Here is a 144,179-nt window from a genome sequence, read left to right on the forward strand (position 1 = left end):
AATTCAATAGCCAAATTTCTCTTTATTCATATGTTCATGGCAGTAATGCAGATTCCATTTTTCATACCTTCATTCTTACATATAGCTATTGGATTTTTCATGGCAGTATTCACACAGCAGTTTCTGCTATTTCATGTATTCCCCTTACATAGTCACTGGTGTGTTACCTTCTCTCCATATAGTGTAGATTTTTTAGGTTTCTTGCACCCAGTTCAGATCAGTATGGTGCTCCAGACGTTATTTTTGATTAATTGACATGATTTTCTGTCCGAAAAGGAGGAAGGAGATTGATTCTCAGAAACGCATTTAAAAAAAATGACCACTTCACCGTCCTTGGATCAGTGGTTCTTCAATGGCAGTGCAGTTTTTCCCTTTCAGATCATCTTCTCCAGGGGTGCTGCAACAACCGTTTACACTGTGTTCCAAATTATTATGCAAAAAGAGTTTAGGAGTAATAAGGTTAGAAATGTTTTGTTTGTCATTTAAACTCATTGATGGTAATGTGTGTCAGGGCTCTTTATATCACTGAAAGCAATTGCAGATACCTGTTCAAATTAGTTTGGCAGGCGTGACCAAATAAAGGAAAGACTACTTAAAAAGGCTGTTCCACATTATTAAGCAGCCTACATTTTTTGCCCAAATTGGGAAAGAAAAAGGATGTGACGGCTGCTGAGAAGCAACAAATTGTGGAGTATTTAGGTCAAGGCATGACTACAATCAACATTGCCAAGACACTTCATCGTGATCATCGCACAATCAAGAAGTATGTAGCTGATTCACAGCACACACGTGTGCGTGCTGATAAGGAGAAGTTGAGGACTCTTTCCAACAGGCAATTGCATCAGGTTAAAAGAGCAGCTGCTAAAATGCCTTGTCATAGCAGCAGACAAGTTGTTGAAGCTGCTGGTGCCTCCAACGTCCCCCGAACAACAAGATGCAGGGTCCTTTAGAGATTTGCAGCTGTGCGTAAGCCATCCTGTCAACCACCTCTATCCACTGTACACAAGCAGAAACGGCTCCAGTGGACCAAACGATACATGAAGACTGACTTCCAAACTGTTTTGTTCACCAATGAGTGCCGTGCAACGCTCGATGGTCCAGATGGATGGAGTGGAGGATGGCTGGTTGATGGACACCCCATGAAAACCAGGCTAAAGCGCCAACAAGGAGGAGGTGGAGTAATGTTTTGGGCTGGAATCATGGGGAGAGAGATTGTCGGCCCTTTAAGGATCCCAGAAGGGGTAAAGATGAACTCCATAATCTATGTGGAGTTTCTAAAACAGCACTTCCTGCCATGGTTCAGGAGGAAGAATCGTGCATTCCGCAGCAAGATCCTTTTCATGCATGATAATGCACTGTCTTATGCTGCAAATAACACATCTGCATCTCTGGCTGCTATGGGCATAAAAGAGGACAAACTTATAGTGGGGCCACCATCTTCCCCTGACCTTAACCCCATTGAGAACCTCTGGAGCATCATCAAAAGGAGTGTCTATGATGGCGGGAGGCAGTTCACATCTAAGCAACAGCTCTGGGAGGGTATTCTGTCCACATGCAAAACAATTGAAGCACAAACCATCCAAAAACTGACAAATTCAATGGACGAGAGAGTTCAGAATCTTCTTTCAAACAAGGGGTCCTATGTGCAAATGTAACATCACCTAGAATTAAGTTTTGACTTGAAAACTGTTTGATTTCATTTTGTAATAAGCTGATGCTTATAATTTCACAATTGACCATTTTGTTTTTCAAAATAAAAATAAAAAGGTTGAAAACTCTACTGTGCATAATAATTTGGAACATGCATTTTGAGTGTATTTTGAGTGTTTATTATTTTTAAAAATATACTGTTTTCATAGGCAGTTTGATCAAAAACATTTCAATTATACTCGAATAGTAGATGACTGGAAAATAACAAAGACTGCAATTCATAAAGTTAATTTAGGAAAATATGAAAAAATATTTTTTGCATAATAATTTGGAACACAGTGTATATACGTTAATAGTAGTTGTGACTCTCACATCTACTCAAGTTAAGCCCTACAACTAGAGATGAGCGAGCCTTACAACTAGAGATGAGCGAACTTCAGGTTTGGTGCTCGGTATTCGTACAAAACATAAACACTGACTTTTCCCAAAAAACTGAGTTTGGGTTCAGAGTTTGGCAGCATTTCATATGCAATCCACTCAGGCAAGCTTCTCTGTTCTCGGATACGCTTGGTGCTTGACCCAGTGCAAGCTGCTTAAAGTGTTTGAATGGCTTGCACTAGGGGTAACAAAAGCGTGATGAAATGTAGTGTGCGCTAAGCAAAAAAAAAAAAGGGAAATACCTCACCCTCCTCTGGAACTATTCTGTTTACGACTTGCTGCATGAGGGTGGACACCTGAACTGCCCTATTAGTGACTTTTGTTGGGGTTCAGGTGAAGTCCAGATCCCAAACCGAACTTTATCTAAAGTCTGGCTGAATCCGCTAAACCGAACTTCTCATGGTTAAATTTGGTTCGTGTTCATCGACTTCACTTCTGTTTGTCGAACAGTTCGATAAACATATCCGAATTCACTGAATTCAATGGGAGGCAAAAACGAAGTTATAGACAACACCTTTATGGGGGCCCAAATGTTGCCAAAACAGCTCAAACCATTTTATATTCCAGCCACACAGTTGTGGCACAGCCATTAATTTCCTAGACTATTAACAAAAAAATTATTGGATGAGTGGCAGGAGTAGGCCTTATGCTCTAAGAACTCTGCCACTACAGAATGATACAACTTGGAAACACATCTTAGAGTTTATACAGTTCCAAAAATTAGAGGCAGGCAGCAGGACAGTGGCATCAATTGCCCCACAGTACCAATAGTGTCTTAGCGCTGCAGTCAAGCATGGGCCATACATGACACAGGCTTTGGCACAGCATGTATAGCTTCAAATCAAGTGTTGGGTGGATGCATGAGTGACAATTGCTCTGAGAACTCTGCCAATACAGACAAGATAAAACTTGGAGAAGCATCTTGGAGTCTCCACATTTCCAAAAATTAGAACCAGACAGCATAACAGTGGCATCAATTGCCCCACAGTACCCATAGTGTGTTTGCACAGCAGTCAGGCATGGGCCATGCACCAGACAGGGCTGGTCGTCACAACTGATGAGGAATCCCGGATCCAAGTGACAAAGATTTTGGGCATCAGTACAGTTGCTTTTCTCCTCTTGAGTCTGGGAATCTTTGTAGCAGACCTCTAATGCACATGGAATAGAATGTGTGAAAAGCTCTGCAGACTCACTCATCTGTGGTTTCCCACAGTCAGTTGGGTGGTTGGAGAGTTGTGATGCAGAGGAAAACAAGAGTCATTGGAGTGGCACGTTTGTGGACAGCACTGTGTGTGAAGTTAAGGTACAGGAAGAGGAGGAAAGGTCATTTGATACAGCGCTTGCCGTCCAGTGTAGTACATGCTTTTTCTTGCCGTCTAAACGTCATACAGCTGTGCAGCTGCCAAAGAAAGGGACTGGAGTAGCCCATCCAGTAATAGAAGTTGTCAGATGTCTTTGGCTAGAAAAAGCCGGTGTTTTGTTCTGAAAAACTTTCAGAAACTTTAGCTTTTACCCCATGTATACCTTGAACACCACGCTTATTCCTCCTTCTACCATGACCTCGGGATTTCCCTTTCATGTTTGATATCTACTTTCCATCTTTTAACACTAGAAGTCCCAGAGAGGGGTCATTTGACATTTCTACCATTGAAACCCTATGGAGCTCGAAATTCCTGGGACTTCTAGTGTTAAAAAGCTGTTTCACAACCGCAGTCCCACAACTGTCAGTCACCTATCAATTAAATTAATAATCATTATGTATATGATTAAATGACAATTTTGACATGGAGCACAGATTTTTTAATATTTAGATAATGAAAAAGCACATTTGTAGCTCCACCACACAATGGACACTATTTAGATAATGGCATGGCACTTTTGAGCTCGACCACAGAAAGGACACTAGATAATGAAATAGCAATTTTTAGCTCCATCACAGAGTGGACACTATTTAGATGATAGAATAGCACTTTTGAGCTCCCCCACAGAATGGCCATTATTTTGATAAAGAAATAACAATTTTCAGCTTCAGCACTAATTTTTTATCATTTAGATAATGAAATAATATTTTAATTCACCACAGATTACACATTATGTAGATAATGAAATACCACTTTTGAGCTCCTCTATAAAATGAACACTATTTAGATAATTAAATAGCAATTTTGAGCTCCATCACAGAATGGCCACTATTTAGATAATGAAATAGCAAATTTTAGCTACACCACAGAATGGAAACTATTTCCATAATGAAAAAGCAATTTTTAGTTCCACTACAGAATGGACGCTAGTTAGATAATGAAATAACATTTTTAGGTCCACCACAGATTGGACACTATTTAGAAAATGAAATAGCAATTTTTAGCTCTAGCACTAATTTTTCGTTATTTACCGTATTTTTCGCTTTATAAGACGCACTTTTGTTCCCCCAAATTTTGGGGGAAAGTAGGGGGTGCGTCTTATAAACCGAATATACGGATTATATATTGCAGGGTCCAGGGGAGGTGGGGGCCGCTCTGCTGGGGGGGCTGGTAGAGGCTTGTGAAGCTGCAAGCGGCAGCGTTTGATCTCCTGCACCTGCTCATATAATATGCACAGCCGCTGTCCACCAGCGTGGTGCTGAAACTGCACCGTGGCGATGGGCTGGGGGAGCTGCACATATTATCTGCCTGTGCTCCCCTTTGATCACACATGCCCCCTCCCCCTGTGTTAGCTATGGCCCCCATGCTGCTGCCCATAGTAAAATAATAAGCTCTTTACTCACCTCCTCCAGCGTGTCTGCCCGGTCTCCCTCCTGCCGCTGTGATCATGCACGCAGAGATATCACTCTGCCGTGCCGATCACATGACCGGCTGAGAACCAGGAAATGCAGGAGGCCGGAGCTCAACCCCGAGGAGGGGTAGACGAGGGAGCATAGCCCTGGAGTGAACCAGGAAATGCAGGGGGCCGGAGCTCAACCCCGAGGAGGGATACACGAGGGAGCACAGCACTGGAGTGAACCAGGAAATGCAGGAGGCCAAAGCTCAACCCCGAGGAGGGGTAAACGAGGGAGCACAGCCCTGGAGTGAACCAGGAAATGCATTAGGCTGGAGCTCAACCCCGAGGAGGGGTACAAGAGGGAGCACAGCCCTGAAGTGAACCAGGAAATGCATTAGGCTGGAGCTCAACCCTGAGGAGGGGTACATGAGGGAGCACAGCCCTGGAGTGAACCAGGAAATGCAGGAGGCCAGAGCTCAACCCCGAGGAGGGGTACACGAGGGAGCACAGCGCTGGAGAAGGTAAGGAAAGAGTTTATTGTACTAAAAGCAGCAGCATGGGGCCATGTGTGCCAGCCACAGGGGGCAGGGTGTGTGCCAGCCACAGGGGGCAGCATGTGTGCCAGCCACAGGGGGCCAGTGTGTGCCAGCCACAGGGGGCCAGTGTGTGCCAGCCACAGGGGGCCAGTGTGTGCCAGCCACAGGGGGCCAGTGTGTGCCAGCCACAGGGGGCAGTGTGTGCCAGCCATAGGGGCCATGTGCCAGCCATAGGGGCCGTGTGCCAGCAATAGGGGACATGTTGCATCACTGGGGGACGTGTGCCAGCACAAGGGGGCTATATTCAATATAAGGTGGCCATATCCAGATTAAGGGGGCTAATTTTAGGATGGGGGGCTATGAGGGACATATACTCTATATGATTTGTTAGACGGACACTGGCATTATAAGACGGACCCCATTTATTAAAACAAAATCTCTATTCCTTCACCAAATTTGGGGGTGCGTCTTATAATCCGGTGCGTCTTATAAAGCAAAAAATACGGTAGATAATGAAATAGCACTTTTGAGCTCCACCACGGAATGGCCACTATTGAGCTAATGATATAGCATTTTTTTGCTTCAATATAGAATGCCCACTATTTAGATAATGAAATATCAATTTTCAGCTCCAGCACTGATTTTTTACAATTTAGATAATTAAATAGCACTTTTGAGCTCCTTCAAATAATGGACACTATTTAGATAATGAAATAGCAATTTTGAGCTTGACCACAGATTGGACACACACTATTTAGATAATGACATAGCAATGTTTAGCTCTAGCACTGATTTTCCACTATTTAGATAATGGAATAGCAGTTTTGAGCTCCTCCACAGAATGGAAACTATTTAGATAATTAAATAACAATTTTGAGCTCCCCCAAAGAATGGCTACTATTGAGCTAATGAAATAGCAATATTTAGTTCCACCATAGAATGGCCACAATTTTGATAATGAAACCGCAAGTTTGAGCTCCACCACAGAACAGCCGCTATTTAGATAATGAAACAGTAATTGTTAGTTCTAACACTGATTTTGCACTACTTAGATAGTGAAGTAGCACTTTTGAATTCCACCACAAAATGGACACTGTTTAGATAATGGAATAGCCGTTTTGAGCTCCACCAAAAAATGGACACTATTTAGATAATGAAATAGCAACTTTCAGCTCCAGCACTGATTTTTTTTTACTATTTAGATAATGGAATAGCACTTTTGAGCTCCACCACAGCATGGACACTGGTTAGATAATGAAATAGCAATTTTGAGTTCCACCACAGAATGGACGCTATTTAGATAATGGAACAGCACTTTCGAGATCCACTACATAATGGACACTATTTAGATAATCAAATAGCAATTTCGATCTTGATGAGAGAATGGTCACTATTTAGATAATGCAAAAGCAAGTTTTAGATCCACCACAGAATGACCACTGTTAAGACCACTGCAATTTTGATCTTGACTAGGGATGGGTGAACCCCCCAATGTTCGGTGTTCGGGAGACTTGCCCGAACATTTTGTAAAGTTCGCGTTCAAGTTCTGATATAATGCGAACTTGCGTCCGAACCCCAAACTTGGAATTTACAGTTATGGGATGGGGCGGGGGGGCTGTAAAATAAAGAATATAGTTAATAATAAACATTGTCATTATACTTACAGGTCCCGTGACGCATCCTGCCCTCTGTCTCTCGCCGCTTCTCCTTCCGAGTACGATCATCGCTGTGCCGCCCAGTAACCAAAGGACCTTCCGTGACGTCATAGCATGTGACCAGTCACGTGTGAATTTTATATTATCTCATTGGCAGTTTGGTCACATGGCTATGACGTTATGCTAGGTCCTGTCAGTGCATCTCGCCGGTGCTCGGGCACATGGCCGGCTCCCTGTCCCTGCATGTCAGCGCTCTTTACAGTGTCAGCCCATATGCAGGGATTGGCTGCCACAGCCGGTGAGTTACAGCGCCTGGAATCAGGTGATCAGAGATCACCGTTGCTATAGTAACCCGCTGGTCAGGTTACTATGGCAATGGTGGCAGCGGTGACATCACCGCTTAACAACCTGCAGCCTCTGCTCACTCATTGAGTGATTACACAGCACAGGGGAGGAGCAGCGTTCTTCCTTCCCTGTGCTGTCTGATATAGCAGAGCTGCATGGGTTGAAGAAGAAAGAAGACAGAAGACCAGGATCGTGGAGGGGTGAGAGGGAGTAATAAAGATGGATTCTCTAAGTGTGTCTGTGTATTTATTTCTAATAAAGTGTCTGTCTATATATTTCTAATAAGGTATGTTTTCTCTATGTGGTGTCTTTTTTTTAACCCTTTATTGGAGATTCTTAATGGCCAAGCCAAACTTGCCTGACTTTTAAGAATCTCTGGCTTAATACTAGCTGGTAAAAAAAGCTGGTATTAACTCCTTATTACCCAGCGTGGGGCCGCTGGAAGAGTTGGATACAGCGCCAGAAGATGGCGGTTCTATGAACGCACCATTTTCTGGGGTGGCTGCGGACTGCAATTAGCAGCGGGGGGAAGCAGAAAGCTTGGGCACACCTGTGCTGCGGATTCCAATCCTTAGCTGCCTAGTTGTACCTGGCTGGGCACAAAAATGGGGCAAGTTGTTGTTTGTTTGTTTTTTATTATTTCATGAAATATTTGAAATAATTAAAAAAGGGCTTCCCTATCTTTTTGGTGGGCAGCCCGTTCCTGCCTGCTGTACATGACTAGCATACAAAAATATACCGAAGCCCACATCAGTTTTTTTAGTTTTTTGGCAAAATACAAAAAAAAAAAAGGCTTCCCTGGATTTTCCATTGCCAGTGAAGGTAACACCAAGCAGTGGGGGTTAGCAGTCAGTCAGGTAAAGCCAGGCAGCTGGGGGCTGGGATTCTTGGCAGCCCGCAGCCGCCCCTGGAAATGGCGCATTGTTTCTTAGCACCATTTCCAGGTGCTTTACCCGGCTCGTCCAGCGGCCGTGATGGCGGTGGCTCGCTGGGTAATAAAGGGGTTAATACCAGCTTCGTATTCTCAGATGGTACTAAGCCCGAAAATTCATGGTGTCATGCCAAATTAGACATGGCCACCATGAATTTCTACGAAACCGCAAAAAAAAAAACATAACACAAAGAAATTTTTTTATTAGTAATAAAACAAAAAAATTTAGAGATTCCATCTTTATTATAAAGAAATCCTTAGTCCAACATAATCCCCTGGGACAGCCATGTCAGCTTCATCACTCTGCACAGACACAGTCTATACACAGGGAGAAGCAAAGAGCAAAGTCAACTCTGCTTCATCACTGTGTATAGACACTGTCTATACATAGTGAGAAGCACAGAGAGCCATGTCAGGTCTGCTACGTCGCTCTGGACAGAGCGATGAAGCAGAGGCTGACAGTGAGGGGATGATTGCACTTGCATCTCGCATTGCATCACCCCACTCTCCCGACAGGAGCGCTTCAGCTGTGCAAATACATGCAGTTGACCCGTTGCCGTCGGGAGATTGTGCGCCATGATGCAATGACACTTGCATCATGGTGTACCAAGATCTTTGATGACATCATACTCACGTGACCAGTCTAGCCAATGAGGTAATACAACATTCACACGTGACTGGTCACATGGGTATGACGTCACGGTCATGGCAGGTCCTTTTAGCCAGAGGTGCTTACCAGGAGGAACAGCAATGATCGGACGGACACAGAAGCGCTGGGAGGCAGAGTCAGCAGGACGCGTCGCGGGACCTGCAAGTATGATCATAATGTTTTTTAAAAACGTGCTTTTTTTTTAACAGCCCCTGGACCCGAATGTAACACGAATGTCCCAGAAAGTTTGTGTTTGGAGTAGTGTGCACGAACACCATGTGTTCGGTACGAACCCTGAACTTTACAGTTCGGGTTCTCCCATCCCTCATCTTGACTACAGAATGGACACTATTTAGATAATGGAATAGTAATTTTCAGTTCGACCACAGAATAGCCCTATTAAGATGAAGATATAGCAAGTTTAAGTTGGAGCACACAATTAGCAATCACTAGATGATGAAATGCCGATTTTGTAGCACACAACGTTTCCTACACTGCACATCCCTGCACTTCCCTATTCTATACTATCGCCCTCCTAATTAATTTAGCTACCTATGATTAAACCCCTAGCTAAGCTAACTGTCCAGCAGCAGTGGCGGTGTCACTGTTCCTAAGCTTTAGCAATCGCAAAATGGCACTGACGCCGCATGTCTGCTTTTTATAAGCAGAGGGATATTTGACTTATGGAGACAATGGCACAAGCCATTGTGTGTGTATGTCATGGATGGTTTCTGCGCCCTGATTGGCTGCCATTACATACATACAAAGTCAAGGGAAAAAAAACAAAATCAGCCGCCGCTCCTCTGACCTCTACTCACCCCCTCCTTTCATCAAACCCGTTCTTCAGCTCCACATACTATCATAGCCAAAGTAATACTAAAATATTAGAAAAGCTCCAAACAGTTATCGGACAAAAACAAACATTACTGATTTTTGATGAAAGTGCTCATAAATCCGGGCCCAAGCTTAGTTAACAAAACCTTGTACCACATTTGATATTGGCAAACCTTTTACGAACAGGATGGCTCATCTCTATCAGAGACACATCCACATCCAGGCATCTTCCCCATGCTATTCCCATTCAATTTGAGTGTTCTTTCTTTCCATTTCAGAAATTTTGCCATGGTTCTGATTCTGCTACATCAGTTGGCATTGTTCCAACATTGCTACACAAATTACCCTGATTGCAACTCTGCTACAAGTTTCAAGGTTCCAGCCCATACCAGTTGCCATTGTTCCAGATCTGCTACATCTGCCACTATTGTTCCAAATTGTCCACCATACTGTGCAAGCGCCAACTATTCATGTTGCATAAATACAGCAACTTGAGAGATCAACCTTACCAGGTGAGACATAACACTATGGAAAGAATTAATATAATTTTGACAGTACTAGCTATTATTTCAATATGCCTCCTCTTTGGATTGTCTGCTGTATGCTATTCTATTTCTTTTCAATGCATTTTATTAGTCTTTATAAGACTTGACGTGCAAAGTGTATTTGCAAACTATTAAAATTAATAGCATCATAGTGTGGCAAATAATAGTATAATACATGGCACTGAACACAAAACAGTTCAATAGAGTGATAAAATAAAAGTGCTATATAGTGCTGCCAAATACTACTGCAATACAAAGACTAAATAAAATCACAGTTGTCATTGATGTGAAAAACTACCAAGGAGCATCATCTGTGTTGGGGATGGAGTGACCAACATCCATAAATTATATAAATGCTATTTTAGATATATCCAGGTCGGCTTCTCTATCTCCCAGAAGGGTTCATTTCATGGTGCCTGGAGTCATTGTCATTCCCTGCTTGTTTCAAACCAGTAAAAAGCAGCGAATGTTTAGGAAGGGCTTCAATTCAGCATTTTCTCTAATTGCATCCTGATTGATTGTTCGGTCTCTTAATAACAGTCATGTATACATATACAGTACTTATTCGTGCATGTTTATTAAGGTGATGCTTAGCAAATACTAGTTTTGCTTACAGGATATAGGCCCCTGTATAATTAAAGAAAACAAGTATTCTTTTTGTTTGATGTTAAACCGATATTTTATCTCATGTGGTTTTCCTAACAAAGCGATCAGTACATTTTGTACTTTATGACTCACTTGCTGTGAGCATTTCCCTTGACAATATTACAGTACATTACAAAGGCTGGAGGATTCAACATTTAGTGACACAAACTGAATAGCATCTCTGATTGGGAAATGTTAACAGAAATATCATCTGAGAAAGGTCTTAATCCATTTGATAAAGGCGCTGTATCTGAAAAACAAGGTCACTTCTACCTAGTATGGAAACTTGTTATGAAGATATATGAAAATGTAATAGGCACACACACACACACACACACATATTTTTATATATATATATATATATATATATATATATATATATATATATATATATATATATATATATATATATATATATATATATATATATATATATATATATATATATTTTTACTCCGCATTCAAAAGAAAAGTGGTTGCAGTATTGAAATCAATAGACATGTTATTTATATGCATGTTATTAACTTTGTACAGCACAAATTTATTTGGTTAGTGTTAGCATTGCTTTTTGTTTTACGGTTCTTTACTGTTACCACATATGTGTCATATATTGTGTTAATACCTAACAAACAAGTTGGGTACTTCTTGATATTTCGATGTTGTAACCTTATAAAGATCTGTATACCCTACTGTATTGTTCTGTATATACTTAAGGATTATTTCATAATGTCCTGCTTATTTTCCTTAGTATACTTCAGAACATATGCAATTTATTAAGCAACAGTTGGCAAACAAATTATAAAAAAATTGTATTTATTCTGTATCTTGTATGAGTGCCAGGCACAGCAATAAAGGCACATACATGCCTTGGCCATTATAATTAAGTTATTAATTATCTGAGATATGATCGGTTACGCAGCGTAACATTGTGGGTGAATGCTTATTATTGGCAGAGCTGGCAGCACTGTGAGAGGAGAAGTACTAGAAGTGTTTCTAATGAGACTCAACTCTGCAGCATCGTCCCTCCTACATTGTGATTAACTGACAGCTTTCAGCTTTTATCTCCAGCAGTCCTTCAGGTCTGCTGTGCTCCAGCTCACATCATCACTCTGCAGTTAAGAGAGCAGACTGTTTGTCAATACATGTCTCACACTGAGCCCGTTGTAAGCTATATTGGGGTGGGGGGGTGTTCTTTTTCCCCTTGTAAGTGGATCAATGCTTCTAATTAACATAGCTGGCAGCACTGTCAGAGGAGAGATATTAGAAGTGTTTCTAATGAGACATAATTCTGCAACATTGTCCCTCCAACACTGTGATTAAGTGACACTTTCATCTTTCATCTCCAGTAGTCCCTCAGATCTGCTGTGCTCCAGCTCACATCATCACTCTGCAGTTAAGAGAGCAGACTGTTTGTCAATACATGTCTCACACTGAGCCCGTTGTAAGCTATATTGGGGTGGGGGGGTGTTCTTTTTCCCCTTGTAAGTGGATCAATGCTTATAATTAACATAGCTGGCAGCACTGTCAGAGGAGAGATATTAGAAGTGTTTCTAATGAGACATAATTCTGCAACATTGTCCCTCCAACACTGTGATTAAGTGACACTTTCATCTTTCATCTTCAGTAGTCCCTCAGGTCTGCTGTGCTCCAGCTCACATCATCACTCTGCAGCTAGGAGAGCAGACTGTTTGTCAATACATGTCTCAAATTAAGCCTGGTCTAAGCTAATGTAGAACGTGTTCTTCTTTGCACAATGTGTTGATTATGATTGATCAGTGCCATATAAAGGAAAGAAATACACACTGCCAATTTGATTGCTGTTATCTCCGCAATGAACATGTAAAAAAAATGACATTCAATTCAATATTACATCCAGATCAATAATATATATTTGGTAAAATATCCTTTTTAATTCAAGTATTTGAGCTGTTTTAATTTTTTTTTCCTTTAAATGTGCAGTATTTTTTTCTATTTATTTTTTAAGTTGGAAAGCCTCTTAAAAAGCATGTGCTTAAACATGGTTCACTTATAAAATGAGTATGAAGCTTACAGGATATAAAGTTGCTGCGTATAATTAGATTCTTATTTCTTAATATAAATTGAGTGTTTCTATTAAATTTGCAGAATGTTTTCTGACAAGTTTTAATAAAGAACTGAGGGGAAAGATATTAACAAGATGTATTATAGTAATTGCAAATTATAGAAACTTTAGAAACTTGAAAGAAGAGAACAGATCAAAGATTTAATTTACACGTGATGTAAAGTGTAATTTACAACTACTTTGAGATTTAAATGTAATTTCCAGTTAGGTAAAGGATGAAAACTTCATTAAGAAGTAATAAGCTTCACACTATTGTCAAAATTTATCAACACACCAACGCAAACATCACACCTTACCCAAACTTCTAAAGGAAACTCCCACAGCAATAGGGAAGCAGGTGTTAACACAATGGGACCTATGGTTGAGTGACGCAGCATGGTGTATACAGAGAAAGTTCTGCAGCTGTGTAGTAGAAAAACTCAGCAATTCAGTTTTCTGGGAAACTATGTTTAAATATAAAAAAGTGACTTTTGTTTAAGGGTAATTCAAAAGCCTGAGAATGGCAACCAGAGGGTTTTTGTTGGTTAAAGCAATTAAGTACAAAAGGAGTTTGTTAAACTTGTATTGGACTTATTTAATAAACTGCTTCAATGTGGTTTTATGATATTACGCATGGTGACCTATCATGTTCTACCTTTTACAAAGGCTGGTCCTCTTAAAGGGAAGGTGTTGTCAAAAAATGTTTTTCAATAACTGAAAAAATATAAAGTATTAATGTTATGTTTAAATAAAATTATTTGTTTTTAATTGAGAAAAATATAAAAAAATGTTTTTTAAAGTTTGATATTTTCCACTCTTAAACACTAGATGGAGCAGCTGCTGAAATTTGAGTATAGAAGTACCGTAGAACTAGCTCACATTACAGCTGCAGTAAAAGTGGGCAGAATCTGCTCTCCTGTGTGTGATGTCACCTCCCCCTCCCAATCTGGGTGTTTCCATAAGGATAAGGGAAGATGAAGTTTAGGATCACAGCGCGGAGCCATTTTGTTGGTGGCCAAAGAGTGATCCTAATATGTCTAAAGTATCAAAGGCCAGCTGCATAGTGCTCCGCTGTATCTCGCGCCGCACTGTATCCCAATGCCCCGCTAGCTGAATCCCAATGCCTTGCTGACTGTTTCCTTATGCCCTGCTGGCTGTTTCCCTATGCCTGTCTGACTGTTTCCCTATGCCCCGCTGGCTCACCACTCCCAGCCGCATGCACTCACCTCAGACCTGCACCCCCGGCAGCCTGTCCTGTCAGCGACCACAGTACGAACAATGGAGGCCCGATGTGAGTGGGGGGGTGAGTCAAATGGGTGGGGTGGTGCGCGGCAGAGTTCCGGGGGGCGCAGCAGAGTACAAGTTGGAATGGCAGAGCGCAGTGGCGGGGTGACTTGCACAGTGTAGGGGGGCGCAGCAGGATCAGTTACAGTGCAATCACCGTTGCCCAGCGGTACTCACGTCATCCATCCCGGCAGGTGACAGGGGTAAAGTGGAGCACACAGCATACGCTGTGTGCTCCACAAAGATGGCGGTGATCTCCTCCCTTTGCTGTGATCTGTGATCCATTTCACATCAGACGCTGTCCTATATTAAGTATAGGGTCGGAGCCCAACAATCAGAGTGAATGCCCTGGGCGCTGCCATAAAGGAGGTGAGTAACTGTCGTTACACACAGCAAATACAAGATGGCAGCACCCAGTGCTTAGTAAAACTAGAATTAAATAAAAACTAAATAAACAGTGAATTTAATTTTGTATTAAAAATACTTGATTTCATAATCACTATTCTTAATACAAAAATAAAAACGCGAGACCTTACCTTTAAGCTATGAGGTCTCCTGGCAGTTAACTATTACCTGGGACGCTCGAAAGTCATTTTGCTATTAACAGGAAACCTTGCCAAATAGTAATATAATAATAATGGTTATTTTTATAGCACCAACATATTCCGCAGCACTTTACAATCAGGTGGGGGCTTGTATAGAAAAAAAACAAAACAAAATATCACATAGTTAAGCAGCTACAGTAGGAATGAGGGCCCTGCTAGAAAGTTTACAATCTATTGGGAAAAAGGGGGGAACAAAAGGTAAAGCGTACTTGTAGTATCTGGTTCTGCCATCGTTATGATAATTTATTGATTTCATATAAAGATGAATGAGCCGGTCACTAGACAGTAACCTTTTAGGTGCACTTACAAGCTATTGGTTGTATGGAGGATGTGAGGACAGAAATAGGAGGAAGTTAGGAATAGCATTTAGAAGGTGGGACAGGGGAGAGTTAGGTTAGAAAGTTATGATTATAAGCTTGTCTGAAGAGGTGTGTTTTTAATGCGCGCTTAAAAACTTGGGGGCTGGATATTAGTCGCATTCTTTGGGGTAGTGCATTCCAGAAAATTGGTGCGGCAAGAGAAAAGTCTTGGAGACTGAGGTGTGAGGATGGTATTATCGAGGATGTTAGTCTAAGATCATTTGTGGAACGGAGGGGGAGGGTATGATGATAGACAGAGATGAGGGATGAAATATAAGGTGGTGCAGAACTGTGGAGAGCTTTGTGGGTGAGAGATATTAGTTTGTATTGTATTCTGTAGCTGATAGGTAGCCAGTGTAGTGACTGGCACAAGGTGGAGGCATTAGTGAAACAGCTGGACAGAAATATGACCCTGGCTGCTGCATTCAAGATGGATTGGAGAAGAGAAAGTTTGGTCAGAGGGCGACCGTTCAGTAAAGAGTTCCAATAGTCCAGACGAGAATGAATAAGTGCGACAATAAAGGGCGCTTTACACACTGCGACATCACCGGTGAACAACCTCTTTTTTAAGGGGGAGGTTCGTGCGGCATCACAGCGACGTCAATCAGTGGGCCACCAATAGAAGCGGAGTGGCGGAGAGCAGCCGCATTCACGTCACTCCCACCTTGTTGCCGGGGGACGCAGGAATGCTGTTGTTCGTCGTTCCTGAGGTGTCACACATAACGATGTGAGCTGCCTCAGGAACGACGAACAACCTGCATTCAGCACGAGGAACGATATTTTGAAAATCAACGACGTGTCAACGATCAGCGATTTGGTAAGTATTTCTGATCATTAGCGGTCGCTCGTATGTGTCACACACAATGACGTCGTTAACGAGGCCGGATGTACGTCACGAATTCCGTGACCCCAGCGATATCTCATTAGCGATGTCGTTGCGCGTAAAGCGGCCTTTAGGGTTAATATTACAATAATAATCAACAAATAATCATTAATGAAACTTCCAATATAATCAATAGCATTGATATGCCCAGTCTTTTGGACAAGATAAAGGTGAAGCTGAAGTGGCTTTCTAGAAAACCTGGGCATCATGTTGTGCCCAAGATTTGGAACAAAAATGAAATCAAGATTTATCAGAAAATAGTCCTATTTGGAGCTGACTTTGTAGTCAATTATTTCCATTAGGGTCAATTTCTTGTTGAATGACTAGCAAATAATATTAGACATTATGAATAACAAGTCATGTATGTGTAATGATAATGTTATGGACTTCCCTGGTGAGATGGATTCTCTAAATCAGAGGTCCCCAACCTTTCAGACCATGAGAGCCACATTCAGCTCTGAAAGAGGGTTGCGAGCCACAATCAGCTCTGAGAAAGGGTCACAAGCCACATCCAACTGCCACCCCCACACAGTAACAACACCCAGAGACCCCATTATCAGTATAATGACAGCCAAAGCTTTTCCACAAAAATCACACAGAGGCAGTATACCAAGATCCAGGGGTTCAAACCTTACCCCAATTCACATCTGTTCTTCTGTGTGGGCCTACTCACAAAAGTCACCATCTGGAGACCTGCTCTTCAAAGCTGTTTACTTGACCTGGTGCTTATGCACCAAGCTTAAAGACAGCCGTGAGCCACACATCACAGGCCCATGAGCCACATATGGCTCTTGAGCTACAGGTTGGGGATCCCTGCTCTAAGTCATGTCAGTAGGTAAGTGTTGCAGGTCTAGCACCAATATTTATTACTAGAAGGTGGCCCGATTCTACGCATCGGGTATTCTAGAACTTACGTATTGTGTAGTTAATGTATGATTTTTGTTATATATATATATATATATATATAGATGTTGTTGTGTGTAGTTACCAAGTGTTTGTGTAGGGGCTGTACATGTTCTGGGTGTTGTCTGGGTGTGGCTGGGGGTGAGAGCGGTGTTGTTTGTGTGTTGCGTGTGTTGCGTTATTTGTGGAGCGCTGTGTGTCTGTAGCATTGTGTGTGTGTGTTGCGCGGTTTGTGTGGGTGTGGGGTGTGTGTGTGTGTTTTGGGGGAAGGTATGTTTTGTGCAATGTGTGTGTTGTGCGGTACGTGCGTATATTTGTGTGTGCCGCGGTGTTTGTGTGTTGGGTGTTGTGTGTGTGTGGCGTTGTCTGTGTGTGTGGGTGTCTGTGTAGGGCAGTTTTTGTGGTTCCCAGTGTGCGTGTGTGGTGTGTTGTGCAGTGCGTGTGTGGCAGTGTGTGTGTGTGTTTTGGGGGGAGGTGTGCACCCCCCATCGTGCTCCATCCCCCATGCTGCGCACCCCCCATCGTGCTCCATCCCCCATGCTGCACACCCCCCATCGTGCTCCATCCCCAATGCTGCGCACCCCCCCATCGTGCTCCATCCCCCCATGCTGCGCATTCCCCATCGTGCTCCATCCCCCATGCTGCGCATTCCCCATCGTGCTCCATCTCCCATGCTGCGCATTCCCCATCGTGCTCCATCCCCCATGCTGCGCACTCCCAAACGTGCTCCATCCCCCATGCTGCGCACTCCCAAACGTGCTCCATCCCTCATGCTGCGCACTCCCCATCGTGCTCTATCCCCCATGCTGCGCACTCCCAACCGTGCTCCATCCCCCATGCTGCGCACCGCCCATCGTGCTCCATCCCTCATGCTGCGCACCCCCCATCGTGCTCCATCCCTCATGCTGCGCACCCCCCATCGTGCTCCATCCCCCATGCTGCGCACTCCCCATTGTGCTCCATTGCACATGCTGCGCATTCCCCCTCGTGCTCCATCCCCCATGCTGCGCATTCCCCATCGTGCTCCATCCCGCATGCTGCGCACTCCCAAACGTGCCCCATCCCCCATGCTGCGCACTCCCAAAGGTGCTCCATTCCCCATGCTGCGCACTCCCCATCGTGCTCTATCCCCCATGCTGCGCACCGCCCATCGTGCTCCATCCCTCATGCTGCGCACCCCCCATCGTGCTCCATCCCCCATGCTGTGCACCCCCCATCGTGCTCCATCCCCCATGCTGCGCACTCCCCATTGTGCTCCATCCCCCATGCTGCGTACTCCCCATCGTGCTCCATCCCCCATGCTGCGCATTCCCCATCGTGCTCCATCCCCCATGCTGCGCACTCCCAAACGTGCTCCATCGCCCATGCTGCGCACTCCCCATCGTGCACCATCCCCAATGCTGCGCACTCCCCATCGTGCTCCATCCCCCATGCTGCGCACTCATAAACGTGCTCCATCCCCCATGCTGCGCACCCCCCATCGTGCTCCATCCCCCATGCTGCGCACTCTCATCGTGCTCCATCCCCCATGCTGCGCACTCCCCATTGTGCTCCATCCCCCATTCTGTGCACCCCCCATCGTGCACCATCCCCCATGCTGCGCACTTTCCATTGTGCTCCATCCCCATGCTGCGCACTCCCAAACGTGCTCCATCCCCCATTCTGCACACCCCCCATCGTGCTCCATCCCCCATGCTGCGCACTCCCCATCGTGCTCCATCCCCCATGCTGCGCACTCCCCATTGTGCTCCATCCCCCATGCTGTGCACCCCCCATCGTGCACCATCCCCCATGCTGCGCACCCCCCATCGTGCTCCATCCCCATGCTGCGCACTCCCCATCGTGCTCCATCCCCCATGCTGCACACTCCCCATCGTGCTCCATCTCCCATGCTGCGCACTCCCCATCGTGCTCCATCCCCCATGCTGTGCACCCCCCATCGTGCTCCACAGTCACACATCAGACAGTATACACGCACACATCTGATCGCATACACTCACACACACACCCCACTTCTCCCTGTGCCCACCGGTGGGCGGTCCCAGCAGCTGTGCGGCACGCCGTGCTCCTCTGCCGACACTCACAGATCCAATCGCATACACACACACACACACACACTCACACATCAGAACACACTCACACACATCCGATCGCATACACTCACACACACACACTGAAGATATCGCACATACGCGCTAACACAATCACAACATCCTGAGATACCACATGCTTCCGGCCATGTGATCCTCCGTCAGGTCCTGGAAGGTCACTGCACAGTATCGCCGCCGAGAAGCAAGCGATATCACGGGATGTTGTGAGTATGTGGATGCGATCTGATGTGTGTGTGAGGTGCGTGTGTGAGGTGTGTGTGTGTGTGAAGTGTGTGTGTGTGAGAGTGAGTGTGATCTGATGTTTGTGTGTGTGTGTCTGTTCTCACCTGGGAGTCGGGTCTCTGTATCGGTTCGGGGAATGCGTGCGGGGGGCGGGGCCAGAGCGAGCGTGCAATGCATGAGGGGGGCGGGGCGTGGCCGAGTTGCTAATGCGTGCAGGGGGCCGGGGCGAGAGGCCAATTCGTGTGGGGGGCGGAGCCTGGGCGAGCGACCAATCCGTGAGGGGGGGCGGAGCCGAGGCGAGGCGAACGGCCAATCCGTGCGGGGGGCGGAGCCGAGCCGAGCGGCCAATCCGCTGTTTGTCACCGTAAGGACACAATTTTGGAGCAAGACAGACAGACAAGGCAATTATATATATAGATTATCGCCAATAAGCTAGTTTGTCAATATTGTAATATGTGCTAACTTCTGATATTATTATCAGATTTGACTAATAATAATAATTAATATATGATATATCACATGCATAATGCTATATATTCCTTTTGTTAATTGAATATATATTAGCGACGACTAACTGAGATTAAACCTTATAGTAATAAACAATATTTATTAAACACACCAAAAAGTCTACAGTATATATTTTTCTACTCAATACCACACAAAAATCACAGTATATTTTGAGGTCATTCAATTTTGGATTATGGTAAATGTAGGTATGAAAATAAAACAAACACTCACCTTACCATTCAGGTTTCCCATCCCTGCAGACCCTCTCATAGTTCTCATTTTGTCTCCCTTTAGTATCATGTGGTGTCAAAAGAGAAAATATGTTTAACTGGGTTAAGAACTGGCTCAATGATAGGAAACAAATGGTGGTTATTAATGGAACATTCTCTGACTGGGTCATAGTTAACGGTGGGGGTACCAAAGGGTTCAGCATAGGGCCCTTTTCTTTTTAACATATTTTTTAATGACCTTGTAGGGGGCCTATAAAGTAGAATTTCAATATTTGCAGTTGATACTCTACTCTGCATGGCAATCAATACAAAGGAGGATAATTTAATGTTACAGAAGAATTTATGTAAGCAACCTGGAGGCTTGGGCTGGGAAAAGGTAATTGACGTTTATTGTTGATAAATGTAAAGTCATGCAATTGAGCAGAAGAAATTGTAAAACACTGGATAAATCTGTCACTGTAAAAGACTAAAGGGTGCTTTATACGCTGCGACATCGCTAGCGATCTTGTTAGCGATGTGACACACTAGATCGCAGATGCGATCTAGCGTGTCATATCGCTAACGAGATCGCTAGTGATGTCGCAGTGTGTAAAGCACCCTTTAGGTATATGGGTGGACAGCAAACTCAACTTTACTGTCCAGTGTCAGGCAACTGATGCCAAGGGTAATAATATAATGGGATGCATTAAAACATGGGTGCTCATGAGAAGAACAGAACATAGTTTCACCACTATACAAGTCACTCGTGCGACCACACTTACAATACTGTGTAAAGATTTTGGTCTCCGTTGTATAAGAAGGACATGGCTGAACTAGAGTGGATACAGAGAAGAACAACCAAGGTTATTAAAAGAATGGGTGGACTGTAATACCAAGATAGGTTATTAAACTTCGAGTTACTCAGTTTGGAAAATTAAATGGTTAGGGGTACTTTGCATGTTGCGACATCGCTACTGCGATCTCATCGGGGTCAAAACGAAAGTGACGCACATCCGGCGCCGGTAACGACGTCGCAACGTGTAATGCCTAGAAGCACCGATAAACGATCGCAAAAGCGTTGAAAATCGGTGATCTGTGTAGTGTCGGTCATTTCCATATTTTCGCTGCAGCGACAGGTACGATGTTGTTCCTCGTTCATGCGGCAACACACATCGCTGTGTATGAACGAGGAACATCTCCTTACCTGCGTCCCACCTGCAATGAGGAAGGAAGGAGCTGGGCGGGATGTTTACGTCCCGCTTATCTCCGCCCCTCCGCTTCTATTGGCCACCTGCCGTGTGACATCGCTGTAACGCCGCATGACCCTCCCTCTTAGGAAGGAGGCGGGTTGCCGGCCAGAGCGACGTCACAGGGCAGGGAAGTGCGTGTGAAGCTGCTGTAGCGATAATGTTCGCTACGGCAGCTATCACAAGATATCGCATCTGCGACGGGGGCGGGGACTATCGCGCTCGGCATCGCCACAATTGGCTAGCGATGTCGCAGCGTGCAAAGTACCCCTTAGAGGCGATCTTATTACAATGTACAAATATATGAGGGGACAGTACAGAGATCTTTGTAATGATCTTTTTACACCTTGGCCTGCTACGAGGACAGGGGGGCATACTCTAGAGGAAAGAAGATTTAATCCTAATCACAGATGCAGATTCTTTATTGTAAGAGCAGTGAGACTATGGAACTCTCTGCAACATAATATTGTGATGGTTGATTGTGAGGAAATAGGGATATATTCTGATCTATCAAGCCATATTCCTATAGCAGCCAACTTGTCCAGATACCACTATATCTCCCTCCTAGAAGAAGCCCCCACCTTAAGGCCTAAGGGGCACTTTGCACACTGCGACATCGCAGGTGCGATGTCGGTGGGGTCAAATTGAAAGTGACACACATCCGGCATCGCATGCGACATCGCAGTGTGTAAAGCCTAAATGATACGATTAACGAGCGCAAAAGCGTCGTAATCGTATCATCGGTGCAGCGTCGGCGTAATTCATAATTATGCTGACGCGACGGTCCGATGTTGTTCCTCGTTCCTGCGGCAGCACACATCGCTGAGTGTGAAGCCGCAGGAGCGAGGAACATCTCCTACCGGCGTCACCGCGGCTTCCGTAGGATATGCGGAAGGAAGGAGGTGGGCAGGATGTTTACATCCTGCTCATCTCCGCCCCTCCGCTCCGATTTGCCGCCTGCCGTGTGACGTCGCAGTGACGCCGCACGACCCGCCCCCTTAACAAGGAGGCGGGTCGCCGGCCACAGGGACGTCGCACGGCAGGTGAGTGTGTGTGTGAAGCTGGCGTAGCGATAATTTTCGCTACGCCAGCTATCACCATATATCGCTGCTGCGACGGGGACGGGGACTATCGCACTCGGCATCGCAGCATCGGCCTGCGATGTCGCAGTGTGCAAAGTGCCCCTAAGGCCTATGCTGATTAAATTGAGGAAATTGAGGAAATTGTCTTTTAGCCAGTTGTTGTAATACAATGTAAGCTCCTATGAAATGGAGATTAGGTGAGGTGGTAGGCCTGAGAACAGTCAGGCAAAGGAAGACCCCCCCCTCTGTGACACTGCAGAGAAGGGACAAACTAATTAGAGAAGTAATTTACAACCTAGACTGAGAGGGGACGGGAATAAATCTTTAATATCTCATGAGCCATGATTTCTATAAACATGTCAAGCAGAAATATCACATCCAGACATTCAGACGATTCTAGCACATCTAATATATAAAGCTGAATGTGTGTATGAGTGTATGTGTGTGTGTGTATGTATGTACGGGATTGGCATTTGCACCGTTGCAGCTACAGCCACAAAATTTTGCACACTCACACGTCTGGACCCCGACAGCGTCATAGGCTGTGTTGTGAGGCGAAATTTTAACCCCGCGCGTTCCAATTTACCAATCAATTTTGCCCCTATCTACATATTGGGGAAAAAGTGAAACGAAAAGTGTATCCGCACCGTCGCATTTACAATCACAAAATTTTGCACAGACACCTCATGTGACCCAGGGAACGTCATAGACTATGTTTTGACAGGAAAATTTAACCCCGCGCTTTAGAGTTACCCTTCAAAAAACATGCCTTCATTAAAGTAAATGGAGCCTTTAACTACAGGTTATTAGTAGGAGCTATGAGTGGTTGCTATAGGAATAAAAGACATTCATAGTATAAGAAGCTTATATGTGAGGTAATAAGATGTCGGTGGTGAGACAAATAGAGAGAGACAGACAGAGACAGACAGGGAAAGAGACGGACCGAGGCAGACGGGGAAAGAGACAGACCTGGAAAAAGACAGACCTGGAAAGAGACAGATGGGGAAAGAGACAGACAGACATGCAGATAGGGACAGAGACAGGCAGACAGGAAAGGAGGAGACAGCCAGAGAGACAGACAACGATAGATGCGGAAAGACACAGACCTTGATAGAGACAGATGGGGAAAGAGACAGAGAAATAGAGACAGACAAAGACAGGCAGACAGGGAAAGAGACAGACAGGAAAGACACAGACAAAGAGACGGGGAGACAGACGGGGAAAGAAACAGACCTGGGAAAGAGACAGACCTGGAAAGAGAAAGACCTGGAAAGAGAAAGACCTGGAAAGAGACAGATGAGGAAAGAGACAGACAGAGACAGACGGGGAAAGAGACAGATCTGGAAAGAGACAGACGGAGCACATTACTTGGCCAATTTAGTTAAATCTGTGTGGAGTATCTGTGGTGTTGAAATATATGTTGTGAAATGCTTCTATTAGCTTAGTTTTTGCCTTTTAATAATTACATTTATATCTATTTGTTTTGTAGTTTTTGTGTGCAGAATACATTTTTGTTAATACATTCTATTTTGTTAACAGCAGTTATTAACCCGGGCGAAGCTGGGTAGTACAGCTAGTATTTTATATAGGTGTGGGACCTCTGTAGGTATCCCAAACTTGACATTGGCCAGTGGGATACCAGCAGACTAATCATGGGTCATATCATTGTGAAAATAAAATCATAACTGATAATATGAAAGCATTGTCGTCCACCAACGACATTTACAGGCAAAGTTATGGCCAATATTAACTTCAGACATCTCATATGTCAACTCAGGGAGGGAACTATAGGAAATCCCAGGGACAGGTGACGGGTGTGAGATGGGCAGAACAGATGCCAACCTCGTACTGTATAAAAGTGACCTATCTCTTCTGCCTATTGGTATTCATCTGAATGACATAATTTAATCACAGCCAGCGTATACCCTGAAACTGGGTGGCTCCATGCGGTCCCTTGTGGCGCCATCAGCACTACGGTAGCTGATCACGTGTCTGTAACTCTGTGTGTATTCCATGTATCTTGTACTTGCATTCTGACATATACAGTTAGGTCCAGAAATATTTGGACAGTGACACAATTTTCGCGAGTTGGGCTCTGCATGCCACCACATTGGATTTGAAATGAAACCTCTACAACAGAATTCAAGTGCAGATTGTAACATTTAATTTGAAGGTTTGAACAAAAATATCTGATAGAAATTGTAGGAATTGTACACATTTCTTTACAAACACTCCACATTTTAGGAGGTCAAAAGTAATTGGACAAATAAACCAAACCCAAACAAAATATTTTATTTTCAATATTTTGTTGCGAATCCTTTGGAGGCAATCACTGCCTTAAGTCTGGAACCCATGGACATCACCAAACGCTGGGTTTCCTCCTTCTTAATGTTTTGCCAGGCCTTTACAGCCGCAGCCTTCAGGTCTTGCTTGTTTGTGGGTCTTTCCGTCTTAAGTCTGGATTTGAGGAAGTGAAATGCATGCTCAATTGGGTTAAGATCTGGTGATTGACTTGGCCATTGCAGAATGTTCCACTTTTTTGCACTCATGAACTCCTGGGTAGCTTTGGCTGTATGCTTGGGGTCATTGTCCATCTGTACTATGAAGCGCCGTCCGATCAACTTTGCGGCATTTGGCTGAATCTGGGCTGAAAGTATATCCCTGTACACTTCAGAATTCATCCGGCTACTCTTGTCTGCTGTTATGTCATCAATAAACACAAGTGACCCAGTGCCATTGAAAGCCATGCATGCCCATGCCATCACGTTGCCTCCACCATGTTTTACAGAGGATGTGGTGTGCCTTGGATCATGTGCCGTTCCCTTTCTTCTCCAAACTTTTTTCTTCCCATCATTCTGGTACAGGTTGATCTTTGTCTCATCTGTCCATAGAATACTTTTCCAGAACTGAGCTGGCTTCATGAGGTGTTTTTCAGCAAATTTAACTCTGGCCTGTCTATTTTTGGAATTGATGAATGATTTGCATCTAGATGTGAACCCTTTGTATTTACTTTCATGGAGTCTTCTCTTTACTGTTGACTTAGAGACAGATACACCTACTTCACTGAGAGTGTTCTAGACTTCAGTTGATGCTGTGAACGGTTCTTCTTCACCAAAGAAAGTATGCGGCGATCATCCACCACTGTTGTCATCCATGGACGCCCAGGCCTTTTTGAGTTCCCAAGCTCACCAGTCAATTCCTTTTTTCTCAGAATGTACCCGACTGTTGATTTTGCTACTCCAAGCATGTCTGCTATCTCTCTGATGGATTTTTTCTTTTTTTTCAGCCTCAGGATGTTCTGCTTCACCTCAATTGAGAGTTCCTTAGACCGCATGTTGTCTGGTCACAGCAACAGCTTCCAAATGCAAAACCACACACCTGTAATCAACCCCAGACCTTTTAACTACTTCATTGATTACAGGTTAACGAGGGAGACGCCTTCAGAGTTAATTGCAGCCCTTAGAGTCCCTTGTCCAATTACTTTTGGTCCCTTGAAAAAGAGGAGGCTATGCATTACAGAGCTATGATTCCTAAACCCTTTCTCCGATTTGGATGTGAAAACTCTCATATTGCAGCTGGGAGTGTGCACTTTCAGCCCATATTATATATATAATTGTATTTCTGAACATGTTTTTGTAAACAGCTAAAATAACAAAACTTGTGTCACTGTCCAAATATTTCTGGACCTAACTGTATATTCTATAAATTCCATCTTGTATATATTGTAGTATCTAGTGTGCCATTAAGGTGATTAAATATATATAATTTAATCTTGGGCTGTTCTGTTATCTCGATCCTGAATTCCATGTCTGTGAGCTCGGCTTAATAGTTATAATCAATTGGTGGCAGCAAATTTATGCCAAGGATCATTGTGGGGCGACCAGTGAGACGAGGGGATTATTAGTTATATTTCGCTCACAGGAGTCGGGGGAATATAACCCTACTCTCACTGGGAACCCTTCAATCATCGGCATAGTAGAATAGCGGCCTCCTTGCTTATCATCTGGCAATTCCACAATTATCCTGACTATAAAAGGCATGCTAGAGAGAGCGTCTCGTGCTATGTCGGTGGGAAGGGGGGGTGTTCCTTCCTCTTCTTCCCCCTTCCCCTGACATATTGGTGGCAGCGGTGGGATCGAGATAATAGTGTGTGTGAGTGTGAGACCCATACTCCCAGACACTAAAGACTGCCAGTAGTAGCTGTGGCTGCTGGGGTCTTAAGTCCAGCTCAACACTAGAGTGTCAGAGTGAAGATACTGTAAGGTGTGTGGGTGCATCAGGTGGCAGCTCTGTGTCAGTGACCAAAGTCAGCAAGAATGGCTGAGGGCACCAGGGGCCGCAAAGCTATGGAACTGGTCAGTGCTATGGTTAGAGTCGAAGAAGTGGCGGACGGTGTTGTGTGCAACGATGAGGAGGTTGTCCACGAGTCCTCCAGGAGCCTGACACCCGAGAACAGCTCTGCAGAGGACAGCGCACAACCTTGAAATTATGGACACGGCAAGGAGGTGCCCACCCAAGGGTCCTCAAGGAGCCAGATGCCAGTCCTCCTCTCTGCAGTGGATAGTGAATCACCTGGCTCTGCAGCAGGTCGCCCATTACCTGGCTATGCAGCATGCCGCAGCTCACCACTTGCCAATCCACACAGCCAGGCAGGTTTGGATGCCCTTCTACAAATGGCTCTGGCCCTACTCCAGGCTGTAGACCAAAAGACCTACAAGAGCCTCATGGCAGAGTGCAGGGCAGAGCGTGAGGCCGCAGAGCAACAAGCAGAGTGCAAGGCAGAGTGCGAGGCTGCAGAGTGAGATCGACAGGTGGAGTGGGATCACCAGTTGCGGCTAGCTCAGCTCCAGCCCTTGTCATCCACCTGGGACAATTGAGAGACCAAGCCTCCAAAGGTCTATATTGAGGAATTCCCAGTGCTGGAGAAGGATGGAGACGTGGTCTCTTTCTTGATGGCCTTTGAACGGACTTGCCTGCAGCACCAACTGGACAAGGATCAGTGGGCCAAGTACTTGACCCCCTGTAAGGCCCTGGATATCCTTGGGGACTTGCCTACTGAGGCAGTTAAGGGCTATGACACCATCAAGCGGGTCCTGATCCAACCAACCATACAACCTTACTCCAGAGTCCTACCACAAGAAATTCCAGAGCCTACAGAAAGGACCCAAGGACTCCTGGGCTGACCATCGGTGGGCCCTTGCCAGATCTGCTGACCATTGGACCAAAGACCTGCAGCTTACCACCGGACCGGAGATCCTGGATTCTTTCATCATGGAACAACTCTTGTGGAACTGTCCCGAGGACCTCCGCCAGTTTATTTGGGACCAGAAGCCAAAGGGGTCCACTGCTTCCACTCTGACAGAGCTGCCCTCTGCATGGGGCTGCGATCGTCGAGGGGTCTACGTACTTGTGGGCTAAAAGTTGCAGAAAAGAGGACACCAAGGGAACAGAGGACAGGTCAGTAAAATCTTTGTTTTAATGTGTATGTGTATGTGATAGAGGACATTATGACAGGATGGGACATTGCTACAAGAAGAGTAGTAGAAAAGGTGGCATTACTACAGGATAGGGACATTATTACAGGATGGGGACCAGGATGGGGACATTACTGCAGGATGGGGACATTACTACAGTATGTGGATCAGGATGGGAACATTGTTACAGGATGTGGACCAGGATGGTGTGATTAAAACAATAAGGGGAAAAGGATGGACACATTACTACAGGATGGGGACAAGGATGAGCATATTACTACAAGAAGGGGACCAGGAAAGGAGACATTACTACAAAAAGGGAACAGGATGGAGACATAACTACAAGGGACAAGTATGGGCACGCTACTACAAGGGGACAAGGATGGACAAATTACTACAAGATGAGGACAAGGATGGGCACATTACTACAGGATGGGCACATTACTACAAGGGGACAAGGATGGGCACATTACTATAGTACAGGGATATAGATGGGCACATTACTGCAAGATGAGGACAAGGATGGGCATATTACTCCAGGACGGGCACATTACTACAATGGAACAAGGATGGGCACATTACTACAAGGGGATCAAAATTTGTCATTAATACAGGATTGATACTATAATACTACAGGATGAGGACAAGGATGAGGACATTACTACAACATGGGAATATTACTACAGGAAGAACACATTACTTCAAAGAGACCAGAATGGATTATTACTACAGGATGGGCACATTACTACAAGGGGATCAGAATTCAGCATTACTACAGGATGGCCACATTACTACAGGATAAGGACAAGGATGAGGACATTACTAAAAGATGGTCACATTACTACAAGATGGTCACATTACTACAAGGAGATCAGAATGGGGCATTACTATAGGATAGGTACATACATTACTTACGTTACTACAAGATGAGGACAAAGATGGGCATATTACTACAGGATGGGCACATTACTACAAAGGGACCAGAATGGGGCATTATTACAGGATGAGCACATTAGTACAAGGGGATCAAAATTTGGTATTACTGCAGGATGGCCACATTACTACAGGATGATAACAAGGATGGGTATATTACCACAGGATGGGGACAAAGATGGATACATTACTACAGAATGGCCACATTACTACAGAATGGGGACAAGGATGGGGCACATATCTACAGCATGTTGGGCAGGAAGGGCACATTACTACAGGATGAGGACCAGGATGCGGACATTACTACAAGATGAGAACAAGGATGGACACATTACTACAGGATGGGGAGAAGGATGTACACATTACTATAGGATGGGCACATAACTACAGCATGGGGACAAGGATAGGGCACATATCTACAAGATGGGCCACATTGCTACAGGATGGACACATTAATACAAGGGGGCAAGAGTGGATCATTACTACAGGATGGGCACATTAATAAAAGGGGACCAGAAAGGGGCATTATTACAGGATCAGCACATTACTACAGGATGGGGCACATTACTACAAGATGAGGACCAGGATGGGAGCATTATTACAATATGCTGGCACAAAAATGCTATATGGTACTAATTGTGAGACAATATTACTTACAAGAAGGGGATAAAATGTAAAAAAAAAAATGTAACGTAAAAAAAATGCAAATTAGAGCATGACATTTTTTTTACCATTAAAAATACTTTTTTATATACAAAAAAACTAAATTAAACACAAAAAGTGCATGTTTGTTATCGCCACATCCATAACAACCCAGCTATAAAACTGTACCCTATCCCATGAATGACATTTAAAAAATAAAATGAAAAAAAGAAAATGTTAAAAAAAAGTGATCCAATGGTATATAGAAAAATATATGACATCGCTAAAAATATCCCTTTGTCCTGCAAAGAATGTGCCCCCCAAATTTATTGTTTTTCTATGTGAGGCCCATGTACCCAGCCGAGTTTGGGACAAGAAAACACCACTGTGTGACTTCAAGCTTATGAGCTATAAGGTTAAAATCTGTAAACAGACCTCCATTTGTTATGTGCCATCTACATTTTGTTGTGTTCTGCCGAAGGTTACTTTGGTCCATTTAAGTGCCAGCATCCAGTTGTAGCAGCTATCCTTGCAGCTAAGGTCAACATGCTGCTAAAGTCCTGCTCTGTACAGCAAAAACAATTGAATGCCCCCCAAGGGTACTAGTAAATACAGTAAAAAGGAAGAAAAAAGTTTTAAAAAATATGAAATAAAAAACACACACAAAAGTTTGCCTTTTGCCGCATTAAAAATAAAAGTTATTTATTTTTTACAAATTTCTGTTTTGTTTTCACCACTTAAATAAAAAGACTAGACATATTTGGTGTCTAAATACTCATGCTAATCTGGAGAGTAATATTTCCAGGGAATTTTTATCATATAGTGAACATGGTAAAAAAATAAATAAATTGTGGAATTGCATTTTATTTTGCAATTTTAATGCACTTTGAATTTATTTTCTGTTTTCAAGTACACTGTGTGGTGGAACAAATAGAATCATTCAAAATTACTACTCATCGCACATAAAATAAGCCCTCGTAGACTATATTGACAGAAAAATAAAAAGTTATGGCTCTTGGAAGATGAGGAGGAAAAAACTCAAAAACAGCCCTGTCATGAATGGGTTAAGAAAACCCATTGACAAAAATTAGTTTTAGCCCAAGGTACATGCATTTAAATAAAAAAAATGTTCCTAAAGATCTCTATATCCATTTTTTAACAACTTTAATACTCTGTGATTTTTCTCCATTGCAGACCAGGTACAATTTTGCTTTTATTTCACTCATGTGATTTTAAGAGCTTTAATATTGCTTGATTCTTGGTTATTCAAACATTTTTTGCACCTTTTTTTTACCTAATATGTTTTGCCTATTTTTAGGTCACTTTTATGTTCAGATTTTTTTGGGAAAATGTAAAGAAAAGAAATGAATGTTTTTCACATTTTTCAAAAAAATGTAAGATCACAAACAGTCACTCAAATAAATTTTTAATTGTGTTCCACTTACTTTTACAGCCATTTTATTTATAATATTATTATTATATTATAATATACAGTGTTTTGGGTTTTGTGGGGGGACAAGGTTAGAAAGAACTGTTCAAAATAACAATGACTTTCTTCTTTTTAATTTTGATATATTTATGCATTTTTTCTTGTTTTTATTTATTTTTTATTTCACACATTTCGTCAATCATAAGGTATAAAAAGCGTTGAAACGTAAAACACATTTTTGTTATTGTTAATTTCCCCCATAACAGGGGCTGAAAATTAGCCCCAGTTACAGGACAAGTTCAGACTCATCTCTGCATTGGAAAACTGATGAAGGTATAGCGCATTCTACAGATTAGACTAATGTCGCCATGTACCACCAATGTAAACAGGTTTGGCCAATAGTCTACAGACAGATGATTGTCGGGGAAGTTAATGATCTGGCAAGTCCAATTCCATATTGCTAGATATAAGCTGCTTCCTGATGTCTGGCAGATGAAAGAGAATACAGGAGGGCTCTGTAGAGATTGCTTTAGGGGTGCTTCACACACAGCGAGCTCGCTGCCGAGATCGCTGCCGAGATCGCTGCTGAGTCACGCTTTTTGTGACGCAGCAGTGACCTCATTAGCGATCTCGCTGTGTGTGACACTGAGCAGCGATCTGGCCCCTGCTGCGAGATCGCTGCTCGTTACACACAGCCCTGGTTCGTTTTCTTCAAAGGCGCTCTCCCACTGTGACACACAGATTGCTGTGTGTGACAGCGAGAGAGCGACAAATGAAGCGAGCAGGGAGCAGGAGCCGGCGTCTGGCAGCTGCGGAGGCTGGTAACTAAGATAAACATCGGGTAACCACCTTGGTTACCCGATATTTACCTTAGTTACCAGCCTCCGCAGCTCTCACGCTGCCTGTGCTGCCGGCTCCGGCTCTCTGCACATGTAGCTGCTGTACACATCGGGTTAATTAACCCGATGTGTACTGTAGCTAGGAGAGCAAGGAGCCAGCGCTAAGCAGTGTGCGCGGCTCCCTGCTCTCTGCACATGTAGCTGCATTACACATCGGGTTAATTAACCCGATGTGTACTGTAGCTAGGAGAGCAAGGAGCCAGCGCTCAGTGTGCGCGGCTCCCTGCTCCCAGCACACACAGCTAAGCGGTGTGCGCTGGTAACTAATGTAAACATCGGGTAACCATACCCGATGTTTACCTTAGTTACCAGTCTCCGCAGCTTCCAGACGGCGGCTCCGTGCAAGCGCAGCGTCGCTTGCACGTCGCTGCTGGCTGGGGGCTGTTCACTGGTCGCTGGTGAGATCTGCCTGTTTGACAGCTCACCAGCGACCATGTAGCGATGCAGCAGCGATCCTGACCAGGTCAGATCGCTGGTCGGATCGCTGCTGCATCGCTAAGTGTGAAGGTACCCTTAGACTCAGCAGCTAATCCTTCTTTGCACTTAGCAATCACATTGTCTTTGGGTTGGTAGGAGGAAGAGCATCGTAAACTGTATATAGTGCTCATTTGAATTGCTGTGTATAGAGCAATTAGAGATGGTAAAAACATTTCTGTCTACTCAATGGAGATTATGACTATTTGTGCAACTTCATGATTTTCATAAATATAAACAGGAGAAACAAGGAATTAAGGGTCAAGTAAAAGTACAATTTTTATTAGAACAACCATAAAAGCCCACAATGGACCATAATATTACAAAAATAGGACATAAAAAATATGATACATAGAAGTATAATGTGGGTACAGGCACCCAGGTAACAAACCATAAAGAGACACATTCAAATATACAAAATCTGATTCCCTTATACACAGTGGTACCTTTACAAGAGAAGTAAGTACATACACAGAGAAGGGAGTTAAGAAATACATACCAAAGTGCTAAGTGCTTAACACTAGAAGTCCCAGAGAGGGGTCATTTAACATTTCTACCTTTGGAACCCAGAGACGGGTCGAATGACCTGAAGGATTTTAGCTAACATCCTATAATCACCGTCTTTTGTTCTGTAATTAAGGCCATTACTGTCTCACCACAGGAGGTTGTTGTTTTCCATTGAGTTTAGCCATTTAGTTTCTAGTTAGTTCTATTCAGTTTATTGCATGTCATTTGACCCTCTTTCGAGACTTTGGGGGGGAGCTCAAAATTTCTGGGACTTCTAGTGTTAAAAGTATACATGGTTGCTCTCAAGGTAGAACCAAAGGTGCACTAAAAATGCTCTAATTGTGGACCTCAGAGCTCGATGTACGTTTCATATTCAGTCATTTGCTTATTCACGAGGAAGGTAGACTTTTTATGGTTGTTCTAATAAAAATTGTACTTTTACTTGACCCTTAACTCCTTGTTTCTCCTGCTTATAAATATTCTATGGAGTGGTCTTTTGTGCAGCTGACAGTGTTGGAGGCTGTTCACACCCAGCTTTATGTGTTACTATGCGCCTTTTGGAAATTTTGTGTTTAATGATTTTCATAAAGCTGTTGTTGTTTGCACCTTTGTCCTTTGCACACATAAAATCTTTTGGTATGTTGGAATTTTATTTTACCATATTCAGCAATATGTCCATTAAACGGGTTGTTTCACTAACAATACTCTTATTTGCAGTATTTTGCTATATGAAGATACTACACCTCTCCTGTGCTACCAAGCCATCATTGATATCATGTATGACATTGTCCATTCTTGACTTCAATGGGCACTGTGTAACTTATAAAAATTCAAAATTTAAATTTTAGCACAACTGAATGGATTTCATAGGATCCAACAACTTCTGGCCTCTCCCTACACCCAGAGATCACATAAATTTAGGGTCCAGAGGAGAAAGGACAGTAAGTGCTTCCTAATCTCTTCCTGTTCTGTATACACAGCACTTATTTTGCGCTTTGCATACTGGAAAATCAAAAAGGTATACATGATAATAAGTCATGGCTGCCTTCTCTGCAGGAAATCAATCTGCGTCGACCCACAACTGCACAATAATAGCCAGCAGATTTAATATGCAGAAACACTTAAGAAACGTCACTGCAGAATAGAACAATGAGCGGCTGGTTAATTAAAGTCTATGTGGGCTCTTGAAATAGTTAAAAATCCAGTTACAATTGACTAAATCAATTTTTAATAGGATTTTCCCCTAATATCAGCAGCAAAAAAACAAATATAAAAATATATAAATTTAAAGGAAACCTGTCATCAGACTTTTACCTATTAAACTAAAAGAATCACTTCTGCAGCTCCTGGGCTGCATTCTAGGAAGGTGCACCTTGGTCCTGACTCCCCTTCCAGACCCCAAAAATAATTTTATAAAACTTGTCCCTAAGGTATGCTAATTACCTTGGTTGGCCAAATGGGCAGGCTCATTTTCTCCTCCTGTCTCTCCCTCCTGCCGCTGATCGCCGTCCTCCTTCCTTGATTGATGGGATGACGCCTCCGTCATCCTCATCGTTGCATTTTTAAATCTCGCGCCTGTGCAGTTAGGTCTGCTCGCTCTACCATATCGCGGTCAGAGCAGAAAATATAGCTGCCCTAGCTCACGTCGGTCAGCTAAATGCACAGGCACGAGATTATGGGCGAGTACGAGCATGGCGCTGGTGATGCCGGCGCTGTGCATGACCTCACCAGCGCCATGCTCGTACCCGCCCATAATCTCCTGCACATTTAGCTCACTGGCGCGAGCAAGGGCAGCTGTTTTCTGCTCTGCCCAAAATATGGCGTAGCGAACGGCGCCTGTGCAAGCAGATCTAACTGCACAGGTGCAAGATTTAAAAATGTGATGAGGAGGATGATGCAGGCGTCATCCCGTCAATCAAGGAAGGAGGACGGCGATCAGCGGCAGGAGTGAGAGACAGGAGGAGAAAATGAGCCCGCCCATCTGGCCAACCAAGGTAATTAGCATACCTTAGGGCCAAGTTTTATAAAGCTATTTTTAGGGTCTGGAAGGGGAGTCAGGGCCAAGGTTCACCTTCATAGAATGCAGCCCAGGAGCTGCAGAAGGTGATTCTTTCAGTTTAATAGGAAAAAATCTGATGACAGGTTCCCTTTAAGTCCCTGGTATTGTGAAAAAAAAGAGACAAAAATTATTTTGATATCTGAACGAGAACATTTTTTACATCCATTAAAAGGGCATGTACATTAAAACCTGAAAATGTGGAACAGGAAAAAATGGCCTAGTCATGAACTGGATAAATGACAGGATGTTTGTGTATATTACAGTTTACTCTTGTTTCTAAGAAGTCATTACATTTTGTTAATAATGTACAATTTATAACACTTTTTCCCTACAGAACAGCAACTTAATCCACACATTACTTTGATAAACTAAATGCTTCTATCACTCCAAACATTTTCTTCTGCCTTGTGTATTAATATTTAATTATCAAGCAGTTTCTCAGCAAATTAAAGAAGACCTGTGTCAATGTTAGATCTGTCTTTTGCAGTCTCTCTCTATTAAAGAAAAGCCCAGAGCATTCTCTAGGTTATAGAATTTCTTCCCTGGATTATATTCAAGGCCTATATTTTTGGTATGTTCTTGCTGATGCCAAGCCAGGTGAGTGGGCGTTTAAGATAAATCTTACTAATTTGAAAAGGAAAGCACGAGAACAGGAGGTGATAAATGTAGCCTGCCTACTCAGGTTCTGTCACATAAGATGTCAGCTTTTTATTTTAATTACATTTTGTGCCAGCTCTTTCAAAAAGTAAGGCAATTTCACTGCCTGTACCCTTACTAGTATGTGTCATTTTTCTAGAAAATTAAGTATACTATAATTTATAATGAGAAGTTAAGGCTTTAAAAACAATAGGCAAAATAGGAAAATCATGGGAAGCTTTCATATACCCTCCACGGAAATAATTCTACAGAATATCACTTAATGCTAAGGCTGGCAGCTCGCACTGTTGACCCCTTGAAGCAGTGTTATGGAAAATATTTGATAAAAATGACACTGTTCTGTATCTTATTTTCAGGTGCAGTCACACATGACAAATAGGAATACAATATTGTGTTTGTTTACATCACAGACAAACTTTATATGAATTGAAAAACATATTACCACGAAAAAATAGAATAGCCTTGGTATGGCAACTTATAGCACTGCTCTGAACAAGAACAAGTACAGTAAGAACTGATATATTGTATGTATACATCTCTTAACTAGTAATGGGAGGACCCAGATTGTAAAAGTCCAGATCCGCATGGTTTCAAAAGTATTCGCGTATCGGACACGAGCCCGGAGTTCTCAGGGAACTTCGACTAATGATTCACGTCCGGCACTCAAGCAATACAAAACAATAAAGGAAAAATAAAGAAAAAAATAATAAAGCAAGCGGCGCTATACTTACCGAGCCTTCGGCGGGGCTGTAACTGTTTCTGTAGCAGCCCATTCACTTCCAGCGCCCCACATTAGGCTCAGATTAGTAATGGGAGTGTCTCATAGACACATCCCATTACTAATCTAGAGCTTAGTGGCAGCTGTGATTTGATATTACCCCCTATACTACCTGGATTGCCACTGCACCAGTGCAATCAAGAAATTGCTGGGATTGTTGCATCTAACGGACAATTCTGGGCAGCTGCAGGCTGCTATTTTTAGCCTTGGGGGGCCAATAAGCATGGGTCTTCCCAGCCTGAGAATACCAGCCCCAGCTGTTGGGCTTTATCATGACTGGGTATCTGTAATGCCTGCCTGGATCAACAGACTCAAGGGGGATGTAATGGACAGACTAGAGCGACGCCACTCACCAAGCAGGACCCCCAGAACCCTGATACCATTTAACCCCTATACAGGGATTTGGAATTACACAGGGCCCTGGAGATCACTACCTGTGGAAGGCTGCAGTCCAATGAGAGTAGTCGTCAGGCAGGGTCAAACCAGGAATAGCAGAACAGGGACAGAATCGGCAGACAAGGACGTAATCAGAAAACGGAGCAGAGGTCAAATCCGGATCGGGCAGCGAGGTACAAAAACAGCAGGCAGAATGGTAGTCAGAAAACACGCAGAAGTCAGCACACAGGAATCACAAAACAGAATAGGGCAGACCAGGAGCCGGGAAATCAGAACTATCTCTGGCAGTAGTCATGTGACAGAAGAGGGAATAAGAAGGGTGTGGTGTCTTCCCATTGGCTGTAGCTGAACGCTGGCAACTTCAGCTGGAAGGCACACGCCACCCACAGTCAGCCAGCGGTACTGCAGATCCCAAGATAACCCAGCCCAGTGGATGATCGGAGCCTGCGCCCACTGGTGCCGCTGGCATCGACTCCTCTCCCATCACCAGCACCATCCACGGCAAGAACACGGCGTCGCCTGGCGATCGGAGCAGAAGTCGCTGGAGCAGACTCCGGTGGTGACGTAACAGTATCAAAATTGGGGGGGACCGCATGCTGTTTTTTTAAAATTATTTATTTAAATGATAAAAAAAAGCTGCATGGGGTTTTTCTTTTTTTATACACAGCCAAGATAAGCGCATGGTTGGCAGCCTGTAGCCATGGGCTTTATCTTTGCTGGGTATCATAATATGGGGGACCCTATGCCAATTTTAAAATGTATTTATTTATTTTTAGTGTATAATAGACACGCATAGAGCCTGTGATTGGACGCAGTCAGACATGCTGTCACTCAAGGTGGGGGAACGTCTGACTGCAACCAATCACAGATGCCGGTGGGCGGGGATAGTAAAGCGTATGCATGAGCCTAATGAGTGGCCCCAGAAGTGAATAGGCAGCTGTGGGAGCAGTCACAGCTGCGCCAGAAGCTCAGTAAGTATAGTATGCCTGCTCCTATCCCCCTATCTCTTCAACCACGATTTTTAAATGCCGGATTCTGGTCCACATAGACTTATATGGGCTCTGCCGTCCGCGCAGATATCTGGGATCAATCCCGGGCCAGAAACATTTTTTTTTTAAAGTCCGGTTAGTTCTGCCGATCTCGGATATCTGTGAGATCGCCCATCACTATTTTTATTATAAGTATATAAGAGAAAACATCCTTTTCAAAAATCCAAAGAAGAAGCCAAACCGAGAAACTTTGTTATTAGAGATGAGCAGATCTTTTGAAAGTAGAGTTCGACAACTTCATAAACTCTTCGAAAATCTCAATACTATAAAGCTTGTACTTGCTTGGAAAATACATGTAGGGGAGATGAGAGAGAGAGAGAGAGAGAGAAAGAAAACAATACAGACCATAAGACCTTACACTTTATAGATGAAAGACAGAGAGGACCCCACTGATCATAAGAGCTTACACTTTATAGGTGAAAGAGAGAGTACCCTGCTGACCATAAGAGCTTACACTTTATAGGTGAAAAAGAGAGGACCCTGCTGACCATAAGAGCTTACACTTTATAGGTGAAAGAGAGAGAGAGGACACCACTAACCATAAGAGCTTACACTTTATACGTGAAAGAAAGAGAGAGGATCTTGCTGACAATAAGAGCTTATACATTATAGAAGAAAGAGAGAGATAGGACCCTGCTGAGTATAAGAGCTTACACTTTATAGGAGAAAGAGAGAGAGAGGACCCTGCTGACCATAAGAGCTTACACTTAATAGGTGAAATAGAGAGAACCCTGCTGACCATAAGAGCTTACACATTAAGGCTATGTGCACACGGTGCGTTTTTCTCGGCGTTTTTGCGCGTTTTTCGGGTGCGTTTTTGGCCTCAAAACTGCATGACTTTGCTTCCCCAGCAAAGTCTATGAGTTTTCATTTTTGCTGTCCCCACACAGCGTTTTTTTTTCAGCTGCGTTTTTGTGGTGACCACAAAAACGCAGCATGTCAATTATTCCCGCGTTTTTCACTGCGCTTTTCATCCATTGAGTTCAATGGGATGTTGAAAGACGCAATGAGAAACGCAAATAGCTGCGTTTTGGTGCGTTTCTAAGACCAAAAACGCAGCTATAAACGCAGGAGGTGGGTAGTAAAGTGACGTGTACAGGAAGAGGATTCCTTCTGTCAGTATACACAGAAGCGTGAATCCTCCCGGTACCGTCACCGTCGCTTCCACCTCCCGTCCTGTGCATGTCAGCTGCCGTGCGGCGCCATGTACAGGCAGGAGGTGGAAGCGGCTGCGAAAACAAAAGTTAACAGTAGAAAAAAAAAAAAAAGTTATACTCACCTGTCTGCAGACTCCCGGTGCCATGCCCGCTCCCAGCTCCTCTCACGGTATCGCCACCCCCGCTCCGACTGTGTGCAGACAGCCGGGAAAGCTCCGATGGATGCAGGACCTGGCGATGGATCACCTGATGCAGTCACCTGACGCATCAGCTGATCGAGTCTCGAGCTGACGCGGGCGCCCGGCCGGTATCAGCGGATGCGTCAGGAGACTTCATCCCTGATTACCGACAGCTGCTGCAGCGATCGGACAGGATCAGACTCCCGCCCCATCGCTGCAGGAGCTGCCGGTAATCGGTAATCAGCACATAAGTGAGTATTATTATTATTTTATTTTTTTTTTCTACTGATGCATCAGCTGATTGTATAATCGGCTTTTATACAATCAGCTGATGTGTGATGGGATTCAGGCACTTGATCCTGACACATCATCTGATCGCTTTGCCTTCCAGCAAACCGATCAGATGATATTGGATCTGGATTGGACGGCGCGGGACCCTGACCCAGGATTACTGCGGAGGGGGGCTTCTTTATTTCAATAAAGATGGAGTCACTAATTGTGTTGTGTTTTATTTCTAATAAAAATATTTTTCTGTGTTGTGTTTTTTTTTTATCTTTACTAGAAATTCATGGTGGCCATGTCTAATATTGGCGTGACACCATGAATTTCGGGCTTAGGGCCAGCTGATAATATACAGCTAGCCCTAACCCCATTATTACCCGGCGAGCCACCCATCACCAGGGCAGCCGGAAGAGTTGGATACAGCGCCAGAAGATGGCGCTTCTATGAAAGCGCCATTTTCTGGGGTGGCTGCGGGACTGCAATTCACAGCGGGGGTGCACAGAAAGCATGGGCACCCTGCACTGTGGATTACAATCCCCAGCTGCCTAGTTGTACCCGGCTGGACTCAAAAATGGGGCGAAGCCCACGTAATTTTTTTTTTAAATTATTTCATGAAATTCATGAAATAATTAAAAAAAAAAGGGCTTCCCTATATTTTTGGTTCCAAGCCGGGTACAAATAGGCAGCTGGGGGTTGGGGGCAGCCCGTACCTGCCTGCTGTACCCGGCTAGCATACAAAAATATGGCGAAGCCCACGTCATTTTTTTTTTTGGGGGGGGCAAAGAAATCCTGCATACAGTCCTGGAAGGAGGATGCTGAGCCTTGTAGTTCGACAGCTGCTGTCTGCTCTCCTGCATACACTATTGGATGTAGGATGCTGAGCCTTGTAGTTCGACAGCTGCTGTCTGCTCTCCTGCATACACTATTGGATCGAGGATGCTGAGCCTTGTAGTTCTGCAGCTGTCTGCTCTTCTGCATACACTAGTGGAGAATGAAGAACACATTGAAGAAGGAAATGACATCAGACCTTTTTTTTTTTGTTCACTGATAAAAAACGCATAAGGACGCAGTGAGCAAAAACGCAGCAAAACGCAGCAAAAAAACGCACCAAATCGCGGCAAAACGCGTGCGTTTTTTGCCGCGTTTTTTCGACGCAGGTGCGTTTTTGTGCGTTTTTAGCGGCCAAAAACGCACAAAAACGCAGCGTCAAAAAAACGCAGCGTGTGCACAAAGCCTAAAGGTGAACGAGAGAATACCCTGCTGACCATAAAGGCTTACACTTTATAGGTGAAAGTGACAGAGAGGACCCTGCTGACCTTAAGAGCTTATACTCTACAGAAGAGTGATAAAGAGGACATTGCTGACCATAGAGGAGTGATAGACTTATATAGTGACTCTGAAAATGGAAAACAACTCTGTTGTAAAATCTGTGCTCCACTAGGAACTGCTGATCTGTGATCGCCTAGGTACCATCATTCTTCAAGTTGTTGAAAACCCGCTAAATGTTAAACCTGAAGTATATTCTGGGGAATCCCACGCAGCAATGCAATATGACATTGGCATGCTCTCTGAAGCTTCAGCAGCGTGGGAAATTGTGCTAGGCTGGTTTTATTTTTTTGCAAACTGCAAATCAAATCTCAAAATACTTGAATTCAGGTTAAACCTCGAATTTCAAGAATTTCAAATCAAACTCGATCATCCAGGAATTAATCCACTCATCTCTATTTATAATATATTTTGCTTCATATTTCAGACTCCTCTTTCATCCTTCCAGATACCAAAGGCTCTCTTAACTGTCCAAACACTCTCACTTAACTACTAATAAAAATGTACACATGAGGCAAATAAGACAGATTTTCAGTCTATAGATGTGAAGAGGAGGTGTTGGCTTTAGTGTCATGCTATCTCACTCCAGTGCTGGATTCACAGCAACATTGCTCATCATCAGCACTGTATTTTGTTGTGCATGATGCTGCAGCTAATGTGTCTCCCGAAGATGTAGATCCAGAAAACCCTCAGTAAGTGTTGTTTTACTAAGTTAAACAGATTGAAAAAAGACCTAGATCCATCATGTTCAACCTTTCTTCACCAATTATACATTTAATTTATCTATAACCCACAAGGCTACAGTATTTATACTAAGGAAATCATCCAGCCTTATTTTAAAACTGATATAGTATCTGACATTACTACCTCTTGTGGTAGGGCAATCCACAGTCTGACTGCTCTAACTGTAAAGAACCCTTTCCTATTTAGCTGTCATATTCACATTTCTTCCACCTGAAATGAGTGCTTCCTAGTCCTTAGTATTGTCTTTTAAAGGAATAAGTCATGTGCCAGTTCTTTGTATTGCCCACACATGTATTTATACATATAAATGAGATCTCCTCTGGGATATCTTTTTTAAGCTAAACAAACCCAACTTTTTCAACCACTCATCATATGGGAGGCCTTACATCCCTTGTTATAATCTAGCTACCCTCCTTTGAACTGACTCTAACTTCTGAATATTATTTTTAAAATGTGGAGCCAAAAACTGGATCCTATATTCTAGATGTGGCCTTACAAGTGATTTATAGAGGGGTAACAATACGTTGGGATCACGGTATCTAATCTCTCTTTTTATACACCCTAAAGTCTTGTTTGCTTTTGCAGCTGCTGCCTGACATTGAGTGCTGCTGCTCAGCTTATTTGTAATCAGAATACCCAAGTCCTTCTCCTGTTCTGTGGTCCTGAGTTTATTTCCATTAAATATATATGCAGCTAAAGGATTACTGCATCCTAGGTGCATTACTTTACATTTATCAAAATTAAATCTCATTTGCCAAGTGTCTGCCCATTTAGACATTTTATCCAAATCGTTTTGTAATATTGGACTTCCAAGATCAGTTTTAATATCCTACATAGTTTGGTGTTGTCAATCCCATTCACAAGGTCATTAATAAAGAATTTAAAAAGAATCGGTCTGACTTCCTGTTCCTGCGCTGAGATGTGAGGAGGGAGAAGGAGCAGCTCCATACAGACCCTGCAATATACAGCGACCTACAGAAAAAAATAGCACCCTAGACCAACATATAAAGGCTGCACTGAATTAACAGTTGTCAGTGCATGGATCGTTATCTCCTCAGAAGTGGAGGAACACCATTCAAGCCCAGAGCAGAGCAGAGGGAGGAGGGGGTGAGTGCAGATAACATGGCACCCACAGTGAGGGGGAAGGAGGGGGAGGAAAGAGAGGAACCACAAGGGCTGCTGCAGCAATGTGCAGGAGGCCAAGATAACAGAAGAATTCAGAGTATGCAGAGTGGTACAGAGACATTGGGCTTAGGGGAAAGATATGAGATGGATTACAAAAGGCTGGCAAAAGAAGTGGCAGATCATCTGACAGCAGAAATCAGAGAGGCAATAGCAACCTCAGTGAAGGAGGCTTTGGCTGCGCTGCAGGAGGATGTGGAGCACCATGATATGAGACTGACAGAGGTAGAGCAAAGAGTTTCTCATGCTGAAGAGAATCTGACAAGATTGGAGGGCAGATTTAAGGAGCTAAACACTAATGCTCAGCTTATGAAGGATAAAATAGAAGATCTCGAAAACAGATCTAGGAGGAATAATTTAAGGCTGGTGGGTCTGCCTGAGACAGTGACAACAAAATATTTGGACTCAATCTGTGAAAAAGAATTACCCCAGGCTTTAGGCTTACCACATAGCTGCTGTGTAGAAAGAGTGCACAGAGTGGGACCCATAAGGGAGCAAAGAGATGGTCACAGTAACAATGATAATACCCCCAAGCAAGGTGAAATGTCCAGAGCAAGACAGGTTATTATAAAATACCTGGAATACAAAAATAAAGAAGAAATTCTACGGACCTTCAGGAATAGGAAACAGGCACTATGCATTCAGGGACACAAGATTCTATTATTTGGCGACTATTCGGCAGAAGTCACACGAAAAAGAAAAGCATTTAGCCAGATCTGCACTGCCCTCTATCACAAAAACATTACATTTCAGGTTTTATACCCAGCAATACTAAGAGTAAGAGGAGCAGATGGGGTCACAAAGACTTTTCGGGATCCTTCAGAGGCGGAGCGAGAGATACTACAGGACGGGAGAACACGGCGACAGGAGAGGAATGGAAAAGAAGGGACTTTCACTGATCCGAAACATGCAGATCCTGCAAACATAACATCTGCAGTTAGACCCGACAACGAGCCAGAGTGGAGTCAATCGAGATCCAGACCAGCCAGTCCGAATGAAAAGCGACAGATGGCGACTTCAGCTGGGAAAAGAGGAGGAAGCGGCAGCAGCTCATGAACAAGCAGGCAAGACAAGGACTTAATTTGAGACTGCTGAATGGAGCCGTATGGTGACAAATGTGCCTTAACTCTCTAAAGTCTCACCTACCTCCTTCTCTCTTTCTTCTCTATCTCTTTTTCTTTCGCTCCCTTTTTCTCTCTCTTTTTCATGCTTATCACTTTTTCCCTTTTATCATTTACTAATGCTTTTTTTTTTTTTTCCTTCTTCTCTCTCTCTTTTTCTTCTCTTAATGACGGTTTTAGGAGCTTGATAAATTTATAAAGGCTGTTTAGGGGCAAGGAGTTAATAGCCAATAGAAGGGGAGAGGTGACTTAGTGGGGTGGCTTCATGGAGAGCTTGACTTGAAGCAGGGGTTTGAAAGGAGTCTCAATCATCTCAGAAAAAATGGAAGACGTTAATTGTATTTGTAAAGTTGGGGATGGGAGGGGTTATATACAGTTGGGGGAGGGGAGGGGAAGAGAGTTGGGGAATCCATGCGACACGGCCTGAAAAAGGAACTGTTGATTTTGGGGATTATGGTTAAGCTCATTACGTGGAATGTTAAGGGACTCAGATCGCCGCACAAACGAAATATGATACTACGTCATCTCAAGAAGCTTAAGGTTGATATTGCTTTATTACAGGAGACGCACTTGCAAAAGGATGAGTTCTTCCGTATGAATAAGATGTGGGTGGGAAAGGTATATGGGTCGGCCTCAAACGGTAGGAAAGCAGGGGTTCTTATTTTGATCAATAAAAACTTTGCACACGAGGTGGAAACACAAGATTCAGATGAAGAAGGAAGATACATACATATAAAGATTTCAGGTACTCAAGGCACTTTTAGTATCCATAATATATATGCACCCAATACGGAACAAAGGTTTTTTTTTTTAAATATAGCTAATAAGATTTTGCTGGATGGGGATATATGTAAATTGGTGGGGGGAGACTTCAATACAGTGGTTTCTCAGGAAGAAGACAGGAGGAGTCAAGGGAAGCAGGGGAGGAACATGGAGGGGTCGCTGAGAGCATTGTTAAATACAACTACACTACAGGATTGCTGGAGATTATATCACCCGCAAGAGAGAGAATTTACACACTATTCCCACCCACACGACTCTTGGTCAAGGATTGACCTTTGGCTGACAAGTGAGAATTTATTGCAGAGGGTAGAAGAGATAGTTATAGAGACTATGGTAATATCGGATCATAGCCCAGTGGTAGTCAGTATAGCTGACAAAGTTCAGAGAGGACAGGATTATATATGGCGCTTCCCCTCATTCTTGACTTTGGACGAGAACTTCCATAGAATACTGAGAGAATGGTGGGTGGATTATACATTGACGAATCAGGAGCACAGTGGGGAAACACTATTGTATTGGGAGACGGCTAAGGAAGTTTTGAGAGGGAAAGTGATAGGATATATGACAAAGGTGAAACGACAGGCACAAGTAAAGTTTCAGGAGGCTAGCCGGGCAGTCAGGGAAGCATATACTGACTTCTTAAAAAAACGATCAAGGGTGACAAAAGCAAAGTGGGTGGAGGCGAAGGGCAATTTTGAGAACTGGGTAAAAAGGAAACAAGGTATGTACAGGACACAACAAGAGGCAGAGTTGAATCGTTTCGGGAACAAGGCAGGGAAGTTATTGGCAAATCTGGCAAGGGGACGACGACCGATGACACATATTATGACACTGAGAAACGCTGTGGGGAGTAAAACGACAGATCCCAAAGAGATAAACGACATTCTTGGAGACTTCTATGCAGGTTTATATAAAGAGGAGGGGTTAGATGATAGGAGAGAAGGAAATGAGTGGTTAAAAGGAACAAAAATGCCTACGCTCACAGAGGAAAATTTACAGGCTCTGAATAAAGAGGTGACGGAGGAGGAGGTGCTACAGGTTATAGGAGAGTTAAAAACAACAAAGGCCCCGGGACCAGATGGCTTTAGCGGCAGTTTTTTCAAAATTATGAAGGATCAAATCTCACCTATACTGACAGAGTTATTCAATAAGATTATGGACGGGGAAAGAATATCGGGTACACTTAATACAGCCTATATAAAGCTCATTCCTAAAGGAGGAAAGAATTTAGAAGACCCATCTAGTTATAGGCCCATCTCGCTGATTAATCAAGACCTAAAAATTTTAGCGAAGTTGATGGCAAATAGGTTAGCGGCAGTATTGCCAGAGATTATAGATCTCCCCCAGGCTGGCTTTGTTAAAGGACGTTCAGTGGTGACAAACATTAGGAAAGTAATGCTAGCAATTGATGTAGTAAAGCAGACAAGAGAAGGGGGGGAGGGGAATCAAGCCTTGATCACCTTGGACGCGGAGAAAGCCTTTGACAATGTGAGGTGGTCATGGCTGGAACAGGTGTTAGATCACCTGGGCTTACACGGAGCTTTTAGGAATTTTGTGAGGGTCCTTTATGCAAATCCTCAGACAAGAGTGAGTACCCCGGGATTTCTGTCAAAAACATTTCCTTTGATGAAGGGAACCAGGCAAGGATGCCCGATGTCACCACTATTGTTTAACTTGGCTATTGAACCACTGGCTAGACGTTTGAATGAGGGGGGGTGGTTTGAAGGGATCAAGGTAGGGAGGAAGTTATTGCACTCAGCCTTATTTGCTGATGATATAATCCTGTTCATGAGCAAACCTAAAACACAATTGAGTAGAGTCATAGAACAAATTGAGGAGTTTGGGAGGTTAGCAGGGTTTAGACTTAACAAAAACAAATGTGAAATTCTCTTCTTGGACGGAAAGAGAGCGGAGGGGGAGAGGGGTGCATTATGTGACATTCCAATAGCTAGAAATACAATTAAATACTTGGGAGTACAGGTTGGGAGGGATACAAAAACCATATATTCATTAAATTATTCCCCTTTGATCGAGAAAATTGAACGTGAACTGCAAGGTTGGGCAAATTTGCTGTTGACTCTTCTGGGAAGAAATCATCTGATAAAAATGATGAGCTTTTCCAAGCTTCTCTATCCAATGCAGACAATCCCATTGCTTCTTAAACACTCGGATGTTAACAGATTGACAAAAGCGTTCTCACGTTTTTTGTGGAAGGGATATAGGCCGAGGATTAGTGCCAAAAAGCTAATGTTATCAACAGAAAATGGAGGGATCAGACTACCTAACATCAGGGGGTACAATTTGGCCTGTATCTTAAGACATGTAGTCGATTGGATTAGACGAACAAGTAGGTATTCTGACTGGGATATAGAGGCAGAATTTTGTAAACCTTGGGACCTGAGCTCAATCCTACATACCTCCATTCCAAATTTGCCGCCCAACATTAAACACTCATTGATTTGTAGAGACACAGTGATGACTTGGAAGGCGGTTAGGAAAAAGTTCGGGTTAGCCTGGAACATCTCCAAATTCCTTAATATATGGGCTTGTCCTGACTTTCCACAGGGAAGGGAAAATTATCTCTTTAAAGAATGGAGGGAAAAAGGGATTGGAACTCTAAAAAACCTGATGCATGATACAGAACGAAGATGGATGACGTGTGAGGAGTTGAGAGCAAACTATGACTTGCGCCCATTCCAGACTCTCCAGTTTGAACAGGTGAAACAAGGGATAATGAAGAAACTATACAACATAAATAACGAATATGAGGCAAATCAGATGGATGCGATCATATTAAGGGACATCCATGCCACAAATATATCAAGTCTTTATGGAAATATGAGAGAAGTGTTAGTCCCTAACATATCAGGAAGAATGTTGGAAGGGTGGGCAAAGCAGTTGGGAGATCAAGAAGTGGAGGAGAAGATTTTGAATGGTTGGATGGTGATGAGAAAGAAGATTGTGAATGAGAACTTAAGAGATACCCAATTCAGGATCATACATAGAGCTATCTATTGATTTAATATACTGAATGCAAGACATCCAGATAAGATGATGAGTTGTCCAAATTGTGGTACGGAAAAAACAGATTTATATCATGGGATATGGCAGTGCGAAAGGATTGAAAGATTTTGGAAACAAGTCCAGGGGGTAGTGAGGAAAATCTGGAATAGAAATGTAGAGTTAGATCCAATGGTCTGGTTATTTCACTATCAGCATCGAGAGGAGGGAGAGAAAGGGGGAGACAAGTTACTGAATCTTTTCCATGATATAGCAATGATAAGTAAAAGGGCTATTCTTCAGAAGTGGCTGGTGAAGGAAATACCAACAAAAGAAGAACTTGTTAATCAATTGGAAAAAACGCTCATGTTGGAGAAGGTGATGGTGGAGAGGTGTAAAGAAAGGATGACAGCAAAATTTTTCAGTAAATGGAGAAAGTTCATAAGCGTTATATGTTCTAGAGAAGAAACAATACAAATAATGTCCACATTTGTGTCTACGGAATGGTACATGAAGGAAGACCTGTCAGGGTCCCTGTGCGAGCTGAAAGTATAGTTGGCCAAATTCTGGGTTGTGTCGCATGGAGAGCGGAGGGGGGGGAGGGATAGTGTTTATAAGTAATGTTTGTAACAAGTTATCAAGGAATGCTGAAGGGGGGTAGCGGAGACTGAATAATGGAAATATACATTGACGAAGAAGGGGAAAAAGCAAATTTGATGAACGGGAAAAATATTTGATCGATAAATTGTAGAGACTATGTTATTTGATATTTTGATTTGTTGACCCTTATTTTCTTCATTCTGTACCCTATTTTACCATTGCAAGAAAAGAAATAAAAATTTGGTTTAAAAAAAAAAAAAAAGAATCGGTCTTAGCAAAAATCTATGCTGTAAACCACTGCTAACTATATCTCATTTAGAGAATGTACTATTTATGAGCTCTTTATTTCCTGTCTTTTAGCGAATTCCTTATCCATGAGCATACAGTTTTCACTAGTCCCTGCTTCTAGAGCTTTAGTATAAGGCTGTTATGTGGTACAGTATCAAATGCCTTTGCAAAGTCCAGATAAATCACATCAGCTGCATTAGCAACATCAAGATTCGTACTTACCTCCTCATAGAACCCCAACATGTTGGTTAGACACGACTTTTCTGAGATGTGATACAGTGGTCTGTTAATTACTGAACAATTGTGATGAGCAGACCGACAGATACCAGAGATCGGGTACAATCGGGTTTAAAAAAAAAACCCGGTTTGGGCCCAGAATTGATCCTTGATATCTGGCTGGACACCAGTCCTCTTATGTGTAGTGTATGAGGACCCTAATCAGTAGCTTTAAAATGGTGGTAAAAAGGATAGGGGGATTGGACCAGGCACGTTATATTTACTGAGTCTCCTGCGCGACTCTAATGCTACTTCCAGGACCACTCATTAACCTCATGCATAGGCACTACTTCCCCCTGCCCACCGGAAGTCTCCACATCTTTGTTTGGTTGCAGTGTGTCTGACTGCTTTCAATCAAAGACACTGAGTGTGTGTCTCTATTGCTGTAAAAATAAGTAAATGAATTAAAAAATTGGCGTAGGGTCCTTTCATAATATGACACCCAGCACAGATAAAACATATGGTTACAGGCTGCAGCCCCAAGCCATGCGCTTATCTTGGCTATGTAGCAAAATAAGAGGGATTACATGCAGCTTTTTTTTAAAAAAAAAATATTTAAATAAAAAATTTTAAAAATTGTTGTGCGGTCCCTCCCAATTTTGATACCAAGCCATGATAAAGCCGACAGCTGGGAGGTGGTATTCTCAGGCTGGGGAGACCCATGCATATTGGGCCCCCCAGCCTAAAAATAGAAGTCTGCAGCTGCCCTGGATTGTCCCATCCATTAGATGTGACAAACCGGGAACTTTACCCGGCTCATATGATTACCCTGGTGCGATGGCAATCGGGGTAATTGGTGTTAATAACAGAATTTAGTATGTGTAAATGAATAAAATCTGTGGCTCAAAAAATGATGCTAAAACTAATGTAGAAAAAATAAGATGTAAAAAATAGGATGTCAGCATCAAAAAGAGGGTAAAACACTTTTTTAATAGTGTAGAAAAACAATAATCACAATGTAAGAAAAAAAATCTCTGAGCTTAACACCCTGAGAACCATCAATTAAGGGAGGGGGATAAAAAAAATGTAAGATAAGAATAATATCTGAATGTAGAGAGAGATACCTAGTCATATATAACTAATTCAAATGACCCCCTAAAAATGCCCCTATGACAGTGTTCAAAATGCCAATATTTAGTAAATATTGGGAGCACTTGGATGGACCTCTCTCCTCTCCCCCTCATAGTAGTTCTGGGAGAGAGGAGAAATTCACTACAAATGCTTCAGTTAAGAACAAAAAAAAACAAATTTAGAGATCAATTATGAGAAATCCTTCCCCAATGTCCCTAATATGTGAATCCTCCCTGGATCGTACCCCGTGTCATCCCCCTAGTCAGATATTTTTTTTTATTTTGTAATCCTTTTTTCTTTCTTGGTTAGGGTTAGAGTTAGGGATAGGGTTACAAACTAGGGTTAGGGTTACAAACTAGGTTAAGGGATAAAATATATATATATATATATATATATATATATATATATATATATATATAAAAATAGTTCTAGATTAGGTTTAGTTTTGTTTTGGTTAGGCAAGGATATAAAATAAAAGGGGTTGCACAATGTTTAGTGTGGAGCAGGAGTACATGCTGCTTGCCTCATGCAGTTCTCTGGTAGATAGCAAATCTGCATCTGAAGCAGAGCTGTTTTCAGACAGTAACTTGGCTTCCTCCACGGGATCCTACAGTCTGATGGTAGGAAGTCAGTTGTCACAGCTGAACTTATATAGATATATAGAAATTATATATAGATACTGTATATAGAAATTATAGGGCCAAGTTTTGCAGTCCCCTCTCCACTGTGGTATCCCAATCAATAATTTTTTCCCTCAAATTCCCGCTTTTGTAGCAGTCACTGGCATCAATTTTCTTTGAAAGACATTATATACTAGCACTTAGTTATTGCCCACCAAACAAATGTATATGCCCATCAATACATTTCCCAAAATCCCACATTCATCTATTCCCCTTCCTGGATCCCCACAATTGTCCTAAAAATAAAACAAATGTGGTGGGGAGGGTGCATTACTCAGAATATGGGTATAGTAAAAAAAAAACATCTGCATTCCTACTGGGCAACTAAATCTGTCCACAACACCCCGGTATTTGTGTGCCGCCCCCGTGTCAGCAGCCGGGCTGCTCGGATCCGGATCCACGGTGACTCGAGAGGTCTCCTGACCTGGGGGTCGGGGTCGTGCGGCCACTCGAATAAAAGGGGGAGTATTTACATGGGGCTGTTTGGTTAAAGTTTGTGACGCCACCCGTGGTGCGTGGTAAGATGGAGTACCACCGCTGCGATTGGGAGTACCCGGTGGCTATGGTGTAGGTAGCTAGGTGTTTAACCCCTCCATGGGTAGGGGGGATGCCCCGGGACTCGGTGATGGTAACGGGGAGGTGCCGTTGGGATGGTAAGAGTCACTTGTGTACTCACTCAGTCTAATAACGCTGACACTGACAACTGTGGTAAACCAAAGTTCCGAACACCGTTGCCGCTGAGAGGATCCCATGCCCGTTGGTGTTGACTGTCAGTCTGCCTTGGCACCTAGTCTTCTGGTTGGTCCCTTTAGTGTAAAACTAATCGGGTCCCTCTCCCCAGTATTGCTAACTGTGTGAGCTTGCTCTCAGGGTTCACGCTTGGGATTTTCTGGACCGTATGTGTGGAAATTCCTATCCCCCTCATTGCGCTAGTACCCCGATTTTGGAGTGGGTGGAGAACGGACCTTGAAGGCTCCATCCTCGTCTGGTAAATTGCCAGGACACCTGAAGCTACTTCCTGAACTAGGGTCCACGTACCCCGTCGTGCCCTGGCTCTTCCCGGTGATGGCACAAGGCCACCGGCTGTCCTCCTCGACAGTCCGTGCCGCTTGTCATGATCCCCTGTGACTGGGGTCCAGCTCCTACCAGGCCCAGACCAACGTCTGCCACCTAGTAGTCTCAAGGAGCCTAGCTCTTGGCCTCTCCTCTCGAGAGTCACCACTCCACTGACTGTCTCCTGACACTCCTGAACCCCCCTTAACCAACCCCCCAAGTGGACGACCCTATTCCACTCAGGTCGGCCACTGGTGTGTCTGGTGAGTGTGGTGCAAAGTGTTCATAGGATTTTGATTAGCTTGTTCTTGTCAACACCAATGGTTAGGGACCCGTAACCAAGGAGGAGGTGGATATTGTACAGAAGGGCAGGTTGCACAATACCCTGTGACGACCTGATAGGCCAGGGCGTCACATTTGCAGCTGTAGTTTCCTCTATTTTACCAAGCCTCCCAAGAAATGACCCCAATTATAACAGCCTAAATAAATTGAAACCACTAATTTCTCTCCTAAAAGATTCAGTTCTAAATTCCTATACCTGAAAGCAAAATGTTTCCGTTGACAAATCATTGATGAGTTACAAGGGCCATCTGTCATTTTACGAATTTATCCCCTTTTAGTGCACCTAATACTACAACAAATTATACAAAAATGTGCATAAACACAAGCGGGGACATGTGCCCTCCTGTTTGTCCAAACAGAGCTTTTGTACTCCATTTGGGGTATCGTTACACTTATAAGAAAGTGGGTAGTAAATTGTGTGGATCACGTTTTGGTGTTGCCTCTTGTAAAAGTTAAACATTTGGTGCTAAGTCAACATTTTTGTGGATAAAAGAAAAAGAAAATTTACAATATAACAACCTAATGTTATCAAATTCCGTGAAGTATCTATGAGTTCAAAATGCTCACTATACCCCTGGATAAAATTCTTGAGGGGTCTTGTTTACAAAATGGTATTCCTTATGGGTGGTTTCTGGTGTTTAGGTTATTTAGGTGCCCTGCAAATGTGACATGATGCTCGCAATCTATTTTAGCCAAATTTTCTTTCCAAAATTGAAATATTGCTCTTTTTGTTCCAAACTTTCCCTTTTGTCAAAACAGAACTTTTTACTACTTGTGGGGTATCACCTTGCTTATATAAAAGTGGACAACAAACTGAAGGGTCCACTTTGTAAAAGTTAAAATTTGGTGCTAAAGCAACATTTTTGTGAAAGAAAAATGAAAATGTGAAGTACCCGTGAGTTCAAAATGCTCATTATACCCTTGGAGAAAATCCTTGACGGGTCAAATTTCCAAAATGGGGTACTTGTGGGGAGTTTCAGGTGTTTAAGTACCTTAGGGACCCTGCAAATGAGACATGGTGCTCACAACCTATTTCAGCCAATTTTATGTTCCAAATTCAGATAGTGTTACTTCCTTTCCAAGCCTTGGCATTAGTCAAGAGGTTTCTGACAACATTTAGGGTATCAGCGCGCTCAGAAGAAACTAGTAACAAATATTGTGCTCCATTTTGTTGTGCTTTCCCTTGTAAAAGTGAATAAATTGTGGCCAAAGCAACATTTTTGGGTAAAATTTAATTTTTTTTATTCCACTTTGCATGAATTCCTGTGAAGCCCCGGAAAGGTTAATAAACTTGATGGATGTGGATTTGAGGAGTATGAGGGGTGCAGTTGTTAGAATGATGTCACTTTTTAGGCTACAAGAGATGGAATTAAAGTTTAGAGCTAGTGGCTATCCAGAGGAGGTACTGAGGAAGGTCTCAGATAACACCGAACCATCCAATAGAACAGATAAAGGGATCACCTTGACTTTGTCCATACATTCCATCGTTATATGTCCAAGATTCACAAATTCATTAGAAGCCATTGGAATATTATATGCCAGGATTATCCAGAGGTCCAAGAATTTAGGACTTCATTGTTGCCTTGTTTTCAGGGTCCACTTAATCTGGGCAATAAACTGGTGAGGGCGGACTTTGGCACAGCCTCAACTGGATTGATTCAAACCCACCTACTCAATCCCAAAAGAGGCACTTTTCTGTGCTTGAATTGCCCACAATGTAGTAATGTACAAAAAGGTGCTAGAGTGCTACACTCCCACAGCGGCCGGAGCTATCCCATAAATGGCTTTTTTACATGCGATTAATAGTATATTATTTACATAATCATGAGGTCTACTATATGTGGGCGAGACAACCCAATCAGTCAAGGACAAGGTGTCACAACACAAGTCCACAATCAGATGTGAAAAATTAGCACTTCCTTTACCTTTTCACTTCCATAGATATGGACGCAATTTGAGTCAGTTACAGTTCCAAGTTGTGGAACAAATTCCATCACACAGATGAGGAGGTGATAAGATCAAACTCCTTAACAAAGGGAAGCAATTTGGATTTTTACTCTCCTAACACTAGAGCCCAGGGGTCTTAACAGGGACTTTGATACCTATAGCTTTCTATGAATTGACATATTTATATTATGCTATAGACTGATTGTTGTTTTTTATATTTTAGCAAAGATCATGATTGTTGCAGTGGACAATGGTCAAGATAAATAGGTATCCTTCTTAACCTCTACCACTTCCCTTTCTCCCCATACCGCTCACCCTACCAATTTTATTTAAATTTTAGGTTCATCTCTTTCATCAAACTCCTGAATTTATACTTTTCTTTTCCACTCCCTTTTTTTCCTTTTATCGATTTTTCCCCATTTCACCCATTTCTCCCTCTTCCTTCCCCTTTTTTCCCCTCTTTCTTTACATCCCATCTTTTATCCCCCTTGTTTTCCCCCTTCTATTCGCCTCCTCTCTCCACTCAAACAATCACTCGAGGGTCCTAACTTCCTTTTCATCTATTTAATAATGGTCTTTATGCCTTTTACTTTGACAACACAAATATTTTCATACAGTATGTTTCATAGTCTTACATTTTGGTATCCACAATCATCACCCACATCCTCTCCATCCCATTTTAATCCTTTCCCATTTTATTCCAATTTCCTATTCCTATCCAAAGAAGTTTGAGTGCCGTATTTGCAACAATTTACATAATGCTTTGATTTAAGGGCATAAAATTCAAAGTTTGAAAATTGCAAACTTTTTTGCCAAATTTCAGTTTTTTTCATAAATAAACACAAAAATATCATCCTAAATTTACCAGTAACATGAAGTACAATACTTCTCAAAAAAAGTTTCAGAATCATCAGGACCCGTTGAAGCGTTCCAGTTATTACCTCATAAAGTGACACTGGTCAGATTCCTAAAATTAAGGTCAAATTAGGCTCCATCGCTATGGGATTAACACCTCCCAGAGAGACTTCACATTCATATTCGAACCTGGTCCAGCCTTATCTCAATCAGAGGCACACACCCAAATCCAGAGGCCACCTTCCCTTAGAAGGTCACCTACATCAGTTCTTCACTTCTCCACTGCCATTAAGGTGGTGTCACACATAGCGACGACAATGATGTCGCTGCTAAGTCACCATTTTCTGTGACGTAGCAGCGACGTCCCGTCGCTGTCGCTGTGTGTGACATCCAGCAACGACCTGGCCCCTGCTGTGAGGTCGCCGGTTGTTGCTGAATGTCCTGCTTCATTTTCTGGACGTTGCTCTCCCGCTGTGAAGCACACATTGCTGTGTGTGACAGCGAGAGAGTGATGAACTGAAGCGAGCAGGGAGCAGGGAGCCGGCGTTTGGCAGCCTGCGGTAAGCTGTAACCACGGTAAACATTGGGTAACCAAGAAGCCCTTTTCTTGGTTACTCGATATTTACCTTAGTTACTAGCGTCCGCCACTCTCACGCTGCCAGTGCTGGCTCCCTGCTCCCTGCATACGTAGCTGGAGTACACATCGGGTAATTAACCCGATGTGTACTCTGGCTAGGAGTGCAGGGAGCCAGCGCTAAGCAGTGTGCTCTCACGCTGCCAGTGACGGCTCCCTGCTCCCTGCACACGTAGCTAGAGTACACATCGGCTAATTAACCCGATGTGTACTCTGGCTAGGAGTGCAGGGAACAGGGAGCCGGCACTGGCAGCGTGTGAGCGGCGGACGCTAGTAACTAAGGTAAATATCGGGTAACCAAGAGAAGTGCTTTCCTTGGTTACCCGATATTTACCTTAGTTACGCTTCCACGCTGGCTGGATGGATGCTGGTCACTGGTCGATGGTGAGATCTGCCTATTTGACAGCTCACCAGCGACCATGTAACGATGCAGCAGCGATCCTGATAAGATCAGATCGCTGGTCGTGATCGCTGCTGCGTCGCTATGTGTGACATCACCTTTACTCCCAGCACTTCCATCCTCTAAAGTCCACTAATATACATTGGGAATGCCCTCCCAACAATCTTCCAGAAGGGTGTACACTTGATCGGTAGCTCAAACAAACTTTGGCCAAATAACAAGATCTACAAAGTCAGTATCTCTTTGTTCTATCAGTTTTCACACATCACTTAATCAATTTGAGGACTCTTACTACTCTTTCATTTTTTGATAACACTAGTCCTGCTCAAGCCTGTGAACAAACAGACACACAGTCCAAGACTAACAATTATCCTGACCCTTGTTTTTTTCCCATTACCCTAGGAGTTCACTACGGTAGCCACCCACTCCATATTAATAATAACAGCAATAATAATCATTTTTATTTTACAATTCAAGGGGTACTTGCACAAACAAAATAAGATATTACAGACTTACACATAGTTTTACATATGCCAAAAGTGAGGGCCCTCCTCACAAGCTTACAATCTATGAGTAGATAGGGGAGACTCAAAAGGTAAAAATAAAGTGCTTGTCATGTAAGGTCAAGCCATCAGTATAATAAATAGGGTCAATCAAATAACACTGCATGAAGTTGTCACCAGCCAGTATCTGTATAAGTACAGATGTAAAGTGCTATTGAGTGAATGGAAGAGAGAACAGAGGATAATTAGTTTGATTAGTGAGGTGAGGTAATTAGCTAGTCTAAAGAAATGTGTTTTAAGGACACACTTGAGCTTGTGAATATTGGGAATTGCATGTGGTAGTGCATTCCAGAAAATTGGTGCAGCACGAGAAAAGTCCTGGAGACGGGAGTGGTAGGTTCAGATTTTAAAGGATATTAATCTTAGGTCACTATCAGAATGGAGGAGATGGGTAGGAGATTGGCAAAGATGAGTGGGATCTGTGGAGAGCTTTGCGTTTAAGAGTGATAAGTTTATATTGGACAACCAATGCAAACAAAGGCACATGGTGGTGGCAATAGGATAGCGGTTGGACAGAAATATGATTGTGGCTGCTGCATTCAAAATGGAGTAGAAGGGGGAGTTTAGAAAGAATGAGATTAATTAGTAGAGAGTTGCAGTAGTCCAGACGAGAATGAATCAGAGCAACAGACATTTTTGCAGATTCAAAGGAAAATAAAGCCAAATTCTAGAGATGTTCTTGAGGTGCGGGAGAAAAGAGTGAGTGATCATATATAGGGAATGAAGTAAAGATCTGATCCAAATGTAACCCCAAGACAGTGCGCATGCTGCTTAGAATATATGGTTGATATGTCGCGGGCGGGGAGGAGGGTGTCAGCACACCGCGCTCACCCCTTCTGCTCGGGTCCGGCAGTTGCTCCTGGTGGCTCGAGCTGCGGGCCGGATCCCGGGGTGTCTCGAGCGACACTCCTCGCCCGTGAGTGAAAGGGGAGGTGATTGTTGGGGTTATAGTTCGTGACGCCACCCACGGCTGTGGTGATGGCACCACCGCTGCTCAGTGTGGGGGTCCCGGGGATGGTGATGGGAGCAGCCAGGTGTTGTGTTGCCCCTCCGTGGGTAGGGGTTGGTGATCCCGGGGCCCAGTGGGGTGCAGGGGCGCAGGGGCAGCGCTGTGCCTTGCGGCACTGAGGTACTCACTCAGCCAGTAAACACGACACAGTTCTCGGTAAACAAACGGCTGGTTGGACGGGTCCCTCGGACGGTTCACGGTGCTGCGGTTCCCTGCAGTTAGCGGTGACGGTCTCTTCCCTGCACCTTTGAAATGTCTGTTTGGTAGCGGTGGATCCCCACCGGTTACCCGCTCCCCGACTGCAATCTGTGCCGGAGGAGCTCCACACTTTGCCCGCAGGCGCCGGCCCTGGGAAACTGGTGCCTTGGCGGTGACGGTGTTTCCCCGTTGTGGTTGGACCTTTGCCGTCAATCAGGACTTGCTTGTTGGGGTATCTACGTCCCCTTCACTAACGGATTTAGCAATTTACAGCAACTCCAAGCCTTGCTGGGATCCGAAAGCCCCTGCTCTGGTGCTGACTGCCCTTTGTATACTGCTCCAGGCCCCGGATACACACAGCCTCCGTGGCCCTTCCAGCAACCTCCAGACAGTCCCACTGCAGATCTTCACCACTGTCTGCTGACCTTGCTGACTCCGTCTGGGCACACAGCCACAGACCAACTTCAGGCTTTCTGTCACTCTCACTGCTGTTTCACTCTAGCTCCCTCCTGAGCTACACTCTGTTGTTCCTTCTCTCTCCTTCACTTAGGTGTTTACACTTGCCCTCCCTGGGCTTAACTTCACTCATGCCCTGCCTGGGCTAATCTGCCTGGTTACTTCCTGCCTCCAGAGTTGTGAGCTCCTTGGTGGGCGGAGCCAACCGCCTGGCCCACCCCCTGGTGTGCATCAACAGACTACTGGAGGAAGGCAACAAGGATTTGTGGGTTAGCTGGTGTACCTACAGGGAATGTGGGGTGTGTGTGTGTTGTTATCTGTGTCCCCTGGCTTGCCCAGGGCGACACAGATACACACAGAGAGATGGAAATTTCACGTTTAGGTAAGTTAGTAGAGGGGGAAAAATAAGTTCAGTTTTTGACATATTCAATTTAGATAGATGGAGTGCATTATGTTAGAGACAGAGAACAGACAATTACTACTATTTTGTAGTACTTGGCAAGGGAGTTAAGAGAAGCGATGGTACGGGAAACCAACTTTGCTGGTGGTTTGTCCAATAGGGTCAGTATATAGGGAGAAGAGGAATGGGCCTAAGACTGAATCCTGAAGAACACAACAGTAAAGGGAAAGAGGAGGGGAATAAGAGCTGGCAAATAATACACTAAAGGAGCAGTCAGAGAGCTAGGAGGGGAACCAAGCGGCTTCATCCTTAAGGCCAATAAAGCAGAGCATAGTGAGAAGGGGCTAGTGATCCACAGTGTCAAATGCTGCAGAGAGGTCCAGGAGAATTACAAATAAGTAGTGGCCATTACATTTAGTTGTTAGTAGTTCATTAGGGAATTTAGTAAGGACAGTTGGAGTACAATATAAAGAACAGAAACCGATTGAAAAGGGTCAAGATGAGAGTTAAGAGATAACAGATTAAACAAGAGTGGACCAAGTATTAAAAATGAAGGGGAGATTAGAGACTGGTCTCTAGTTACCAGTGCAGGTCTGGGTGAGGGGTGTTTTTTCAGTAATGGGTTTATGATGGCTTGTTTGATGGAGGAGGTAAAGCAAGATACCAGAAGAAAGATAGAGGTTAAATATTTTATTTAGGTAGGTAGTGACAGCCAGGGAGAGGGACTGAAGAAGGTCAGAAGGAATAAGGTCACTTTTCCAGGTAGTAGGTTGAAAAGTTTATTTTCTGTGACCGGTTCAAAGACAGAAAGTGAATTTGGTGAAGTGTGGGAATGACGAAGAGGCATGATATTGATGGAATGGGAGACAATTTAAGACAAAATCCAAAAATCATTACCATCATTCCAAATTTTTTTCAATTACTGAACCATAGAAGCCAAAAAAAGAAAAAAAATATCAAAGAGGGTGGTGCACACTTCTAGTGGTGGTGCACACTGGATATCAGATGCTCCTGATTATTAAGTGGTGAACACCGCTTAATGAATCGGGTCAGTGTACTCCAACAAGCGCTTCATTGACTGGCGTGCAATACATCAATCTTAATGAATCTTTCCCAGTGAGTATACAGCATGATACTTTCTCTGAGGAGAGCCAACCATGGCAGGTCTGAATTGAAAGGGCGTATACTCAGCTGAGCACTTCTGCCCAAATTCTAAGAAATTACCCTTTGAATAGATTATATCTGTCAATCTGTATTCTGTTATGGAAGCTGGATGCTAGAACAGCCCATTTCCTATTATCAACTTGACTAAAGGCTACTTTACACACTGCGATATCGGTCCCGATATCGCTAGTGTGGGTACCCGCCCCCATCTGTTGCGCGACACGGGCATATCGCTGCCCGTGCCGCACAACATCACCCACAGCCGTCACACATACTTACCTGTCCGGCGACGTCGCTGTGACCGGCGAACCGCCTCCTTTCTAAGGGGGCGGTCCATGCGGCATCACAGTGACGTCACTGAAATGTCACTGAACCGCCGCCCAATAGCAGCGGAGGGGCGGAGATGAACGGGACATAACATCCCGCCCACCTCCTTCCTTCCGCATAGCAGCCGGGAGACAGGTAAGGGGAGCTTCCTCGTTCCTGCGGCGTCACACGCAGCGATGTGTGCTGCCGCAGGAACGAGGAACAAACTCGTTACTGCTGCAGTAACGAGATTTGAGAATGGACCCCCGTGTCGCCGATTAGCGATTTTGCACGTTTTTGCAACGATGCAAAATCGCTTATCGGTGTCACACGCAACGGCATCGCTAATGCGGCCGGATGTGCGTCACGAATTCCGTGACCCCAACGACTCCGCATTAGCGATGTCGTAGCGTGTAAAGCCCGCTTTAGACAAAATTTGGATTTGCTAAGGTTAAAATTGTGCAGAATGGTTCCTATTTCAAGAGATAAAGAAACCAGAATACACATTTTGAGAACTATTATTTATGTATACATTTGAGAGGTACTTCCCAAAATAGGTGAAATTAAAGATTTGCAGACATGGCAGAAGCAAAAATAGAATAAAATCCTGGGGAAGGTTAGGAATGCTGAGGTAGCTATGAGTAATGCACGTGCACTACGGTAACTTTATAGCTTGGAGTACTGAGATTTAAACTTTCATTATGCTATGTGTATATGTAATACAACGGAGGCTGCTTCCTCAAGTCACAAGCAAATAAAAGCATGGTGTATTTAGTTGGGATTGTTTTCAATTTTTTTTTTTTGCTTACTCTACTTGCTATATTAAACTATACGGATATCTCCATTTGTCACAAGTGTCTGACTTAATTACTAAACATTTTAATGAATAAGAAATGTATTTATTTATTTTCTGCATTCAGAAATATCCAGACACTTAGATGTTCTGCTTTACATTAGAAAAGGCAGAGTTTTTCTATAAATGTATGGAGAGAGAAAATGTTTAAAAAGCTGTATTGACTGCAAAATTACCAAAGTCTGTAGCTAAGAGTCTACATTCACTAAATAGATCATATACAATTTAATGTACAGTACTGTGCAAAAGTTTAGAGCACCTATTGAAGAAATGTTGCAAAGAATGCCATCAATGAATATGTAAAAGATTCATTTATTTATAATTATAAAAGGAGTATTGGTTAATTTTTATTATTTAACCTAGCACAGGATTACCCTTTGCCTTTAAAACATACAGTAGTATTAAGTATTAAGTTTTATAGCTACACTTTTTTGTAGGATTATATTCAGATGTATGAGTAACCCATTTATACCAAACAGGTGATGATGATAATCATGAAAAACTAAAGCAAAAAACTCCTAAAAATACAATATTTTATTACTCAGTAGTAAAAGGGAAGAAAATCCCAACATTTGCATTAATTGAAGATAAAATAGATATCCAAGAGTATAAGGGAGGGGCCTGACCCTTATATCGCCCTGGACTCACCCCTTCCTTGCCGCGGAGGTTGGCACCCTACAAGCCTGCGCATTTGGCGCCCCCGCTCAACGAAGACTATCCCTTCAGGCCCTGGAGTGACCCTAACAAATATGAGGTGATAGTACTACAAGGAATTAATTTCCAACAATGAACCAACAATCAGATCTCATATATATAATACAAATACACTATAGCCAATATGATTAAATTGGAAACCACGGGTGGTTTCTGTTAGGAACCGCTAGTTCATCATTGAGTGGCTTTTCTGGGTCACTGTACCCCACTATATTTCCAATTTAATCATATTGGCTATAGTGTATTTGTATTATATATATGAGATCTGATTGTTGGTTCATTGTTGGAAATTAATTCCTTGTCGTACTATCACCTCATATTTGTTAGGGTCACTCCAGGGCCTGAAGGGAAAGTCTTCATTAAGCGGGGGCACCAAATGCGCAGGTTTGTAGGGTGCCAACCTCCGCGGCAAGGAAGGGGTGAGTCCAGGGCGATATAAGGGTCAGGCCCCTCCCTTGTACTCTTGGATATCTATTTTTATCTTCAATTGATGCAAATGTTGGGATTTTCTTCCCTTTTAATACTGAGTAATAAAATATTGTATTTTTAGGAGTTTTTTGCTTTAGTTTTTCACGATTGTACTTCTAAGCTATTTGTCCGGGAAAAATGATGATGATAATCATCATTCTCATATGTAGGTTGACACATAGTCATTAACTGAAACAGAAGGAGTTGTGTAGCGGTCTTAAAACTGGGTTAAGGGGGGCGTGGCCGGAGCTTCATGGAGCAGGACACCTGAGGGTTGAGCTCCTCCACCCGGGATCAAAATAGCCCATTTAAACCAGCTTGAAAATTCCGCCATGGGGAAGAAAAAAACCCCAAAGACCACCAAAGACCCAGGAGCCCCACCATCGATTACCCTGAACTCCTACCTGATGAGGGAAATGCCAGGGGAGCAGGAGGACGCACGTACGGCTGGAGCGCCGCATGATCCCCGTCCTCAGACAGCTGCATCAGCGTTATGTGCGGGGGAGGCTGAATGGGATTCACCGCCCGCAAATGAAGAGAGAGGAAAGGGACAGGGGGAGCCCGGTGTCACAACTGAAAGGAGAGGTGAGGAACCCTTGGATGTCGGCGGGCGACGGGCCTCCCTCGTGGACAAGATGGCGGCGGCAGCGGAGGGGACGCGAGGTGACTCACCCGAGCACCGACAGGAGCGGGACCGCAGTGTGCCAGGTGAGGGTGTGTGCCCCCGGACCACCAGGCCAAGCAGGAGGTTCACGTTCTCCCTGGATGCGGGATTCTGCAGCCTGATGGAGACGGTAGTGACTGTGCCGCCCCTCCCCCCCATAGAGATCCTGAAGCATGGTGGGGGCTGGAGCCCGGCTGCCTCCTCTGATAGCAAGCAGAGAGGAGCAGGAGATGAGGAGTGGGGCGAAGTGAACGTGGAGTGGGGGGGCAGCGGCTATGAGAAGGAATATAGCCAGAGAGAAGAGGAGCCCTGGGGGAGGCACAGGAGAGCAGAAATGGTGCCATACCGCCTGCTGGAGTCTCCCAGCCCCCATGGGACAATCCACTTAGTAATGGAGATAATCTTATGCCCTCCCCACTGGGACCACCAATTCTACAAAATTAAAATCTTACTCCCAGGCCTCAGAGAGCCCACATGCCAACTAAGGATCTGGGGTCGCAGGGTTCAGATGCTACAGCCCAGCAGAAGGGGGCCCCTAAGCTCCCACCTGGCCCGCCTGACAGGGAAACTGTCAGGAGAAAGGCTCCGGAAAATACAACCACCGGACTCCCACATTCACAGCTTGCAGGCCCTCCAGCAGACTGGTGGAAATTTGTTCTCCAACTCCCCACCAAGAGAGATTTTCAGGCACTCATTTCTGAGGTTAAATATACCTGCAGATCTGAAATAGCGGCAGTTCGTCAGGATGTTGCTTCCATCTCTAACAGAGTAAATGAGCTGGAGAATGAACATAATGAAGCTAGAACCACTATCCGTCACCTTCAGTCCCAAGCCTCCTCTGAATCTGAAGTCATAAGACAGCTACAACGCCATACAGAAGATCTAGACAACAGAGCTAGGCGCCATAATATAAGGGTCAGAGGCGTCCCTGAGGCTTAAACGAAGGAAGATGTTACAGCAATTCTGCAGACCATCTTCAACTCACTCCTTCAGCGCCCTCTTGACAACCCAATCCCCATGGATAGAGCGCACAGGGCCCTGCGCCCCAAAAATTTAAAGGGGAACCCTAGAGACATTATCTGTCATATCATCAACTTCCAACTTAAAGAGAAATAATGTTTAAGGCACGACCGCCAAAACAAGTGATGTACCGAAACACCAGGATCCAGCTATTCCAGGATCTCTCATGGATTACGTTACAGAAGCGAAAGGCCCTTCGCCCGCTGCTGTCGTCCCTGAGGGCCAATAACATCCTTTATAGATGTGGGGTATCCGTTTAGCCTTTCTGCACGGCGAGGAGAAACATCAGCCAGCCTTCGGACCCCTGCAGACCTGGATTCCTTCTGTCAGGCATTTGACCTCACCGCTCCGGACTTGCTGGACTGGACTTTACCTCAGCAGATACCGCAGCTTTCCCAGGCCTGGCAGCCAGCCACCACATCGCGTAAGCGGCGATCCAGGATTGCGAGGGAAGAAGGACCCACCTGATCGTATCCTCTCGTGAATTCACGGCTACCCTGTGAACTTACAGTGGTTACTGGGCTCATTTATATTGTCATTTATATTGTCTTTTATTCCCATGGGATTTTCTCTTCCTTAAAGAATCCCGGGGGAGGGAGTGTCTTAATCCCCATGAGTCTGGTTTGTGGAGTTTTGTCACCCAGCCCATCGACAGAGTCGTACCAATTTATTCGCACTTTGGTCTTATAGTGCAGGTTATAACTAGTGTGACAACTTCTAATTTGAGTGAACATAAGTCGACTCTGGCACTGGGATAGTGGACGATTAGTGTTGACTGTCATACACTTATCCTAGTACATAATTGAAAAGTTTCTATTCCTCAGTAAAAAATAGTTATGTTTTGGTTTTTTTTTATGTCCTGGTTATATTCACAGGTATGCAATCCACCAAAGTCTCAATGCTTTGTCTCAGAAGGGCTTGGGGAATACTTCTCTCATACATACAAAATGGCGTTGCCGGGCACTAGCCCTCATACTAGCATATGTTGACGTCTTGAGATGGCTAAGTTAATGAGACTTAATGTTAAGGGGCTGAATTCAGATGTAAAGAGGAGGCTGGTCCTACAGGAGATGCGAAAATCAATGGCGGAAGTGGTGTTTCTGCAAGAGACACACTTCACAGAAAAAAACTCCTTCAACTTTGCCCGCCACTGGTTTCCCCAATCCTTTTCGGCCACAAATACAAAAAAGAAAGCTGGGGTAACTATACTGATTTCTCGCACTTGTCCACTTCAAGTGACTGGGTGTGAAGCGGATCCCTCAGGTAGCTTCCTCATAGTACAGGGCACCCTGAATGGGATACAACTAGTCTTGTGTAACCTCTATGCCCCAAATTCTAATCAAACTAGATTTGTTTCCTCAGTCTTATCACGCCTCCCGTCGGACCGTGGGGCCTTACACATCATAGGGGGAGACTTTAATATGGTGTTTTCAGAAAGGACGGATAGAATGCTTGCACCTTCTCACCCTGCAGGCTCATATAGAACATCCCATCTGTCTACTGGTTTCCGCAAACTGATTCACACGCACCAACTATTCGACTTGTGGAGAATTGACAATCCGATGGCAAGGCAATTCACTTTCTTTTCACACCCCCATAATTCGCATAGTCAAATTGATTATTTCTTTGGCAATGTCTTCACACTCAGAACACTCCAACAAGCACAAATAGGCAGCATCACGTGGTCGGACCATGCCCCTTTGACAATACACCTTAATCTAACAAATGCCCCCTCAAAAAGAACCCATTGGAGACTAAATGAATCCCTGCTGACCAATATCACTTCCCGGGAATCACTCCGTAAGGCTATACAGAACTACTTTATGGAGAACTTCCAATCTCCTCCATCGTTCCCGACGATATGGGAGGCCCACAAGGCAGTTATTAGGGGGGAGTGCATAGCCCTTTCTTCCAAGCTTAAAAAAGACTCACGGCAAATTTACCGCCAATGTGAGACAGACCTCCGCTCAGCAGAGGCACTACTCCACGCCCATCCCACCAAGTCCTGCCTGAATAGGGTGATAGACCTGAGAACTAAATTAAAAGAAATCTCCCATGGGAAGACAGAGAAGCTCTTACGCTGCTCTCGCCAGAAATATTATGAATACGGTAATAAGTCGCACACGATCTTGGCTAGAAGGCTTAGGGATCAAACCGTGAATTCCGCCCCTTGTGCCATAAAGGAGACTTCAGGCACTCCTCACTACGACCCCACAAAAATTGCCCAACTTTTTCATGCATACTACACATCCTTGTACTCCCTCCCCCTGACACTATCAATGTCCCACCCAGACAGAACAAAAATAGTAAGCGACTATCTAACTGACTGTCACCTCCCAAAACTGTCCCAGGAGGCTCTGGATGACCTTAATCGAGAAATATTGCCAGACGAGATCCACTAGATCATTAGGGACCTTCTAAACCATAAAGCCCCGGGCCCAGATGGGTTTACGTACCTATATTATAAAACTTTTGTAGGGGAACTGTCTCCCCATCTGACTCATTTATTCAAACGCTTTATGACAGGGGATGACATTCCAAACACATTCCTACATTCTTACATAACTATTATTCCCAAAACAGGTAGGGACCCTATGGAATGCGCGAGCTCCCGCCCTATTAGCCTCCTAGATTCCGATCTTAAAATATTCACCAAATTGCTGGCAGAACGTTTAAATCATTGGCTCCCACAGCTGGTCCATAAGGACCAGGTAGGGTTTGTCCGATACTGACAGGCGGGGGACAACACCCGAAGGATCTTGGATCTGGTGGAGGTGGAGAACAGAGAGGGGGTGGAAGCACTTCTTCTGGAATTAGATGCGGAGAAGGCTTTCGACAGGCTGGACTGGTCCTTCATGTTCTCCGTGTTGGGTCACTTTGGCCTGTCGGGGCCATTCGTCTCCGCATTGAGGGGTATGTACTCTTTCCCGGCGGCGACCATTCGCCTCCCACACGCTCATTCAGAATCCCTGCCTATCCGAAATGGAACCAGGCAGGGTTGCCCATTGTCCCCTCTCCTATATGCTCTTAGTATCGAGCCACTGGCGGCATGAATCCGACTTAATCCGGATATTATGGGGGTCAAGGTTCGGGAGAGGTCTTTTAAGGTGGCTCTGTTTGCGGACGACGTCCTACTGTCCCTGACTAACCCCGCCATCTCTCTACCAAATTTACATGCAGTGCTATCCCAATACACCAAACTTTCGGGATACAAACTCAATTCTGATAAAACAGAAGCCTTACCTCTCAACATCCCAGAGGCCAAATTACAGTCCCTCAAGAAAAATTTTAAGTATTCTTGGAGATCGGACTCCCTGCGATATTTAGTAGTTAGAATAACCCCCAACTATAAGGCATTACACCAGGCAAATTTCCCACCCCTGATACGTGAAGTAGAAAATAGCCTTAAAAAATGGTCATCCCTACAGATCTCGTTCTTGGGCAAAATCGCCACAATTAAAATGTCGGTCATCCCTAATTTCCTATACTTATTTGAAACACTCCCAGTGCGGGTTCCCATGGGGGTCCTGAAAAAAGTCCGGTCAATGCTACTGCAATTTATCTGGCACTCGGGAAGGCACCGTATTCCAGACTCGGTTATGTGTACACCCTATACAAAGGGGTGTCTGTCATGCCCGAATCTTAAACTTTACTATTATGCCTCTACATCTACGTAGCCTGGCCTCATGGACGACCCTACCGGCCTATAACAAGTGGACGGAGATAGAGAAGCTATGGATGGCACCCTATCATCCAAGCTCTCTAATCTGGGGCCGCCCTAGTGACATCCCCTCTAGAGACCTCCTGGGCCCAATGGCATTCACAAAAGAGATATGGAGGCAGTGTAGAATGAAATAACAGCTGTCGTCACAGTCATCTCTGTTGACCCCTTTCCTGTTTACGCCACATCTGACGGAGGGTATGAATCCGGGGGTGACGGGGCTGTGGGCAAGGGCGGGCCTTTATTGTTTCCGAGATATAGTTAACCCAGTGACTCTAAAAGTAAAGCCATTTTCAGACCTACGATACCAATACAACCTGCCCTTTCATCTGTATTTTTCGTACCAACAAATAACACATTTTTTTACAGACAGTATGGGATTGGCGGAGGTGCGTCGCCCAACTACATTCGAGACCATATGCTCTGGCCAAACTTCGACCAGGGAATTAATCTCAGCCATTTATGACATACTGATAACTGGGGATCCTTTGGATACAGTGAAATACACGTACAGGAGGAGGTGGGAGGGTTGGATAGGACGCCCTCTATCGGACGCACTCTGATCAGTGATATGGGCTAGGACATTCCGGTCCTCGATTAGCACTCTCTACAAGGAGAATGAAGTTAAAATCCTCATGACATGGTACCACACGCCAGAGCTCCTGCATAAGTTCAATCGTAACTACCCAGATGTATGTTGGAGGTGCAGCCTTGGAAGTGCATCTCTATACCAGATTTTCTGGACATGCCCGGCCATCGGGGGTTTCTGGGAGGAGGTAGAGTCACTGATGGGCACATTGGTTGGTAGAAGTGTGTCCAGAGACCCGGTGGTGTTTTTGCTAAATGCCCTCCCGTCGTCCCTAAGCAAATCGATTTAAAGCTCCTACTCCATATCCTCACAGCGGCCAAATGCCTAGTCTCATTATTTTGGAAGAGGGCGGCCCCTACGTCTGTCTCCGATGTGTATGCCCGAATAAAAGATGTCAGAAATATGGAAAAATTGACAGCCCAGCTCCATAATACCATGGATGGGTTTGTAACGACATGGTCTAATTGGGATGCGCTTGGGGACACCTACCAAATTTGAGGCCGAAAAAGGGCTTATGACAACACGTATTCCTCCTATACATAAACCTGAGGAGCTGTGCGAAGGCTCCACCGGGTCCCTTTAGGTCCGGCACTAGTCTCACCCATTCCCGGGTTTACCTGATGATCGAATCCTGCTCGCCCTTCAATAGACTTTTAGTATGTTTATGACATAGCATAATTGTGTACATACCTGTGAAATGTTTCTTTTACTTATGTAAACGCATATTTTCTTTTGTTAAAAAACCTCTTTTTGAAAAATAAAAAGTTGAACAAAAAAAAAACTGGGTTAAGAACAGCCTATCTCTGCCACATCATGGCAAGACTGAGCATAACAACTAGACACAAGGAAGTTCTACTGCATCAATAAGGTGTCTTCCAGGCAAAGATTTCAAAGCAGCCCAGGGTTTCTAATGTGAAAGCTAGGATGTGCCATCAGTCTTTTTCTTAGATTACAGGGTTATGCCTTCTGACTGAGCACTCCTGCTCTTCAGTGTTAGGCAATTTTAATTCTCCATTTAATATAAACACGATCAAAGACCAAAGGGAAAAATTCAGTGGATACATTATATAACCCAAAATTATTTTAAAGAGATTCTCTAGATATAGGATTAGTCATCCGGAAAAACTCCATCTATACAATTTGAAAAAAAAAATGTGTATAAACCACACACACGGGAGTACTATTTCCATACAATATAACAATCTTTATTGAAATTTAGAAAAACATACATATATAAATTAAAATATAATTGTTCATCAATAAACAAAGTATGTAGAGGTATAAGGAGGACTTCTACCAGCAATCACCCCCCACATTAGTGTGTGTATGGGTCCTAATCAGTAAATGCAGTTAAAAATGTGCATAATCTATAATGGCAGCAATACCAAAATATCTGCCTCAGTAAGAAGGTGTCTTCCTTGATAGACCAGAGTAACAAATCTGCTGCACGTATATAGAAAAATAAAGCTCAAAGACTGTCCAAGGGTAATTACCAAACTGTATGTGGATAGCAAAAGAATTTATAAGAATATCAAGGCTTACCCATATTATGGACAGAAAGAGGCAAAAGACCCAAACTGTGGGGAGAAGAAGAGCAGCTCCCAGTCCTGAACGCGTATCGCTCTCGCTTCCTCAGCAGCCTTGCCTCCAGCCTGCTGAGGAAGCGAGAGCAATACACTTTTCCCCTGTTTGTTATCCCTGTGTCTTCTTTAGAGCTTATTGGAGTTGACTAAGAATTCATTCCATCCGCTAACTACTAAGGGCCTACTTTAGGGTCAGGTATCTGGATTGGTGCATAGGTGCATAACCTATCTAGGATGGTGAAGGATCCCAGGGACAAGCAGTAAGTTTGGTCAGCGGTCACCATCTAATTTTTCCCTAGATACAGGATTTCCCTTCCCTTCCCATTTGCTGTTCGCTTGGTACTTCACCGTACCTAACATGACAATAAGATGGGCTGAGGGGACATCATAAGAGCTCGTTGGGTCATAAGGGGCTGACTAGGGAACATAAGAGGTGCTATTTGGATATTACAATAGGGACTGGCTATGAGGACATAAGAGACTGTCTATGGGGACATTGCAAGAAGGGGTGTCTATGTGGACATCAGGCCAAAATGTCATATTTTTTCTCCATAGCTCAAAGCGTTTCCTCCCCCTGCGTCATATCAATTAGGGTTCATCAGGAGATCGGAGTTGGCAGTATTGCCTGTAAAGATAATGCATGGCTGATCCAATGCCCAACAGATTTAGCAGGTTTACACATTCCGAATTAACTTGGCATTGTGACATTTGGACTGTAGATCAGCCTAGAAGTGTGAAATGCACTGCAGCAAAAAAGAATGTCATTTCTTTCTTTTTTTTAAATTGTGAAAAGTTTATTCAGAGGGTCATTTATTATTCAACCCCTCAAACCACCAGAATTCTGTTTGGTTCCCCTAAAGTATTGAGAAGTATTTCAGGCACAAAGAACAATGAGCTTCACATGTTTGGATTAATTATCTCTTTTTCCAGCCTTTTCTGACTAATTAAGACCCTCCCCAAACTTGTGAACAGCACTCATACTTGGTCAAAATGGGAAAGACAAAGGAGCATTCCAAGGCCATCAGAGACAAGATCGTGGAGGGTCACAAGGCTGGCAAGCGGTATAAAACCCTTTCCAAGGAGTTGGGCCTACCTGTCTCCACTGTTGGGAGCATCATCCGGAAGTGGAAGGCTTATGGAACTACTGCTAGCCTTCCACGGCCTGGACAGCCTTTGAAAGTTTCCACCCGTGCCGAGGCCAGGCTTGTCCGAAGAGTCAAGGCTAACCCAAGGACAACAAGGAAGGAGCTCCGGAAAGATCTCATGGCAGTGGGGACATTGGTTTCAGTCAATACCATAAGTAACGTACTCCACCGCAATGGTCTCCGTTCCAGACGAGCCCGTAAGGTACCTTTACTTTCAAAGCGTCATGTCAAGGCTCGTCTACAGTTTGCTCATGATCACTTGGAGGACTCTGAGACAGACTGGTTCAAGGTTCTATGGTCTGATGAGACCAAGATCGAGATCTTTGGTGCCAACCACACACGTGACGTTTGGAAACTGGATGGCACTGCATACGACCCCAAGAATACCATCCCTACAGTCAAGCATGGTGGTGGCAGCATCATGCTTTGGGGCTGTTTCTCAGCCAAGGGGCCTGGCCATCTGGTCCGCATCCATGGGAAGATGGATAGCACGGCCTACCTGGAGATTTTGGCCAAGAACCTCTGCTCCTCCATCAAGGATCTTAAGATGGGTCGTCATTTCATCTTCCAACAAGACAACGACCCAAAGCACACAGCCAAGAAAACCAAGGCCTGGTTCAAGAGGGAAAAAATCAAGGTGTTGCAGTGGCCTAGTCAGTCTTCTGACCTTAACCCAATTGAAAACTTGTGGAAGGAGCTCAAGATTAAAGTCCACATGAGACACCCAAAGAACCTAGATAACTTGGAGAAGATCTGCATGGAGGAGTGGGCCAAGATAACTGCAGAGACCTGTGTCGGCCTGATCAGGTCTTATAAAAGACGATTATTAGCTGTAATTGCAAACAAGGGTTATTCCACAAAATATTAAACCTAGGGGTTGAATAAAAATTGACCCACACTTTTATGTTGAAAATTTATTAAAATTTAACTGAGCAACATAACTTGTTGGTTTGTAAGATTTATGCATCTGTTAATAAATCCTGCTCTTGTTTGAAGTTTGCAGGCTCTAACTTATTTGCATCTTATCAAACCTGCTAAATCTGCAGGGGGTTGAAGACTACTTGTAGGCACTGTATATATATATATATATATATATATATATATATATATATATATATATATGTTGCCCAGGGTTATGGGGTACTGTTAGGGCCAGATGGACGGGCAGACCCGGGAGGTGGATCCACTGGGCCGAACTCCCCGATGAGGGAAAGGAGACCGATAGCCGGAGCACTTTAGGTAGCAGAACAGTCCGTGCACTGGAAGACAATGGAGAAGTCCCTGGGACCACGAGGTCACTGATGGTGGTCCGGGTGACGGAGCTCAGGTTCGGAAGCCGTGATGATGTCAGGCGGGGTCCGGAACCGTTGGAGCGAGATGACGGGTCACCGCAGGGAACCGAGATGGTGCGGACTGTCAGGATGGCAGATGGGCAGCGTTCGGGGTTCGAGACACAGCAGGACCAGATGGCGATGCAGGATCGGCTCTAGAAGACAGAGAGGTAAGTATCTCACAGAACACAAGGAGACCTGACTCCTAGCTTGGGAAAACACGAAGAACAGGCCCCGCTCCCTTGGACATTAACCCCCTATATACCCTGTACCTGTGTGCATCATTTCCTGTTCGTGGACACTGGCCCTTTAAGAAAGGGTCAGTGACCGCGCGTGCGCCCTAATGCGCATGCGCGCGGCCCGGGTGCCAGAAGCCAACACAGGAAGCTGAGAGGAGGACGCAGCAGAGCCGGCCATGGACTGGGAAGCCGACGGGCGCCGGGAGCGGGGACCAGGGGGCCTGGGAAGCGCTGGGACTGGAGGCTGGAGAGCGGGGAGCGTGGCAGGTGAGCCGGGGAGCGGAGCAGAGGACCCGGGGAGCGTGACAGTACCCCCCCCACGCCCCCCTCCCCGCAACCGGGACAGGAAGGCACGGATCAGAGGAGTGCCCACGTTCTCCCTGGGCTCCCAGGACCTATCCTCAGGACCATACCCTTCCCAGTCCACCAGGAAGAACTGTCGACCTCGTACGGTCTTCATGGCCACGATATCCCTTACCGCATAGATGTCGTCCTCAGCAATAGGGGGAGGAGCCGGACTGGCGGCAGCGGAGAAGGGACCAAGGACAACCGGCTTGAGCAGAGAGACGTGGAAGGAGTTGGGTATCCTCATCGTGGCCGGGAGCTGCAGTTTGTAGGAGACCTCATTGATCTTGCCGAGGACTTTAAATGGTCCGATGTAGCGAGGTCCCAGCTTGTAGGATGGTATCTTCAGTCGGATGTACTTGGAAGCAAGCCAGACGAGATCTCCCGGAGAGAAACACGGAGGATCCAGACGTCTCTTGTCTGCGTGTCTCTTCATCCGCAGGGATGCACGTGCAAGGGACGCCTTAACTGAGTCCCAAATGGTAGCAAAGTCACGGAGCACTGCATCAGCAGCAGGGATGTCCGAGGAAGAGGATACCGGCAATGGGACAGACGGCTGAAGTCCGTAGACGACATGGAAGGGAGAACTGGAGGAGGACTCACTGACGTGGTGATTATGGGAGAATTCAGCCCAAGGAAGAAGCGTGGACCAATCGTCATGATGGGCGTTGACGTAGTGACGTAAGAAAGAGGTCAATATCTGATTGACCCGTTCCACTTGGCCGTTCGACTGAGGATGGTAGGCCGAAGAAAAGTCCAAAGTCACTCCCAGATGTTTACAGAGAGCCCTCCAGAAGCGGGAGGTGAACTGAGTTCCTCTATCGGGCACGATGTGTGATGGAAAGCCATGCAAGCGGAAGATGTGATGTATATAAGCGTCCGCGAGTTCCTGGGCAGAGGGCAGTCCAGCCATAGGAACGAAATGGGCCATTTTAGAGAACCGATCCACCATGACCCATATGACTGTGTGTCCGGAGGACAATGGCAAGTCCGTAATAAAGTCCATCGCTATGTGTTGCCAGGGAACTGAGGGTATGGGCAGAGGCAGAAGACGGCCATATGGCAGGTGTTTGGGAGTCTTGTTCCTGGCACAGGAGGAGCAGGCAGAGACAAAAGAGGCGATGTCCGTGCGAAGGGATGGCCACCAGTAATGACGCACAATCACAGTCCATGTTTTCTTCTGACCTGCATGACCGGCTGTTTTCGAGGCATGGCCCCAGTGTAACACTTTTTGCCTGTCAGTCTCAGAGACATAGGTCTTCCCAGGCGGTATCTGGGCCAGGGTGACAGGAGCCACTGGAATAATCTTACTTGGACAGATGATGGGTTGAGATGTCTCTTCCTCCTGCTCCATGGGCATGAAAGACCTAGACAAGGCATCAGCGCGTACATTCTTGTTCGCGGGTCGGAAATGAAGCTGGAAGTCGAACCGGGCAAAGAACAAGGACCACCTGGCTTGCCGTGGGTTCAGTCGCTGAGCAGTCCGCAGGTATTCCAGGTTTTTGTGGTCCGTGTAAATAATGACGGGGTACACTGCTCCTTCCAGAAGATAGCGCCATTCTTCCAGAGCCAGTTTGACCGCCAATAGCTCTCGGTCACCGATGGTGTAATTGCGTTCAGGCGCGGAGAAGCTCTTGGAGAAGAAACCGCAAGTCACCATCTTCCCGGAGGAGGACTTCTGCATGAGTACTGCTACGGCTCCCGAGGAGGAGGCATCCACCTCCAAGGTGAACTGGCGGTTTAACTCTGGACGGTGGAGTACAGGAGAGGAGGCAAAGGCTCGCTTTAGAGAGCCAAACGCGGCGTCGGCCGCAGGTGACCAGTCCTTTGGATTAGCCCCCTTCTTGGTCAAGGCGGAGAGAGGAGCAGTCAGAGCCGAGAAGTGAGGAATGAACTGGCGGTAATAGTTGGCGAATCCCAGAAAGCGCTGGATTGCCTTCAGTCCAGAAAGGGGAGGCCAGTTGAGAACGGAAGAGACCTTCTTTGGATCCATCTGCAGTCCGGTGTCGGTGATGAGGTACCCCAGGAAGGGGAGAGAAGACTGTTCGAAGACACACTTCTCGTACTTGGCGTACAGACGATTCTCTCTCAGTCTTTGTAGGACCAGTTGCACGTTCTCTCGGTGGGTCTGGAGGTCCAGAGAGAAGACAAGGATGTCATCCAGATATACCACCACACAAACGTAGAGAAGGTCCCGGAACACATCGTTCACTAATTCTTGGAAGACTGCTGGTGCGTTACACAGGCCGAAGGGCATCACGCAGTATTCATAATGCCCATCGCGAGTGTTGAACGCGGTCTTCCATTCATCCCCTGAGCGGATACGGACCAGGTTGTAGGCACCCCGAAGATCCAACTTGGTGAACACACGAGCTCCTCTGAGTCGATCAAACAATTCGGGGATGAGCGGCAGGGGGTACTTGTTCTTTACGGTGATTAGGTTCAATCCCCGGTAGTCTATACATGGGCGTAGGTCGCCCTCTTTCTTCTTTACAAAGAAGAAGCCTGCTCCAGCAGGAGAGGAGGATCTCCGAATGAATCCCTTAGCCAGGCTCTCTGTGATGTACGTAGACATGGCTCTTGTTTCGGCTGGAGACAGCGGATATATCCGTCCTCGAGGTGGTGTAGTTCCCGGGAGCAGGTCAATGGCACAATCGTAAGGACGATGTGGCGGAAGTACTTCGGACTCCTTCTTATCAAAGACGTCCACGAAGGACCAATAGGCTGAAGGCAGTCCCGGTAGGGACTCGGGAACCGGAGGTCGCCGGATAGGTTGTATGGTCTTCAGACACTTCTCATGGCAAGAAGACCCCCATCGAGTGATATCGCCAGTGCCCCAGCTGACTGAAGGCTCGTGTGTCCGCAACCAGGGAAGGCCCAGCAGGATTTGATGTGACATATGTGGGAGGACGTAGAGAGCGATGTTCTCGGTGTGCAGAGCACCGATACGCAGTTCAAGCGGCTTGGTGATCCAGGAGATGGTGTCAGAGAGGGGTCTCCCATCCACAGAGGCAATCACAAGAGGTTTGGCGAGTGGAGTAACAGGCACCTGGTACTTGTCCACCGTGGCCTGCTGGATGAAATTGCCTGCTGCGCCAGAATCGAGGTACGCCTCAGCCGTAAACCGCGTCTCTCCCGTTGTCACTTGCACAGTCCATGTAACCGGGTCTGAGAGAGTCCCAGCACCTAGGGTGGCCTCTCCTACCAACCCTAGGCTTTGGAGTTTCCCGGCCTCTCAGGACAGGCGCGTAGCAGGTGTGTGCTTTCTCCGCAGTAGAAGCAGAGACCCTTGGCGAGCCGCTCTGCTCGACGTTGTTCCGACTGTCGCACACGGTCGATCTGCATGGGCTCATGGACGGAGACGCCTGAGGCCGTTGACTGGAGTACGGCGGGCTTCTGTGGAGGAGAGGAATGCCGTACCGGACGTCTCTCACGGGACACCTCTTTGGACCGCTCCTGGAAGCGTATGTCCACTCGAGTCGCTAGGGTAATCAGGGCGTCCAGGGTGGACGGTACGTCACGTCCAGCCAGCTCATCCTTGATTCGACCCGAGAGTCCTTCCCAGAAGGCGGCGGTTAGGGCCTCGTTATTCCACCCGAGTTCTGAAGCCAAGGTGCGGAAACGGATGACGTATTGACCCACCGTCAGAGTTCCCTGACGTAACCGGAGAAGAGATGAAGCAGACGCGGAGGCGCGTCCGGGTTCGTCAAAGGTGCTGCGAAAGGCCTGTAGGAAGTCCTGGAGGTTCTTGGTCATAGGGTCCTCCTTCTCCCACAAGGGGTTCATCCACGCCAGTGCCTCGCCCTCTAGGTGAGACATGATGAAGGCGATCTTGGCTTGGTCGGAGGCAAACAAATGTGGCAGCTGCGTGAAATGGAGGGAGCATTGGTTTATAAACCCCCTGCAGGTCTTGGGATCTCCGGCGTACCGGGGTGGTGAGGCCAAACGCAGTCTGGAAGCATCCGAGGAGGCTGCCACGGGAGCGGGGGCCGTGGATTGACTAGTGGAGGCCCGGGACGCTGAAGATGTGACCGAGGCTTGTAGCGTATTCAAGCGGGCGTCCACGGAAGTCATAAAGTTCAGCATGCGGGTCTGGACTTCACGCTGGCGTTGGAGTTCCTCATGCAAGGCCGCTAGTGCTTCGGCGGGATCCATGGCCTGTTCTTACTGTTAGGGCCAGATGGACGGGCAGACCCGGGAGGTGGATCCACTGGGCCGAACTCCCCGATGAGGGAAAGGAGTCCGGTAGCCGGAGCACTTTAGGTAGCAGAACAGTCCGTGCACTGGAAGACAATGGAGAAGTCCCTGGGACCACGAGGTCACTGATGGTGATCCGGGTGACGGAGCTCAGGTTCGGAAGCCGTGATGATGTCAGGCGGGGTCCGGAACCGTTGGAGCGAGATGACGGGTCACCGCAGGGAACCGAGATGGTGCGGACTGTCAGGATGGCAGATGGGCAGCGTTCGGGGTTCGAGACACAGCAGGACCAGATGGCGATGCAGGATCGGCTCTAGAAGACAGAGAGGTAAGTATCTCACAGAACACAAGGAGACCTGACTCCTAGCTTGGGAAAACACGAAGAACAGGCCCCGCTCCCTTGGACATTAACCCCCTATATACCCTGTACCTGTGTGCATCATTTCCTGTTCGTGGACACTGGCCCTTTAAGAAAGGGTCAGTGACCGCGCGCGCGCCCTAATGCGCATGCGCGCGGCCCGGGTGCCAGAAGCCAACACAGGAAGCTGAGAGGAGGACGCAGCAGAGCCGGCCATGGACTGGGAAGCCGACGGGCGCCGGGAGCGGGGACCAGGGGGCCTGGGAAGCGCTGGGACTGGAGGCTGGAGAGCGGGGAGCGTGGCAGGTGAGCCGGGGAGCGGAGCAGAGGACCCGGGGAGCGTGACAGGTACTCGGTTCTGGGCGGTGTATAACTGGGAAATATCACTTTGGTGGCCGTTGCCCGATCCCGTGCCCCAGGTGCTTTTTAAAAGGTGAATATTTACAGAGGATTAGAATAAAGTTCACACGTGACGCCACTTGCAGTTTTGAAGCTATGAGAATGGAGCCACCGCTACACAGTTTTCACTACTGGGGCTGGTGTTAGTGGCAGCCTGGATGTTAGACCCACCGCAAGCAGGGCCAGGCCCCAGAGGATAGGTGATGTAGATGGGTGTTGAAAGAAGGTAGGCCACACAAAGGGTTGCAGTGTAACTGATTCCTTTACTCACAGTAAGTTGAAAACTGGTCACCCGAGGCCGGCTGGTCTCAACCGCAGGTCTCCTTAGTGCCAGTGCCGGTTTAGTGACCTGGTGGCTTCTTTCCCCTGCACCTGTCTTTGGTTGGGGGGTCCCCGTAGCTTGGAGCAGCTGGGGGTCCCCTCCTGGTTGTCTTTTACAGCAGTCCGTATGACAGTAGCATGAACCCTGTGGAGTTGGAGTCTCTGGTCCTGTCCCTGGTTCTCCTGTTGCTATTGTGTCCCAAACTTCAAGGTCAGGGAGGTCCTTGATGGTCCCCTCACTGTGCAGATTTTATCAGGTCTGCCTGGAGTGTTTACCTGACCTAGAATTCTGTACCCCGTTGCTGCGTAGTTCCGGGAGTACTCCACTGTACTGCACCGGCAACTAACCACCTGGCCCCTCAGGTCACTGTTACACTCTTGACAGTCTTTCCTCTCTCTCTCTCACTGTTACTACTGACTGACTACTGTCTCTCTGTTCACTGTCTGTCCCTCCCACCTGGTTGTCTAGTGGACTGGATTGGCTCCACCTCTAGGCGGCCATCCATTGATCCAACCCCAGCCTGGTACCAGTCTATGGGGGATTTGGGGAAAACAGGGATTAACTGGAGTGTTTGGTTGTTACCGGCACTGGTCTTCTGGGTCCCTGGTTGTCGGCCATGCATCCTGGTGGGGATGCTGTGCCTTGTAGCTCCCTGATGGCTTCACGGGCACTACATATACACCATGACCTACATTGGACATATCCCATATAGTATATTGATTTCCCTCTTTCACCATTATGTGATAATTTAGGGAGTATAGGGTCAGGTATAAGGGACAGCTGTGGAGGAGTGGGGGCACCATTTATTAGGGTGTTTAACAACCTTTAATAGGTGAGGTTATTCTCTCCTCAGAGATAGGTTGATGAACCTATTATACCCATTTTTTTGCCTCGACCTACAGAGGGATTTCATATTACCAATTTTTAGATTTGTGTAGTCCTTTTTTGTGTTTTGTCCAGATGGTTTTTAATAGAATTTAATAAAGTTTTGCTTTGTATTAAATTCATTTTTTTAGCATGGTCTATCCTGGCAGTTATGTAAGAAAAAACAAATCTGACCACCACCTGCTGGTAAAATAAATCAAATGTCTGCAGGTGGAACAAACAAATGTAGCAGCACAAGGTATTTGTGAACAGTGATGAGTGTGGAATGAATTGCACTATGTAAGCGATTAAAGTAAATAAATATATGAACTTTGAACTGTACTACTACAATATAGACTATACTTTTAAAATGAAGGGACTTAGCACTCAAGTTGGCCAACTTGTGTCTGTCCATTTACCAGCAACTATCAGTGCTCCTGTGTAACCAGGGCAGCACGGTGGCTCTGTGGTTAGCACTGCAGTCTTGCAGTGCTGGAGTCCTGGGTTCAAATCCCTCAAGGACAACATCTGCAAGGAGTTTGTATGTTCTCCCCGTGTTTACGTGAATTTCCTCCGGGTACTCCGGTTTCCTTCCACAATCCAAAGATGTAATGATAGTGACCTTAGATTGTGAGGTACAGTGTTGCTGATGTATGTAAAGTGCTGTGTAATTAATGGTGCTATATAAGTGAATAGAAGTTACATTACTATTTCTCATACAGAACATTGTTTACTGGATGCAAGAAAAGGCTGATCAGATATGACCAACTTGAGTGTCGCTCAAATAGGTCATATCCATTGGAAAATAAAATTAAACAGCCCGCAGGATGTAGCTATAAGGCCTCTTTCACATGTCAGTGATTCTGGTACGTATGTTGTAGTTTTTATAAGTACAGAATCACGGACATACGCAGACCCATTAAAAACAATGGGTCTGCCCACACATCAGTGATTTCTCACTGACATGTTTCCATGCAGCGTACATGCATGTCCGTGTGTTCCACACAGAGACATGTCTGTTTTTCTCAGGTATCACTGATGTCCCACGGACGACACAATAGTGTGATCCATGCAACTCGTACCAGAAAAACACGTACATTTAAAATAAAAAACTTTTTAAACTCTCCTGTCTCCAGCGATGCTGTCTTCAGCCGCTGCTGTCTCTGCTTCCAGGCTGGCTAATTATGCTCATACATCTGCACTGCACAGCCGACCAGGAAGTAGCTGCAGAGCGGAGACAGCGGCGGCCAGACACAGCATCGCTGGTGACCTCAGCACCACAGACAGCAGCGGTGTGGACAGGTGACTATAGGAGTGCCTGTATTATCACGGATAAGAAATGACCAAAAGGCACTCACTCCAGAATTAGATTATAATACAATTTTTATTTGTGTATCAAAAAGTTTAAAAACACACATACAAAATACAACACAGTGCAGACATATTAAAAAACACCAAGGACAATAATAATGAGACCCAATCCAGAATAAGTCCTCTCAAAGATAAATATTGTACCAGAATCACCATAGATAGTTCAAAATGTATAACAATACAGATAATGAATCAGAGATATAACCATCTTATAAATAGGTATACATTGAGACAGACATTCTATCTTTCAAGCAGCATTGTGACCAAATAGTCAGAGCAGCAACTGCAATGCCTCATAGGCAGAAAATTCCTATCATGGTGATTCCCTATCTGAAAATAGAGGTGGAGAACCTGGGCCAAAGCGTGTCGCTATGTTAGCTTCATCAGCGGCAGTGGCACTGCCCCTGATGAAGCTAACATAGCGACACGCGTTGGGCCAGGTTCTCCACCTCTATTTTCAGATAGGGAATCACCATGATAGGAATTTTCTGCCTATGAGGCATTGCAGTTGCTGCTCTGACTATTTGGTCACAATGCTGCTTGAAAGATAGAATGTCTGTCTCAATGTATACCTATTTATAAGATGGTTATATCTCTGATTCATTATCTGTATTGTTATACATTTTGAACTATCTATGGTGATTCTGGTACAATATTTATCTTTGAGAGGACTTAGGCTATGTGCGCACTTACCGGATTTTTCGCGGATTTTGCCGCGGATTTGCTGCATGTTTCGCTGCAGAAAATGTTGATAACATCTCTGCAGTGAATCACCAGCAAAGCCTATGGAGAAAAAAAATCCTGTGCGCACTGGGCGGAATTTGACAGCTGCGTGTTTTGCTGCGGAAATCCCGCAGCAAAAACAAGTGCATGTCACTTCTTTTCCGCACATCGCTGCGGGATTTCCCTCCATTGACTCAATGTTAATCATGAAATCCCGCAGGGAATAACGCAGGCAGCAAATTCTGTGCGGTTCACTGCGTTTTCCTGCGTTATTCCCTGCGGTATTTCGCGGTTTACCTCCGGTAATGTGCATCACTTGCTTGCGGTTTTGCAGGGAAGTGATGTCATTACAGGAAGAGGAAGCAAAGCAGAGAGTAAACACACACACATCACAGACACACAGACATCACAGACATAGAACACATAGACACAGACACATAGAACATACATAGAAAGAAAACGGAAATATAGGAAAAAAAGAACGTGGGCTCCGCTGCATATTTACCTTCCAGCCGAGGTAAGCACACAGCGGCGGGCCGGTATTCTCAGGCTGGGGAGGGAGAGGGGCAGGGTTAATGTCCCCCGCCTCACTCCCCCTCCCGCAGCCGAGAATATCAGCCGCAGCTGCCCCGGCACTGTCGCATGCAATATGCGGCACTGCCGGCGTGTCCTCGGCTCTTCTTGCCACCGTGTAGCAGTGGTGACAAGGTAATACAAGGGGTTAATGATGGTGGGGGACCACCGCCATTAACCCCAGGCTTGATCATGGCAGCGTCTATGTGACAGCTGACATGATCAACCCGTAAGTAAAGTGAATAAAACACACACCGAAAAATCCTTTATTTTAAATAAAACAAACAAGCCTCGTTCACCATTTTATTAACCCCTCCCGCACCAAAGCTCCGGCGTAATCCAGGTCCGACGTCCAGCGCTGCTTCCATCCAGCCGCGACTGTCAGACACAGGCTGAATGAAAGCAGCAGAGGTAATTACCGGTCATTTCCCACGGTCGGTAATGTGAACTCACTGCCGACCGTGGGAAATGCAGCGATCTGTCATCTATCTCTCTATCTATCTATCCCTCTGTCTGTCTATCTATCCCTCTATCTATTCTTCTGTCTATCTACTCTCAGAATTAAATGACTTTTTTTTTTTTTTTTTTTTTTTTTTTTTTTCTTCAATGTGCTTTATTGCATTGAATGCAATAAAGCACATCCCAACCCGCACGCGGCAAAACCGCGGCAATACCGCGAATAATACCGCGGTAAAACCGCAGCAAACCGCGGCAAACCGCATGCGGTTTTCGGGTGCGGTTTCCGGCGGTTTTTTACCGCGGGTGCGGTAATCTTTGAGGGCATGCGGAATTTTCTCAAGAAAATTCCACTTCCCAGTGCGCACAGAGCCTAATTCTGGATTGGGTCTCATTATTATTGTCCTTGGTGTTTTTTAATATGTCTGCACTGTGTTGTATTTTGTATGTGTGTTTTTAAACTTTTTGATACACAGATAAAAATTGTATTATAATCTAATTCTGGAGTGAGTGCCTTTTGGTCAAGCGCTTTTCTTGTGATTGTATTATCACGGATAGTACCTGAAGATCACACGTGTGCCAAAATCACGGCACATGGAGGGATATACTGTACGTACCTTTAACACAGCAGTGAAAACGTGTGTTTTTCACTGACATGTGAAAGAGGCCTAAGGCAAACTTTTAAAAGAGAACCATTGCAAAGATTTAAATAGTTGGATTAAATTATTGTAAAGATTATTAACTTTTAGAAAGTGATAAGTTGAAATCAACTTGATCTAACTGGGATACCTCTATACTGCATGTCTTACTTAACAATGATTGGCACTGTTGAGGAATATATCAATTTTCTCAAGTTTAGTTACAGATTGTATTTCTCAACTATGAAAAACATCCCCGTATGGAATTGCCAACATGAGCCCACAGGTTCTTGTGACGGAATTAGCATTTTTCCAATTAGCAACTTATATTTCTCCAACACATATTGAAATTGTTTCAAGTTTTTCAGTTTTGCAGAAACACATAGTTTCTCTTCATGAGTATCACTGTAGATGTAATTTAAATTAAAACTGAAGCCTTTGTGAAATAAATGGGACATTTATATTCAACAGGACTTGAGAATACTATTAGTGTGTAAGAAAATAATATCTGAAAAGTCAAATTAAGGGAAGAGCTTGTTGGATCTTAATTGCATTCCAAGAACATGTTGAGAATATTCAGGTTTAAAGGATTATTTTTAGCATGCGTGATTTCTCATTTTGGATACCTTTCTTATTGCTTCCTCACCTTTTTATTAAACTGGACTGAGCAAGATGATTCATAAACATTATCCATAAATGTCTTGTGTTTCAGTCTTCTAAAGTATATTGTACCGGATAGAAGCACAATGTAGCACTTACATGGAATGATAATGAATAAATGCTAATTCCTTCAATGGGTGGTCCATTATCCGTTAATTAATATATATCTGCTGCACACTTCTTACATTGGTCAGTAATTTTCCTGTTTATTTTTCATGGTTAAACACAATACAAAGTGATTAGCTGCCTAAATAGCAGCAATAATGTTGATTCAACACTCAATCCCTTTCATTAATTAATGTAGATAAGTTTCACATTACAGTAACTGATATAATTAATGTAGTAGTAATAATAATAATAATAATAATAATAATAATAATAGTATAGTGTCTACACTTTGCTTTAGCTGAAAATGCTTTGCTATGAGAAAGCTTTAAAGAGAACCTGTCAGGTCCAATATGCACCCAGAACCACAGACAGTTCTGGGTACATATTGCAAATCCCTACTTAACCATCCCAGCATCTAGTAGCATCGATAAAGAGATCTTTAGAAAACTAAACTAAACTTGGGAACTAGTCCCCTGGGCGTTGCTTCCCTTGCTAGTCGGCCCCATTAACATGTTAGTACGTCCCTGTGGGAGTGCGATCATGTTAATGAATGTGCAGCGTCAGATGATGATCTCACTCACCTCTCCACCGCCATCGATACCCGACATTGGATTTCGGCTCAGTGCGCATGACCCCGGAGTTTCGTTCATGCGCACTATGAAGCCGGGTGTACGTGTCCTGGCTTCAAACTGAAGTAGTGCACATGACCGAAAGTCCAGTGCACTGAGCCGAAATCCAGTGTCAGGTGGTGATGGCAGCGGAAAGGTGAGTGAGATCATCCTCTGACGCTGTGCATTCATTAGCATGATAGCACACCCACAGGGGCGTACTAACATGCTAATGGAGCCGACTAGCAAGGAAAGCAACACCCAGGGGACTAGTCCCCTCGCTCATTAGCATACGATAAAAGATCTTTAGAAATACTTTTTCTTTATCTATGCTACCAGTTGCAGGGACGGTTAGGCAGGGATTAGCAATATGCACCCAGAACTGTTCGTTGTTCTGGGTGCATATTGGACTTGACAGGTTCTCTTTCAAAAAGGATATTATAATCTCTCATACTATTAAGTATACATTAGATTAGAAAGTTTTATGTACCCTGCATATTTAGTTTTTTCTTTCCTGCCCCCACATTGTTTTCATAAATGCTTATTTTTTCATGTGTTATTAGGATCAGCCTAGTGTGATGTCTGTTCTGTAATGTCTGACACCATCAGATATCATCTACCTGCTTATCCCCCTCCTCTCTCTCAATCACTCAGTGTCACACACAGTTTAGAACAGAAAGTCTACATGCTCATGCCTCCACTTTCCACTTATAGGAATGGGGGACTTTATTGCTACTGCTATTGGGGCAAAAATATGGTTGTTATTGTTATTATTATTATTATTATTATTATTATTATTATTTTGTGGGCAGATAGGGGGAATTTATTACTACATTAGAGCCAAACTTGTTCAATTTTTTTTACTAGGTTAGATCCCATATGGGAGACATTATTACTTTAATGAGGCAAAAATCAAATATTATATTATATTGGGGCCAGAATGGGATATATTATTATTATTATTATTATTACTAGAAGGTGGCCCGATGCTAACGCATCGGGTATTTTAGAATTTATTGTGTAGTTAATGTATGATCTTTGCTTTTTATATATATATATATATATATATATATATATATATATATATAAATAGAGGTTGTTGTGTGTAGTTACCAAGTGTTTGTGTAGGGCGCTGTAAATGTTCTGGGTGTTGTCTGGGTGTGGGGGTGTGTGAGAGCGGTGTTGTTTGTGTGTTGCGTTGTGTGTGTTGCGTTGTTTGTAGAGCGCTGTGTATCTAAAGCGTTGTGTGTGTGTGTGTGGTGCTATGTGTGTTGCGTGGTTTGCGTGGGTGTGTGTGTGTTTTTGGGGAAGGTATATTTTGTGCAGTGTGTTTGTATTGGAGGAGTATTCCTGGGCAGAGAGGAGTATATTAGGAGGAGTAGTCCTGGGGAGAGAGGAGTATAATAGGAGGAGTAGTCCTTGGGGGAGAGGAGTATAATAGAAGGAGTAGTCCTGGGGAGAGAGGAGTATAATAGGAGGAGGAGTCCTGGGGAGAGAGGAGTATAATAGCAGGAGTAGTCCTGGGGAGAGAGGAGTATAATAGGAGGAGCAGTCCTGGGGAGAGAGAAGTATAATAGGAGGAGTAGTCCTGGGGAGATAGGAGTATAATAGGAGGAGGAGTCCTGGGGAGAGAGGAGTATAATAGGAGGCGTAGTCCTGGGGGGAGAGGAGTATAATAGGAGGAGTAGTCCTGGGGGGGAGAGGAGTATAATAGGAGGAGTAGTCCTGGGGGAGAGGAGTATAATAGGAGGAGTAGTCCTGGGGGAGAGGAGTATAATAGGAGGAGTAGTCCTGGGGGGAGAGGAGTATAATAGGAGGAGTAGTCCTGGGGAGAGAGGAGTATAATAGGAGGAATAGTCCTGGGGAGAGAGGAGTATAATAGGAGGAGTAGTCCTGAGGAGAGAGGAGTATAATAGGAGGAGGAGTCCTGGGGAGAGAGGAGTATAATAGGAGGAGGAGTCCTGGGGGAGAGGAGGATAATAGGAAGATTAGTCCTGGGGGGAGAGGAGTATAATATGAGGAGTAGTCCTGGGGGGGTGTCTAATAGGTGGAGTAGTCCTGGGGGGAGGTGTGTAATAGGTGGAATAATCCTGGGGGGAGAGGAGGATAAAAGGAGGAGTAGTCCTAGAGGGAGAGGAGGATAATAGGAGGAGTAGTCCTGGGGGCAGGTGTATAGGTGCCCAATGTGTGCAGGGGGAGTGGCTGAGCAGACAAAATGTGTGAGGGGCGTTGCCGAGCGGGCACAGTGTGCGCTGGGCGTGGTTGAGCAGGCACAGTGTGCGAGTGGCGTGGCCAAGCGGACACAGTGTGCGGGGGGTGTGGCCAAGCGGACACAGTGTGCGGGGGGCATGGCCCAGCGGGCACAGAGTGTGGGGGCGTGGCCAAGCGGGCACAGCGTGTGGGTGGCGTGGCCGAGCGGCCAATGCGTGCGGGGGGCGTGGCCGAGCCGAGCGGCCAATGCATGCGAGGGGCATGGCCGGGCAGAACCGAGCGGCCAATGGTGCGGGGGGCATGGCTGGGCCAAGCCGAGCGGCCAATGCGACGGTTGTCATGGTAATGACGTCATTTTGGAGCAAGACAGACAGACAGACAGATAGAATAAGGCAATTATATATAAATATATAGATACTGGTGCCAGAATGAGTATATTATTACTATTTTTGGGCCAGAATGGGTGACATTATTACTCTTTTGGGACAGTTGGGGACATTAATTGGGGCAAGAGTATGGGACAATTTCACTATTTTATGGTGAGAATAGAGGGACATTATTACTACTGTATATTGGGGCAACAATGTGAAATTATTATTATTAATAATAATAATAATAATAATATTATTTTGTGGTCAGATTGGGAGAATTTACTCCTATATTAGGGCCAGAATAGTTTACAAGTTTTGACAAGTTAGTGTCAAAATGGGAGACATTATTACTCATTATGCACCAAAATAAAAAATAATACTATATTGCGGCCAGAATGAGGATATTATTACTATAATGGGGCTAGAATGGATGACATTATAACTATATTGTGGACAGTTGGAGTATATTAATTTGGGCAAGAATATGGGACAACTTTATTACTTTAGGGTGAAAATGGAGGGATATTATTACTGTGTTGGGCCAATTAGGGGACCTTATTACTATATTGAGGCCAGAATTGGGGATAATATAACTATACTAGGGTCAGTTATTATATTGAGGCCAAAATGAAAGAAATGATTACTGTATGGGACCAGAATTAAGGACATTATTACTGTATTTATTACTGTACTAGAAGGTGGCCCGATTCTACGCATCGGGTATTCTAGAATTTACGTATTGTGTAGTTAATGTATGATTTTTGTTATATATATATATATATATATATAGATGTTGTGTGTAGTTGCCAAGTGTTTGTGTAGGGTGCTGTACATGTTCTGGGTGATGTCTGGGTGTGCGGGGAAGGGGGGGTGAGAGCGGTGTTGTTTGTGTGTTGCGTTGTGTGTGTTGCGTTGTTTGTGGAGCGCTGTGTGTCTGTAGCGTTGTCTGTGTGTGGTGCTGTGTGTGTTGCGCGGTTTGTGTGGCTGTGGGGTGCGTGTGTGTGTTTTGGTGGAGGTATGTTTTGTGCAATGTGTGTGTTGTGCGGTATGTGCGTATATTTGTGTGTGCCGCGGTGTTTGTGTGTTGGGTGTTGTGTGTGTGCGGCGTTGTCTGTGTGTGTGTGTGTGTGGGTGTCTGTGTAGGGCAGTGTTTGTGGTACCCAGTGTGTGTGTGGTGTGTTGTGCGGTGCGTGTGTGGCGGTGTGTGTGTGTTTTGGGGGAGGTGTGCACCCCCCATCGTGGTCCACCCCCCATGCTGCACCCCCCATCGTGCTCCATCCCCCATGCTGCGCACCTCCCATCGTGCTCCATCCCCCATGCTGCGCACCCCCCATCGTGCTCCATCCCCCATGCTGCGCACCCCCCATCGTGCTCCATCCCCCATGCTGCGCACCCCCCATCATGCTCCATCCCTCATGCTGCGCACCCCCCATCGTTGTTTCATCCCCCCATTCTGGGTACCCCCCATCGTGCTCCATCCCCCACGCTGCACCCCCATCGTGCTCCATCCCCCATGCTGCGCACCCCCTATCGTGCTCCATCAACCATTCTGCACCCCCCATCGTGCTCCATCCCCCATGCTGCACACCCCCCATCATGTTTCATCCCCCCATTCTGGGCACCCCCCATTGTGGTCCAACCCCCATGCTGCACCCCCCATCGTGCTCCATCCCCCATGCTGCACACCCCCCATCGTGTTTCATCCCCCCCATTCTGAATGGGCATCGTGTGAGGGGGCGTGGCCGAATAGGCATCGCGTGCGGGGGGCGTGGCCTAGCGGGCATCGCGTGCGGGGGTCGTGGCCTAGCGGGCATCGCGTGCGGGGGGCATGGCCTAGCGGGCATCGCGTGCGGCGGGCGGGCCTGGCCAAACGGTTAATCCATGCGGGGGGCGGGGCCAGGCCGAGCAGCCAATCCGTGTGGGGGGGCGGCGCCAGGCCGAGCCCAGCGGCCAATCCGACGGTTGTCACTGTAAGGACACAATTTTGGAGCAAGAGAGACAGACAGACAGACAGAATAAGGCAATTATATATATAGATGGGGGCCAAAATGAAGGACATTATTACTATAGTGAGGCCAGAATGTAGAACATTTTTACTGTAAGGGGCCAAGAGTGGGGGACTTTATTAATAATGTCCCCCATTGTGGATCCATACATTAACAATAACTCTATTGTGATCCCAAACATTATTATTAATTTATGAGGCCACAATTTGAGATGCTACAACTGTATGGGATATTATTACTACTTTAGGGTGAAAATAGAGGGATATTATTACTGTGTGGGCCAATTAGGGGACCTTATTACTATATATTAAGGCCATAATTGGTGATAATATAAGAATAGGTGAACAAAGGAATGATCCAGCTTCACATTTCCATAAAAACACAGCTTTAATGAAAACCTTTTTTTAAAATACAAAGAATATTTATTTTGTAATAAAGATAAGCCACAAAAGTATACCATCTCTGAGTCAGGAAAAATCCAAAGGTTCTTTAAACTGCATACCAGACGCGTTTCGAACACATGGCTCTTAGATCTTGACCTTGATAATATAAGAATATTATGGTCAATTATTATATTGAGGCGAAAATGGGAGATATTATTACTTTAAGGGGGTGAGAAGGAAGGACATTATTACTGTAGTGGGGCCAAAATGTAGAACATTTTTACTGTATGGGGACTGTTAAGAACTGGTAACTGTAGACGATAACAAAAAATCCCATTAATCTGGAACAAACAAAACCAGAAGAGTAGTTGGAAACTAAGGGTACCTTCACACTTAGCGATGCAGCAGCGATCCGACCAGCGATCTGACCTGGTCAGGATCGCTGCTGCATCGCTACATGGTCGCTGGTGAGCTGTCAAACAGGCAGATCTCACCAGCGACCAGTGAACAGCCCCCAGCCAGCAGCGACGTGCAAGCGACGCTGCGCTTGCACGGAGCTGCCGTCTGGAAGCTGCGGAGACTGGTAACTAAGGTAAACATCGGGTATGATTACCCGATGTTTACATTAGTTACCAGCGCACAGCTGTGTGTGCAGGGAGCAGGGAGCCGCGCACACTGAGCGCTGGCTCCTTGCTCTCCTACCATAGCTACAGTACACATCGGGTTAATTAACCCGATGTGTAATGCAGCTACATGTGCAGAGAGCAGGGAGCCGCGCACACTGCTTAGCGCTGGCTCCTTGCTCTCCTAGCTGCTGTACACATCGGGTTAATTAACCCGATGTGTACAGCAGCTACATGTGCAGAGAGCCGGAGCCGGCAGCACAGGCAGCGTGAGAGCTGCAGATGCTGGTAACTAAGGTAAATATCGGGTAACCACCTTGGTTACCCGATGTTTATCTTGGATACAGCTTACCTCAGCTGTCAGACGCCGGCTCCTGCTCCCTGCTCGCTTCATTTGTCGCTCTCTTGCTGTCACACACAGCGATCTGTGTGTCACAGCAGGAGAGCGGCTTTGAAGAAAACGAACCAGGGCTGTGTGTAACGAGCAGCGATCTCGCAGCAGGGGCCAGATCGCTGCTCAGTGTCACACACAGCGAGATCGCTAATGAGGTCACTGCTGCGTCACAAAAACCGTGACTCAGCAGCGATCTCGGCAGCGAGCTCGCTGTGTGTGAAGCACCCCTAAGCTGACCGCAATCCCCTATCTATCAAACAACACTAGAAGAAGCAGTGGGATGTTCCTAACACACCTAGACACCTCGTCATTGCCGGAGAAACTTGCTACAACTCAAAGATAGAAATGAGGAATCCTAACTTGCCTCGGAGCAGTCCCCAAAGGAATAGCAAGCCCCCAACATGTAATGACAGTGATGTAAGAAAACACAATACGCAGATAGAAAATATAGATTAGCAAAGGTGAGGCCCGACTTACTAGATACAACAGGACAGGAAAGATAACTGATTGCGACCAGCAAAAAACCCTGCAAAAAATACCAAACTCCTGATAGAAAAAGATCTGAGACCACACGGTCTCTCCCCCACGATATCAGGTACTCTTGTGCCAGACACTTTAAATAGAACTGCAGATATAATGGGAAGAAACAAAAACACAGAACAAATAATATTCTAAAGTGCAAATAATCCAAACATGAATAGGGAGCAAGCTCTCTTTCTTGCTGGAGGAACTGCCTTGCTCACAAAAGCAAAGAGACAGATCCTCACAAACAAGAAACCAAAAACACAGACGAAAATGGAATAAGCAGAAACAACCTTAAGTGAAATTCCAGCAATTAAGCACAGAAACTAGTAAACTTATCTGGAGTAGATTCAGGCACAGAATAAATGGGAGAAACTGAAGGGAAAACTTCCAGTCATCTTCAGAAGCAGCAGGAAATAACTATCACCGGCGGCTGCCAGGCAAAAAATGCTGTCCTAAATACACTATGCTGATCTGCAATAGGACTTCCTGGATTCCTAATTAATTCCATCACCTGTTTGAGTCACAGATTCAGACTCAGCTTCATTACCATTCCTGGCCACCAGAGGGAGCTCCACAAAAGTAAGGGTCTTTATTAATAATTTGCCCCCATACATTAACAATGACCCCCTTGTGGCTCAATACATTATTATTAATTTATGAGGCCACAATTTGTGATTCTCCAACTGTATTTAGGCATAAATTGTGGACGCAGTGTATGTTACTACTGCATTGGTGCCACTGAGGAGGAGGCATTACTGCTGGAGTTAAGCACAAAGATGGACATTAGTACTGTATGAGGACAGGAAAGGGATTTTTACCATTGTATGAGTGCCACAAGAGAGGACAAATGCATTAATACTGTACAGTAGCAACAGCGAAGGACATTTCTAATATGAGGGGGACATCACTACTTTAAAATAGTTTACTTTTGGAGATACTGTTATAGAGATGAATACCAAAAGATAAATATTGTTACTGTTTAGGGCACCAGGGCAGGACTATGCAGTTTTCTTTTTATCCTGTGCAATGTACACATGGGGGGAAAAAGTGGGGGGTTCACTAGAAGCGAACACCTATAGATGTCCATGTATTACATTCTACAGAGGTGAACCATGGCTGGAAGAAGTTACATAACAGTTTGCGCAGGATGAAAAAGAAAAGCAAAAATGAATGACTTCAATTTGAGATGTCACTGGTGAGTCACTTCATTTACCTGTATACTTACACAATACATTATATATTTTCTACACACCTCCTGCATATAACTGTCACTGGGGATTATATTAGAGTTAATACTGTGCTTTTATTAATGATCAGTCTGGTAGTGTTATTCTGCCACTATGTAGGGGTAATATGTGATCTTGTCATTGTATGGTAGTATTTGCCCATTGTATGTGGTATTATTGGTATATTGCTTTATAGTAAATTTAGTTTATTAGCAGGGTGGGGGTTATATTCAGACACTATGTGGTGATAACATATAGTCATGGTGTGGCAATATTCATCACTGTTTTGTGTTAATATGCAGTATTTTTTTGTATAGTGGACTTTGTTCTGTAAATATATTTGTTATTTTGTAACTATCATTGTATTATTAGGGGTGGGAGGAGGTGAAAGACACAAGTATAATTGACAGCTGATAGGGCGTGTTACACATCTTCTATGAGCCAGCTGTAAGATTGACAGCCAGCCCGGAGAACAGCCGAATAACACTTAGGAGAGAGAGGGCAAAATAAGACCGCCTGGGACACACCTCGGGCTGCTGCATCAGGCGGCCCGACGGCACCCCCAGATGGCGGCAACCTGGAGTGCCTTAAGTTTTTGCGGAATGTTCTTTTAAACTTTTTTCTAAACACCCTATAATCTTTTTTTATCCTAAAATCATCAATTAAAATATACAAATTAAAATGCTTATTTAAATGTATAATGGAGAGTATAAACATATCCATATCACACACATGCAAACTACAAAGTAAATAATCTGCTTTAATCAGAATTACAAAAGAGGGAAACATTTTTTGTAGGCGATGAAAATGTAAAATGGATTCATGCCAGTATCACAATTCACAGATTTCCAAGTAGAAGATGTATGTTTCTGCTTTTCTTAGAAAAGTGTGTAACATTTTTATTTTCCTCGCTTTGATTTGAAAAGGAAGTATTCAGACATTGCCAAGTGACACTGGAAATCTTCTATACCAGAAAGACAGAAAACAAAAGCTGCCTTTGAAAAGTTCAGTATATAAGAGAGTGACCAGTTTTATAGGGATGGGGGGGGGGGGAGTTTAAGACTAGGTACACAAGTGGGTCAGAAAATGAAAAAATATGACTCAGAAATACATTTTATTGAATAAAACTTATATTACTGCTGGGGCAACACAACAGACTGTGTGTTGCCCTCAAGATACAATAAAATCTTCATCTTGATCACAAAAATATGACCGGGTAAGACTTTTGGAATAGCCATAAGATTTTCTGTAACTTTGTTTTCTATTGTGAAATATTAAATTTGCATCATGCGAAAATTGGCATCTAAAGGTCACTATGTAGACCTGGCTGATTCATAATTTGATGCATGCATTTAAGAATTAATACTAAGTTGCAAAATAGAAGGTCTAAAGTGTAACGTTTCTCCTTGTGGACAGCACCAAATTTGTATAACAAGACTGATTGGCAATGCAATGTCCCTTGGAATTTAAATATGCAAATAGTTTATTTAGAGAAAAAGAGGACTTGGACTCTAATGCCACTTGCTAAGGTCAATATTGACTCTTAAAGGAGTCAAGCAAGGCAATTTATAGGGTCAATATTCACTTTTAGGATTCTAAACTCCAACAGGTGGCACTGGAGTCCCAGTCCTCTCTGAAGAAGCAATTTGCATATTATAAAATAAAAAACACACTGGAAAAAAGTAATTCCTCTTTGGTCATCTTACATATTTATGGTTTCACATATGTTTTTTTCTGTCGTGAATATTCTTTTGGTCTCAGCCATTGTTTACAAAAAGGCTTCTTAAAGTGAATCTGTCAAGTGATTTTTTTAGTACAATACTAATGTTACCTTAAAATAGGGCTTAAGGAGACCTTTCAGGATAAATATTTTTTTTATTGCTCTATGTTATCCTGTTATCTTGTTGTAAGCCCCATAGAATTCTGTGTAACATAGTGACAATTCAAGCATATGTAAATACAAAAATACAAATTACTTATGCCATTGTCCCCCCCTCCCATAATCTCTCAGTGCTGGCATCAGTGAAAGTTAATCTGAACAGTGAATATGCAAATTGTATTTACAGATACTGTGTGCAAGAGATACTGAATTCTATGCAGTTTACAGCAAGATAACAGTATATGGTAGAACATTAAAAGTTACAGATCCTGAAAAGTCTTCTTGATCCCTATTTAAAGATAACATTATTGTACTACAAAATCACATGACAGATTCCCTTTAAGCAATCAAACGCTACCAGCTTAACAACTAATGACTTACATAACATATCATGAGCAGGTCTCAGTTCTCGCATCATGATGTGCTATGTACATCATAGATTTAAACTGTCACTGTAAAGCAATGGTCTAGGGACTTCCGACTTGCACAGTTCAATTACAGTACACTAGGCAAGGTTGCAGATTAAAGGGAACAGCTTTATTAACAGGCAGGAAATATATGTACATGCTAGTCAATGGGGAATATAATGTGGCAATAGAAAAGTTTAACAAAAGTCTGCAGTTTCTAGCTGGGCTGTCCCAACACTATTTGTGGAACCAAGGGGACTGAATAGGGAGTATGACGTTTGTGGTTTTCTCTGAATACTCAATTTTTAATTTGTACTCTGCGTTCCTCTGCAGAAAGCTATACCACCCATGTCACGAACTGGTATATATATTTTTTTCACACATCCCTACTATCTTACATTTTACTGTAGGATTTCATAAGGTTACAAACATAAGTTTTCTTTTTTTTCCATATATGCCTTCTATACTATTATTCCTCACATATGGACCTTTACGGCTTTATTCTTTATCATTGTACTCTGCAGTAAAGACTAACCCCTTTTATTACCTGGTATTTTTTCATTTGTCTTTTTACTTATTTCTATACATCTCATTGCAGTTGATATGTTTATATATTCCCCATATAATGGATTAGTTTATATGTTGCCTTGCATACACTGTCCCTAGGGACAATGTGATGCTTTTAGTTGCCTTAGAACATCCTGTGATATCATGTACACAATATGTATCTCCACCTATTATCTTCATTCAGGTCCTAAAACAATGTTAAGTTATGGCAATACATCATATCTTGTGATGTCTTCACCCCACTCATTCATTGCACTTACTCTCTCGCTTCATCATTCCCTTTGCAGAGTGCACCTCTACCACTATACTTCCTGGCCCATGCCGATATGTGACCTCCTGTGACATCACTTCTGTAGACACAGGTCCTTTCAATAAATGGCTCTGCTTTCTCCCATAGCACAATGTCACTCCCAGTTTGACACCGCCGCCCCGAGCATACCAGCTGTTAGCCATCATACTGCACACAACATACCACATGGTTGTGTATTTAAGCAGCCATCCCCTTCCATTACACAGTGTTTCTCTCCAGCACAGATACTTTGCATTTCACAGTGCCGCTCCTGTGTAGTATATTTCTCTTTTGCTGCACATCTCTTTTCTGCATCCCAGTGAGTATTTGGCCTATTAGGGCTAACAATGTCATGATTTTTCAGTTTTACATAGTAATTTTTCTAAGTCTTGTATAGCGCTTGTTTTTCTTCTAGCAGAATTGTCCCGCTTATAAAACCGCATGCTGTTTGCCACACCTTTCTCCTCACAGCGACTGTGTCAGTATGACACAATTCTCCTGGGCTACATCTAAGTTATTTTTGTCCTATATTTTTCTCTACATTTTCAGATTTTGCCACCCGTGGGACAGAATGGTGTGTGCAGCTAGCATCTGCAACAATCTATACAATTGGCCGATTATGACATTCTACTATGAGTATTTTTTCTGTATTTGTTAAATATCCATTCAGTATTTGCTCAATATTTGTTCACAAATCCTGTTACAATTCTTAACATACTTAACCACTCTCTGCCTACTGAGAGCTATGCTATGCTCTATTGAGTGCGCACACTGATAAAAGACTCACAGTACTGTTGAGGGGGAACAAGTCCACAACCGGTAGCTTCATGCTGTGATGCTCATCGGAGTGCATTTCTCTCTGCAGTGCAGGGGCAAACTCTTCATCTTCTTCCACAGACCCACGGTGTTTTGGGTCCTCCAGCTCACGTGTCTTGTTCCATTCAGAATTGCCAACCTAAGTACCTTCTCCGTCCGGTACTCAGTCGGCAGCTGCCAAGGCTCTCACACAGTCCAGCTCGCAGTCTCTCTCACAGCCGGCACCATGCTTCTTCCTAAACCATTGTTCTCAGACACTTTTCTGGCAGCAGCTCTTCTCTTTTACTTTCTCTTGCGACCCTACTTTGCCTGTTCCCGCCCTAAGGTCTTCTCCTGCTCTTTCTCTGCTTCTTGCACATTTTGGGCAGGGTTAGTAAAACTGCACAGTTCAAAGGGGAATGCTGACTCTGCTCGATGGTCCACAAAACATAGCACACATTGGACCACTTTGTCTTAAAGTCATAGCGTGCTTATACCGCTTGTAGGGGTGACACCCCTACAACTCTGTGGAAACACACAGTGACAGCTCCGTGTTGTCAGCAGTCACTGACAACTGACAACTCCCCTCATCCTCAATGCCCATACTGTGTCCACATATTCAATTCTCCCTCACCCTCTCCCCCCATACTGTGTCCATTTACTCTCCCCCTTACCCTCTCTCTCCATACTGTACCCAAATACATTTCCCCCTCACCCTCTCTCTCTCCATACTGTGTCCATATATATATTCCTCCCTCACCTTCTCTTCTCATACTGTGTCCATATACATCCATTTCACTCTATCTGCCCATACTGTGTCCATATACATTCCCCCCTTACCACCTCTCCGCACACTGTGTCCATATTCAATCTTCGGTGTCTTGAGCTCCACTGGAGCTGAACTAACAATACTTCTGTCATCGTCCTGACAGGGAAGTGCTGGCAATCAGGACTTCAACTGTCTGAAAGAAGCAAATATAATTGTTCACTGGGAGCTGGCATGCTGCACCTTTTTGGAGCCAGCTGTCAGCTTAACAGCTGGCTTTCACAATTAAGGGGTGGCAAAATGCAGCCACCTGGGTGACATCTTGGACCGCAGCATCAGGCACCCTGACGGTGCTCCTTCTCTTCACATGCCCTGTCAGCTACCCTCTAGATATGCTCCTGTAATCATCATGCAGGGTAGTGCTAATATTTCAGCACTTCTCGCCGATCACATGGTGAGTAGAGATGAGCCACCCCCCTAGTGTTCGAGTTTGGTTTGGTTCGTCGAACGGCGGCTCAGTTCGGCGAACGTTCGGCGAACACCTTCGAACCCCTTTGAAAACAATGGGAGGCAAACACATACAAACATATGGAAAACACCTTCTAAGGTGTCCAAAAGGTGACAAACAACTCACAAAACACCACAAACACATGGAAAAGTAAAAAGTACATATACTCATGCGAAAACAAAAGAGCTGGACGAGTAAAAGGAGGAGGAGACACAGATATAGGCATGTCATGCCCTTCTAAAATCATGTAAAACACAGCAAGGGGACTCCAACCAGAGTCTCCTTTTTTTTCCAAAAATTGGGCCACAGACACCACTTAAGTGGCATCAGTTGTCTCCCAGTTGCAAACTTGACAGGTTTATTTGCATGAAGCACAATCCAAATCCACAAGCCTTTACTCTCTTCAAGATGACTCAGGGGTAGAAAAGTCCTTTGCTGATCTATGACTTGTTCATCTTGGAACATCTTTAAACAAACAAAAAGGGGACTGCAGCCAGAGTCTCCCTTTTTTCCAAAAATTGTGCCACAAACACCACTTAGTGGCATCAGTTGTCCCCCAGTTGCAAACTTGACAGGTTGATTTGCATGAAGCACAATCAAAAATTCATAAGCATTTACTCTCCCCAGGATGACACAGGGGTAGAAAAGTCCTTGCGGATCCATGACTTGTTCATTTTGATGAACGTTAGTCTGTCCACATTGTCACTGGACAGATGCGTACGCTTATCTGAAAGCACACACCCAGCAGCATTGAAGACACGTTCCGAGAGAACGCTGGCTGCGGGACACGACAAGATCTCCAAGGCGTAAGTGGCATGATCATGCTATTTTTCAAGATTGGAAGCCCAAAATGAGCAAGGCTCCAGTTGCAGAGTCATGGCATCTATATTCACTTGGAGATACTCCTGTATCATCCTCTCCAGCCGTTGACTATGTGTCAGACTTCTTGTCTCTTGTGACCTTGTAAAGGATGGTCTAAAAAAATCATGAAACAATTCTGTAAAATTGGTGTTACCACCAGATACGGTGTTGCTGGTACGGTTTGACAGATGATGACTCAACAGTCCCATAGTTGGCAAGTTACAACTGTGAGATTCACTCTGTGCACCACTGGTGTTTAGTGGAAAAGCTGAACTAAGATTGCATTACAGCTTCTGCTGATACTCCTGCATACGTGCATCCCTTTCTATGGCTGGAATTATTTCAGCAAATTTTAACTTGTACCGGGGATCTAAGAGTGTGGCAACCCAATAGTTAGCATTACTTCTAATTCGGACAATCCGAGGGTCATGTTGTAGGTAGTGCAGCAAGAAGGCGCTCATGTGTCTTGCGCATCCATATGGACCAAGTCCTTGCTGTGTTTGTGTCGGCGAGGTGATAACTGTGCTTCCTTCCTCTGACATCTCCCCCCAACTTCGAACAACCGAAATTTGATCAAGGTCTCCCTCATCTGCTGAGTCTTCCATGCCCATCGCCAGTTCGTCCTCCATTTCTTCCTGGGCTCCTGCACCTTCCTCAACAGTTTGGCTGCTACCATGCACCCTTGTTAATCCCTCTCCCCCACCATCCCATGCCTGTCACCTTGGTGATGCTGAACTTCTGGACCTTGTAGATCTTGGTATCCCTTCTGCATATGAATCCTCCTGTACTTCCTCCCCTTCCTCTTGTCCCACCACCTGACTCCGAATACTGTTTAGAGTGTGCTCCAGCATGTAAATGACTGGAATTGTCATGCTGATAATGTCATTGTCAGCGCTAAACATATTCGTCGCCATGTCAAAACTGTGCAGAAGGGTGCATAGGTACTTGATCTGAGACCACTCCATCAGCGTGATCTGCCCCACCTCTGCATCTCATTGGCCCAGGCTTTATGTCATAACGTATTGCACCAGGGCTCTGCGGTGCTGCCACAGTTGCTGCAACATGTGGAGAGTCGAATTCCAGCGTGTCGACACATCGCATTTCAGGCGGTGAACCGGCAAGCCGAAAGACTTCTGTAGTGATGCAAGTCGGTCAGCTGCGCCGTTTGAACGGCAGAAGTGAGCAGATAGTGACCATGCTCTGTGCAGAGAGCCCATCTAGGTCGGGATAGTGTGTTAAAAATTGCTGGACAATAAGGTTCAACATGTGAGCCATACAAGGCACCTGTGTCACCTTGCCCGGCGAAGGGCCGCATCCAGGTTTGCAGCATTGTCACACACGGCCTTCCCTGGTTGCAGGTTGAGTGGAGACAACCATTTACGAAACTCGGTCTCCAGAGCTGACCACAACTCCTCAGCTGTGTGACTCTTATTTCCCAGACATTTCAATGTAAAGACCGCCTGATGCCGTTGAGCTCTGCTGCCAGCATAGTAAGGAGGTGTGCGGGATTCTTTGTGCGCAGTTACAACATGGGTGGCCCGACCAGAAAGGCTTTAGGCAGAGGCGGAGGACTCAGACGAGGTTGAGGAGGCAGAAGCAGTGGAGGAACTTCTACATACAGAGGATTGATGCACAACTCGTGGGGACGGCAAGACTTGTACAGCAGACCCTTCTCCATCTCTCACCATAGTTACCCAGTGCCCAGTCAGCGACATGTAACGCCCCTGTCCATGCTTACTGGTCCAAGTATCGGTGGTGAAATGCACCCTTTCACACACAGAGTTTCTCAAGGAAGCGGTGATGTTGTGTGCGACATGCTGGTGTAGCGCAGGTACACCTTTCTTGGAGAAGTAGTGGCGAAACCAAAAAACCGAATATAGATACAAAGGTAGAGTATAATCATCAAAAACCGAAAATTCCTTTTACCTTAAAATCATAATATTTATTGGACATATATGCCACAAACAGAGTACATACATACATAGAAAAATAAAATTATATTAAATTCTTATTTTGAAAGAAAGGCGAGAAAAAATTCTTTTCCTCTCTCACCCTTCCTTACATACGGAGGTCGGCGTTCTAATTGGTCATAACGCCCCCGTTCCTTGTCGACTGACGTCCTATACTGACCCTCCACTCACTCTCAAAAGACATACAGTGTGTCTAAATAACAGTGAGTAAGGTGCAACACCAAAGATAAAGCCCACAAGATTATATATACACATAAGATGTGCAGAGGAGGAAATTACGTCCGTCACTAATCATCTGTCGTAGACTAGTAGGGATGGGCCAGACTACGTCCTCAAGTCGACACACAGTAAATATCAAATATTGACTTAAGCTGGTTTTTGTCCAGGATTCACCCTACGCGTTTCGCCCCTTTAGTTAGCAAATAGGGGCTCATCAGGGGTATAACAGCATGGATCCTTGAAACACACAGCTTCAAACCTAGAATAGAACACAGGGTTTATTCTATCATAGACCACAAAGACCACTGTTGTAATCACCACACTATGGCATAAAAAATAGTGAAACACTGACCATTACAGAATCATACCAGGACCAGTAGATAGTATGATACGTCCTCCAATAGAACAATAAAACACCACTTCATGCACCTAACAGTCAAAAAGGAGGGGCATTTTTCACTTCTAGATATTTTATTAGGTACAGGCTCTATATATAGTGTATAATTATTTGAGGAAAAAAATACAACAATCCAATACCTGGTAACTTGTTGCTAAGCGTAGAGTCTGAATCAAGTTCAGGCTAAAATGACGCAACAGACAAAATCCATGCATCCAATAAATAGTCATATGGAGTATGCAACCTTAAAGAAATTTAAAAAAAAAAAAAAAAAAATTTCCATTAATTATATACCAGTTATAATCATCCTCAAACGTACACCATAAATTGTGCACCCCACCAGCCTGCTAATAGAGGGTACTACCCAATACAAGTGATATCTCACCACCCAGAGTGTGTACACCACACCAATCCATACATACCCAGGTTTTCAAGAAACAGTATAAGCAGAGTCCTTAGATAGCGTTCAAGCCCTCTGCAATGCCAATCATATAAAAAATAGTATTGGCAAAGAGCCTGCTGTATTCACATGAACATATATGTATAAGTATGCACCAACATCAGAACTATAGGACATAAAAAATTCAAATACCTGAATCGCATCAAGGAAACAGTCCCCAGGTAAGGGTATGTACTCCATCTGGGCGTTCATTCACTGGCTGATACTCCATAACCAGTTTATATAGTTGAAAATCGCGCCAAAAACCGAGAATCAGGACATTTCCTGTCAGGCAGTGCAACCACCAAATAGTACCATCTTTTGCCACCGCCGATAGTTCCGGCGCAGAAAAGTTCCTATACACTGCGCATGCGTGCCACCCATCTCGCGCACTGTAGACACCCACAGTCATAATAGCCGTGTCTGAAAAATACATCAATATGCACACCACACAATGGCTGATGCTCATCTCCAGTTAATATAGTTAGAAATCGCGCCAGAGAGGAGAGTCCAGACATTTCCTGTCAGGCAGTGCAACCACCAGAAAGTACCCGCGGTTCTTTTGCCCCCGCCGATAGTTCCGACACAGGAGAGTTCCTATGCACTGCGCACGCATGCCACTTATCTCGCGCATGCGCACTGTAAACACCCACAGTCATACTGACCGCGTCTGAATAATACATCGGTGCGCACACCGCAGCAGCGCACGCACGCAAGTTAAGATGGGCGAGGAGTGTTGTAAGATCACAGACACTACCACCAAATACATCTGAGTAGGTAAGCGTAGAGGGGGTACATATATTCAATTATATTTATTTAAGAAAGTGCGTTCACACACTCTCTGCCTAATGTATATATATGTATTGGTCACCTGCCAGTATAGATGGGCTATTTCTTAAATAAATATAATTGAATATATGTACCCCCTCTACGCTTACCTACTCAGATGTATTTATGTTTATAGCTTCTTTGGCCTTAGTGTATATTGTTTATTATATATGCCCATGGGTGTATATGTGGGTTTCATCCTTAACACAGATATTTATATTTGTACCCTTTACACCTTTATTGTTTTGTTTTGGTAGGGGCGACTATCTGTGTTTTAATTTTATGGTTGTCTGGTACACAATTACATCAGGACTATATGGGTAACGTGCGTGGTAGTGTCTGTGATCTTACAACACTCCTCGCCCATCTTAACTTACGTGCGTGCGCTGCTGCGGTGTGCGCACCGATGTATTATTCAGACGCGGTCAGTATGACTGTGGGTGTTTACAGTGCGCATGCGCGAGATAAGTGGCGCGCGTGCGCAGTGCATAGGAACTCTCCTGTGTCGGAACTATCGGCGGGGGCAAAAGAACCGTGGGTACTTTCTGGTGGTTGCACTGCCTGACAGGAAATGTCTGGACTCTCCTCTCTGGCGCGATTTCTAACTATATTAACTGGAGATGAGCATCAGCCATTGCGTGGTGTGCATATTGATGTATTTTTCAGAAACGGCTAATATGACTGTGGGTGTCTATAGTGCGCGAGATGGGTGGCACGCATGCGCAGTGTATAGGAACTTTTCTGCGTCGGAACTATCGGCGGTGGCAAAAGATGGTACTATTTGGTGGTTGCACTGCCTGACAGGAAATGTCCTGATTCTCGGTTTTTGGCGCGATTTTCAACTATATAAACTGGTTATGGAGTATCAGCCAGTGAATGAACGCCCAGATGGAGTACATACCGTTACCTGGGGACTGTTTCCTTGATGCGATTCAGGTATTTGAATTTTTTATGTCCTATAGTTCTGATGTTGGTGCATACTTATACATATATGTTCATGTGAATACAGCAGGCTCTTTGCCAATACTATTTTTTATATGATTGGCATTGCAGAGGGCTTGAACGCTATCTAAGGACTCTGCTTATACTGTTTCTTGAAAACCTGGGTATGTATGGATTGGTGTGGTGTACACACTCTGGGTGGTGAGATATCACTTGTATTGGGTAGTACCCTCTATTAGCAGGCTGGTGGGGTGCACAATTTATGGTGTACGCTTGAGGATGATTATAACTGGTATATAATTAATGGAAACATTTATTTATTTATTTTTTTTTTAAATTTCTTTAAGGTTGCATACTCTATATAACTATTTATTGGATGCATGGATTTTGTCTGTTGCGGCATTTTAGCCTGAACTTGATTCAGACTCTACGCTTAGCAACAAGTTACCAGGTATTGGATTGTTGTATTTTTTTCTTCAAATAATTATACACTATATATAGAGCCTGTACTTAATAAAATATCTAGAAGTGAAAAATGCCCCTCCTTTTTGACTGTTAGGTGCATGAAGTGGTGTTTTATTGTTCTATTGGAGGACGTATCATACTATCTACTGGTCCTGGTATGATTCTGTAATGGTCAGTGTTTCACTATTTTTTATGCCATAGTGTGGTGATTACAACAGTGGTCTTTGTGGTCTATGATAGAATAAACCCTGTGTTCTATTCTAGGTTTGAAGCTGTGTGTTTCAAGGATCCATGCTGTTATACCCCTGATGAGCCCCTATTTGCTAACTAAAGGGGCAAAACGCGTAGGGTGAATCCTGGACAAAAACCAGCTTAAGTCAATATTTGATATTTACTGTGTGTCGACTTGAGGACATAGTCTGGCCCATCCCTACTAGTCCACGACAGATGATTAGTGACGGACGTAATTTCCTCCTCTTCACATCTTATGTGTATATATAATCTTGTGGGCTTTATCTTTGGTGTTGCACCTTACCCACTGTTATTTAGACACACTGTATGTCTTTTGAGAGTGATTGGAGGGTCAGTATAGGACGTCAGTCGACAAGGAACGGGGGCGTTATGACCAATTAGAACGCCGACCTCCATATGTAAGGAAGGGTGAGAGAGGAAAAGAATTTTTTCTCGCCTTTCTTTCAAAATAAGAATTTAATATAATTTTATTTTTCTATGTATGTATGTACTCTGTTTGTGGCATATATGTCCAATAAATATTATGATTTTAAGGTAAAAGGAATTTTCGGTTTTTGAGAAGTAGTGGCGACTAAGCATCTGGTACTGGGGTACTGCGACGGACATAAGGTCTCGAAACTCCTCTGCGTCCACGAGGCAGAAAGGCAGCATTTCTGTAGCCAACAGCTTGCAGTCAACCTCTTAGCTTTGTCATGGCTAGGAGGAAATGGTCTTTTATTTGTCCACATCTGAGGGACCTAGGGCTGGCTGCTGTGCTGAGACGTTGTTGAGTAGGGTGTCCCTGGAAAACTGCAGGTCTGTGAGGAAAGTGCAGGCGGAGATATAATGTTGGCTTCATCCAAAGTTGGTGCTCTCGTTGTCTGAGAGAGCTCAACACCAGCAGCTGTTTCTACTTCCAAAACAACTGATGACCTGCCAATCACACTGCCTGTTGCGGTTAAAGAGGTGGAAGGTCTGCGTCGCAAAGCATGTGTGACTGCTCTCCCCACAGTCATAGAGGATGATGAGCGCGCGGATGCACTTGAAGGGGCAGATGGTGGTTGGCGTGCTCCGCTAGGCCGCATTGTAGCACAGTGAGCTTCCCACTGGGACTTATGCTTGATATCCATGTGACGGTTCATGGTCGAAGTAGTCAAACTAGTGAGGTTTTGGCCTCTACTTAGACTCCTTAGATTGGCGACAAATTTTACAGATGACATGAGTTGGGAGATCCTTTGCGATGTCAAAAAAGGACCAGGCTAGGAAAGGCTTAGAGCCCATGCGACCTGCAGAGCCACCCCGACCTGTGCTCAGAGGCAGAGTTGTGGCTGAGGATGCAGTTGTTGACATGCTTCCAGTACTCCGTCTCTGTCCAGGAAGGCACAAGCTAACCTCGTCGTCAGTCGCATCCTCCGCCACCGCCTCTGCTGACCTCATCGAGTGCCTGACTGTGGGTTGACAGTAAGTGGGATCTACAACCTCATCATCACACTGTGTGTTTGCACTCCCCTTGTCCTCAGAGCTAACCTCTTCCTGCCGTGACCGAATAGTTAAGTTGTAATTCCAATCAGGTATCTGAGTCTCATCGTCATCAGAATGTTCCTCATTGTCTCCACCAAGAGGAGTTACAGTTTGGGAATGAGGGTCTACATTAAGCTCAGAAACGTCTTCATCAGGGCCTGAATCTGACTCACAAAGCTTCTGGCCATCACTGCAGATCATTTCCTGGTCTGGACTCACTGTAGCTTTGGAGCAGACCTCTAATTCCCAGGCTACAGTGTGACTGAACAGCTCTGTGGACTCAACCATCTCTGTTACCCCATACTCTGCAGGGCGGGTGGAGACTTGAGAGCTGTTAGAAAGCAAGTGCGATTGGGGTGACAACTCAGAGGACTGGAGTCTTTGGGATGTTGAAGTTGAGGTGGAGGAGAGGCCACTTGATGGAGCACTTGAGATCCATTCAAGCATGTGCTTTTTTTGTGCATCATCTACTTTTGGTAGAGTTTTTCGGTTCTGTAAAAAAAGGGATCACATCAGATTGTAAAAAGTAGTAGACATCTTACTTTTACTTTTGCTGGAAGATGGACTTTCTTCAGCAGATGTTACTGTTGCTTTACCACCTATCCCACGGACACAAACTTTTTTTCCCCTTTCCAACATACCTGTTCCCCTTGCCATGTTTCACCAGCATCTGTCCTTTTGCTACTTATTTTGTTTGTGAACAAATTGGACACTTAAAATGTCGTAGCAAAAATAGAGAGGTGGTGTAGATTGCAGAGGTGGTCTAGCTTTATTGACAGCTGAAGAACCAACACTGACTATCACAGACAATGAAACTAAGGCCCGAAAACTGGCTGCACTTTTTTCAATTCAAATTGCGTAGCAAAAATGGACAAGTGCTGTACCAATGCAGAGGTGGTATAGCAAAATTGTCAGCAGAGGAACCCTCACGTAGTATCCCAGACAATGAAAGTATGGCCCTAAATATGGCAGCACTTTTTGCAATAAAAATTGAATAGCAAAAATGGAGATGTGGTGTACTGTTACGAGGGGAACCCGGGGAAGCGTGCCAAGATGGGAAATGGACTGCTTCCGCCGGTCAAGGTCCACTGTGCGGTGTAAGGGACCGCCGCTATGGTGGGTGAAGAGTGAGCGGGTTGCTGCTAGCGATCGTCTGGAATGTCACAGACGATCTATGTACACCGATCTGCCCTAACCCGTGAGGGTTGTATGGCACAGACCTCACGGCTCGGTGTACCTGTTGCACGGGGAAGCACAGAGGTGCCCACGCACGTGTGCCAGTGGAAGTCACGAGAATATGGCACGAGGGTAGCACAGAGGTGCCCACGCACGTGTGCTTTCAATAACCAGGTGAGTCCAATGGAGACTTGAGGAGCTCACCTGGGACAGGAACACGGCCTGTTGACGGGGGTACTACCGGAGCAGCAAGGCAGGAACACGGCCTGCAAACGAGGTACTGCCGGAGCAGCAAGGGCCAAGCCCACAAGAGACAGTAATGCCTGAGCAGTGGCGTGGCAGCACGCTGCCAGACATCCAAACATAGAAGGACGGTCGCGCGCCGCCATGATGGCAGGGGGAGCTTTTAAGGAGGTGCAGCTCCACCCGAGGGCGGGCGCGAGGCGGAGATGACGGACTTGACCCAATCAGGGTCCACGATGTCCCAGCCTGGCCAGTCAGGATTCACCACGTCACCAGCCTTGTCATCAAGCCGTGTGACGTCAGTGAGCGAATCAGGACCCACCACGCATTGCACATGCTCACCCTCCTGCCTCTGGGAAATAGAGGCGGGATCCTCGGTCTCACAATGTGGAGAGATAACGGGAATCTCACTGCTTCCCTGAGCAGTAAACCTCTGCACATTGCGCAGCCTCGCAGACCTTCGGGGCTGCTGAGCAGGAGAGTCTGCGGCAGGCCAGGAATGGGAGACCGCTTCACTCCTTGTAACAGGAGAACCACTAGGTGTCATCCTTCTGCTGCCTCTCTGAGAAGGTATCTCCTGCACACTGCGCAGTCTGGCAGACCTTCGGCGCTGCTGAGCAGGAGTGCTCGTGGCAGGCAAAGAATGGGAGACTGCCTCAGTCCTTGCCTCAGGAGAGCCACGAGATGTAACATTACCCCCCCGTCTAGGCCCCCCCCTGTCCGTGCTCGAAGGCCGCTATCAAACCCGGGGCGCGGATATGATCCTCCAACTCCCAGGATCTATGCTCCGGACCACGGCCGGCCCACTCCACGAGGTAGTACCTCTTGCCCTGTATGACTTTTGTCTCCACAAGTTTTGCCACCTCAGGGTCGTCGGACGGGGAGTCGGTTTGAGCCGGCAGGGACCCCGAGAATTTATTAAGTCGTACGGGTTTCAGGAGGGACATGTGAAAGGTGTTGGCTATAGCCCAGCGTGGAGGGAGCTGGAGTCGATATGCCACTGGGTTTACCTGCTGTAGTACTTTAAACGGACCCAGATACCTAGGGGCGAATTTGGCTGCCTGTACCCGTAGGTTAACATTCTTAGAGGACAGCCATACTAGGTCACCAGGGGCGAAGGATGGTGCAGGGCGGCGGCGAACATCAGCCGTTGTCACCATCCGGTCTTTAGCCCTTTTAAGAGCCTCTTGGGTGTCATCCCAGATCTCCCGGGCCTTGGTCGCCCAATCCTCCACTCTAGTATCGGGTGACGTAATGGGCATCGGAACCGGGATTCTGGGATTTATTGAGTAGGAACGGAGTCTGGCCAGAGGATTCATGGACCGAATTGTTAATGGCAAATTCGGCCCAAGCAAGGAGGTTAGCCCAGTTGTCGTGGTGCGCGGATATAAAATGGCGGAGGTAAGTTACCAAGGTCTGATTAGTCCTCTCCACTAGTCCATTGGTCTCAGGATGGTATGCGGAGGAGATGTTCAGCTCTATCTGCAGGAGCTTACAGAGCTCTCTCCAGAAGCGAGACGCGAACTGGGGACCCCGGTCGCTCACCACCTTGTCAGGCATGCCATGCAACCTAAATACATGCCGAATGAACAAGGTGGCGAGAGCACGTGACGTCGGGAGTCGTGGGAGAGGCACCAAGTGGACCATTTTAGAGAAGTGGTCCGTGATGACCCATACGACCCTGTGCCCTGCTGACTTGGGCAGATCTCCCAGGAAGTCCATCCCCACCACTTCCCAGGGACGATCCGGCACTGGCAGTGGGTGAAGAAGACCTGCCGGTATCTGCCGGGACGGCTTATTCCGAGCACACGACATACAGGCTCCCACATATTCCTGTATGTCCTGGGGTAGTCTCGGCCACCAATAATGCCTGGTCACCAGGTCTCTGGTCCTTTTGACCCCGAAGTGACCCCCGAACTTGGAGGCATGGGCCCATGATAGCACCTCGTTCCGTAGTTCAGGGGGAACGAGGGTTTTGCCAGGTGGCACCTGGTCCAAAGAAGTGGGAGTGACCATCCTCAAGCTGTCCGGGGGTAGTATAAGACGAGGCTCCTCCTCGTCCTCCTCCAACACAACCATACAACGTGACAAGGCATCGGCCCGTACGTTCTTCTCACCGGCCAGGTGGCGGATAATAAAGCGGAACCGGGAGAAGAATAAAGACCAACGGGCCTGCCTTGGGTTCAGGCGTTGTGCTGTCTGGAGGTATGTGAGGTTTTTGTGGTCAGAAAAAACCTCAAATGGATGCTTCGCACCCTCCAGGAGATGCCGCCATTCCTGGAATGCTAGTTTCATCGCCAGTAACTCCCTATCCCCTATGGAGTAGTTCCTCTCGGCCGGAGAAAAGGTCTTGGAGAAAAAGAAACACGGATGTTTCCTTCCTCGTTCGTTTTTCTGGTACAGGACTGCACCTGCACTGACCGAAGAGGCGTCTACCTCCAGTAGGAAGGGTTTGGAGATGTCTGGACGATGAAGGATGGGAGCTCTGGAGAAGTGAGTTTTGAGAGTGTGAAATGCCTCTACCGTTTCCCGTGTCCATGCTTTGGGATTAGCGCCCTTGCGGGTAAGGGCAATGATGGGTGCTGCCACCGTCGAGAAGTTGGGAATGAACTGGCGATAATAATTGATAAACCCCAAGAATCGCTGGATCGCCTTCAGCGAGCGGGGCTCAGGCCAGTTCATCACTGTCTCCAACTTCCCCGGATCCATTGCTAACCCCTGACTGGACACTATGTACCCCAGGAACGGCAAGGATTCCTGTTCAAAAACGCACTTTTCCAGCTTAGCATATAACGAATGGGTGCGGAGCCTCTTAAGTACTCGGATGACATCCCTCCGATGGGTGGTAAGATCGGGGGAGAAGATAAGAATGTCATCCAGGTATGCAACCACGGAAAGATACAAATCCCGGAAAATGTCATTCACAAAGTCTTGAAATACGGCGGGGGCATTGCAGAGTCCGAAGGGCATTACTAGATACTCGTAGTGACCATCCCTGGTGTTAAAGGCGGTCTTCCACTCATCGCCCTTTCAGACTCGCACTAGATTATACGCCCCGCGTAGATCCAGATTTGTGAAGACCTTTGCCCCGCGGAATCGATCAAATAGCTCAGTAATGAGGGGCAAAGGGTATTTGTTCTTGATTGTGATTGCATTTAATCCCCTGTAATCGATACAGGGGCGCAGATCCCCTTCCTTCTTCTGCACAAAAAAGAACCCTGCACCAGCCGGTGAAATAGACTTGCGAATGAACCCCTTCGCCAGGCTGTCCTGAATATATTTGGACATAGCCTCCGTCTCTGGAGCAGAGAGTGGATACACTCTGCCCCTAGGGGGCTCGGAGCCTGGCTTCAGGTCTATTCGGCAATCATATGGCCGGTGGGGAGGAAGAGTATCTGCGGCCCTTTTGGAAAAGACATCCCTGTAGGCCTCATAAGGTGTCGGTAAACCCGGCCCCTCAGTATTCCCTGAGGACCCAACCGACCTAATGGTAGCGGGTGGTTCGGTAGTCACGAGGTGCTCTCTACAGGATCCTGCCCAGGATGAGATCTCCCCTGTTGCCCAGTTGAGTATAGGAGCATGCTGTCTCAACCAGGGAAGGCCCAGTAGGATCTCATCCGTCCCCCCTGGAAGCACCAGGAAGGACACCTGCTCATGGTGTACCGGTGGTACATCCATCCTGAGAGGGATGGTGATCTGGGTGATAGGATCGAGTAGTATGGACCCGTCGACTACCCGGACCCTGAGTGGCTTGGGCAACAGAACCAGGGGAACTGAGTATCGGGTTGCCAGGGAGGTCGAGATGAAATTGCCTTCAGCGCCTGAGTCCAAGCAAGCCAGGGCAGAGAAGAGAGTAGTGCCGAACTGCAACTGGGCGCTGATAGTCAACCTAGAGGGAGAAGTAGCGTCTAGAGTCCCCCCTCTGATAGAAACTAGACGCTGTCTTTTCCCGACGGTTTGGGACATAGGGTAGCTATGTGTCCCCTCTGCCCACAGGAAAAACAGATGACACAAGACCGAGAACCTGGGGCAGAGGAGACCACCTTGGACACCTCCATTGACTCCACGGAGTCGCCTACAGGACTGGCTGGGGGACCTGTCTGATGGAAGACGGGAGTCAGACGCTTTTTAGGCCGAGAAGACGTGGGTGCTGAAGAGACCTCGAGCCTTCGCTCCGCCTGGCGGATGTCTATACGAGAGGCAACCTGAATCAAGGACTCTAAAGTGGCAGGCACCTCACGTGTGGCCAGTGCGTCTTTGACAAACCCTGCCAGGCCCTCCCAAAACACAGGGACAAGGACCTTATCCGGCCAGTCCAGCTCTGCGGCCAGTGTCCTAAAGTGTACAGCAAAGTCCCCGACTGAAGCAGACCCTTGCCGAAGTCGTAGGAGGCGCAGCGCGGAATCGTGGGTGACTTGAGGCCCGAGGAACACCATTCTCATGGCCCCAAGATAAGCTGCTAAGTTATTCACCACACGATCTCCGCGCTCCCACAACGGCGTGGACCACTTCAGCGCTCTCCCTGTGAGCAGGGACTGGACGAAGGCTACCTTCGCCTTCTCGGTAGCGTAAAGAGTCGCGGACAGCTCTAAGTAGGTGGTAACCTGGTTTATAAAACCACGGCACTCAGAGCTGTTGCCGCTAAAGCGCTCTGGAAGCGCAAGGCGAGGAGACCTTCCGCCCAATAGCACAGCCTGGGTAGCCGCCTGGGTGGCGACTGTCGTCAGAGTAGTCTTATCGGAGGAAGACTGCTCCACTGCTGCCAATCGTGACTCCAACTGCTGCACATAACGCAGCAACTGCTGCTGCTCTTTAGCCATAGCCAGACCTTTGGCGCGACCGTAATGTTACGAGGGGGACCCGGGGAAGCGTGCCAAGATGGGAAATGGACTGCTTCCGCCGGTCAAGGTCCACTGTGCGGTGTAAGGGACCGCCGCTATGGTGGGTGAAGAGTGAGCGGGTTGCTGCTAGCGATCGTCTGGAATGTCACAGACGATCTATGTACACCGATCTGCCCTAACCCGTGAGGGTTGTATGGCACAGACCTCACGGCTCGGTGTACCTGTTGCACGGGGAAGCACAGAGGTGCCCACGCATGTGTGCCAGTGGAAGTCACGAGAATATGGCACGAGGGTAGCACAGAGGTGCCCACGCACGTGTGCTTTCAATAACAAGGTGAGTCCAATGGAGACTTGAGGAGCTCACCTGGGACAGGAACACGGCCTGTTGACGGGGGTACTGCCGGAGCAGCAAGGCAGGAACACGGCCTGCAAATGAGGTACTGCCGGAGCAGCAAGGGCCAAGCCCACAAGAGACAGTAATGCCTGAGCAGTGGCGTGGCAGCACGCTGCCAGACATCCAAACATAGAAGGACGGTCGCGCGCCGCCATGATGGCAGGGGGAGCTTTTAAGGAGGTGCAGCTCCACCCGAGGGCGGGCGCGAGGCGGAGATGACGGACTTGACCCAATCAGGGTCCACGACGTCCCAGCCTGGCCAGTCAGGATTCACCACGTCACCAGCCTTGTCATCAAGCCGTGTGACGTCAGTGAGCGAATCAGGACCCACCACGCATTGCACATGCTCACCCTCCTGCCTCTGGGAAATAGAGGCGGGATCCTCGGTCTCACAATGTGGAGAGATAACGGGAATCTCACTGCTTCCCTGAGCAGTAAACCTCTGCACATTGCGCAGCCTCGCAGACCTTCGGGGCCGCTGAGCAGGAGAGTCTGCGGCAGGCCAGGAATGGGAGACCGCTTCACTCCTTGTAACAGGAGAACCACTAGGTGTCATCCTTCTGCTGCCTCTCTGTGAAGGTATCTCCTGCACACTGCGCAGTCTGGCAGACCTTCGGCGCTGCTGAGCAGGAGTGCTCGTGGCAGGCAAGGAATGGGAGACTGCCTCAGTCCTTGCCTCAGGAGAGCCACGAGATGTAACAGTGTACAATGCAGAGGTGTTATAGCAAAATTGTCAGCAGAGGAACCCTTACGTAGTATCCCAGACAATGAAACTAGGCCCCTAAAACTGCCTGCACTTTTTGTAATACAAATTGCGTAGCAAAAATGGACAGGTGCTGTACAATGCAGAGGTGGTATAGCAAAATTGTCAGCAGAGGAACCCTAATGTAGTATCCCAGACAATGAAAGTATGCCCGCACTTTTTGCAATAAAAATTGCATAGCAAAAATGGACAGGTGCTGTACACTGCACAGGTGCTGTAGCTTGCTTGTCAGCAGAGGAAGCCTCAGTTTCTATCCCTGACAATGAAAATATGCCCCAAGGAAGTGCCTGAGCTGATGTAGCCAGACGCTGTGATATAAACCCCTGCACAGCGCTGGCACAGACCAGCCTAGCAACAATGGCTATGAACGGCTGTAATGTAGCCCTGAAAAGGGCTGAAATTACAAGTAGTCCCTAATCCTTAAAGCGATGTGTAGATTGTACTGTATGTCTATAGCGCACACAGCAGCAGCAACAGCGGGAGCGGTGACTGTCACCCACCCACAGCAAAGAGATAATGGCGGCGATGAGGAAAATGGCCAGGTCTTATAGGGCAAAGACATGTGACATGCACAGCCTATGACACATGCCCTTGCTTGTCTGGCAAAAATCCACTTTTCTGTGTGTGTGTCTGTGATTGGCTAACAGCCTGGCCCGCCCCACTGTACGTGCGGTTAGGGAAAAAAAAGATGTTGATCGCCATTCTTTCAGCACTCAGCAGCAGCCCTGATCTAAACCCCGTCCCCCCGCACACTATATGCTGAATTTTGATAATATCATTATTAACAGTGACTCACAGTATTACAGTGAAAAGCCAGCTAGTAACTAGCTACGCTTTTTGGTGATCGAGTCGTTATTGAACGGTAACTCAAAATGCTGAACTTGAAGCAAATCATTTGAGTTCGTCGAACGACTCGAACACCGACCAAAATCATTCGAATTTGAAATTGGCGAACCGTTCGAATCGAACATCGCTCAACTCTAATGGTGAGATTGTTCAGTCAGAATTACCGACTGAGCAGATCGGTCACAAAGCGGTGACCGCTGTAATCGGTCCCCACATCTCTTCCTGTTCTGCTCAGCTGTCCCCTCATAATTTTTTTTTAATTATTTAATCATTAGGTTAAACTATGCTAAACACCATTTAGTGCCGCATTAAAGGCAATAAAGGGTACAAATGTATAAAAGGGGGCAGGACATTACTTTGCTTTGGACACATTCCTGTTTGTTCTGCTTTATGTCTTTCAAGCAACTTAATTCGATGTAAATACTTAAGCCCCAACACTGATAAAAAGTATTCTAGGAGTGATACCTTTAGTGGCTAACCAGAAAAATATGTTTGCAAGCTTTAGGAGCACAAGGGACCCATCATCAGTCAGGTTTATAAAACAAACAAAACAACACAACTTTATTGAGATGACAAACACTTGCATCAAAAAACGCAAGGAAAAATGCAAGTGAGCATAAATTATATTAATGCGGAAATTTAGCTGCGTGAACAAACGCTGATCGTGTCCCCATACCCTGAGCAGTAGAGGAGGTTTTTTTTTCCTGTTTCTAACTTTGCCTTACATACAAATCATTAGATAGGAAAGAATGTTTCCTAACTTTTTTTTCTTTAAAATCCATTTTGTCTTCAGTTTTTTGTCACTCCAAAAAAAGGTATAATACATTGTTCCCAGCATTGACCTGAGAGACAGAATTGCATCCAGGCGTATTCTCCATTCCCTTTGAGTGCTGATTCCAACCATTTCAGCAATGTTAATGTCACCCCAGCCTCCTGTTAAGAGTCTTCCTAAAAATGCTTGAGTTTCCCATTGGCTCCTATCATACTGAATATTCGAGTAAAGCCCGTTCGAGCTTCTGACCTACTCGATTTGAGTAACGAGCAGTTGAGCATTTCAGTTCTGGCTCAGCACTAATTGTAGCCAGTAAAAAGGTACACAATTGTATAAGCTATCTGCACAACAATGACATATATAGCATAGGATTAAATACACTTTCAACTCTGGAGTTAGTTATCGAGGTTTAAGCTACACAAGGGACAACAGCAAAAAATCACTATTTTCCTTACATATACTGAAGTGCTTCTTCAATCAACTCAGCATTTTTCTGTTACTTATAATGGAAAATGAACTGTGGCAAACTACAAAAGGAACCAAGACATAGTTCACAAACTCATCAGAGACCAGAAAAAGTCAGAGCAAAAATGATCCGTGAGTTTTATGACTAGATATAAAAGTCAATACAGTGTCAAGAGCAAAATTGTTAATTAGATTTTTAGATTTCACTAGTGTCCAGCACTTTACAAGGTAATATTTTATGTCAGTATTATACTTTACTGTATATCCAAATCTAACTCTAGACATTTCTGAGAAGTTCTTTCACTTACATAATTATGTATTGTTTCGGCAAAACTCCTTTCTTGAAATAGTCACTGTGTTTTTCATAAACTTAGGCTCATTTGATGGCTTAAGAAACAACTAAATCTCATTGTACGTAATCACTGAAAATAACAATTTCATTTCAACACAGTCACTCCAAAGTGCGGGCCACTAGGTGTCTCCCTTCTATCTCACTTGCTGTCCACTGCCTTTTGTCAAGTGTAGAGATGAGCCACCCCCTAGAGTTCGAGTTCGGTTCGGTTCGTCGAACAGAGGACAAGTTCGTCGAACGTTCGACGAACCAATTTGAACCCCATTGAAAAAAATGGCAGGCAAACACAAACACATAAAAACACAATATATATGTACACATACAGTTAATAAATATTGCCATTATACTTACAGGTCCCCGAGACGCGTCCTGCACTCTGTCTCCTGCCGCTTTTCCTTCTGATAATCGCTGCGTCCTCCTGGTAACCAGCACTGATGATAGGACCTTCCGTGACGTCAAAATAGCATGTGACCAGCCACGTGTCTATTATCTCATTGGCTACAGACTGGTCCCATGGCTAGACGTCATGCTAGGTCCTGTCAGTGCATCTCTCCGGTACGCGGTGCTCGTTCCAGCATCTCCGTGTACCGGCGAGATGCACTGGCACATGGTCGGTTTCCCCATTCCTGCATGTGGGCGCTCTTTACAGAGTCATCCCCCATGCAGGGACTGGCTGCCACAGCCGGTAAATAGTGGCACCGGGAATCACGTGATCGGAGATTGATGTTGTTATAGTAATGGTGGCAGCGGTGACATCACTGATTACAGCCCGCAGCCTCTGCTCACTCACTGAGTGATTAGCCTGCATGGGAGCAGCAGCATCTTCCTCCCATGCAGTGCTGTCTGATGTACCAGAGCTGCATGGGTTGAAGGAGAAAGAAGACAGAAGACCAGGATCGTGGAGGGTTGAGAGGGAGTAATAAACATGGAGTCTCTAAGTGTGTCTGTGTATTTATTTCTATTAAAGTATTTTTTCTCTGTGTGGTGTCTTTTTTTTAACCCTTTATTGGAGATTCTTAATGGCCGGGTAAAAATTGCCTGACATTAAGAATCTCTGGCTTAATACTAGCTAGTAAAATAAAGCTAGTATTAACCCATTATTACCCAGCAAGCCACCCGTCTTCAGGGCTGTTGGAAGAGTTGGATACAGCGCCAGATTATGGCGCTTCTATGAAAGCGTCATTTTCTGGGGGCGGCTGTGGACTGCAATTCGCAGCAGAGGGGCCCAGAAAGCTCGGGCCAACCTGTGCTGCGGATTCCAATTCTCAGCTGCCTAGTTGTACCAGGCTGGACACAAAAATTGGGCGAAGCCCACGTAATTTTTTTTTTAAATTATTACATGAAATTCTTGAAATAATTAAAAATAAAGAGCTTCCCTATATTTTTGGTTCCCAGCCGGGTACAAATAGGCAGCTGGGGGTTGGGGGCAGCCGTACCTGCCTGCTGTACTTGTCCAGCATACAAAATATGGCCAAACCTACGTCATTTTTTGGGGGGGCAAAAAACTCCTGCATACAGTCCTGGATGGAGGATGCTGAGCCTTGTAGTTCTGCAGCTGATGTCTACAGACACACAATTTTCTCCAGAAAGTGCTTGAATAAAATCATCTAAGAGTGAATCAGAAGCAGTCTGTTACCATATGACTGTAAGTGTGTGGCAGGTATAGCCATTCCGGCTGGGTGCGAGCTTGACGTGGTCCAAGGCAACCAACTCCAGCAGTTGATGGGTGACAATCGGCTGTAGAGGGGCTCTTTGGCTGACTTCATCCTTCCTTCTCAGCGCACAGGGGCCGCACTCTCGGCACCAGGCCTCCACAGATTCTCGCATCCCACTCCAATAGAACCGATCTCTCAACAACATCTCCAGCTTCTTCCAGCTGAAATGCCCAGCGCCATCGTGATATGCCCGTAGGACTTTGGGCACGCTGGCCCAAGGGACTACCAGTTGACGAACCTTTTCGTGAGTCTTCGGGTTGATGAGCCCTCGATACAGCTTCCCTTCGTGCAGGTACAGCCGGGCTCGTTCCTTCCACACCGCTGGGCCTCAGAGGGAGCTGCAGGATCCATTCCGGAGGAGCCTTGCTCAATCATGGTCTTGACCAGCTGGACGGCAGGCGCTTTGTCTTGTGCTTCTTGCCATCCCTGATTGGGTAACGGATCCAGGTTCGCCTGTTGCTGTTTGACATATAGTTTTTCGACCGGTGGCCGATGGAACACGGGCAACTCGATTTCTTCGAGGTCATCATCTTCCGGCCCCTCATCCGGCAGGTGGGGCATCCGGGATAATGCGTCCGCGTTGGTGTTCTTACGACCAGCTCTGTATTTTATAGTGAAGTCGTAGTTAGACAGCCTGGCTACCCACCGTTGTTCCAGAGCGCCCAGCTTGGCCGTGTCCAGATGGGTCAACGGATTGTTGTCCGTATAGGCAGTAAACTTTGCCGCCACGAGGTAATGTAGAAACCTCTCGGTGATTGCCCACACCAGGGCCAGGAACTCAAGCTTGAAGGAGCTGTAATTTTCGGGGTTCCTTTCCGTGGGCCAGAGTTTTCTGCTGGCATAGGCGATCACCTTTTCCCTCCCATCCTGGACCTGGGACAGAACTGCTCCCAAGCCCACATTGCTGGCGTCGGTGTAGAGGACGAACGGGAGGCTGTAGTCGGGGTACGCCAGGACTTCTCCTGTCAAGGCCGTCTTTAGCTGGTGAAAGGACTCTTCATGCTTCTCCTCCCACACAAACAGGGGCCCAGGGGCCCTGCCACCCTTGGTCTGTCCCACGAGGAGGTCCTGCATAGGTGCAGCCATCTTTGTATACCCCTTGATGAAGCGGCGATAATAGCCCACCAGGCCCAGGAACTGTCTCATCTCTCTCACTGTGGTCAGTCTCGGCCAGTCCTGGATAAAAGTGATCTTCTCGGGATCTGGGGCGACACCTTCCGCGCTCACCACGTGTCTGAGGTACTGTACCCTAGGCTTCAGTAGGTGGCACTTGGAGGGCTTCAGCTTCATCCCATACTTGGCTAGGGACGCGAACACTTCAGCTAGGTGCTCCAGGTGGGCCTCGTACATCTGGGAGTGCACGATCACATCATCTAGATACAGCAGGACAGTTTCAAAATTGAGATGTCCCAGGCAACACTCCATGAGCCGTTGGAAGGATCCAGGGGCATTGCACAGCCCAAACGGCATGCTGTTGAACTCGCAGAGTCCCAAGGGAGTGGCGAATGCAGTCTTCTCACGGTCCTCTGGTGCGACCGCCACCTGCCAGTATCCGCTGGTAAGATCAAGGGTAGAGAAGAAGTTAGCAGTTCTCAATGCAGCCAGCGACTCTTCGATACGGGGGAGAGGGTAGGCATCTTTATGCGTTATCTGGTTGATCTTCCGGTAGTCCACACACATTCTCATGGTGCCGTCCTTTTTCTTCACCAGCACTAATGGGGCTGCCCAGGGACTACAACTATCCCGAATGACCCCTGCCTCCTTCATGTTCCTCAACATGTCTTTGGCGCATTGATAATGTGCTGGCGGGATGGGCCTATACCTTTTTTTGATGGGTGGATGTGTGCCTGTAGGGATATGGTGTTGAACCCCTTTAATCCTCCCGAAATCTAATGGTTGCTTGCTGAAAACCTGTTCATACTCCTGCACTACCCTGTGTACCCCCTCCTTGTGATGCTTGGGTGTGGCTACAGTGCCTACATGTAGTTCCTGGACCCACTCCTCTAACCGTTCGGGGAGTATATGGTTACTGGCAGGGGGTGCTGAGGTAGGAGGGGCGGCTTTGTGAATGGTGTGAGGGTCTAGGGTAAGCAACTTGGCAAGGGTAGCGTAACGGGGCAGCCTAACGTCCTCCTCTCCGCAATTCAGCACTCTCACAGGCACTCTCCCCTTTTTGACGTCAACCACCCCTCTGGCCGCCATCACCGTGGGCCAGTGTTCAGAAGGCGTGGATTCCACCATCGCCGGGTAGTCGCGCCCCTGGGGGCCTACTGCTGCCCTGCACCAAATCATCATCTCGCTTCTGGGTGGCACTACCAAGGGGGCCACATCCATCACCCTTACTCCACCAATCTCTCCACCCGTTGAATTCACTTGTTGTTGATATAGTAAGGCCCGGATCTCACGCTGCACAGCCCTCTGTCGGCCTCCTCCTGCTGTGGCGGCCAACTGTTGCAACAAACTCAGCACCTCACTCATACAATGCTCCATCACATTTGTCCCTAGAATTACTTTTTGGTTATGGTCACTGGGTTCATTCATCACCACAATCATTCCTTGGTGCTTTAACTCCGCACGTCCCATGGTTAGGGTCACTTGTTTGTATCCCACTTGGGTTAGAGGGAGACCATTGGCCGCGACAAGGGTCAGGCTATCATCACAGGGGGCAAGTTCGTCAGTACCCCAATACTGCTGGTACAGTGTATATGGTATAGTGGTTACCTGTGATCCTGTATCCAATAGGGCCATGAGCGGGATGCCGCCACTGCCAGAGGGATGATGGGGCGATCTCCGACGTACCGGTCTCGACAGTTGGGGGCCATTGGTGTCTACTCCTGAGGATCGGCCCTTGGTCCCAGGGGTTGCTCGTTTAACGGGCATTGCCTAGAGTAGTAGCCAGGCTTGCTGCACCTGTAACAAATAGGAGGCCCATACCGTGAGTCATTGGTCCTTCTCTGCTGCATCCAGGGGACGTCCTCCGGGCTGTTGGCGAGATGGATCCTCCCTGGGGGCTTGACTCTCGTCAGAAGCTGGATTGCGGCGAGGATCTTGGCTAGGTCTCCATCCATGCGGCAGACCTGGGCAGCTAGCTCCTCCATCATCCCGACGGGCGCTGCAGTGATTGTCCGTGACGCCACCCACGGTTGTGGCGAAGTTGGTGACACCACCGCTGCTCTGGACGGGGATCCCGGGAGCGGTGACAGGAGCAGCCTGGTTGTTAGTTCTCCCCTCCGTGGGTAGGGGGGTTGGTTGTCCCGGGGCCCGGTGATGGGGTAGGGATGGATGGCAGGCGAGTTACAGGGCCTGGTGAGGTGCAGGGTCGCGGGGGCAGCGCTGTGCCTTACGGCACGGTGGTACTCACCCAGCCAATGATGAGGACACAGTTCTCGGTAAAACACATGGCTGGATGGACGGGTCCCACAGACGGCTGCGGTGTTGTTTCTCCCGGCAGGTTGATGGTGACTGCCTTTCCCTGCACCTATGTACTGTAAACGGTTCCAATGGGTTCCCACCGGTAACCCGCTCCCCAGCTTGGATATGGGCTAGAGGAGCCCCTTTTGCCCACAGACTCTGGCCCTGGGAAAGGTAGCCTTGGCGGTGGCTGTGTTTCCCTCTCACGGTTGGACTGTTGCCTTCTGTCGGGACTTGGCTGCTGGGAAACGCAGGAGGTTCCTTTCGCTGACAGATTTGGCAAATTCACGGTGACTCCTAGCCTTAGCGGGGTCTGTAAGCCCCTGCCAAATGGTGCTGACTTCTCTTTGTGTACCGGTCCGGTACCGCTGGGCCGCTGACCGCCCACGGTCCTTACGGTAGACTCCGATAGGCCACTCCTGCAGACGGTCACCACCGTCTGCCATCCTTGCTGATCTGTCCGGGCCAGACACCCGGACCAACTTCTGTCTGCTCAGCTGCCACTTTCCTTCCTTCCACTTTCACTTCCCTAGCTGAACTGTCTGCTTTTCCCGCCTCCAGGACTGTGAACTCCTCGGTGGGCAGGGCCAACCGCCTGGCCCACCCCCTGGTGTGAACATCAGCCCCTGGAGGAAGGCAACAAGGGTTTTCGTCTGACTTTGGTGTGCCTGACCGGGAGTGTGGGGTGTGTTTGTGTTGTTCTCTGTGGCCCCTGGCTTGTCCAGGGCGCCACACTAGACTAAACTGTTTTTCCCGCCTCCAGGCTTGTGAACTCCTCGGTGGGTGGGGCCAACCACCTGGCTCCGCCCCACCTGGTGTGGACATCAGACCCTGGAGGGAGGCAACAATGGTTTTTGTCTGACTGGTGTAACTGTCTAGGGAAGGGGGTGTGTATGTTGTTATGTCTGTGACTACCTGGCTAGTCCAGAGCGTCACACACTCACCATCTACTGTCCCTATATTGCCCTGCGTATCCCTGCCAGAAAAAGTGCAGGTGCCTATATATTAAAGTGAACAGTGCAGATATTGGCATATGCAGAGCAAATTGCAATGACTCTGGTAAGTCAGTAACAAATGGTTATTTGTGAGGTTGAAATCAAAATCCCTTACCTCGACAAGTTTCCCCTCAAGTGGTTCCTCAGGAGATCTATGAAAATAGCTTCAGCACAATAGCTGGATGTCGCAGCAGTTATATAGGTTATGGCATGATGGCAAGTAGATGGCAGATGACATACCTGGGATTATGCCATAACCTATCATACTGTTGCTACATCCAGCTTTACTGCTGAAGCTATTTTCATTGGCCTCCTGAGGAACCGCATAAGGGGAAACACATTGAGGCGATGGATTTTGAAGTGCACTTAACTAGTAGTAATAACACTTCAGTGTGGTATGGTTCCTATTTATTTTTAAAAAAAGAATCTGAATAAATTTTAAAGGTTTTTTTTCTATGCATTTTTCGCAGAAAACAACCACAATGTTCAGACACAAGGGCTTGTGTCATTGGCTGCCTAAGTCACATGTCCCTCTGCATATAAAGTGCAGAAGTGCAGCTATTTCAACATCTAAATAGTGCAAAAGCTGTTCTCCAGCTCCAAATTGCTGTTTCAGCATCTAAAAAGGCAAAAAACTTGTCACACTGTACTACTGGGTGTTCTGTGGAAGTGCAATACAACCTCCACTAGATGGCAGCAGAGTGGAGAAAGAGCAAAATAAACCTGCCCAGGAGTAGTACAGTGAAGTCCCACAAGGTGGCAATAGAATAGTCAGACAAGCCGGTACAGAAACTAAAGGTCAAACAGAGTACAGAGGAGTAATCAAACACGTAGTCAGAAACGAGGAATGGGGTCAAGAGCCTGTTAGTAATGGAGGTGTCAGAAGGGGGATACAGAATCAGGTTAGACCAAAGTGTAAAGCCACCTTAAGGCTATGTGCGCACAGTGCGTTTTTCACGGCGTTTTTGCGCGTTTTTCGGGTGCGTTTTTGGCCTCAAAACTGCAGGACTTTGCTTCCCCAGCAAAGTCTATGAGTTTTAATTTTTGCTGTCCGCACACATCTGTTTTTTTTCAGCTGCGTTTTTGTGGTGCCACAAAAACGCAGCATGTCAATTATTCCCGCGTTTTTCACTGGGCTTTTCATCCATTGAGTTCAATGGGATGTTGAAAGACGCAATGAGAAATGCAAATAGCTGCGTTTTGGTGCGTTTTGAAGACCAAAAACGCAGCTATAAATGCAGGAGGTGGGTAGTAAAGTGACGTGTACAGGAAGAGGATTCCTTCTGTCAGTGTATACAGAAGCGTGAATCCTCCCGGTACCGTCACCGCTGCTTCCACCTCCCGTCCTGTGCATGTATGCTGCCATGCGGCGCCATGTACAGGCAGGAGGTGGAAGCGGCTGCGAAAACAAAAGTTAACAGTAGAAAAAAAAAAAAAAAAGTTATACTCACCTGTGTGCAGACTCCCGGTGCCATGCCCGCTCCCATCTCCTCTCACGGTATCGCCACCCCCGCTCCGGCTGTGTGCAGACGGCCGGGAAACCTCCGATGGATGCAGGACCTGGAGATGGATTACCTGATGCAGTCACCTGACGCATCAGGTGATCGTAAGTATCGCGGTGACGCGGGCGCCCGGCTGGTATCAGCGGATGCGTCAGGAGACTTCATCCCTGATTACCGGCAGCTGCTGCAGCGATCGGACGAGATCAGACTCCCGCCCCATCGCTGCACTAGCTGCCGGTAATCAGCACATAAGTGAGTATTATTTTTTTTAATTTTTTTTGCACCGATGCATCAGCTGATTGTATAATCGGCTTTTATACAATCAGCTGATGTGTGATGGGATTCAGGCACTTGATCCTGACACATCATCTGATCGCTTTGCCTTCCAGCAAACCGATCAGATGATATTGGATCCGGATTGGACGGCGCAGGACCCTGACCCAGGATTACTGTGGAGGGGGGTTCTTTATTTCAATAAAGATGGAGTCACTAATTGTGTTGTGTTTTATTTCTAATAAAAATATTTTTCTGTGTGTTGTGGGGTTTTTTTATCTTTACTAGAAATTCATGGTGGCCATGTCTAATATTGGCGTGACACCATGAATTTCGGGCTTAGGGCTAGCTATACAGCTAGCCCTAACCCCATTATTACCCAGCGAGCCACCCGGCTTCAGGGCAGCTGGAAGAGTTGGCTACAGCGCCAGAAGATGGCGCTTCTATGAAAGCGCCATTTTCTGGGGTGGCTGCGGGACTGCAATTCACAGCGGGGGTGCATGCAGAAAGCATGGGCACCCTGCACTGTGGATTCCAATCCCCAGCTGCCTAGTTGTACCCAGCTGGACTCAAAAATTGGGCGAAGCTCACGTCATTTTTTTTTTTAAAATTATTTCATGAAATTCATGAAATAATTTAAAAAAAAAGGGCTTCCCTATATTTTTGGTTCCCAGCCGGGTACAAATAGGCAGCTGGGGGTTGGGGGCAGCCCGTACCTGCCTGCTGTACCTGGCTAGCATACAAAAATATGGCGAAGCCCACGTCATTTTTTTTGTTTGGGGGGGGCAAAGAAATCCTGCATACAGTCCTGGAAGGAGGATGCTGAGCCTTGTAGTTCGACAGCTGCTGTCTGCTCTCCTGCATACACTATTGGATGGAGTATGCTGAGCCTTGTAGTTCTGCATCTGTCTGCTCTTCTGCATACACTAGTGGAGAATGAAGAACACATTGAAGAAGGAAATGACATCAGACCTTTTTTTTTTGTTCACTGATAAAAAACGCATAAAGACGCAGTGAGCAAAAACGCAGCAAAACGCAGCAAAAAAAACGCACCAAATCGCGGCAAAATGCGTGCGTTTTTTGCCGCGTTTTTTTTACGCGGGTGCGTTTTTGTGCGGTTTTAGCGGCCAAAAACGCACAAAAACGCAGCGTCAAAAAAACGCAGTGTGCGCACATAGCCTAAGTCATACTGGGAAGTCAATGTAGATAAGACAAGGAGATAAGATAGGAGGGACGTGCTGGGAGTAGGTAAACAGACACAGGTAGGGGACCAGAGGAATGCGGTAAAACAGATAAGGAACTCACCAGACCCAGCTACACACACCAAAGGCAGAATATAACTAGCAAGGCACAAAGGGAGGAGTGGCCAGATATAGCATCCCGGGAACAGGAACGAGGCAGAGGGAAGTTAACCCTTGACATGATCAGGCCAGAGTTGGAACACTGCCAAAGCAGAACCGACCTGGATCATGACAAATCTGTTCTCCAGCTCTAAATTGCTATTTCAGCATCCAAATAGTGCAAAAGCTGTTTTGTAGCGCCAAATTGCTATTTCAACATCTAATTAATGCCAAATCTGTTGTCCAACTCCAAATTGCTATTTCAGCATCTAAATAGGGAAAAATCTGTTCTCCAGCTCCAAATTGCTATTTCAGCGTCTAAATATTGCCAAATCTGTTCTCAGCTCTAAATTGCTATTTCAGAATCGCAACAGTGCAAAATCTGTTCTACAGGTCAAAATTGCTATTTCAGCATCTAAACAGTACCAAATCTGCTGTCCTGCTCCAAATTGCTATTTTAACATCTAAATAGTGGTTGTTAATTTATTGATAGGTGACTGACAGGTGTGGGACTTGGATTGTGAAACAGCTGGTTAAAAGAGGGAAAGGGTATATCAAACATGAGTGTGAAATCTCACAGTAGTAGTACAAAGGGGAATAGGTGTGGTGTTCGAGGTGTACATGGGGTAAACGATAATGTTCCTGAAAGCTCTACTAAACAATCAGTGGTTTGTATTATCCAAAGACAACTGACAACTTCTGTTACTGGACAGGCTACTCCTCTCCCTTTCTTTGGCAGGTACACAGTGGTACGACTTGTAGATGTCAGCCAGAAAGAGCATGTGCTACCGTGGATGCCAGGGGTTGTCTCAAGTGGCCTCTCCTCCTCTTTCTTCACCTCAACATTATACACGTACAGTCCTCACAGGTGGCATTCCAATTACCCTTGTTTCCCCTCACGGCACAACTCTTCAACTGGCCAACTGACTGTGGGTAACCACAGATGGGCAAGTCTGAAGAGCTTTTCACACATTCTCTTGTGTGGGTATCAGAGGTCTGCTCCAAAGATTCACAGACTCAAGAGGAGGAAAGCATCTCAACCGATCCCAAAAATCTTTGGGAGTGGGATGCAGGACTGGACAAAGTAGGATCCAAGCAGAATCCAGATCCTCATCACCAGATGTTAACCCCTGGGGGTGGAGCTGATGATGATGAGACTCAGATGTCTGAGGTGCATGCGTACTGTAGTCAGGGCAGGAAGAGGAGGAGAGTGACTCTCACGGTAAGGAGTGGGACACCAGAGAGGATGACGATGAGGTTGTAGATCCCACTTGGTGTGAACCCAGAAGCACGCAGCTGAGTAGCTCAGCAAAGGAGGTGGTGTAGGACAAGGAAGACAAGGAGGTTATGTTTCTGCTTCCCACACAAACACGTAGTGATGCAACAAAGACAAACACTGCATCCTCAACCACAACTATGACTGTGGCCACTAGCGGTGGAGGGTCTGCAGTTTGTATGGGTGGCAAAGATTGCCTAGCCTGGGCCTTTTTTGAGACTGCAAATGATGACCCAATATTTATTATCTATTTATTATCTGTTTATTACCAAACATTTATTATCTTCTGAGAGAAGCAAGGGCAAAACGTGAGTCGGGTGCAGTAAGGTATATATTATGGTGTACATTTGATGGAACAGCATAATAGTATAATTTATTTTTACACTTCATTGCACAATTTATATTTTTATTGTCCACTTCTAAGTATTTGTTTTTATTTTTATATATACAGTAGATATATCTATCTATCTATATCTATCTACATATATATATATATATATATATATATATATATATATTTACTAGAAGGTGGCCCGATTCTACGCATCGGGTATTCTAGAATTTACGTATTGTGTAGTTCATGTATGATTTTTGTTATATATATAGATGTTGTTGTGTGTACTTACCAAGTGTTTGTGTAGGGCGCTGTACATGTTCTGGGTGTTGTCTGGGTGTGGCGGGGGTGAGAGCGGTGTTGTATGTGTGTTGCATGTGTTGCGTTTGTGGAGCGCTGTGTGTCTGTAGCGTTGTGTGTGTGTGTTGCGCGGTTTGTGTGTGTGTGGTGTGTTTTGGGGGGAGGTATGTTTTGTGCAATGCGCGTGTTGTGCGGTATGTGCGTATATTTATGTATGCCGCGGTGTTGTGTGTGTGCAGCATTGTCTGTGTGTGCGGGTGTCTGTGTAGGGCGGTGTTTGTGGTTCCCAGTGTGTGTGTATTGTGCAGTGCGTGTGTGTGTGTGTGTTGGGGGGAGGTGTGCACCCCCCATCGTGCTCCATCCGCCATGCTGCGCACTCCCCATCGTGCTCCATCCGCCATGCTGCGCACTCCCAAACGTGCTCCATCCGCCATGCTGCGCACTCCCAAACGTGGTCCATCCGCCATGCTGCGCACTCCCAAACGTGCTCCATCTGACATACTGCACACTCCCCATCGTGCTGCATCCCCCATGCTGCGCACTCCCAAACGTGCTCCATCCGCCATGCTGCGCACTCCCAAACGTGCTCCATCCGCCATGCTGCGCACTCCCCATCGTGCTCCATCCGCCATGCTGCGCACTCCCCATCGTGCTCCATCCGCCATGCTGCGCACTCCCAAATGTGCTCCATCCGCCATGCTGCGCACTCCCAAACGTGCTCCATCTGCCATGCTGCGCACTCCCAAACGTGCTCCATCCGCCATGCTGCGCACTCCCAAACGTGGTCCATCCGCCATGCTGCGCTCCCCCAAACGTGCTCCATCCGCCATGCTGCGCACTCCCCAACGTGCTCCATCCGCCATACTGCGCACTCCCAAATGTGTTCCATCCGCCATACTGCGCACTCCCCATCGTGCACCATCCGCCATGCTGCGCACTCCCAAACGTGCTCCATCCGCCATGCTGCGCACTCCCAAAAGTGCTCCATCCGCCATGCTGCGCACTCCCAAACGTGCTCCATCCGCCATGCTGCGCACTCCCAAACATGCTCCATCCGCCATGCTGCGCACTCCCAAACGTGGTCCATCCGCCATGCTGCGCACTCCCAAACGTGGTCCATCCGCTATGCTGCGCACTCCCAAACCTGGTCCATCCGCCATGCTGCGCACTCCCAAACGTGCTCCATCCGCCATGCTGCGCACTCCCAAACGTGCTCCATCCGCCATGCTGCGCACTCCCAAACGTGCTCCATCCGCCATGCTGCGCACTCCCAAACGTGGTCCATCCACCATGCTGCGCACTCCCAAACGGGCTCCATCCCCCATGCTGTGCACTCCCAAACGTGGTCCATCCGCCATGCTGCGCACTCCCAAACGTGCTCCATCCCCCATGCTGCGCACTCCCCATCGTGCTCCATCCCCCATGCTGCGCACCCCCCATCGTGCTCCATCCACCATGCTGCACCAGCATCAGCCTCTCTGCCCGCAGCATCAGCCTCTCTGCCCGCAGCATCAGCCTCCCTGCCAGCAGCATCAGCCTCTCTCCTCCCAGCATCAGCCTCTCTCCTCCCAGCATCAGCCTCTCTCCTCCCAGCATCAGCCTCTCTCCTCCCAGCATCAGCCTTTTCTGTCCCCAGCATCAGCCTCTCTCCTCCCAGCCTACCCCAGCCTCAGCCTCCCCCAGCATCAGCCTCTCTTCTCTCAGCCTCCCCCTCCCAGCCTTCCCCAGGATCAGCCTCTCTCCTCCCAGCATCAGCCTCTCTCCTCCCAGCATCAGCCTCTCTCCTCCCAGCATCAGCCTTTTCTGTCCCCAGCATCAGCCTCTCTCCTCCCAGCTTACCCCAGCCTCAGCCTCCCCCAGCATCAGCCTCTCTTCTCTCAGCCTCTCCTCCCAGCCTTCCCCAGGATCAGCCTCTCTCCTCCCAGCCTCCTCCAGCACGCCTTGGTTACCAGTGCACACCACTTAGCGCTGGCTCCCTGCACACCTAGCCACAGTACACATCGGGTTAATTACCCGATGTGTACTCTGTTACGTGTGCAGGCAGCAGGGAGCCGGCTTCTGCGGACACTGGTAAAGACGGTAAACATCGGGTAACCAAGAAGCCCTTCCCTTGGCTACCCGATATTTATCTTCGTTACCAGCGTACGCCGCTCTCACACTGCCAGTGCCGGCTCCCTGTTCCCTGCACTCCTAGCCACAGTACACATTGGGTTAATTACCCGATGTGTACTCCAGCTACGTGTGCAGAGAGAAGGGAGCCGGCACTGACAGCTGAGAGCGGCGGACGCTGGTAACGAAGGTAAATATCGGGTAACCAAGGGAAGGGCTTCTTGGTTACCCAGTGTTTACCGTGGTTACCAGCGTCCGCAGAAGCCGGCTCCTGCTGCCTGCACATTCAGTTGTTGCTCTGTCGCTGTCACACACAGCGATGTGTGCTTCACAGCGGGAGAGCAACAACTAAAAAATGGTCCAGGACATTCAGCAACAACCAGCGACCTCACAGCAGGGGCCAGGTTGTTGCTGGATGTCACACTAACCAACATCGCTAGCAAGTTGTGCCTCAGCAGTGATGTTGCCAGCGATGTTGCTTAGTGTGACGGTACCTTAACACACCAAATAATGAGAATTTTGGAACTACAGATAAGAAAAAGCTCAGCATCGATATGAGCGAGCTGATCCACCAATGCATGAAGCTATGGTGGAATAAGTAAACATTGGAGCAATATATTGTTAAAAATATAATCTCAAGAGGTCTACGAGTACAAGTCTATCCCTCATTTGTTAGAAAAGTTGTTTGTTAGAGTTTTCAAACAAATGGGAGGAGATCTGCAATACATTGTAGATCATGACCAAACCAACTTGGAAAGGATTGATGCAGAGTTGGATAAATTACAATCACAAATCACCAGTACCTGGGTGGAGAGTGAGATGGATCTCCTCAATCGCACTGTTGATGAAAAATAAAAAAAATTGGGAAAAACAAATCAGTGAAACCAAGATTCGGTGAGGTGAGCCTCCCATGGTGCTGTGAGCCTCCTGCAGTGCTGTGTGCCTCCTGCCTCCCACGATGAGGTGAGCCTCTTGTGGTGCTGTGAGCCTCCTGCCTCCCCCAGTGCTGTGAGCCTCCTGCTTCTAGCAGTGCTGTGGGCTTCCCCAGGGCTGTGAGCCTCCTGCTTCTGGCAGTGCTGTGAGCCTTGTGACGACATGGACTCTCATGGGTTAAAGTTTCTTAAAATTCAGCCAGACGTATTGTTCTACTGTGTAGTAACTCATGTTTGCTTAACTATTGTTTGGGACCAGACCCTTTGGAGCATTCATTGTATTGTAGTTGTGAATTGATAATGTAATTACCTTAGTAGCCATTGTCTAGTCGGTGACTTGCCGACTCCATGTAGATATACTGAGTCTTTCTATGCACATCATTTAAATGAACATTATCCATGCAGCTTGAAATTCATCCAATGGGAGAAGCAATCTTGTCCAACCAATCGATGAGGACGCAGTGTATCCTAAGGGAAGGTTATGGCTATAAAAGGGACTTCTTTAAGCCACCAGGGTTGATGAAGGTTGATGGATGCTGATGGATCCAGTCTAAGCTCTTTGGAGCTGACTAGAGGATCAGGATATCTTATGGCTTCAATCTAGGGACCCCGGTTCCGGTTGGAGACCATATCCACAGCCTAGGGATTTCGACTCCGGCTGCCAGGATTGTAACATCAAACCAGGACTACCTAAGGAGGACACTCAGGTTGGGACAGTTCAGTCACCTGTTACAGACTTTGCAGACCTCACACAGCTTCCTGAATCTGGCATTATTCCTTTCTCGGTGGGTGCCCGCCAAAAGCGGGGTGCTGCTGGACTGGAGTAAGCGGCCCTGGAAGCTCTGAGGCATGGACATTCTAAATCCCTGGTGAGCCAGCGGAAGGGTGAGACTCTGTTGCCTGTTACATTTGTGTTTTGCTGGTTATGTGTTATGTGCCGTTAATTGTTTGGGGATCCAATAAAGTCTAATTATTGTGGTTCCCTCACCCTGTGTTGTCTGAGTAGTGTTACGCCCACGGTTAAGGAGGCCGGCGTTCAGTTGGGATGAGCCCTGAGCCACGCTGTCTTTCTAAAGGCGGCGGGTTTTAGCGGACGAGAGCACCCACTGAGCCCCGTGTCTCCACAAGCCTCATGCCTCACCCAGTGCTGTGAGCCTCCTGCTTCTGGCAGTACTATGAGCCACCTTCCTCTGGCAGTGCTGTGAGCCTCCTGCCTCTGGTAGTGATGTGAGCCTCCTGTCTCTGGCAGTGCTATGAGCCTCCTGCTTCTGGCAGTACTGTGAGCCCCCTGCTTCCCCCGGTGCTGTGAGCCTCCTGCTTCTGGCAGTGCCGTGAGTCTCCCCCGGTGCTGTGAGCCTCCTGCCTCCCTCAGTGCTGTGAGCCTCCTGCCTCTGGCAGTGCTGTGAGCCTCCTGCCTTCCGCGGTGAGGTGAGCCTACTGTGGTGCTGTTGTTCTTTGAGCCTCCTGCCTTCCGTGGTGCTGTGATCCTCCTGCCTCCTGCAGAGCTGTTAGCCTCCTACCTTCCGCGGTACTGTGAGCCTCCTGCCTCCCTTAGTGCTGTGAGCCTGCTGCGGTGCTGTGAGACTCCTGCCTCTCGTGGTGCTGTGTACCAGCCCTAGTACTGTGTATGCCCACCAGCGCTGTGTTCCCTCCTCCCTGTCCTTTGTGCACCCCTCTCTGTCCAGTGTGCTCCCCTCCATGTCCTGTGTGCCACCCCCCCAGTGCTCTGTGCCACCCCCAGTGCTGTCTGTGTCCCCTTGGTGATGTCTGTGCTCCCTCAGTCCTGTACATGTCCTGGAGTCCTGTTTGTGCCCCTCTAGTGCTGTCCATGCCACTGCCAGTGCTGTCCATTCCCATCAGTATTGTCCATGCCCCCCCAGTGATTTATGAGCCCCTGCCTTTCCTGTGTCCTGTGATGTGTAAATGTCTTCAGCCCCTCCTGTGATGTGTATATGCGACCAAGCCCCTCCTGTGATGCATATGTGCACCCCCATCCCCTCCTGTGATATATTTGTCCCCAGCATCTCCTATGTTGTATATGACTTACCAATCCATTGACTGCACTTCACACCGAGATAAAAGCAGTTGGGAGAAGCAACATGATCAATATCACTGAACATCACAGCCTCACTAAAGAGAAGCAGCTCTAGCCACCACACTAAGGGTGAGTTAATTAACTGTTTGACCAAGTATATTAGGGTAATATTCAAGCTGATAATTTTTTGCGGCCCCCGAAGGTTGATAAAAATTTCCAAATGGCACCCGGCAGTGGAACGATTCCCCACCCCTGCATTACAGTATTCCTGCATTCATGCATGCATTTCACATGGTTCACATCTGCTATGTCAGATGGAGCGCATTTGTATTCCAATGCGCTGCTGCTCACATACCTTTCCGGCTATGTACCTACCTTTATGCACGTGCCACTTTTTGTATAGGACTGCGTGCTGTTCATCAATTCCTGCAATTTTTAAACTAACCTTTTATCAACACTTCTTGCTCCAATCACATCTGGCTTAGTTAATTGACACACACATTGGGTGTTTTCTATTCCTCATACTATATAAACCGCTAGTCTTGTTGGTATTTACATTGCTCCTGGAAGAAGCCATGGCAAAACGCGCATCAGAGACTGTGAGGTATATATGTTGGAATATAAAGTATTGCCAACTATAATGTCATGATGACAATGTGACAGTAGGGATCCAGGGCTCTTAAGCTGACCCTCAAGCTTTGCGGCCCTATGCTATCCCTAACCTTAGGTATACTCCTGATAGTGATGAGGCCCAAGTCTCCTTCCTGGCTCTGCTCCTGACCAGTCCTGATCTGATTCCCCCTCCCCCAGGGAGGAACGGGACAGGAGTGTGTTGAAGACCACACAAAGACAAAGGAGAACCAAAACTCTATCACACAGCACAACAGCACAATGGTTAAGACAATCATAGGTTCAGGAGAAAAAAAACAAGAGCAGGAAGGTAGCTACAAAACAACAGGGATAAATTCCACAACCTCACCAAGCAATAAGCACAACTTTCACCAGAACGCCTGGGACACAATACCTCACAGACCAAAATAGAATAAACTATAGCTGGCATGGGTAGAAGGCTTCCACCAGCATAAATAGGAGGGGAGCAGATGTGATAGGTTTCTCCACAATATTTGATTAAAGTAACAAGTGGACTAGCAGAGATTAACTTTTCAGTACACAGCAGGTTGACGCCTGAGTCTGCCTGTGTTGATCCCAGACACCAGAGAAATAATCGGACAGTGTCAGAATCTGCAATCTTATGCAGCCATGACAGTCAACGAAGTTTGTGCAAAACTCCAAGTGACACATTCGTCGTGAACCCCTTTAAAATATAAAACTGCAATTGATCTTGTAATTTCTTTTTAAAGGTAATCTGTCGGCAGGTTTTTGGTACCTCATCTGACAGCAGCATGATGTAGGCAAAGAGATTCTGAATCCAAAGTTGTATCACATAGATTACAGGGTGCACCTGTTGTGTCTATCTCAGAATTGAGTTTAGCAAAGCACAGAGAGCTGTGCCTGCCCACACCAGGCTCTCAATAGAGATTATGAATTGACTATGAGGTGTCAATCACACCAGGGGGCATGTGGAACTGAGCCAGCTAAATCTAGCAATGGTAATCACCAAGTAATAAACCCCTCTAGATTGAGTAAACAATAGTTCACAGACAGATAAGAGAAGCACAGTAGAGTTTTCCTTTTTAACCCTTACAGCATGCTTTTCTCAGCTTATATGGCAAAAACCTGCTGACAGATTCCCTTTAAGTGCTTGATAAAAATCAGGCAATTATTATTTGCTGATGTTAACTTAGCCTTAGAGATAGCAGAAGAATGGTGCAGTCAGAGGGTTGTTCACAGATCTGCTGTGGAGAGAGTAGAAAACTATTTAAAGTTTTATGGAGAACAGAGAAAAAATGGCTATAGACAAGAGGAAAAGCATGAGAAGAGAATATAATTGAGTTTTTAGATCAGCTCATCACTTCACAGCCTCTAATCTCCAAATTGCCCACTCATATGTTCACAGGATAAGGCAGGTCAGCTTTCCAGTAAATATAATATCCGTAGTAAGCTATCAATGTGGGAATCCAGCACTCGGTTCACTATTAAAACATCTTCTTTATTTCAGATTGCACATATCAAAGATTACAATCATTGCACAAACCTAGATGCTTTGGGTGATGAAGCGCTTATTGTTGTTATGGTCACTTGAATCACACTATAATTAAACTTTGATCAAAATAATCAATCCATTTTTCTTGTTGGTGGAAAAATCTGACGCCTGAATGAGCCCTAAATGTTAGTTTAAAGTTTAGTAAAGACATACAAATAGAAAGAAAAAATACAGGAGACAGGATTTTAGGCATTAGCTGCAAAGCACAGCCTGGGTACAATCATATAATGTGCATGAGGCAATTAGAAATTGATACCTCAAAGCAATCGTGGTGCAAGTTACTAAAATGTTACAGGTGCCTTGGTGGTAACAGATAACTAATTCAAATAATTCAATAAAGTGGTCGTCTGCAGTTTAGGAAAAAATATATTTTTTTTATTTCTTTCAAAGAACAGTGTTACAGTTGTCTCCCTGATGAAGGTACACCAAAACGTGCGTTGGGGTGAGCGTCCAGTGTGGTCTTATATGTCAAACTACATCTAAGGTATAGTTCCTTGTGCTCAATGTATATCTTGGCTATTCTATGCAATTGCCCTGCTTTAGTTGCATTATGTTATCCTATAATGCTTATTTAGATGCAATAGGTCCTGATTAGGGATGATCGAATACCTCAAAGATTCGGCTACGCCCATATTCGACAAATAGGTCACCGCTATTCGTCTATTTGTGAATATTTGATGTGCAATGTAAGTTTATGGGAAACATATGGCTTCCCATAGACTTACATTGTGCATCGAATATTCGCATAGCGGCGACCTATTCATCGAATATTCGCGAAGCCGAATATTGCCGAATATTTGTGATATTCGATCATTCCTAGTCCTGATCTATGCTGCATTGTGCTACCCTACAGCTACAGCACTTATTCATGAGCAATATGCTCTACTTTGTGCTGCATTGAATCTAGTATAAGTATGCAATAAACTTTATGTGCAATAACATTCATGCTGCTATAAACTTACTTGACCAATCTGACATTTCACTAGTGCACTTGCACTTTATTATTTATCGCTTATTTACTTATTTATTTATTTCATTGTTCAAAGGTTAATATATCTATTGCATTTTTGCACTGGCACTTTTTGTACAATTTTCATATTTTATCTTGTGAACACAGTCTATGTATTTAGCTATAATTAGTTCTTGTGTTTACAGCCTCTGCACAATTGCACATTATTTAGTATAATATTGTCCTTTTCATCTGGCTTTACTTAAACATTCCATGAGCACTTCAACTCAACTCGTCTATATATTTTACCACGCATGCTCTCTGTTTTTTCTGTGTTTCCACTGAACCTAATATTTTTATTTATGTTCATTTATTTATTGTTATTATTATTATTATTGTTAGTAAAATTTAATTATTTTAGACCTTATCTCGGTTATTTTTCCTTATTGCATTTGCTTGCAATTTTGCCAAGGGTCTATTAGATTGTCCGAGACATATACATCCCCTGTACAATCTATATACTATATTACATACTATTATTTTTTGGTGGTGTATATGCATACTTTTTTGTTTTGACAAATCTTCCACTTTCCATCACACACATGCCAAGTATTGGCATGGCTGTGATTCGCCAGCGCACCATGTGACTCAGCCTGTGTAAAGGCAGGATAAAGGGTTACTCCGTTATTTCATTCGCAGTCTGGTGCGCGGTGCCCTAATATAGCCTGGTGCACAGCGCCCATATGTAGCCTGATGAACAGGGACCTATCAGTCGGGTGCACAGTGCCCTAACAAAATGGTGCATAATGAATAAATGAAAAAAAATGATGTGGAGTCCCACCTATTTTTAGTAACCAGACTCCCTCATACTCCCTTTTTTACCAATTTATTAATTAAAAAGAAATCCTCCGACATAATCCAATGGTGTAATGTCCCATGACGTCCATCAAATCCTATGGAGCTTCGTTCTCATAATGGGGCTCCATAGGATTCGATGGGCATCGGGTGACATTTTAACATTGGATTACATCGAAGTTTCCAGGATTTTTTTTAATTAATAAATTGGTGAAAGAGGCAGTGTGAGGGAGTCTTTATTCCAATAAAATAATTTTTTTCTCTGTGTGTATTTTTTAAGTCTTCATTTACCAGATATCATTTTTCAGCGGAAATCAACCCCAAAAGTATTACCTTGATTGTCACTACACCAGGGCAATTGGGAAAAATGCCCAAATCGGCGCATCTAATAGATGTGTCCCTTCTGGGGCAGCTGCGGGCTTTTATTTTTATGCTTCAAGGGCGAAATAACCATGACACATTCCAGCCTGATAATACCAGCCTCCAGCTGTCTTTATTACCTTGGCTGGTTATCAAAAATAGGGGAAACACCAAGCCATTTTTAAAGTTATTTAAATAAGTAACAAAAAATGGCATGTGATCCCCTCTATTTTTGATAACCTGTAAAAGTAAAGCAAACAGCTGAGGGCTGCAGCCACCAAGTCTCTGCTTTACCTGCACTGGTTATCAAAAAAGGTGGACCTCATGTCATTTTTTAAAAAAATGTATTCCCTATCCACATTTGTTTGCAGGACAATTGTCCTGCTGTGTCCTCCATTTTGCTTCCTTTTGCAGCCACCTAGCCCTTACTACGACCATTTTATATAGCACCAAAGTTACAGTCCCCATTGACTTATATGGGATTTGGGGTCCGGGTTCAAGTCCGGGTCCTGAACCGAACTTTTATCTAATGTCCAGCAAAACTTCCATGGGTCCACTCAACCTTATCTATATGAAATTTTAGGGTAAATTTAAAAGTGTTGTCTATTACTATGATATTGATGACCTATTTATTTTACTAATAGGGATATCATAATTTTTAGAGCCTTACAGACATTGTCATTGTTGTTTGTTTTGGGTCTGACAATCTAAGTTCCCTATTAGTGTGTTTTTAAAGCATGAAAAGAAACCTACAAAAGCAAGGGGAGAACATACAAACTCCTTGCAGATGTTGTCCTTGGTGGGATTTGATCCCAGATCCTTAGTGTTGCAAAACAGCAATGCTAGTCACAAATCATTGAGTCACCATGCGTTTCAAGATAGAATTAATAAAAAATTGTTAGAGATTTGTCACCCAGCCCCTACGGATCATGTGTGGTGTTTGGGCTTTGTAGAGAGCTGGTAACAATTAATCTGTGGAGGTGCCAGGAACTGGACCTCCACGATCTGATATTGATGACTTAGGCGAGCTTTACACGCTGCGACATCACTAGCAATTGCTAGCGATGTCCAGCGCGATAGCACCTGCCCCCGTCGCACATGCGATATGTGGTGATCGCTGCCGTAGCGAACATTATCGCTACGGCAGCTTCACACGCACATACCTGCTCGGCGACGTCGCTGTGACTGCCGAACAATCCCTCCTTCAAGGGGGAGGTGCGATCGGCGTCACAGCGAGGTCACCGCGACGTCACTAAGCAGCCAGCCAATAGAAGCGGAGGGGCGAAGATGAGCAGGACATAACATCCCGCCCACCTTCTCCCTTCCGCATTGCCGTCAGAATGCAGGCAAGGAGATGTGTGTTGCTCCTGCGGGTTTACACACAGCGATGTGTGGAGCTGCAGGAACAACAAACAATATCGTACCTGCGGTCGAACCGACATTATGGAAATGAACGACGTTACACAGATCAGCGATATTGTACGCTTCTGTGCTCGTTCATCGTCGCACCTAGGATTTACACATTGCGATGTCGCTACTGGCGCCGGATGTGCATCACTAATGACGTGACCTGGACGATATATCGGTAGCGATGTCGCAACGTGTAAAGCCCCCCTTATACTAAGTGTCTCATTTTAATAGACATTCCCTTTAAATACAAATCACATTGAAATACAACCTGAAAAAGGCTTTATAAACTACAGACAAAAAAAGTTTGCTTGATAAGATAACGACATCTAGTACATTCACGGCACACCAATAGGATTCATACATGTTTCACTTCTGGACTCCGCATCTATATGGTGCACCGCTGTCAGTGGAACAATGGCTGAACATGTTGAGCTTTCTCGCAATCCCTTTCTATTTATTTCTGCATGTACCTTAGAATTGTACATGTCAATTATAAGTGAGCTAACAACTTTTACGCTTATCAAGAAGACACAATAAACTATAAGAACTAACCCGGATGACCAGTTCACATCTGCACAGCCAAATTTGTCTACATTTCACTTTCCTTTTTCATAATAGCAGTATAGGAACTCATAAACTAAGGCGGGCTTTACACGCTGCGACATCGCTAGCAATTGCTATCGATGTCAAGCGCGATAGCACCTGCCCTCGTCGCACGGCCGATATGTGGTGATCGCTGCCATAGCGAACATTATCGCTACGGCAGCGTCACACGAACATACCTGCTCTGCGACGTCGCTGTGACCGGCGAACAGTCTCCTTTCTAAGGGGGCGGTTCGTTCAGCGTCACAGCGACATCACAGCAGCATCATTGATATATAGAAAATAGCACAATAGAAAAGGAGGGGAGGAGATAAGCGGCCGGAACATGCCGCCCACCTCCTTCCTTCCTCCTTTTTCGGTGGATGGAGGTAAGGAGATGTTTGTCGTTCCAGTGGCGTCACACATAGCGACATGTGCTGCCGCAGGAACGACAAACAACATCGTACCTGCAGCAGCACCGATATTATGGAAATGAACGACGTGTCAACGAGCAACAATTTTGCACGTTTTTGCGCTCGTTAATCGGCGCTCATTTGTTTTACACGCTGCAATGTCGCTACCGGCGCCGGATGTGCGTCACTAACGACGTGACCCTGACGATATATCGGCAGCGATGTCGCAGCGTGTAAAGTACCCCTAAGGCCAACAAGGAAAGACTAAAAAGAAAATAAATCATAGTCTGTAAAAGTAAATCACTCACACAGATTGTTCGTGTCACTGTCAGTTCACATCATGCCATTCACTTTGTTACACTTGTTGGCATGCAGAGAGGTATCAGCAGGAGCAGCTGACAGACGATGATGAGAAGGCTGCATTAGTCATCTCTTGAACCTGACGATGGTGGCTGGATTTTTACTGATCTGATTTATATTCACTGTATAGTAAGCCTGTTTCTCCACACCACTGCTGTGTAATTGCATTCACTTCTGTGAGTGATAACTTTAGCTGATGGGCTATACACTCTTCCTGGCAGGCAATAGTCTAAGAATATAATTGACCACTTTGGGCCACTGTTTATTTCTTCTTTTCATTTATTTGTAGCTTGTCAAGTTAAAGTAACATAGCAATATCCACATGTGTATCACTCAAGAATTATGTACAAAAGTAGTTTTAATATTTCACAGGGGTGTGCTCAGAAGCTATCAACCTACAGATGTGACAACTCTTAAAAGAGTGCTCTGATACTTAAAATTAATTTTCAAAATATCTATTATTACACCCTAACCACTTTTGTAGCTTGCTTTATTACACAATACTCTACTCTTTTCCCTTTTTAGCTAATAGTAACGCTGCAACCATGCACGGTTGCGCCTGCTCTCCTTGGCAGGGACACCAACATACTAACCACCGTGGGTGGCCTGCTAGCTCCCCTGCTTTTTCTGCAGTCCCCATGCTTCAGGACCTGCGCATATTGCGGAGGTTTCCTGGCAACGTCCTTAAGGTGGGAGCAAGTTCTTTCTCTTAAAGTGGCAGCAAACACACTCAGAGTGTTCCCCAGCCTACAACTGGAAGGCAATGAGTATTTAAGACATCTTCCCCTGTAGGGAGGTGCCTGAGCAATTAGGTTCCTGGTTAGTCTCATCCCATCAGTATTCCAGTCTGCTGTCTGCCTTCTGTCTAAGTTCCTGAGCCCATCCTGCCTCTCTGTGTTCCCAAACGTGTCCTGCCTATCTCCTGAACCAGAACCTGTCCTGCAAGTCCATCTCTAGTTCCTGAATCCAACCTGTCTCTCTGTATACACAAACTCAATCTTCTTTTCTCCAGTACTAGCAGTATCAAGGACTGACCTGGAGTTGTACCTGGTGTCTACCAACACCCCAGTCCATCCTCACCATCAAAGGCTCTTGTGCAAACCCGGTAGGCACTTAGTGATGCCATTCTAGGGTAAATTCGGTCCGTGGCGCTGTTGGTTCACACCAGCTAGTGAAACACTAATTCTAGATATATTTATTTTTTTTACTGCACTTCCTGTGACCTTTCATTTGAGAGGAGTCTCAAACATGATGACACCGGAGGTTGTGTCTGCACTCACGCCCCGCAGCATCTATAACTCCTCCTAGAGCTGGACATCACCAGGGTGTGGCAGTTATTTACAAGTCTCTTGCGTCACTTCCTCCTCTGAAGATGTCTTGCATCCATAATGATAGACGCTGTGGGAGAGGTGAGTGCAGCACTGGTACTCTGATTCTATCACTGTTGCTTCTGTCAAAGCAAACATTGTCAAGGGGCACAGATAGAAGCAGTGAATAATACCAGCACCTCCCCACAGCTTACAACACTGCCCTCAAACAAATCATCATCAAGGGGCCACACTAGGGTCACTCATTGCTTCTAAATCTGCCCCCTGAGTAAGTCTTCTTTCATAGTAGCAACAGCGGTGTCAGGGATTGATGCGGAGTACTGGTGCTGCACTTAAATGTCGCACAGTGTCTATCAACAAGGATGCAGAATATCTCCAGAGGGTGGCAAAGCAAGAATCTAATAAGTAACTGCAGTGCCGCCCCCAGTGACATCCTGCTCTGGGAGGGGTTATAAATGCTGTGGGAAGTGAGTGCAGGCCCAGCCTCCTGTGACATCACATTTGAGACTCCTCTAAAACCAAACATCACAGGAAGTGCAGTAAAAAAAAAATCGATTTTGCGATTAGCTAGATAGGGAGAAATTATAGAATCATAGAGCTGCGACATCGCTAACGATATATCGTCGGGGTCACGTCGTTAGTGACGCACATCTGGCGCCGTTAGTGACATCACAGCGTATGACACCAAGGAGCAACGATCAACAATCGCAAAAGCATCAAAAATCGTTGATCGTTGACATGTCGCTCCTTTTCATAATATCGTTGCTGCTGCAGGTACGATGTTGTTCGTCGTTCCTGCAGCATCACACATCGCTATGTGTGATGCCGCAGGAATGATGAACATCTCCTTACCTGCGTCCATCGGCAATGAGGAAGGAAGGAGGTGGGCCGCATGTACCGGCCGCTCATCTCCGCCCCTCCTCTGCTATTGGGCGGCCGCTTAGTGACGCCGCAGTGACGTCGCTATGATGCCGAACGCACCTCCCCCTTGAAGGAAGGATTGTTCGGCGGGCACAGCGACGTCGCTGAAAAGGCATGTGCGTGTGACGCTGCTGTAGCGATAATGTTAACGGGGGCGGGTGCTATCGCGCACGACATTGCTAGCTATCACTAGCGATGTCACAGCGTGTAAAGCACCCTTTAGAAAGGACCTTCAGGTTCATCTAGTCCAACCCCTTGCTCACAACCAGATTCTCTATATCATCCCACACAGATGTCTATCCAGTCTCTTTTTGAAGACTTCCATTGAATGGGAACTCACTACCTTTTGTGGGAGCCTGTTGCACTCATTGATCACTCTCACTGTCATAAAGTTTTTTTCTAATATCTAATCTGTGTCTCCTCTTAATCAGTTTCATACCATTGCTTCTAGCCCTTCCTTGTCCAAATGAGAATAGGGCTGAGCCCTCTACAGTGTGACAGCCCTTGAGATGTTTGTAGACAGAGATCAATCCTCCTCTCAGTCTTCTTTTTTGCAAGCTAAACATTCCAAAATCCTGTAAACGTAACTCACAGGACATGGACTTGCTCCAGTTTGTTGATGTTTTTTTCTTTAAATGTGGTGCCCAGAATTAGACACAATATTCCAGATGAGGTCTGACCAAAGAAGAGTAGAAGACAATAATTACTTCTCGTGATCTAGACTGTATGTTTCTGTTAATACATCCTAGAATTGTGTTTGCCTTTTTTGCTTCTGCATCACACTTGTAATTATTCTACATTGCAAGTGTAGGGTAATGTATAATAAAACAAAGTACAAAAGTGCTTGGGTTGTAAAAATAGATATTTAGAAAGGACATTTTAGGTGTTGGAAAACCATTTTAATGAGTTTCATAATGGTATAGTTTGTCATGATACCATTTCTTTCCAAACACCAATCTCTTAAAATAATAACAAAAAATGTATAAATTAAACATATGCATCTCCGTGTGGTGAGGATCTGGATATTTTCCATCGTAGAAACCTAGCGGAAGCCACGCATTTGTTTCATTTACAGTATTGGTGACTTTGGTGAGAGTTTACTCATCTATTGTATGAGAATTTTTTAAAAGGAGATAATATTCAATTTATTTTTTTTAAAGGGATGAAGAAGTATTTTTGTTGTGTGTGTTTTTTTAATTAAGACAATTACAATTTTCCGGCGTATAAGAAGACTGAGTGTATAAGACGACCCCCAACTTTTCCAGTTAAAATATAGAGTCTGGGATATACAATATATAATCCAGTATAAGCCGACCCGAGTAATGTGCCCATTGTTTAGTAATGTCCCCTGCAGTAATGTGCCTATTATTAAGTAATTAATAGAGATTAACTCCGGCACACTCTGAATTTCCCATGAAAGAAAAGGAACGCAGCAGTTGGGTATCAAATCCTTTTCTTTTATTTTGTAAGTGTCACACGTGAAAAAGTGCTGTACAATTGTCCGCCAGGTGTCGACGTTTCGGCTAACAAGCCTTCATCAGGTTGGACAGACTAGATACAATATTTACAAAACAAGAAAACAAAACAAAGAAAGGAGGTCAATCTATTGGGATTATGGTTGCATTACTGTGGTACAATGAAGGCAAACTTTACATATCAGAGAACATCGGAAAAAATAGATGATGACATCATAGGAACAAGGGTACAACAGTATACGCATACAGCTTGGAGATCTGTCATATATATAGTGGATATAGGGTGGATGAGCAACGTGGAGTGACCATGGGGAGTCGAGGGCATGGTAAGGAAGCTCACCAATATGTGAGAAAGAAGGAGGGGAGGAAGGGAAGTAATTACTTCCCTTCCTCCCCTCCTTCTTTCTCACATATTGGTGAGCTTCCTTACCATGCCCTCGACTCCCCATGGTCACTCCACGTTGCTCATCCACCCTATATCCACTATACTATGATATAACAGCACTTAGCGGTTTTATCTACTCTATATATGACGGATCTCCAAGCTGTATGCGTATACTGTTGTACCCTTGTTCCTATGATCATGTCATCATCTATTTTTTCCGATGTTCTCTGATATGTAAAGTTTGCCTTCATTGTACCACAGTAATGCAACCATAATCCCAATAGATTGACCTCCTTTCTTTGTTTTGTTTGTACAGCACTTTTTCACGTGTGACACTTACAAAATAAAAGAAAAGGATTTGATACCCAACTGCTGCATTCCTTTTCTTTCATGGGAAATTCAGAGTGTGCCGGAGTTAATCTCTATTGACTGTTTTTGTTTCTCCTGAGCACCTATGATAAGAGGTGATGCGAGGTCTTCTCCCTTTCATTATTTTTAAGTAATGTCCCCTGCAGTAATGTGCCCATGGTTTATTAATGTGTCCATCCTTGTCCCCTCTTGTAGTAATGAGCCCATTGTTTAGTAATGTCATCATACTAGTCCCCTTCTTGTCCCCTATACTGCAACTGAATGCTTTGTGGTGCCGTAAAGCATTCAAGTGCAGTAACGCGCTGGCAGCAGTGGCCCCGTATATGGGATGCGATCATGGAAGAGTGCTTCTTGCAGACCACAGGCCCATAGAGCCCTCCATGATCACATCCTGTACATGGGGCCGCCACCGCCCTGCTGTCAGTGCTTTACTGCAGTTGAATGCTTTATGGCACTGCAAAGCATTCAACTGCAGTGAAGCCATGATGGCAGCGGCGGCGGCTCCGTGTACAGGACGTTATCGCGGAGGGGTCTATGGGCCTGTGATCTGCCAGAAGAAGCTGAAAGCACCGCAGGAATGGAGGAGAGGTGAGAATAATGATTATTGTGTGTAAGAAGGGGACCTGTAGGAGGACAATACTAAACAATGGGCTCATGCAGCCGTTTAAGATGATATCCGGAGTATAAGACGACCTCTGACTTTTGAGAAGATTTTCAGAGGTTAAAAAGTTGTCTTATACTCCGGAAAATATGGTAGGCTATGTGCATACATGTTTTACATGCAGGTGCGCTCCTAAACTCACCTGAAAAAATGCCAAGAAAAACAAAAGAATGAATATATACTTTTCCTTGTAAAAAAAAATGACTTGCTGTGCATATATTCAGTTTTTTGAGTGACTATTAACCACTTCATGTTTCCAAAGATGCCAAACGGTTAAAAGAAGTGAGCTGACAATCCTTCAGACATTTTCCCCTCTTAAGACACTCTCTACTTTGCAATACAAGGCAATAGGATAGCTTAAAGTTATAAAGACCAAAACCAATAAAAAAGTACTCAAGCAACTGCAAAAAACCCCCACTAAACAACGCTTTAGAAAAAAAAGCTGCCAGTTTTCCATTGGGAAAAGCATCAATTTTTCCCATGTAAAAAGATGCATACCTTTCAGGAATTAAGAGATCTTGAGTACCATGTTTTCTGTGGTTGGTTTTTCTAGGTTGCCAAATGGATCAATAGAAAGCATCCATCAGAGTCATCAAGTAAAAAAGTATGTTAAGTCCTCATTCAGGCATCCATGTTTTTTTCTTGTACATAATAATAACATAGGCACTTGTTCATCAGACTTTTGGATATAAGTTTCATTAGTATATCAATTTTTACCATCAGTGTTTCATCAGTGAAAATAAACTGACAAAGCTTCTCCTATTCATTAATGTTAATCAAGTACAGCACACAGACTGTACACTGATGTCATCCATGTGCTGTCTGTCATTTTCATGGGTCCATAGATTTTTAAGGGTAATAGTGATCTGTGACTTGGATCAGAAATGGACATGTTCCTGTTATGACTTTGCAGTCACATCGTTGTCACAGAGTTTTGCAAAAACTTTGCCGACTGTTATGGCGGCATTGGGCCCTGTTCAGATTTCAGAATTTGACACTCCGCCCAATGGTTACTCTGCTCTGAGGGATCAACACAGGCAGACTCGGGCATCAATCTGCTGTATGCTGACTCACAGGCAGGCTAGCAAGGGTTAATCTCTGCTAGTCTGCTTGCTCCTTTAATCACAGGTTGTGAGAAAACCTATCACATCTGCTCCTCTCCTATTTATTCTGGTGGAATCCTCCAACCCATGCCAGCTATAGTTTATTTTATGCTGGTCTGTGAGGTGAGAATCTCAGACTCTCTGGTGAAAGTTGTGCTTTAGTTGTGCCTATTGCTAGGTGTGGTTGTGGACTGTACTCCTGTTCTTT

The sequence above is a fragment of the Anomaloglossus baeobatrachus genome, chromosome 2 (assembly GCF_048569485.1).
Source record: "Anomaloglossus baeobatrachus isolate aAnoBae1 chromosome 2, aAnoBae1.hap1, whole genome shotgun sequence".
NCBI classification, from domain to species: domain Eukaryota; kingdom Metazoa; phylum Chordata; class Amphibia; order Anura; family Aromobatidae; genus Anomaloglossus; species Anomaloglossus baeobatrachus.